Here is a 133,424-nt window from a genome sequence, read left to right as displayed (position 1 = left end):
CTCAGAGTGTGGTGTCAGGAAAATAACCTCACACTCAATGTTAACAAAAACAAAGGAGATGATCGTGGACTTCAGGAAACAGCAGAGGGAGCAGCCCCCTATCCACATCGACAGAACAGCAGTGGAGAAGGTGGAAAGTTTTAAGTTCCTCGGCGTACACATCATGGACAAACTGAAATGGTCCATCCACACAGACAGCGTGGTGAAGAAGGCACAGAAGCGCCTCTTCAACCTCAGGAGACTGAAGAAATTCGGCTTGTCACCAAAAACACTAAAACTTTTACAGATGCACAATCCTGTTGGCCTGTATCTCCGCCTGGTACGGCAACTGCTCCGTCCACAACTGTAAGGCTCTCCAGAGGGTAGTGGGTGCTGCACAACGCATCACCGGGGGCAAACTAACTGCCCTCCAGGACACCTACACTACCCAATGTCACAGGAAGGCCAAAAAGATCATCAAAGACAATAACCACCCGAGCCACTGCTTGTTCACCACGCTATCATCCAGAAGGCGAGGTCAGTACAAGTGCATCAAAGCGGGGACCGAGAGACTGAAAAACATCTTCTATCTCAAGGCCATCAGATTGTTAAACAGCCATCACTAACATTGAGTGGCTGCTGCCAGCATACTGACTCATCTCTAGCCACATTAATAATGAAAAATGTATGTAATAAATGTATAACTAGCCACTTTAAACAATGCCACTTTATATAATGTTTACATATGTATATACTGTACTCTATACCATCTACTGCATCTTGCCTATGCCGTTTGGCCATCGATCATTCATATATTTTTATGTACATATTCTTATTCATTCCTTTACACTTGTGTGTATAAGGAAGTTGTTGTGAAATTGTTCGGTTAGATTACTTGTTAGATATTACGACATGGTCGGAACTAGAAGCACAAGCATTTACACTCGCATTAACATCTGCTAACCATGTGTATGTGACAAATACAATTTGATTTGATTTGATTTGGCACATGCTGGTCAAAATAATTTAAATTATTATTAGATGACATCACACACACCATAGTCCATGTGATCAAAACAGTCTTGAGCATGGATTCTGAGTGGTCAGACCTGCGTTGTACAGATCTGACCACCGGAACTTCCCCCTTGAGTCTTTGTTTATAGGCAGGGAGGAGCAAAATGGAGTCATAGTCAGATTTGCTGAAAGGAGGACGAGAGATGGCCTTATATCCTTGTCAAAAAAGGCGTGTAGCAGTGGTCAAGAGTGAAATTTCCATGAGTTGGACAGTCACTGTGTTGATAGTAATTCGGGAGCACGGACATCAAATTACTTTTGTTAAAGTCCCCAGTTACAATGAACTCTGCATCCGGGTACGCAGTCTCCAGTTTGTTTAGGGTCCAATTAAGATTTTTCGTGTCGACTTCGGACGGGATTAAGACAGCCATGGCAATAATGCCTGAGAACTCTCTTGGAAGGTAAAAAGAGCAGCATTTGATGATCAAGTATTCCAAGTCGAGAGAGCACAAGCTCGAAGTTCCTGTACGTTTCCCCCATCGCACCTCTTGTAATTGGTCATGAAGCTGACACCACCGTCTTTGTTCTTGCCAGAGAGAGTCCACTTCCTATCTGCTTGATGAACTGTTAATATATTGTATATATTCCATTTGCATGTCGGAGGAAAGCCAAGTCTCAGCAAAACCGAGAATGTTGCAGAATTAAAAATAAAAACAAAGATACCTACTTGCATAAGTATTCAGACCCTTTGCTATGGGACTTGAAATTGAGCTCAGGTGCATCTTGTTATCATTTATCATCCTTGCAATGTTTCTTCAACTTGATTGGAGTCAACCTGCAGTAAATTTAATTTATTGGGCATGATTTGGAAAGGCACACACCTGTCTATATAAGGTCCCACAGTTAACGGTACATGTCAGAGCAAAAACCAAGCCATGGGGTCGAAGGAATTGTCCATGGAGCTCCGAGACAGGTTTGTGTCAAGGCACAGACCTGGGGGAAAAAAATGTATGAGGCATTGAAGGTCCCCAAGAACACAGTGGCCACCATTATTCTTAAATGAAAGAAGTTTGGAACCACCAAGACACTTCCTAGAGCTGGCCACCTGGCCAAACTGAGTAATTGGGGGAGAAGGGCCATGGTCAGGGAGGTGACCAAAACCTGATGGTCACTCTGACAGAGCTCTAGAGAAAAGAGAACATTCCAGAAGGAAAACCATCTCTCCAGCACTCCACAAATCAGGCCTTTATGGTAGACTGGCCAGAAGGAAGCCACTACTCAGTAAAAGGCACATGACAGCCCACTTTGAGTTTGCCAAAAGGCACCTAAAGACTCTCACATCATGAGAAACAAGATGCTCTGGACTGATGGAACCAAGATTGAACTCTTCGACCTGAATGCTAAGCGTCACGTCTGTAGGAAACCTGGCACCATCCCTACGGTGAAGCATGGAAGTGGCAGCGTCACGCTGGGGGGATGTTTTTCAGCAACAGGGACTGGGAGACTAGTCAGGATCGAGAGAAAGGTGAACGGAGCAAACTTCAGAGAGATCCTTGATGTAAACCTGCTCCAGAGCGCTCAAGACTTCAGACTGGGGCGAAGGTTCACCTTCCAACAGGACAACAATCCTAAGCACACAGCCAAGACAATGCAGGAGTGGCTTCGGGACAAGTGTCTTAATGTCCTAGAGTGGCCCAGCCAGAGGCTGGACTTGAACAGCGAGGCTCCCCATCTAACCAGACAGAGCTGGAGAGGATCTGCAGAGAAGAATGGGAGAAACTCCCCAAATACATGTGTGCCAAGCGTGTAGTGTCATACCCAAGAAGACTCGAGGCTGTAGTCATTGCCAAAGGTGCATCAACAAAGTACTGAGTAAAGGGTCTGAATACTTATGTAAATGTTATTTCAGTTTTTATTTATAATAATTAGCAAACATTTACAAAAACCTGATTTTGCTTTGTCATTGTGGGGTAATGTGTGTAGATTGGTGAGGGAAAAAACGATTGAATCATTTTTAGAATAAGGCTGTAACGTGACAAAATGTGGAAAAAGTGAAGGGGTCTGAATACTTTCCGAATGCACTGTATAAGTGAATTTGTCCCAATACTTTTTGTCCTATAAAATTGGGGGACTATGTACAGCAGCCTACAAAAAGTGCTGTAATTTCTAAACGGTTCATAGTCATTGCATCATTTCAAATCCAAAGTGCAGGAGTACAGAGCCAAAACAAACAATGTGTCACTGTCCCAGTACTTTTGGAGCTCACTATATTGTGCCATATCACAACGTGTTGCTGTACTCATGAGCAGTATGATTTTCCATGTTTGAAGCGGGCCTATAGGCATATTTTTGGGCAAGACAGTTGTGCATAGCTGCATCTCACTGTGGTAGGCTGTAGGCTATGTTTTGGTTATTTGGATATCCATTCACCCGTTGTCTATTACGTTTATATACTGTTAATGTAACTAGCCTAAATATAGATTGTACCATGCCTTTATTGATCTGATATTTTGCTTACGAGGCATATTTGGGACCACTGTTTTGTTCTGTTCGCATTCATTCATTTGCATTTTTGCCAGTATTCTAAGCCAGCCAAAACTCTATATTTTTGTTTGCATGCATGAATAACTAGGCTACTACTTTCAGCATTTAGTTTGCATTATTTTGGTAATACAGGTCCACTGTGGATCAGTTGGTAGAGCATGGTGCTTGCAATGCCAGGGTAGTGGATTTTGATTCCCACTAAGGGGCCTAGGCCGAACCATGAAACACAGCAACAGACCATTATTCCTCCTCCACCAAACTTTACAGTTGGCACTATGCATTTGGGCAGGTAGCGTTTCTCCTGGCATCCGCCAAACCCATATTTGTCCGTCGGACTGCCAGATGGTGAAGCGTGATTCATCACTCCAGAGAGCGCGTTTCCACTGCTCCAGAGTCCAATGGCGGCGAACTTTACACCACTCTAGCTGACGGTTGACATTGCACATTGTAATTTTAGGCTTGTGTGCGGTTGCTCGGCCATGGAAATCCATTTCATGAAGGTCCCGACGAACAGTTTGTCTGCTGATGTTACTTCCAGAGGCAGTTTGGAACTGAGTGTTGGAACAGACGATTTTTACATGCTTCAGCACTCCATGGTCGCGTTCTGTGAGCTTGTGTGGCCTACTACTTTGTGGCTGAGCCGTTGTTGCTCCTAGACATTTCCACTTCACAATTCCAGCACTTACAGTTGACCGGGGCACTAACTGACTTGTTGGAAAGGTGGCATCCTACGACATTGCCACATTGAAAGTCACTGAGCTCTTCAGTAAAGCCATTCTACTGCCAATGTTTGTCTATGGAGATTACATGGCTGTTTGCTCGATTTAAAAAAAACCTGTCAGCAATGGGTGTGGCTGAAATAGCCAAATCCACTAATTTGAAGGGATGTCCACATACTTACAGTGGGGCAAAAAAGTATTTAGTCAGCCACCAATTGTGCAAGTTCTCCCACTAAAAAAGATGAGAGAGGCCTGTAATTTTCATCATAGGTACACTTCAACTATGACAGAGAAAATGGGAAGAAAAAAATCCAGAAAATCACATTGTAGGATTTTTAATGAATGTATTTGAAAATGATGGTGGAAAATAAGTATTTGGTAAATAACAAAAGTTTATCTCAATACTTTGTTATATACCCTTTGTTGGCAATGACAGAGGTCAAACGTTTTCTGTAAGTCTTCACAAGGTTTTCACACACTGTTGCTGGTATTTTGGCCCATTCCTCCATGCAGATCTCCTCTAGAGTAATGATGTTTTGGGGCTGTTGCTGGGCAACATGGACTTTCAACTCCCTCCAAAGATGTTCTATGGGGTTGAGATCTGGAGACTGGCTAGGCCACTCCAGGACTTTGAAATGCTTCTTACGAAGCCACTCCTTCGTTGTCCGGGCGGTGTGTTTGGGATCACTGTCATGCTGAAAGACCCAGCCACGTTTCATCTTCAATGCCCTTGCTGATGGAAGGAGGTTTTCACTCAAAATCTCACAATACATGGCCCCATTAATTATTTCCTTTACACTGATCAGTCGTCCTGGTCCCTTTGCAGAAAAACAGCCCAAAAGCATGATGTTTCCACCCCCATGCTTCACAGTAGGTATGGTGTTCTTTGGATGCAACTCAGCATTCTTTGTCCTCCAAACACGACAAGTTGAGTTTTTACCAAAAAGTTCTAATTTGGTTTCATCTGACCATATGACATTCTCCCAATCTTCTTCTGGATCATCCAAATGCTCTCTAGCAAACTTCAGACGGGCCTGGACATGTACTGGCTTAAGCAGGGTTTGAGTCCCTGGCGGCGTAGTGTGTTACTGATGGTAGGCTTTGTTACTTTGGTCCCAGCTCTCTGCAGGTCATTCACTAGGTCCCCCGTGTGGTTCTGGGATTTCTGCTCACCGTTCTTGTGATCATTTTGACACCACGGGGTGAGATCTTGCATGGAGCCCCAGATCGAGGGAGATTATCAGTGGTCTTGTATGTCTTCCATTTCCTAATAATTACTCCCACAGTTGATTTTGTCAAACCAAGCTGCTTACCTATTGCAGATTCAGTCTTCCCAGCCTGGTGCAGGTCTACAATTTTGTTTCTGGTGTCCTTTGACAGCTCTTTGGTCTTGGCCATAGTGGGGTTTGGAGTGTGACTGTTTGAGGTTGTGGACAGGTGTCTTTTATACTGATAACAATACAGGTAACGAGTGGAGGACAGAGGAGCCTCTTAAAGAAGAAGTTACAGGTCTGTGAGAGCCAGAAATCTTGCTTGTTTGTAGGTGACCAAATACTTATTTTCCACCATAATTTGCAAATAAATTCATTAAAAATCCTACAATGTGATTTTCTGGATTTTTTTGTCTCTCATTTTGTCTGTCATAGTTGAAATGTACCTATGATGAAAATGAGGCCTCTCTCATCTTTTTAAGTGGGAGAACTTGCACAATTGGTGGCTGACTAAATACTTTTTTGCCCCACTGTATGTATATATAGTGTACCATTAGGTCCCAAGCATAAATCCCTATCCAACACTACCACCTTGTGGATGTCTTTTCATTAATTACTATGTCACCTGTTGTCATACAGAGCATGCATACAATACTGTACAGTATGTGCTATTAAAATGCAAGCATAATGGGATGTTCCTTCTCTCAAACTCTGCAAACAGTGAATGGTCTGGAGATCCACTATGAGAAGCTGTGTATCTGTAGTGGGAGCAGACCCAAACTCCTTACCCAGGATAACCCCTATGTGCTGGGGATACGAGACACAAACTGTGCCCAGGTACTTGACAATGGCTTCCTAGTACAGATGTTCTTGTTTAGCATCCATTCACGTCAGTTAATCTAGTACTCATGATGTATTTTGTGCTGGCAGGAGTTTTAGAAGCGGTAATCCAAAGCCAAGCGAATTGTAGTCGTTGGAAACGGAGGGATTGCCAAGTGTGAGTATATCGACATTCTGCCATTCTTTTGTCTGAATTGGTCTTGTTTTAAAATCTCAAATGTGTATATATTATAGTTAAATGTACTGTATATTTTGTGTTCAGGTTTGAGGTGGGAGGTTGTGAGGTGATCATAGGAAACACATTCTTTGACGTGGGAGCTGACCAGTTCCTCATCCCCCTGGACACACAGACAAACCAGAGAGAGCTGCTACCTGTAAGAGGGCTCGCTACACCATAGAGGGGGCTGCGGCTACACAGGGCCTTGCTGTAAGTGGCAACAGACAAGGCCAGAGTAGAGGGTTGGAAGAGCCAGGCAGTGCCCTGGGACCATACTGGCATGAAGGCATCAGTCTGAGAGGAGCAGAGGAGGTAAGTGTGCCTCTTTGTGTTCACAATGTTATTTTGTTTTAGTATTGTAGCTGGGGATTTTAACAAAGCTAATTTGAGAACAAGGCTACCTAAAATCGATCAGCACATTAACTGTAGCACGCGCACGGGCAATACACGGGACCACTGCTTCTCTAACTACCGCAAAGCATACAAGGCCCTCCCCCGCCCTCCCTTCGGCAAATCCGACCACGACTCCATTTTGCTCCTACCGTCCTACAGGCAGAAACACAAACAGGATGTACCCTGTGACTAGAACCATTCAATGCTGGTCAGACCAACTGGAATCCACTCTTCAAGATTGTTTTGATCACACGGACCGGGAAATGTTCCAGGAAGCCTCAGAGAATGACATCGGTCTATACGCTGACTCGGTGAGTGAGTTTTTAAGGAAGTGCATTGGAGATGTTGTACACATTGTGACTATTAAAACCTACCCTAACCAGAAACCGTGGATAGATGGCGGCATTTGCGCAAAACTGACAGCACAAACCACAGCATTCAAACATGGAAAGATGACGATGAATATGGCCAAATATAAACAGTATATTTATTCCCTCCGCAAGGCAATCAAACAAGCGAAATGTCGGTATAGGGACAAAGTGGAGTCGCAATTCAATGGCTCAGACATGAGACGTATGTGGCAGGGTCTACAGGCAATTACGGACTACAAAAAGAAAACAGTCCACGTCACGGACACCGACGTCTTGCTTACAGACAAACTAAACACTTTCTTTGAGGATAATACAGTGCCACCGATGCGGCCCGCTACCAAGGACTGCGCCCCCCCCTCCTTCTCCGTGGTCGACGTGAGTAAGACATTTAAATGTGATAACCCTTGCAAGGCTGCTGGCCCAGACGGCATCCCGAGCCGCGTCCTCAGAGCATGCGCAGACCAGCTGGCTGGACATATTCAATCGCTCCCTATCCCAGTCTGCTGTCCCCACATGCTTTAAGATGGCCACCATTGTTCCTGTACCCAAGAAGGCAAAGATAACTGAACTAAATGACTATCGCCCCGTAGCACTCACTTCTGTCATCATGAAGTGCTTTGAGAGACTAGTCAAGGATCATATCACCTCCACCTTACCTGCCACCCTAGACCCACTTCAGTTTGCATACCGCCCCAACAGGTCCACAGACGATGCAATCGCCATCACACTGCACACTGCCCTATCCCATCTGTTCATTGACTACAGCTCAGCATTCAACACCACAGTAGCATCCAAGCTCATCATTAAGCTTGAGGCCCTGGGTCTCAACCCCGCCCTGTGCAATTGGGTCCTGGACTTTCTGACAGGCCACCTCCAGGTGGTGAAGGTATGACACAACATCTCCACTTTACTGACCCTCAACACTGGGGCCCCACATGGGTGCATGCTCAGCCCCCTCCTGTACTCTCTGTTCACCCATGACTGTGTGGCCATGCACACCTCCAACTCAATCATCAAGTTTGCAGACGACACAACAGTAGTGGGCTTGATTACCAACAACGATGAGACAGTCTACAGGGAGGAGGTGAGGGCACTTGGAGTGTGTTGTCAGGAAAACAACCTTTCACTCAACGTCAACAAAACATAGGCGATGATCTTGGACTTCAGGAAACAGCAGACGGAGCACCCTCCTATCCAGGTCTATGGGACAGTAGTGGAAAAAGTGGAAAGTTACGTTCCTCGGCATACACATCACGGGCAAACTGAAATGGTCCACCCACACAGACCACAGTGTGGTGAAGAAGGCGCAACAGCGCATCTTCAACCTCAGGAGGCTTTAGAAATTTGGCTTGTTACCTAAAACACTCAAACTTTCACAGATGCACAATTGAGAGCATCCCGTCGGGCTGTATCACCGCCTGGTACGGCAACTGCACCGCCCTCAACCCACAAGGTTCTCCAGAGGGTGGTAAGGTCTGCACAACGCATTACCGGGGGCAAACTACCTGCCCTACAGGACACCTACAGCACCCGATGTCACAGGAAGGCCAAAAAGATCAAGGACAAACAGCCACCCGAGCCACTGCCTGTTCACCCCGCTACCATCCAGGAGATGAGGTCAGTACAGGTGCATCAAAGCTGGAACCGAGAGACAAAGACAGCTTCTATCTCAAGGCCATCAGACTGTTAAACAGCCATCACAAACTCAGAGAGGCTGCTGCCTACATACAGACTCATTTCACTGGCCACTTTAATAAATGGATAACTAGTCACTTTAAATAATGTTTACATATTTTACATTACTCATCTCATATGTATATACTGTATTTTATACCATCTATTGCATCTTGCCTATGCCGCTCGGCATCCATACGGCATCCATATATTTATATGTACATATTCTTATTCCATCCCTTTACACATTTGTGTGTATTAGGTAGTTGTTGTGAAATTGTTACATATTACTCTACTGTCACTACTAGAAGCATAATAAGTTTGCTACACTCACATTAATATCTTCATGTGACCAATGAAATTTGATCTGATCCTGTCATCAATTCAGTTGTGATATGACATGATATCCTGTATACATCTCTCCTCCGTAGATGTGTCTAGACATAGGCTCGTCAGGTGGGCTGGTACGCAGGGCGATGTATGTCTGCTGATATCCTGTCTGAAACCATAGAGCTGGACATCTGCTTTGAACTCTTCTCTCACTTTTTAAAAAAAATCCCCAATTTCATAGTATCCAATTGGTAGTTAGTCTTGTCTCATCGCTGCAACTCCCGTACGGACTCGGGAGAGGCGAAGGTTGAGAGCTGTGCGTCCTCCGAAACACAACCCAACCAAGCCGCACTGCTTCTTGACACAATGCCCACTTATCCCAAAAGCCAGCCACACCAATGTGTCAGAGGAAACACCGTACACCTGGCTACCGTGTCAGCATGCACTTGCGCCCGGCCTGCCACAGGAGTCGCTAGTGCGTGATGGGACAAGGACATCCCTGCCGGCCAAACCCTCCCCTAACCCAGATGACGATGGGCCAATTGTGCGCCGCCCCATGGGTCTCCCGGTCGCGGCCAGCTGCAACAGAGCCTGAACTCAGAATCTCAAGTGGCACAGCTAGCACTGCGATGCAGTGCCTTAGACCACCGCGTCACTCGGGAGGCTCTCTTCTCTTACATTACAAAGTTCTGAAACTACAAGGTGTGTGAATGCAAAGTTGCTATGCCTTTCTGCGTCAGATGTTGATACGTGTTAAATCTGCTTTTATGGTGTGTTCCCTGCAACTAGATGAATTTCCTGTCATGTTGTAATAATACATCATCACTTGACTTGCTAAACAAGGTGTGTCCACTTGCTGTGCTGTTTTTCCTCCAGGTGGTTCTGCTGGGGAAGTTTAACGGCCAGGGTCTGGGTCTGAACCAGGAGTTGTTGGTGCGCTGTATTAAGGAACATGAGTATGTCAAGATGGTGCTGAGTGGAGGGAGGATGTTGGCAGCAGTCTTTATTGGAGAGACTGACCTGGAGGAGACCTTTGAGAACCTCATCCTCAACCAGATGGACCTAACACCCTACAGAGAAGAGCTACTCAACCCCAACATAGAGGACTACTTTGACTGAGGGGCCATGAACTTCCTAGTAAATCAATACTAATGTCGGCTTTAGCCCCGTTTATATCTGGTGCTAACATGTCCTGATCTTGCCCACATTTTTAGATCGGTGTAGGCGATTTAAAAAACTGATTGTGATCTGATCTTCTTGACCACCTCCGGGGGTCGTCAGGGACACATTGTATCTGGATAGTGTAAACAGATCTGGATTATCAAACCATTTAAAATTGTCCCTCTAAAATCATTGACAGGTGGCACTATTGACTCAATGTGTCAGTATTTGTTTCAACATAAAACATTATTTTGAAACAATGGCTCTCAAATCCTTTGCATACAGGGAGGGACCAGGTCATCTGGTAACAATGCAGACACAGCAGATAGAAAGTCTTGTTCACACTGCAGCCCTCAATGCTGTAATCAGTTTTATTTTTCAAATACATTTTGGAACACTGACTGTCCAAACAGCAAGTTACACGTGACCAAATCGAATGTGGTCATACAGCAGTCATTTGCTAACATGCCTACGCTTGTTGTCATAGTAACAACGAGTGTGTGCACAGTGGTGCAGACTGATTGGTGGTCTTGCTCTTGCTTCCTATCACTCAAAGTTATGTACTGTAGCAAGCTAAACTGACAACAATGCCTGCCATGGACATTTCCAAGTTGCTTTGAATGTTCAAAATTATAGTGGAAGAACAGACGCTAGCTTTCTAGCACATTCACTAATTTGTTTGTAAACAATTAACAAGCTTGTTAGCTACCACATATTCTTGCCACACTGTCAACACTGTAGTGAGCAAGTAACACGATATGCCAAATAAGTCCAAAAACCACTTGAGAGCAAATAAATCAGATTTGTATCTTATTTCAAATCACGTACGAAGGTGGTTTGAAACATCAGTTTCCATGTGCTTTTTGGCTGTTCAGACTGAAAGAAAAAGAACAGTTTCAAATCAGATATGCATTTTTTTTCTTTCTTTTGAGTCGCTTTAAACTGCCAATGTGAACAAGGCTTAAGAGACACATTTTAATACAATGTTTAGACGCTGCAAATGTGTAGACTAGTGATGCGCGGGTCAGCTGTTTGTTCACCAGCACCCATCAGCAATTGCTAATAACCCATCCACAACCGCCCGACTATATGTGATAGTGAAACTCTGAGGTCCAGAGCCGAACCTAACCTGCAAATATAGAGAATGCGTTTTAAGTTCCCTTTCTGCCTTCGTGGATTGATAACTTTTCCCCCAAAACATTTGATGCGCGCATACAGTTAAGCCCACGCTTTAGGGCCCACGCACTAATGCCAGATAAAAATGAAATAAAAATGTTTTTAAAAATTGCAATGTAGCCTATAGATATGAATTGCACAATAATTATAAATTTACGAATTTGTATTATGCACTGTTTTTTCTTTATTAAAACTGCATGCAACCCCCTCCCATAATCATCCACACTATTTCATGACCCTAAACCCAGACATAACAGCAGATTGCGGGTTATGAGTCAACCCGCTTGTGTGTGATCCATGTGTTTGATCACGAAAACCACAAGTTAATGCAAGGTGTAACCAGGGCTATAAATATACCTTTGTTGAGAAAGGGCATTGGCAAGTTTAGAACCTGTGACGTTCTGGTCCCTATCCCAGTGCCTGGTCTACTGCGCAAGCAATTGGGAGGGCACAACACATGTTTTACCTATACAAAGCTGTTCAGTCAGGTAGAATTGTAATTAGTAAGGTTGGAAAACAAAACCTGCATTGGCAATCGAACTGGCAACGTTGTGTATCGCAACCCAACCTCCCTAAAGGTGGCTATTCTTTATTTTACTCTCACCTGTACACTCCACCCTTTGACCTGTCCATCGAGCTTTCATCCAACCAATCAATTCGTCCCCGACTACCTCGGGAAACAGTCCGGAAAATCTGATCACAGTTATTTTAATCGTCTAAAAATTTGGACAATATTAGGACGTGTGTTAGCACCAGGTATAAACGGGGCTATTGACTGAATCATGCATGGCTAAGAACAGATAATGGTATCAATATCAAGCCACAAGTTAACATTGTTTACAAGCCAGGGGTTATGATTCATCTGCTGTACACTGTAAAAAAAAAAAAATCTTTAAAAAATCTGGGGTGAATTGAACCAAAATATACTTAATAAAAATCAATGCAAGTAATTTTACCAAACAAGTTAAGAATAAATGCAACTCAATGTTGCATGAAATGTAAGTATATTTTGAGGATAACCAAAGTTTTATTTACTTAATTTATATTTTTAATTCTTGCAACAACTTGCCAAGTGGCTGTTTTTGAGGATTGTGGGTAATTAAACATCTGTATACTTTTTTTTTACACAATGTTGTGTACATGTTTGAAGAAAGACAAGTATATTTATTTATTAGGATTAAGCAGCTTGTTGTGCCATGAGGTGTAATGGATCATGATGAACGGATATCAAAAGTCAGACAAATTGACTTAATGGTGAGACCACACATTTCCACCATCAGCACCCTAAATGACAGAGGCAAATCCAGCAGATTGTAATGTTTGCAGTTCTACCTCCAATTACTACAGGTGGATTGAGCACTTAAACAATACATGCCAAAGCTGGTAAATTAACAAAGTTAAACATTAAGACACCATCACTGAAAGTAACTAATCAGAAATGAAGTAAATTTCATTCATATTACAGCTATTCATATTTCCCTGGACTTTGTGTACATTTGAATAACTTATTGAAGTGTTCTAATCAAAAACAAAAGGCAATTGCACCTACTCAATAATATTGTGTAAATTGACACCTTAAATTTGTTTAAGCAGATTCAATTTTTTTTTTTTACAGTGTATGGAGATTCAATATTATTGTTTTAATTTAATTATTTTCCCGATAAGTGCTCTTACTGTGTTTTTTTTTTTTTTTGGGGGGGTTAGTGGAATGCAAAAGGAATTAGAAAATATACCAGAATAGGATGCAGAAAAAAATAACTTTACAACCAAAAGATAGAAATGTTTCATGTGACCATTTCAATTTTAAATCACTGTTTATTAATGATAGCTAAAGATTATTCTGTGTTCCACAAATGTGAATGGACCTTCTCAAAGCTGCAGTGCAGTATTATAAAACATATTAGAGCGAATCAAATTCACGAGCGTGCACATTCTGGCTGTTTAGATTAGGGAATGCTCAAAAAAAAAGGTTACAAATAATACATTGTGAAAACATTCTTCAGTTCAACAAACCTTTCAGTTCATGTGTGGTAAGTTTATCCAAAACAAAACCAGCTCTTCATTCTTTTATCTTAGGCTAACAAGTGGTATTGATCCAACAGTAAAATATTACAATCTCAAATTAACTTGGATGGGGATATTCTCTCGGTCCAGAAAAATAGGACATGTGTTAAAAAAAAAAGTAGACTTGTCTGCCCCAGGGCTCTAAGTCTGGCAACGTGAAACCTGGAAAGAGAGAGATACAGGAGTGTCCATATTTGAACGTCAACTGTCCCAAGGAAGGTCAATGGTCATCTTTGTATGAGTTTCCTTCTGGAGCTGACTCGGTTCCACAGGTTGCGTGCCGTCCGGGCGATGGTTGAGCCACGGGGGAGGTGCAGGCTCTTTAGTGGCTCTCTGATACAGGCCAGCACCCCTGGGTCTGAGCACCCCTGATTCTGCAAGTACTCATGGGAAATGTCGTTTATCTGCCTCAGCTGTTTGCTGTAGTAGTTCCTCAGGTCACAGAGCTCCTCCACTGCAGCCTCGGAGATGATGGAGACATGGGAGGGAGAGTTGACCAATGCTGGCCTCTGGTGTTCAGAGTCTGTAACCACAGCTTCTGAGGGAGCTAGGACTGCAGCAAGAGCAGAAGTACAGGGTTTCCTCCGCTTCTTTTGAGGAGTTGTTGATTTAGGTTTAGAATTGCGTTTTAATGGCGGTAATGGGGATTCGCTGTCATTAACTTTCTCTACAATATTGATCTCTACGTCTACTTCAATGGCAGTGGGCTGGGCAGCAGCAGGGTCATTCTGGTTCTCCCGTGTCTGGCTTTCTGTCTGGTCATGGTTCTCGTCTCGTTTCCTGGACAGATTCTGCTGCTCTTTATGCATCTTGATCAGTTTGTTGTGTCTGGGAGGGGGAGTGCTGCTGTCGTTGGGGGCAAAGGGAGGAGGGGACTGGGAGGTCACCACCACCTCTTTAGCTCCACCAGCTAATTGGTCCTCCTGTGGGAGACAAAAGGAAGTGTCAGTGACCTCTGACTTAATTGAAGAACCAATCATAAATCGAAGAAGGGTTGACTTGGGACTGGGCATGCTGTTATACAGAACCATGTTAGTGAACCCCAATGTTAGTGTAGCATAGCATGAGTTAGTGAAAGCATGCTCCATAATGAATCTACAGCCATGTGTGTAGACATTGACAGGACATACACACAGGGCTGAGTTACGACACAAACCATGAAAGCAGTAACAATGGTTGAGTGTTTACAGAAATACAGTACCAGTCAAAAGTTGACACACCTACTCATTCAAGGGTTTTTCTTTATTTTTACTATTTTCTACATTTTAGATTAATCGTGAAGACAACCTATGAAATAACACACATGGAATCATGTACTGTAGTAACAAAACAAAAAACACACACACACAAAAAAGTGTTAAACCAATCGAAATCTATTTTATATTTTTCAAAGTAGCCACCCTTTGTCTTGATGACAGCTTTGCACACTCTTGGCATTCTCGCAACCAGCTTCATGAGGAATGCTTATCCAATAGTCTTGAAGGAGTTCCCACATTGGCTGAGCACTTGTTGGCTTCTTTTCCTTCACTCCAAGGTCCAACTCATCCCAAACCATGTCAATTGGGTTGAGGTCGGATGATTGTGGAGGCCAGGTTATCTGATGCAGCACTCCATCACTCTCCTTCTTGGTCAAATAGCCTGGAGGTGTTGGGTCATTGTACTGTTGAAAAACAAATGATAGTGGGACTAAGTGCAAACCAGATGGGATGGCGTATCGCTGTAAAATGCGGTTGTAGCCATGCTGATTAAGTGCCTTGAATTGTAAATAAATCACTGACTGTATAACCAGCAAAGCACCCCCACACCACCTCCATGTTTCACAGGGGGAACCACACATGCGATGTTCATCAGTTCACCTACTCTGCATCTCAAAGACAAGGTGGTTGGAACCAAAAACCAAACATTTGGACTCATCGGACCAAAGGACAGATTTCCACCAGTCTAAAGTCCATTGCTCGTGTTTCTTGGCCCAAGCAAGTCTCTTCTTATTATTATTGGTGTCCTTTAGATAGTGGTTCCTTTGCAGCAATTCGACCATGAAGGCCTGATTCACGCAGCCTCCGTTTAACAGTTGATGTTGAGATGTGTCTGTTACTTGAACTCTGAAACATTTATTTGGGCTGTAATCTGAGGTGCAGTTAACTCTAGTGAACTTATCCTCTGCAGCAGAGGTAACTCTGGGTCTTCCTTTCCAGTAGCGGTCCTCATGAGAGCCAGTTTTATCATAGCGCTCAATTGTTTTTGCAACTGCACTTGAAGAAAGTTTCCACATTGACTGACCTTTATGTCTTAAAGTAATGATGGACTGTCGTTTCTCTTTGCTTATTTGAGCTGTTCTTGCCATAATATGGACTTGGTCTTTTACCAAATAGGGCTATGTATACTAACCCTACCTTGTCACAACACAACTGATCGGCTCAAACACATTAAGGAAAGAAATTCCACAAATTAACTTTTGACAAGGCACAGCTGTTAATTGAAATGCATTCCAGGTGACTACCTCATGAAGCTGGTTGAGAGAATGCCAAGCATGTGCAAAGCTGTCAAGACAAAGGGTGGTTACTTTGAAGAATCTCAAATATAATTTGGTTACTACATGATTCCATGTGTTATTTCATAGTTTTAATGTCTTCGCTATTATTCTACAATGTAGAAAATATTAAAAATAAAAAACCCTGGAATGAGTAGGTGTCCAAACTTTTGACTGATACTGTATGACATCATGCATATTTAATTACTTTAGGAATAATTATGCATTCTGTAAGGACATCATTCAGGACCAAACATTACATATGTCTTTAACCTAATTGGTTGTCCAGACAGTGCCATGCCATAGATGCAGTGGGTTGAATAGAGAATCAGGGAACTGTACTTTTTCTTTGGTATCTTCAGAAGGGCACTAAAGGTCTTTCTTGACTTTCTTGCTGACAGGGGAGTTTGTAGCATTGTCACCAGATCTCTTTCCTTCTTTGGTCTTTACCTGGGACACTTTTACCTGTAGGTCATCAACAACAGCTTTAACCTGCCTGTCTCTCTCTCTCACACACACACACCTAAGCTAGGTGTGTGTGATAACGTAAGCAGAGAAGGGTTTAAGAATTGACATGAGAACCAGAAACATGAAATCATTCCCATATCAAGGTGTTAGGATTGATTGTTATCAACCATTACCGGCACCTTGGTCACATTTAGCAAATGTCAACATGGATTAGATAAGAGCTCAGCAACACCCAAAACCACAGCTGTTGTACTGCACTTGGAGCCCTGATTCTGGCGCCTGTCTGGTATTACGCAACACTACATTGTTTAGAAAACCTACAGCATTAGAACTACAGTGATTTACATATACAGTGATTAGGGAAATTGTTTTGTTTACAGTAAGTGTGCTAATGACAATCAAGGGTGATGGTAAGAATGATTCTACTCAATATTTAAAATAATAATTAACATTGATAAAAAGGGAAACGCTCTGATTTTGCTGGTGATTGAATAAAACAATCAATCAAAATGACGAAGAAAAAAATATCCAGGTATTCATCCGCTGGTCTGAAAGGAAAAGAAACTGACAACATAGTTCACTTACCTGCAGGTAAGTAGACAAGTAAACAATAGAGGTACTCAGAGCAGAAACAGAAGAAAAAAACAGATTGAAAGAGCAGAGAAGATGGGGCAAAGACATCGGAGATGAGGATTGAGACGGTGAGAAATAGGTTGAGTAAAGTACTACTTTAAACAGGGAAATAATTACGTTTCAATTACTGAAACATTTCAGTCAGAAGTGCAGAAGGAGAAATAGACAAATAAAATGTGATAAGCAGAAAAGATAAGACATCCCAGGATGATGTATTTCAGACAAAAGTGGCTTCCTAGCCTTAGTCTGCACGGACTAGAAAAAAAAAGAAAAAAAAGTTAGCGGGTAGTCAATTATCATATCGATTCCGTGCAGATGAAGGAGGCCACGTTAGTCTATTGAGATGCACCCAAAGGCTTTCCTGAATGATTTCTGTACCGTTTGCTGTGTAGTACTGACCGTGTTTGCTTCCAGGCCTGTCCTCCTCCTCTTCATGGTGATGGAGTGACTCTGGTTCTTCAGCATTGGGGCCTTACGACCCAGCTTCAGGTAGAAGTAGGTAGTGTATGGAGTGAAACTGAAGTCTTCACTGTGGAGAAAATTTTAAAAAGGGGGTAAACAAAGATCAACGAGTCCATTATGACCTGCTCACAATTCTCTCCAGCCTCCACTCTCGACAACCCCATTTGTCCTTAGTCAGAGGTACTGCCTGAAATGAAAACACATTTTTGACGCAAAAGTCTTTCCTATGATGTGCCCCACTGAACATGCCCTAGGTCATAGGCCTACCTGAGGTAGCCCTGCAGCAGTAAGCATATTGAACTGGGGTTTAAAGGGTTTAAAAGGGTTTAAAAGGGTTTAAAGTTAAGTCAGCCAGTACCTGAGATATCCCTGCAGCAATAGGCTTGTGATGATGGCCTCCACCTCCAGGCGAGACAAGGTGGTGGTCTGGATCATCTTCCTGCGTTTGGCCGGACCCTTCCCCATCCACGCCTCAGTCACCTTCAGGGGGTCAGCTTCTCGTCCAGAGAGCCCGCCAGCTCCACAATCTGGACCACATCTTTAGCATGCTGCGTGATGTCCACCGTGATGTAGTCTGGAAGGAAACACAGGGATACTAGGTATGAAGACTCAACATAAATTATGCCAGCTCTTTCGATTAGATGGGAGAGTAACTCATATGCCCAATTCCAATTATACCCCTATGCCCCTAGCATGCCATGTATGTTGGATTTGAAAAGTGGTATGTTCACCATATTGTACTCCTACCATTGCCACGGCGACAGACATCACACATCTTGTTGCATCCTTCATTGTCCCAAACCTCATCAAAGTGAACAGCGATCACTGAGCGCCGACACCTTAAAACAATAGAGATACACGGTACTGTACCCTTGAGATCCTCAAACAGCTATCTACACAACTGAAATGGTCACAAGTAATCTAGTGATGTCAATGAGAGCATTGTGATTGGTCCAGCTCAGTACCTGTCTACGTTCTGACAGTAGTCGACCATGGTCAGCAGCTTCTGTTGTCCTACATTCTCCATGACAACCATGGTGCTGATCCTAAAGATGTCGTTGAAGCCAAAGTACACAATGCAGTCAGCCGGCTTATCGTCTCTGCCTGGAGGAACGGAGAGAGGATCAATAAGTTAGGAGTTAAGAGGAAGAGTTTAAAAACTGGAAAAAAAGAAAAAAAAGTTTTTTTAACTGGCTACTCCCATGGCTGCGGTCGAAGTAGAAGTGCAATTGGAAAAAGGGATCAGGTGTTCTTAAATTATCACATTTTTGAGTGGGGGAAGGGGGAAAAAAATGGAGTCGTCTACCTGCTCGTCCGCTCTCCTGATAGTAGTTCTCTATGGACTTGCTGATGGTGTGATGGATGACAAATCTGACGTCAGGCTTGTCGATCCCCATCCCAAACGCCACAGTAGCTACCACCACCTGGATCTTGTTGTTGGCCCATTTGCGGTGAACCCGTGACTTGTCCTCTGGATTCATATTAGCGTGGTATGGATATGCATTGATGCCTTTCTTCTGTAGGTCTGCTGACACAGTTTCTGCATCCTTCTGGGAAAACACGTACACTATCCCTGCCAAAAGCAGAAGCATAACACCGCAAGTCTGGATAACAAGCTGCTGATGTTTAAAAAATGTGACACACTGAATTTTGAACTATTCTTTGTTCTTCCCTTTCAAAGTACCTGACTGGTCCTTATATCTCTCCTTGATCAGTGCTGAAATGTCACTGATTGAGTCAACACTGTTCGAGTCTTTAAGAAGTACCTGCGAGACACAAAAACAGTACAGATCCTCAATACTTCAATGTAGAGACACAGCGGGAATCTTGACAAGCATCCCCTTTAGCAAAACAAGTGTGTGTGTATTTTTAAAAGTCAAAAGAACAACAGGTGTTTGCCAAGCAGGTGGCGGCCAGGTGTGTAAGGTTGCCATGACGCCCACCTCGTAGTAGAGGTTGGTGCGGTTGAAGGAGGCAGTGAGTGTGACTGGCTCAGGGACACACAGGATCTTCTGACAGTCCTTTAGAACACTGCTGGTTGCTGTGGCAGTCAGCCCTAGCAATGGAACCTTTGGGAATTGCCTCTTCAGGATCCCCAGGAGCTTGTAGTCTGGCGGGAGAGGAGGGGTAGTTGGCTATCAGCCCCACACAAACCTGAGCATACTACTTAGAATTAAGCAATCTATTGGGCATGCATTCTAACTGGCATGCATAGAGATACATTGAAGTGTTCTGTTTAATTATGAGGATATCCTTGTTTGGGTATTGTTTGGGAATTCTACATTGAGTGATTTGTTGGAGTAGCCCTTTACCTTCCACAACAAAGTCAGGAGACTAATAAAAAGTAAGTAGCCCATATACAGTACAGTTGTACGGTCTCTCACCAGGTCTGAAGTCGTGTCCCCACTGGCTGCAGCAGTGCACCTCGTCCACAGCAATACGGCTAAGCCTTCCTGCGTTGTAGGCCTTCTCCAGCCTCGACATCAGCAGCTTGCTCTTCGCTATCTTCTCTGGAGTCACATACAGCAGCTTGAAAAGCGATTTGGTGTCCGTCATCCCCGCTAGGACCATTTTAGCATGTTCCTGAGGTACATAGCAGAAGTCTAATAAAACACAAGTCCTAAAAAGGTATAATCAATACCAGCCAAGTGTCAATAATATGTCAAAAATGTTTGTGTTGGTTATTACCTTACTGCTGGATGCGTTGAGAGAGACGGCTTCAACGTCAATGGACTTTAAGTACATGAGCTGATCCTCCATCAGAGAAACTAGAGGAGTTACGACCAGAGTGAAACCTGGCAGCACACAAACACACGTTGAAATAACACTGCAGTGAATAATGGCTGCAACCATCAGAGCTTTAAAGTCAGACCAATTTAGTCACACATGTGACCAAATATTTTGCTGTGTAACCAGGAGTTTTATTTTGGGAGCACAATGCGCCTAGGGGAAAAAAAATCTCCCTTATAATAATAGTTGTAATAAAAGCTGTACCGTTGTTTCCAAATTGCCTAGAGAAAAAGGGAGCGCAGATTCATTAGCATCATTGTTGCTCCATTTACTACAGCAAATATTGCTTACTTCTAGAAGAACCAGGTCAAAGGATCTGACCCATATTACCAGGGCAACATTTTTACTTTCCTATAGCGGATCACCGGGACGTGTCGTTAACCTTTTGTTTACCTCATTGGCTAGCTAGCTAACACCCTGGTAACTTCACCAGTATATCCAAACATCTGGGGGAACAGAAAGGAAAAGAGATAGCTTTTTCAGGAGAGCAATGGCTGAATGACGATCTCCTGCATGTCATCACAAACCTGACGTTCTTAAAGATAGTGTATAGTTTTAAATGTAATGCATCTCAATTGGAAAACAGTGCTTTTACACAATTTAGAAAACGAACATTCCCCAAATTACTTTGTAATTCCAATGACAGGTATTCGTGTCAACATTTAAACTTTTGTAATAAACAAATGTCTTTACAGTGTTACATATTAGTTTCTAGGGCACAACATGTGGTTCAAAAGTAAGTAAAATTCATAGGCTGTATCTCAATCATAAAAACATTTTTTAAAAGTATTTTCTGGTGCTCCTAACTTTAAGTTGGGAGCACTGGGAATTTTGTACAAATTTAGAGCCCTGTGTGCAGTACGTGTTTGCACAGCACACCCTTCATGACTGTCCTGTGAGGATCCCAATAGGTCAGATCAGCTTAGCAATGGCTGACAATAACCAGACCCTCTCCCACCCGCAAAGGGGGGTTTGACACCACACCCCGTCGTAAATTTAAGCAGGAGAGAAGTCTCTCTCTACCCTTTAGTATCAACCAAAGGAATGACTTAGTTCAGACACTTGGGGAATGGTCAGTGGGGAGATGAAGAAAACTAATGTCATGTTGTTTTTCATTTTGCGATGTTATTAAAAACTGTATGGACCAAATACTGTAACTTGGAAAGGATGCCCCCTTCATCTGTCAAGTTCCCATCCAATATGTTGTGCAAATTATTTGAAAATAAATATGAAAGTATTTTTGTTAAGATCGGTATGTGATTTTAGGAGTCGTGATACAACTTCTAATCATATCCTTTACACATTAAGTAGCCACGCCTCGAGGGAGTTCAGAGAGCTTGTTAGCTTGTAACATCCCTTTTTACCAAGAGTGCATAAAGGCTTGGAAGAGGAATCAACCTTTAGACCAGGAAACGTGAGGCGGAGAGCTACATGTTTGAAATGGTTGAAACTTTCTACCACAACACGAGGTGAAGGAAATTAACTCACCTACCAGACCAGGACACCAATCTGTAGCTGCCTGTGAAAAGTGATTTGAAACTTTGACTATCTACCAGAGGTGGAGAGAGGAGAACTCCCCTCCCAGACAAATCACTGGTACAGCTAAGAGGAAGTTCTGAGGTAACACTTCATGGAGACAACTAAGAAGGACATTGTGACCTCTGGTGGACAATCAGACCATGTACAAGTGGCTCACAGGAAATGCCCACCAACCCTCTCCAATAAGGCTTGGTTCCGACAGAGATAAGCAACGAAACAAAGCATTTTACACGTAAATACATTCATGATTTTGTACTCCAAACAGGTTGCAGTTCGTGAGCAAACTATATGATTAAAGTTACGAAAATCGAAAATTATGTCATGGCTTTAGAAGCATCTGATAGGCTAATTGACATAATTTGAGTCAATTGGAGGTGTACCTGTGGATGTATTTCAAGGCCTACCTTCAAAGTCAGTGCCTCTTTGCTTGACATCATGGGAAATCAAAAGAAATTAGCCAAGACCTCAGAAAAAAAATTGTAGACCTCCACAAGTCTCCACAAACGCCTGAAGGTACCACATTCATCTGTACAAACAATAGTACGCAAGTATAAACACCATGGGACCACACAGCCATCATACCACTCAGGAAGGAGATGTGTTCTGTCTCCTAGAGATTAACTTACTTTGGTGCGAAAAGTGCAAATCAATCCCAGAACAACAGCAAAGGACCTTGTGAAGAAGCTGGAGGAAACAGGTACAAAAGTATCTATATCCACAGTAAAACGAGTCCTATATCGACATAACCTGAAAGGCCGCTCAGCAAGGAAGAAGCCACTGCTCCAAAACCGTCATAAAAAAAGCCAGACTATGGTTTGCAACTGTACATGGGGACAAATATCATACTTTTTGGAGAAATATCCTCTGGTCTGATGAAACAAAAGTAGAAACGTTTGGCAATAATGACCATCGTTATGTTTGGAGGAAAAAGGGGGAGGCTTGCAAGCCAAAGAACACCATGTCAACCATGAAGCACGGGGGAGGCAGCATCATGTTGTGGGGGGGGCTTTGCTGCAGGAGGGACTGGTGCACTTCACAAAATAGATGGCATCATGAGGAGGAATTTTTTTGGTGGATATATTAAAGCAACCTCTCAAGACATCAGTCAGGAAGTTATAGCTTGGTCGCAAATGGGCCTATCAAATGAACAATGACCCCAAGCATACTTCCAAAGTTGTGGAAAAATGGCTTAAGGACAACAAAGTCAAGGTATTGGAGTGGCCATCACAAAGCCCTGACCTCAATCCTATAGAAATTGTGGGCAGAACTGAAAAAGCGTGTACGAGCAATGAGGCCTACAAACCTGACTCGGTTACACCAGCTCTGTCAGGAGGAATGGGCTAAAATTCACCTAACTTATTGTGGGAAGCTTGTGGAAGGCTACCCAAAACATTTGACCCAAGTTAAACAATTGAAAGGCAATGCTACCAAATACTAATTGAGTGCATGTAAACTTCTGACACACTGGGAATGTGATGAAAGAAATAAAAGCTGAAATGGATCATTCTCTCTACTATTATTCTGACATTTCACATTCTTAAAATAAAGTGGTGATCCTAACTGACCTAAGACAGGGAATTTTTACTAGGATTAAATGTCAGGGATTGTGAAAAACTGAGTTTAAATGTATTTGGCTCAGGTCTATGTAAACTTCCGACTTCAACTGTAAGTGTGTGTGTATTCCGCATTATTATTTAGTTAGCTAGTAAATAAATGATTCCAACCAATTTGTGTAGTACTGTGTAGTAGTGAATAATGCTGGGGTTTTTGCAGATCCAAGGTTACAATTGTTCAGAATGAGTATTTGATAAGAGGTAGTGTTTAACAAGATGACTGTTTATCGATGTTATAGACCTTAGAGTTTAATTTGGGAGATGGTAACGCTGTAAACAACTTCTTCCGTGGTGCCTCAAAACCTAATGAGTTAATTGCTTATTAATTACATTATTAATTTAAAATAAGGTAACAATTAAACATAGTTAGTGGATTAAATAAATAATGAAAGTAAAAAGTCACAATACACAATCATTCAATGAACTGTAACATTAGGCTTTTCAGTATATGCACGTCACCTGGTGTGCATGTGTGTCTGCATCTATATACGCATGTATGAATTTTGTGTGTGTGCGCCTTTGTGCATTCTCCCCTTACCCTCAGAGCAGACTGCAGGTAGCTGATAGCAGAGGCTTTTCCCTCGTCCAGTGGGCATCACTAGGAAGAGGTCTTTACCAGACATACTAAGGTTGATGGCCTTCAGCTGGAGAGAACGAAACTTAGAGAGCTGGAACACATCCTTCAGATTCTGCTGCAGCTCTGTAGACCATGAGAAATCTAGGTTTGGAAAGAAAACATTCAAGCATGTCAAAATACAGTACAGCAATATATTCAGCCTTCAAGATTGTAGCCTACCTAATAAAATAGCACTTCGGACACAACCTACCTTTATTTTTGCTGTAATTGAACTGTGTGCTCAATTCAGCGCCTTGAAAGATTGCCCATCTTATTGGATGTGAACATATCAGACCAGAGTTAAAATACATGTTTATTTGATTATTTGTTATTGAAATATATATTTTCTAGGTAGTTGTGTATTTTCAAATAAATGTGGCCGGATTCAACTACTTCTATTGGAAGTATTTTAATTTCTGAAATAGCCTTATATATGAAAATATTTTCAAATACTTTTTCTAAATACCTGATTTAAATGAATGGGAGTGTATTTGAGTCAACGTATGAGTATTGTCAAATACATACCAATATTCAACTACTTGTCTTATCAAAAAATAAATATCTGAATATCTACTTAGAAATGTATGTGAAAGTAGTTGAGATTTTTAAAATAGTATTTGAACCCAGGTCTGGAACATACTATGCATACAGCAGTGTGGTTCTGCTTCTTAATTCATTTAACTAAACACGCGCGCACACACACAACATGATGCTGCCACCCCCGTGCTTCACGGTTGGGATGGTGTTCTTTGGCTTGCAAGCCTCCCCCTTTTTCCTCCAAACAGAACAAACAGTTCTGTTTTTGTTTCATCAGACCAGAGGACATTTCTCCAAAAAGTACGATCTTTGTCCCCATGTGCGGTTGCAAACCGTAGTCTGGCTTTTTTAAATGGGGGTTTAGAGCAGTGGCTTCTTCCTTGCTGAGCGGCCTTTCAGGTTATGTTGATATAGGACTCGTTTTACTGTGGATATAGATACTTTTGTACCCGTTTCCTCCAGCTTCTTCACAAAGTCCTTTGTTGTGTTGTTCTGGGATTGATTTGCACTTTTCGCACCAAAGTAAGTTCATCTCTAGGAGACAGAACGCATCTCCTTCCTGAGCGGTATGACAGCTGCGTGGTCCCATGGTGTTTATACTTGCGTACTATTGTTTGTACAGATGAACGTGGTACCTTCAGACATTTGGAAATTGCTCCCAAGGACGAACTAGACTGTGGAGGTCTACAATTATTTTTTCTGGGGTCTTGGCTGATTTCCCCATGATGTCGAGCAAAGAGGCACTGAGTTTGAAGGTAGGCCTTGAAATACATCCACAGGTACACCTCCAATTGACTCAAATGTCAATTAGCCTACCAGATGCTTCTAAAGCCATGACATTTTCTGGAATTTTCCAAGCTGTTAAAAGGCACAGTCAACTTTGTGTATGTAAACTTCTGACCCACTGGAATTGTGATAGTGAATTATACGTGAAATAATGTGTCTGTAAACAAATGTTGGAAAAACTACTTGTGTCATGCACAAAGAAGATGTCCTAACCGACTTGCCAAAACTATAGTTTGTTAACAAGAAATTTGTGGAGTGGTTGAGAAATGAGTTAATGACTCCAACCTAAGTGTATGTGAACTTCCGACTTCAACTGTACAAAAGACAAAAACATATTTCCCCCAGTAATAAAATATATGTAACCTATATGTAACCCAATTTCGGTGAAATCTCCTCCTTCTCTCTAAACATTACATCTTCTTTATTGCTAGGCATGAAGTTAAGTGATACGGGCAATAAATTGTTCCTTCTCCCATAATGTGACCTGACCTGACCTCGACCCCCTTCCTCACAAATCCACAGCTCTCCACCCTTATCAGTGCCTGCCAACACGTGATCCTCTTCACTGCACTCTGTACATTCTAAGCTTAATAATTGCATCCACCATATACATTCCTCCTACAGAACCATTAACTTCTGGTGTAAAACCCTAGACTATGCACCCCTCATGTCTCTAGTATAACTGAGGATTAACAATAATTAAAATGCAGTAAACACCCCTTCAAATGAGTGGATTCAGCTGTCAGCAAGGTGTATAAAATCGAGCACACAGCCACATCTCCATAACCAAACATTGGCAGCAGAATGGCCTTACTGAAGAGCCCAGTGACTTTCAATGTGGCATTATCATAGGATGCCAGTTTTCCAACAAATCAGTTTGTCAAATTTCTGCCCTGCTAGAGCTGCCCCGGTCAACTGTAAGTGCTGTTATTGTGAAGTGGAAACGTCTAGGAGCAACAACGGCTCAGCCACGTAGTGGTAGGCCACACAAGCTCACAGAACGGGACACCCCTCATTAATGCTCGTGGCTGAATGGAAGCAAGTCCCCGCAGCAATGTTCAAACATCTGGTGGAAAGCCTTCCCAGAAGAGTGGAGTCTGGTATGTCAGCAAAAGGGGAATCAACTCCATATCAATGCCCATGATTTTGGAATGAGATGTTCGACAAGCAGGTGTCCACATACTTTTGGTCATGCGCACAGTACTACATAGAGCCATGGCTGATGCTGATGTTGATGCAAGCAGTAGAATCAGATAAAATACACCTTATGGAATAGCAGGGACTGTAAAGAGACACGATAAAACACATGGATGTTGTATTGTAAATATATGAGTGGCGTAGAGGCCTGAGGGAACACACTAAATGTATTGACTAAAGTGTTATGAAATGTAATATTTTAAATTGTATATAACTGCCTTAATGTTTGGGGACCCCAGATAGAGTAGCTGGTTGCCTTGACAGGAGCGAATGGGGGATAAATACACAAACGTAATGTGTGTGTGTGAGATATATCTCACACACACACACTACCGTTCAAAAGTTTGGGGTCACTTAGAAATGTCCTTGTTTTTGAAAGAAAAGCACATTTTAGGTCCATTAACATAACATCAAATTGATCCGAGATACAGTGTAGACAATGTTGTAAATTACTATTGTAGCTGGAAACGGCTGATTTTTAATGGAATATCTACGTAAGCGTACAGAGGCCTATTATCAGCAACCATCACTCCTGTGTTCCAATGGCACGCTGTGTTAGCTAATCCAAGTTTATCATTTTAAAAAGGATAATTGATCGGTAGAAAACACTTTTGCAATTACGTTACCACGGCTGAAATCTGTTCTGATTTAAAGAAGCAATAAAACTGGCCTTCTTTAGACTAGTTGAGTATCTGGAGCATCAGCATTTGTGGGTTCGATTACAGGCTCAAAATGGCCAGAAACAAATAACTTTCTTCTGAAACTAGTCAGTCTATTCTTGTTCTGAGAAATGAAGGCTATTCCATGTGAGAAATTGCCAAGAAACGGAAGATCTCGTACGACGCTCTGTACTGCTCCCTTCACAGAACAGTGCAAACTGGCTCTAACAGAATAGAAAGAGTGGGAGGCCCCGGTGCACAACTGAGCAAGAGGACATGTACAGTGCCTTGCGAAAGTATTCGGCCCCCTTGAACTTTGCGACCTTTTGCCACATTTCAGGCTTCAAACATAAAGATATAAAACTGTATTTTTTGTGAAGAATCAACAACAAGTGGGACACAATCATGAAGTGGAATGACATTTATTGGATATTTCAAACTTTTTTAACAAATCAAAAACTGAAAAATTGGACGTGCAAAATTATTCAGCCCCTTTACTTTCAGTGCAGCAAACTCTCTCCAAAAGTTCAGTGAGGATCTCTGAATGATCCAATGTTGACCTAAATGACTAATGATGATAAATACAATCCACCTGTGTGTAATCAAGTCTCCGTATAAATGCACCTGCACTGTGATAGTCTCAGAGGTCCGTTAAAAGCGCAGAGAGCATCATGAAGAACAAGGAACACACCAGGCAGGTCCGAGATACTGTTGTGAAGAAGTTTAAAGCCGGATTTGGATACAAAAAGATTTCCCAAGCTTTAAACATCCCAAGGAGCACTGTGCAAGCGATAATATTGAAATGGAAGGAGTATCAGACCACTGCAAATCTACCAAGACCTGGTTCCTCTAAACTTTCAGCTCATACAAGGAGAAGACTGATCAGAGATGCAGCCAAGAGGCCCATGATCACTCTGGATGAACTGCAGAGATCTACAGCTGAGGTGGAGACTCTGTCCATAGGACAACAATCAGTCGTATATTGCACAAATCTGGCCTTTATGGAAGAGTGGCAAGAAGAAAGCCATTTCTTAAAGATATCCATAAAAAGTGTTGTTTAAAGTTTGCCACAAGCCACCTGGGAGACACACCAAACATGTGGAAGAAGGTGCTCTGGTCAGATGAAACCAAAATGTAACTTTTTGGCAACAATGCAAAACGTTATGTTTGGCGTAAAAGCAACACAGCTCATCACCCTGAACACACCATCCCCACTGTCAAACATGGTGGTGGCAGCATCATGGTTTGGGCCTGCTTTTCTTCAGCAGGGACAGGGAAGATGGTTAAAACTGATGGGAAGATGGATGGAGCCAAATACAGGACCATTCTGGAAGAACCTGATGGAGTCTGCAAAAGACCTGAGACTGGGACGGAGATTTGTCTTCCAACAAGACAATGATCCAAAACATAAAGCAAAATCTACAATGGAATGGTTCAAAAATAAACATATCCAGGTGTTAGAATGGCCAAGTCAAAGTCCAGACCTGAATCCAATCGAGAATCTGTGGAAAGAACTGAAAACTGCTGTTCACAAATGCTCTCCATCCAACCTCACTGAGCTCGAGCTGTTTTGCAAGGAGGAATGGGAAAAGATTTCAGTCTCTCGATGTGCAAAACAGAGAGACATACCCCAAGCGACTTACAGCTGTAATCGCAGCAAAAGGTGGCGCTACAAAGTATTAACTTAAGGGGGCTCGCCCAATTTTTCAGTTTTTGATTTGTTAAAAAAAGTTTGAAATATCCAGTAAATGTCGTTCCACTTCATGATTGTGTCCCACTTGTTGTTGATTCTTCACAAAAAAATAGTTTTATATCTTTATGTTTGAAGCCTGAAATGTGGCAAAAGGTTGCAAAGTTCAAGGGGGCCCGAATACTTTCGCAAGGCACTGTAGGACATTAGTGTCTAGTTTGAGAAAGACGCCTCTCACAAGTCCTCAAATGGCAGCTTCATTAAATAGTACCCGCAAAACACCAGTTTCAACAGTGAAGCGACTCCGGGATGTTGGCCTTCTAGGCAGAGTTCCTCTGTCCAATGTCTGTGTTCTTTTGCCCATTTTAAGTTTTTTGTTGATGTTATTGGCCAGTCAGAGATATGGCTTTTTCTTTGCAAATCTTTGAATAGAGGAGTGATGGTTGCTGATAATGGGCCTCTGTACACCTATGTAGATATTCCATTAAAAACAAAATCTGCCGTTTCCAGCTACAATAGTCATTTACAACATTAACAATGTCTACACTGTATTTCTGATCAATTTGATGTTATTTTAAAAATGGACCAAAAAAAAAAAAAGGCTTTTCTTTAAAAAACCAAGGACATTTCTAAGTGACCCCAAACTTTTGAACGGTTGTGTACACACACACACACACACACACACACAGTGTACAAAACATTAGGAACACCTGCTCTTTCCATGACATAGACTGGGGATGTTAAGGTTACTCAGTTAGCCAAAAAGAAACTTGACCTGTCATGCTTCTCGATCAAAAGGTTAATTATCATAATTTGGTGGAATTAAAATTGCCGCATGTATATTTTCGTTAGTCGTTATGCATTTTATTTATCACACGTGCACAGCATACAGAACCTAGTTTGAGGAGCAGAATAGCCTACCACCTGTCAGAAAGAGTTGCACCTCAAAAAGACTGTAGGCTACTGGAGTGAAACCTGCTTTTGTAAACCCAGTCATTACGCAACAAATAATTCTAAATGCAATCGCGTGTTAATTTGTGGCCACGATTAAAAAGGAGCCATTTTTATTTCTCAAGCAACTCCCATTCGGATGCATACTGTAAGCTATAGCATGCCAACCATTGACTATCAGCGCGTCACCCACCACTTTGCAATGTGAGCGTGAGGCAGATAATAGTTTGAAACCTGAACATTTTACTTTTCTTCGCATTAGGTGCGTACTTTAGAATGGTGTTTTCCTCTATTTGCATTTGGGCAAATGTTTGAAAATGTGGTTTTATTAGCTGCTTCATTACAGGAGTTGCATGTTAAATCACCTTTCGACTGTAAGACAATAGGCTTGTTATTGTTGCATGTTTCCATTAAGCTTTTAATGAAAAATGTCCAGTCCTTGTACGCATGCATAGTATCAGAGAGGAAGAGGCGACGAAGCAAGAGGCTTCACTCTCGACAAAATCTGTCCAAAATTGATATGGGATTATTTTGGGCCTAAACTTGTCCCTGCCTTCCCGCCTTGGGACGACTCCCATTGTTAGGGCGGGAAAAACAAGTATCTCGTCATTATATACAGATCTCATTATATACAGAAAATTTGCATCCCTAACAGACTGACCAGGTGAATCCAGGGAAACGCTATCATCTCTTAAATCCACTTCAAACAGTGTAGATGAAGGAGAGGTGACAGATTAAAGAAGGATTTTTAAACCTTGAGACAATTGAGGCATGGATTCTGTATGTGTGCCATTCAGGAGGGTGAATGTTAGTAGATGCCAGGCACACCAGTTTGAGTGTGTCAAGAACTGCAACGCTGCTGGGTTTTTCACACTCAACAGTTTCCTGTGTGTCTCAAGAATGGTCCACCAACCAAAGGACATTCAGAGAACTTGACAACATTTGCCAGCATCCCTGTTGAATGCTTTAGACACATTATAGAGTCCATGCCCTGACAATTTGAGGCTGTTCTGAGGGCAAAAGTACAACTCAATATTAGGAAGGTGTTCTTAATGTTTTGTACACTCAGTGTATATTGTACGCATGTGCCACATCCTATACATTGTAGCCTCTACTGTACCATCATTCTCATAGCGCAGCAGCTCCTGCTTGGTCATTGCAGCTCCAGATCCAGAGCCTGAGGAGGATCCAGAGGGCTGAGCGGAGTCACATGCCTCCTCCAGCTTGCGGAGCAGCCGTTTCCTCCTGGAGGTCAGGCTAGCCTGCTTCTCCAGCAGCTCAGCTATCTGCAGCTCCACCACCTCCAGCTCTGCCTCCACAGAGTCCAGCTCTGCCTGCACATCTGGGGAGGAGAATATTAACAAAAAATAAAAACAAATTATTTAACGAAGATTTTGTATATGCTTACGATGGAGCAATCATGTAACACACATGCCCCTCTGGTAGGGAGGAGAACAACAGGCTAATCACCATTTTATATTTTAATGACTTTTTCCATACACTGCAGTCAATGTTCTCTACAGTATCTGGGCCCTACATATAAATTATATGCATTGAACACACATGCGCAAAGACAAGAGTGGTACCGTGAATCAGAAATGGAAAACAGCAAGCGCACTTCTATTTCAAATGCTGTGCTAAATCCTTGTAGATAAATACCATAAATATTTGATGTCCAGGGCCTAATATGAATCCATTTCAAAGTTTGCCACAATCTGCCCTGGTTAGCTTTCCACTGGGACCAATGTCATGCGATCCTACAAAAGGAGACTGTCAAGGCTGACACCTCCAAGTCACTAACGACCCATGTTTCACAGGTAGGGCGCTAATGGTGTCAGACACGTCAGTCTCTTACAGTCACCACTACACCGTCTGGGGGAGGATAGAGTAGCACCAGTCACTGTGGACTCTCAAAAACAATAACATATCCAATACCTTGGATGATGAGATCCAAGCTCAGCTCTGTCTGTTTCTCCATGGGGTTTGTACCATACTTTTGAGGAAGGGGGATAGAAATGTAAGATCACAGTCACTTACCATTGGCACTGTCACTGTCCATTTCCAAGGTAAATCTACAATGCAATCAACCACCTTGCAGACTTATCACTCTGTTGAATAAGGGGGGGGACATGTCAGTGTTATGCAATGTAGCTAGCAAGATAGTGTCTTCAGAAAGAATTCCCACCCCTTAATTTTGTTGTGTTACAGGCAGCCTGAATTTAAAAATGATTAAAATGAGATTGTGTGTCACTGGCCTACACACAATACCAGATAATGTCAAAGTGGAATTACATTTTTAGAAATGTTTACAAATTAAAAGCTGAAATGTCTTGTCAATAAGTATTCAAACCCTTTGCAATGGCAAGCCTAAATAAGTTCAGAAGTAAAAATGTGTTTATCAAGTCACATAATAAGTTGCATGGACTCACTGTGTGCAATAATAGTGTTTAACATGATCTTTTGAATGACTAGATCATCTCTGTACCCAACACAAACAATTATCGGTAAGGTCCCTGCAGTCGAGGAGTGAATTTCAAAAACAGATTCAACCCCAAAGACCAGGGAGGTTTTCCAAATGCCTCTCAAAGAACGGCACCTATTAGTAGATGGTCTTATCTCCTTCGTTCCTCTGTGCACCTTCCCATTTACACCACAGATCTGTATATAATGATGAGATACACGTCTCCACCCTAACAATGGGAGTCATTGTCCCAAAAGCAGAGAGGCAGTAGACAAGATTAGGTCCAAAATAAGCCCATAGAAACACAATGGCTTTATTTTTTGACAAATTTTAGCAAAAGTCAAACCTCTCGCTTAGTCTCTTCCTCTATGGTTCACACACACACCAAGACCCTGCCTCTCATGCCAACAAAGATGAGAGATCACATCTTCCTCTCCGACAAGCAGTCTCATTATTTGCATTTGAGGTTTGGTCCAGCAGAATAAGACATATGGAAACCAAAACACATTGAGACATTATTTTACTGTAATAGAGGAGAAGTTAAAACGTTTATCATTAGAAAAGTTCAACTGCTCAAATTACACGCAGAGCAGACTACTAAAACGAGAGTATGAATGAACATTGATTCTGGAAAATTATTGCTCAGTTTGTCATACGCGGCATTGGGGTACCACCTACCGCTAGCATCATTTTAGCCAAAGGTTGTTATTATACTAGCCGTCTAGTCTGATTTATAAATGTGCAATAAGCATAAAACACAATTCTATGAGGAATTGGAAATTAGTGTTTTTTATGGTTGAGGAAAGGCTTATATTTAGGCTAGGTATAATGTCACAAGCCCTGAATTCATGACATTATTGCTGACTGTTTGAAATACTGTGTATTTGACCTTTAATAGTACAACAACCCTTAGAGAAAACTTGTATTTTTTTAATGAGAATAAGTTATAATGAAAAAAATGGAGATATGATTTTTAGGCCATATCGCCCAGTCCTACATGAGGCCAATGGTGACTTTAAAACAGTTACAGAGTTTAATGGCTTTGATATGAGAAAACTGAGGATGGATCAACATCACTGTAGTTAATCCACAACACTAACCTAAATGTCAGAGTGAAAAGAAGGAAGCATGTACAGAATAAAATATATTCCAAAACATGCATCCTGTTTGCAATAAGGCACTAAAGTAAAATGTTCAAGCATGGTGTTGGCTGAATGTTATGGGTATGCATGTCATCGGCAAGGACTAGGGAGTTTTTAAAGATAAAAGAAACGGAATAGAGCTAAGCACAGGCAGAATCCAAGAGGAAAGCCTGGTTCAGTCTGCTTTCCAACTGACATTGGGAGACAAATTCACCTTTCAGCGGGACAATAACTTAAAACACAAGGCCAAATATACACTGAAGTTGCTTACTAAGACAACATTGAATGTTCCCAAGTGGCCTAGTTACCATTTTGACAAAATGGCTTGCAAATCTATGGCAAGGCTGGAAAAAGGCTGTCTACCAATGATCAACAATCAACTTGACAGGGCTTGAAGAAATTTAAAAAATAATAAATGTGCAAATATTGTACAATACAGGTGTACAAGCTGGAGACTTACCGAGAAAGACAGCTGTAATTGCTGCCAAAGGTGATTACAAATGTTAGATTTTTTTCTGTAGTGTTGGTTCCACTTTTCTGGGCTCCGTTATTTTACAAATAAGGAACACTCAAAATGTGCACTTAACAATTTTAATCAAAATACAGCTGTAGACAGAAGTCAAAGATCAGTTGTATGTCTGATGTTTGATGTCTCTCCTGAGTTCTGCCCCAAACAAAATAAATGTTATATACCCGAGATCACACCTTATGGTATGATCTCCTATGTCAAACCCTGCATGTGCAGCTAAAAGAACAAGTTATTCTTAACACAAGGTTTCTAAGAACCTGTCTCTGCAGTATGCAAATCTGCCCTTGTTTCAAAGAAAAACAGAGGCTGTCTCTGCCTGGCTATCACCCTTCTCACCAACGCGGGGCTGCGAGTTTTGGCAGAGAGCTAGACACAGACAAAGGCCTCAATATTCAGCTATACAGTAAGCATAAGTACAATGGCACGTAAGCAAATGAATAACAACATAATGAATGGTTGGGGTCTTTAGAAGACCCTACAGTAGATATTACAGTATTTTGTGTAGATATTTGACAGAAAATGACAATTAAAATCAATTTTAATCTCACCTTGTAACACAACAAAACGTGGAAAAAGTCCAGGGGTGTTAATACTTTCTGAAGGGACAGAGAACGCATAGCCCCTCGTTGATTATCCCTTACATATGCAATGTTAAGGGATACAGATTGTAAGCAATGCTTTACATGTTATTTACAGTGCCTTCAGAAAGTATAACGAGTCCCGGGTTGAATATCCCTTTCATACCATGGCTATAATTTAACACATTTGCCTCTAGAAATGTGTTCAACATTCACTGAAGCAGATAGCAAACTTACTAGATAGCTACAGTAGTTGCTAGGGTTACCAAACAAACAGACCTGCTAGTTTAGCTAACCAAGCCATCAGTCCTAGCTTTCCATTATGAAAATCGAATTCAACAATGCCAATAATGTTTTCAATTCGACTATTGCTTTCAAAAGCAGCTCAAACATAGTTCATTATTACATGTTCTATTGCCATTGAATTCTAGCGTGCAAATATACTGTGCTTCACTTAAGCAATAAGGCCCGAAAAGGTGTGGTATATGGCTAATATACCACGGCTAAAGGCTGTTCTTAAGCATGACTAAGGTATGTTCTTACCACGGCACAACGCAACGTGGAGTAGCCTTGGTATATTGGCCATATATCACAAACCCCCGAGGAGCCATATTGCTACTATAAACTAGTTACCAATGTAATTAGAGTAGTAAAACTAAATGTTTTGTCATACCCGTGGTATATGGTCTGATATACCATGCATAAAATATACGTATAATCTATCCATACATGAACAAGCGGTTTCCTTGAGCTTTGACAAGCAGGCCGGAATGTAAACATTAATTGTGTAAAGTAAACGAACATGTGTGTGAACCGGGAAAGCCCCCACCCGTCCTCTTCCTCCATGTGGCTTTACTCTTTGTCTTATAATTTTCTTCGTCACATTAGATAGCTAGCCAATGATAGTTAGATAGCTAATAGATTACCAATAATCAACCACCCTAGCAGTACGATAACAAGCCTCCATCGGGAATCAGCCACCTGCTCCAAACAGCTAACGTTAATGTTAGCCAACCTAGCCGACCAGCTAACAAATTATACTTCAACTTTTTGACAGCTACATATGTAACGAAATTATGGAAAGTAGAATTGATATGACAAAGCAAAGCAACACTCACCGTTGACCATTCACTCTCCTCACTTCTTGAGTTTGCACTGTTCATTTGCACTTGCTTTTTTCGTGATGGTTGCACGACAGCTCCCGCCGGTGAAAAAAAATAATGTTGTGGAGACCAATCAAATTGCGGTTGCTTTCACTAGCTCCACGTTATGGGGTACATTCAACAAACCAACTGCAATCCATGCTGAATCAATGTTTTATTTTATTTAACCTTTATTTTACAATACAATAGAACCTAGAAAACATTTTCCATCCGGAAAATGGACAAGTGTATGTAGGCAGGGCAGATATTTTCCAACAACTACCTAGTTATATTCAGGAGAGAAGTGCTCTCCTTAACCTTTTCACCAACGTTTTGTTAGAACCTTTAAGAATGTTGAATGCCCCCCTGGTTTTGTCCGGAAGAATAATTTTTCTAATGTAACCAAGAAGGCGTGTTTCCGGAAGACGTGGCTAGTGCTACTGTGGCAGCTGTTGTAATAGTACTTTAACTTGTATTTTAGTACAGTACAATTAACAGTGTCAACTTGTAAATTTTACAAGCTGTTTGATTCATTGACAAAATGATCTCTCTAACGGACTCACAGAGTAAGGCGATTTCTATTTTATCTAACGGCTGTTGCTGCTGGCCAACTTGTTCCAGCTCTCTAGCTAACGTTAGCAAGCTAGCCTCTCTCAGCTACATTACTAGCTAAATTAAGCTAGGCTATTCTTTTATGTGAGGAAACCAGCTAGAAACAGCTAGCTAGCTAAATAGTATGTTTTGCTAGATAGAGTGACCATTGACAGCAACGTTAGCTAGCGAATTAATGACATTCATTCTGAGCCAGATGGCTGGCAAGGGAGAGAGGACGTAAATTGAAACCACGGGAGGTTGGTGGCACCTAATTGGGGAGGACAGGCTCGTGGAATGGTATGTTGGATGCCATCCATTCGCTCCGTTCCGGCCATTATAATGAGCCGTCCTCCCCCCAGCAGCCTCCTGTGATTTGAAACGTATTAACGTTAGTGTGCTTGGATACTTGAAATAATGTGATTCCTTTTTCTTGCAGAGATCGGAATGGGACTTACAGGCTTCGGTGTGTTTTTCCTCTTCTTCGGAATGATCCTGTTTTTTGACAAAGCCCTCCTTGCAATAGGAAATGTGAGTTATTTCATCATCACCATCCACAGTTCATATTCAGGATGTTTGCCTACCTTCTGCAGCTACATACACGAGGCTTATGTTTTGCTATATTTATTGGATGTTGGTGTGATCTGTAATTCCATTATCCCTGAGTGACACTGAGAAACACACAGCTGCAGTCAGAGCTCCTTGCTTGAGGGTTAACAGTTCACCCTCTATCAGTGTGTGCCTCTCTCTCTCTCAACTGAGAACAATCACCACCTTATAGAGTAGTAATTGTGAAGTACTCTGTCATTGTCAACAAACATTGACATTGTCCGTTCCCTGTCCCTTCTATCTCTCTCTTTAGATCTTGTTTGTGGCTGGCCTGTCATTTGTGATCGGTCTGGAGAGGACGTTCCGCTTCTTCTTCCAGAAACACAAGATGAAGGCCACCAGCTTCTTCCTGGGTGGAGTGTTGATCGTTCTTATAGGCTGGCCCATTGTGGGAGTGGTCCTGGAGGTCTATGGCTTCTTCCTTTTATTCAGGTGGGTACAGTACAGGCACCAGGCTCAGTTTGTTAAGCTTATCTTTAGAATAAGATCTAGTCTGGAGGAAATCAAGCCAAACTTTGTTTTATCCTGTCAACTGTGTCTCGCCCCCACCCCCTGTTGAGTGCAGCTCCCATTTAATGCAAGGGCTTGCTGCGTGTAAAGAGCCGTAGTCCATCATCATGTGCTTGCTGTTATCAACTAACTCTCTTTCTCTGCTCCCTCTCTCTGTCTTTCTCTTTATCTTCTTCAGGGGTTTCTTCCCAGTGGCAGTAGGCTTCATCAGAAGGATACCCATCCTGGGCTCCCTGCTAAACCTCCCATTCATCAGTGGGGTGAGTACAGTGATGTTGGGTAAATTCTGATCGCCGGTCGTGGCGAAAAAGTAACGCTCCTATAGTTTCAATGTATTTTTCCCGGTGGGTAAACTGTGTTTACTTGCGTTTACCCTCCACTACACCACTAGGTGAGTAAGAGTATGGGAACAGGAGCTACAATGCAGTGGGTGCTGTGTGGGCTGAGGTAGTTTACACTAAAGACAACACAGGGTCCACTTTGTTTCTGACAGTGGTTCTGGAAGGCTGTAGTGTCTCATACAGTGTCACTCAGTCTTCTCATATAAGAGTGTGTGTGTGTGTTCTGAGGTGTATGTTCGTGGAGTCACTTGTTTTGAGGAGAATGTGTCTCTCTCTTTAAAGCCTTCGTAATTAACTCTGAGGACAATCCGCAGTCTTGGTCAGTCACTGCAGATTTTTCCTTGCATGTGAGCATGATCCACATCTGTTTATAATGTATGTTATATTGTAATGTTGCCTTATGCCTGACCAGAGTAGGGAACCATTGGTATTGGAAGTAATTTATACTAGGACACCAGCAACAGCATTTATCCTTCACACTGTTTTGTATAGTCTACTCAGTCACGTCAAGCAAACATTTCATTTCCCGTGTACAACTATGCACTAAACGTTTTAGTGAAGCTTGTATATGTCATCTATTTTGCTCTACTTTGCAAAGGGGACGGTAGACTGTTGACTTATATTTGTTTATTTTCTCTCTCTCTTTCAGTTTGTGGACAAAGTGGGAGAGAGCAACACCATGGTATAACAGTGACTTTTTGTTTATGAAGAAAATAAATCTCTATTATATTTATGATACAGTAGTTCTCATAAAGCCACTTAACCCCCATTGGTCAATTGCTTACTTCCAACAGTTAGCTAGGTCATTTTCATGAGACTTTGTATATGAAGACCGCTTCCCATTTAAAGGGAAAACTGTCTGCTTTTTTGCATCTTGATTCTGCAGTTTTAAGGTCCGTACCCTTCAAGGGTACCAGTCCTGGTTGCTACGGGCGACAGTTACTAATGAATCTGGAGTTGGTTACGATGGCTACCCCAGAATGTTTTACATGTCGTTGTTGAATGCTGCTCTCCTCTACTGGAGAACTCCCCACGAGGAGGAGAGTCCCTCTAATGGACTGAAGAGAAGCATTTTGGCTCTCTTACTCTACTATTGAATGTACAGACAAACTCACCATGTCATCGCCTCTGAAGATAGCCTCTGGACAATCTCAGAAGAGGTGTGGAGGAGGAGAGCTAGTCCTATTATTACAATGTAGATGTGGCCAGGGGGTTTTCCTAATGCTGTGCTGTCTTGCCAAAAATGAACTAGGGGTTAGCAAGATGGCACAAACAGATCTTAGACCATGTTAGGGTTTCCTGACAATATGACCAGGGAAAGCTCGAAGCCATAGTTATAGGTGGTTTCCTGGTCAGGTATTGGAAAGACTCCTGGTCTTACTTATGGTGCCTGTGCTTTCTGGACTACAACTTGAGTCCTGTGGAAGAAAATAGGTTTACTTTCCTTTTCTCTCACGCCTGTTATGAGTACCAGATCTGGCAGTTGCATATTTTCCCCTTTATTTTTCTGTAATTTCTGTGTATGACTGGATGAGAACTTCTGTAGATTTTGTTTAGATTTTTTTAAAGAGCAACATTTGAGTTGGAATTGTATCAATCTAAACCATAGGAATGGAGGAACTGAATGGAATGGTTACATGTGAAATGACAATGTTTTGTCTGACACTTTTGTAATTACACTTTTAAAAGAACTTGCCTTGTGCCGTTGTCTGTCATTCATTGTGTTTTGATTATGACAAATTGCAAATATACTGAACAAAAACATAAATGCAACATCTTAAGTGTTGATCCCATGTTTCATGAGCTGAAATAAAAGATCCCAGAAATGTTCCATACGAGCACAAATCTTAATTCTCTCAAATTATGTGCACACATTTGTTTACATCCCTGTTAGTCAATATTTATAATTTGCCAAAATAATCCACCCACCTGACAGATGTCGCATATCAAGAAACGAATTAAACAGCATGATCATTACACAGGTGCACCTTGTGCTGGGGACAATAAAAGACCACTTTAAAATGTGCAGTTTTGTCACACAACACAATATCATAGATGTCTCAAGTTTTGAGAGAGTGTGCAATTGGTATGCTGACTGCAGGAATGTCCACCAGAGCTGTTGCCAGATAATTGAATTTCCCTACCATAAGCCGCCTCCAAAGTCATTTTAATGAATTTGGCAGTACGTCCAACCGGCCTCACAACCGCAGACCAACCCAACTCTACTCCGACCACGCCAGCCTAGGAACCCCCCCGTCCGGCTTCTTCGCCTGCGGGATCGTCTGAGACCAGCCACCCGAACAGCTGATGAAACTGAGTATTTCTGTCTCCAATAAAGCCCTTTTGTGAAAAACTCATTCTGATTGACTGGGGCTGGCTCACCTGTGGGTGGGCCTGGCTCCCCAGTGGGTGGGCCTGGCACCCAAGTGGGTGGGCCTTTTTCCACCCATGGCTGCGGCCCTGCCCAGTCATGTGAAATCCATAGATTAGGGCCTAATTTATTTATTTCAATTGGCTGATTTCCTATATGACTTGTAACTCAGTAAAATTGTTGCATTTTGCATTCATATTTTTGTTCTGAAACCCCTTGACTTTTTTCACATTTTGTTACGCTACAGTCTAATTCTAAAATGTATTAAATCGTTTTTTTCCCTCATCAATCTACACAATGGCATAGGCCAAACAAGGCACTTGTATACACTGTGGTAATAGTCTCACAGGGTCAAAAACATGACATCACTACTCACATGAATGGACTTTTTTTATTTAACCTTTACTTAACTTAGCAAGTCCGTCATGAACAAATTCTTATTTTTCAATAACGGCCAACACTGGCAACCCTGGACGACAGTGGGCCAATTGTGCACCGCCCTATGGGACTCCCAATCATGGCCTGGATTCGAACCAGAGTGTCTGTTGTGATACCTCTAGCATTGAGATGCAGTGCATTAGGTCACAGCGCCACTCGGGACCCCAAAAAATGAAAATGGAACACATTATAATGGCAGGCCTATTTATCCCAACATTTATCCACATAAGTTGTAAGATTGTAGAGCTTTTCTTTGTACTGTTTAATTTAACTATCACAGGTCCAGATGGTCCTACTATCATTTTGTTCATTTTTAATGTATGAATAACTTTTGGAAGAATGTATTCTTTGTCTCAATACACATTTCACTGTAGGCATATGCTAGGCCTACTGCTAAACTTCTCTGCAATTGTTTAGTTTTAGTTGTGGATTGTTTACCAGCATTAGGCTAGATATAACAATTGATGGTAATGTCAATGAGAATCCCAGGGAACCCATCACCTCCAGCTTCCCTGAGTCTATCCCAATCAAACACTCCTACATTCATTGGGAGACTGTCAGCTGTTCATTCATAAAAACGACCAGGCATCTATCCATGAACCGCTTCACTGCACAAGAAGTAAACATATCAATATTTCCAAAGCAATTACTTTCATTTTTTACAACAGTAAGAATACTGATAGTGTCTCAGCATTTTGCATGAAATGGCTTCTTTCTTTAATTTTGATAAAATATGACCTTAAACAGTGCCTTTAGAAAATAGTCACACCCCTTGACTTTTTCCAAATGTTGTGTTACAGCCTGAATTTAAAAGTTATTAAATGTAGATGTTTGTTTGTCACTGGACTACATACAATACCCCATAATGTCAAAGTGGAATTACAGTACCAGTCAAAAGTTAGGACACACCTACTCATTCAAGGGTTTTTCTTTATTTGTACTATTCTACATTGTAGAATAATAGTGAAGAAATCAAAACGATGAAATAACACATATGGAATCATGTAGTAACCAAAAAAGTGTTAACTGCTTTTATATATTATATTTTATATTTGAGATTCTTCAAATTAGCCACCAGCTTTCCCAACAGTTTTGAAGGAGTTCCCACATATGCTGAGCACTTGTTGGCTGCATTTCCTTCCCTCTGCAGTCGGGAGGTGTGTTTTGGGTCATTGTACTGTTGAAAACAAATGATAGTCCTACTAAGCGCAAACCAGATGGGATGGCGTATCGCTGCAGAATGTTGTTGTAACCATGCTGGTTAAGTGTGCCTTCAATTCTAAATAAATCACAGAGTGTAACCAACAAAGCACCCCCACACCTCCTCTTCCATGCTTCACGGTGAGAACCAAAAATCTCACAAAGACATGGCGGTTGGAACCAAAAATCTCAAATTTTGACTCATCAAACCAAAGGACAGATGTTCACCGGTCTAATGTCCATTGTGCGTGTTCATTGGCCCAAGCAAGTCTCTTCTTCTTAGTGGTGTCCTTTAGTAGTGGTTTCTTCGCAGCAATTTGACCATGAAGGCATGAAAAGTCGATGTTGAGATGTGTCTGTTAGTTGAACTCCATGAATCATTTATTTGGGTTGCAATCTGAGGTGCAGTTAACTCTAATGAACTTATCCTCTGCAGCAGAGGTAACTCTGGGTCTTCCTTTCCTGTGGTTTCATCATAGCGCTTGCCATAATATGGACTTGGTCTTTTACCAAATAGGGCTGTCACGTAGAGTGGGCCAGAAGGCTAAACTGGAAAACCTAACCTCTATCAAAATAAAAAGATGGCAGAGGTGCAAAAGTTCTTCTGTGCAAGGGTGTTTATTTACATAGTGATTCCAGAACAAAAACAACAGTACTTCCATCAAACGTATACCTTATGGGACAGCTAAAAACAATGCTGCCCCCATCCATAACTCAATCCAAAATGCCTCTTCATGAACTGAAAGAGAGGCTCCTTTTGAAGGACTAGCCCCTCCCCTCAGAACAATTAACACTAATTAATTAAGCAATTACATATTAAAACCTACATTTTCCATTCACTAAGCATACTAAAGTACATAAATTGCAACACATTTTTTATGAAACAATATCCCAATATAACATTTACAAAATTACATCACTACTGACATAGTGTCTTTCAATATGCCCATTTACATGAATGAGCCATTCGGGACAGGCACTACAAAGTCATCCCATTCCCTTAGCTCGGGTCCTTATCCAGCATACCCAGAAGCTACAGAGATGGTTAGAGAGAGGAACAGAACAAACAAACAAACAAACAAACATGCTCATCCATAACATTGATAAGTATAATAAATATTGCTTACATTAAATATGACCACATGTCTGATTATTTCTTTATCCCATAACTGGTTGCTGAAGTAAGTGTGAAATGTATGTACTAAGATAAAGAAGTTAACTTGTGTGTCGACACACATTGTTAACTTATCTGATAATGGAGCAGGGAGGAGTGATGAATGTGTGCGTGCGTTAAAGTACCAAATGCTGCCCGCGGCCAGTGATGGACTTCTACGTCCCAATGGCTATCTTCTTCTGTATACCACCCCTACCTTGTCACAACACAACTGATTGGCTCAAACACATTAAGAAGGAAAGAAATTCCACAAATGATCTTTTAACAAGGGACACCTGTTAATTGAAATGCATTCCAGGTGACTACCTCATGAAGCTGGTTGAGAGAATGCCAAGCATGTGCAAAGCTGTCATCAAGGCAAAGGGTGGCTACTTTAAAGAATCTCAAATATAAAATATATTTTGATTTGTTTAACATGTTTTTGGTTACTACATGATTCCATATGTGTTATTTCATGAGTTTGATGTCTTCACTATTATTCTACAATGTAGAAAATAGTAAAAATATAGAAAAACCCTTCAATGAGTAGGTGTGTCCAAACTTTTGACTGGTGCTGTATATTTTTCGACATTTTTACAAATAAAATGTTAAAAAGCTGAAATGTTTTGAGTCCATAAGTATTCAACCTCTTCGTTATAGCAAGCCTAATTAAGTTCAGGAGTAAAAATGTGCCAAACAGTCACATGTTAAGTTGCATGGACTCACTCTGTTTGCAATAATAGATTTTGTACATTATTTTTGAATGATGAGTACCTCATCTCTGTACCCCACACATACAATTCATTATCTGTAAGGTCCCTCAGTCGAGCAGTGAATTTAAAACACAGATTCAACCACAAAGACCAGGAAGGTTTCTCTAAGAAGGGCACCTATTGGTAGCTGGCATTTCTTTTCTCATAAAAGCAGACATTGAATATCTCTTTGAGCATGGTGAAGTTATTCATTACACTTTGAATGGTGTATCAATATACCCAATCACTACAAAGATTAAGGCATCCTTCCTAACTCACTGAGTACCACTATTCATATTTTCAAGCACGGTGGTGGCTGAATGTTATGGGTATGCTTGTCATCGACAAGGACTAGGGATTTTTTTAGGACAAAAATATATGTAATAGAGCTAAACACCAGCAAAATCCTAGAGGAAAACCTGGTTCAGTCTGCTTTCACCTTTCAGCAGGAAAATAACCTAAAACACAAGGCCAAATATACACTGGAGTTGCTTACCAAGACAACATCTAATGTTCCTACAGTTTTGACTTAAATCGTCTTGAAAATATATGACAAGACTTGAAAATGGCTGTCTAACAAAGATCAACAACCAACTTGACAGAGCTTGAAGAATTTAGATGTTAACATGCAAATATTGTACAATCCAGGTATTGAAAGCTTTTAGAGACCCAGAAAGACTCACAGCTGTAATTACTAACACGTATTGACTCGGTGGGTCGAATAATTACGTAATGAAGATATACTGTATTACTGTTTAATTTTTCATGACTTTTTAACAAACTTTTGAATTTTTTTCAACTTTGCCATTACAGGGTGTTTTGTGTAGATCATTAACAAAAAATGACAATTAAATCCATTGTAATCCCACCTTTGTAACACAATAAATGTGTAAAAATTCAAGGGTTGTGAATACTTTCTGAAGGCACTGTAGATCTATGATTGCCTTTGGCAGCTAACTGTATACATAAAATGTGTATTGTGTACATTAAAATGTGAGTAATTGATTTGATTGGTTCCTCTCTGCATTCCCTCTCTGCGCTTGGAGTCCACCTCTCTTTCATCAAATTGACATGACCTATTGCTGTTGACATCCATAACGCGTTGCGCTGTGGGCTACGAGGTCTCCCTCACCAGTCCAATATAAATACAGGGGTAACATTTGCAAGGGACACAACTTCTGCCCTTTCCCACTTGAAACGGATCTCTACTGGCATTACAGGGATCTAATATCCTCCGTCGCAATGAAGGTAAGTTGCCTGTTGAGGTACATTTTGATCTTTTGCGTTTTTATGAATGGAGATGAGCATGGCACATGCAAATGATTACCTTGTCATTAATTTTGAATGCATATTTGTTTTACATTGTCTGCTTGTTCATATAGCATAACTCTACTTTTGACTGTTTCAGGGTGTGAGGACTATTACAGCTTATGCACTTGCTCTTTTACTTCTGGTAACGCTCGTCTCCCATTCGTGGAGCGCACCGAAGGGCAGTTTCCAGAGGAGAAATTGGTCACCTCAGGCAATGCTGTACCTCAAGGGCACACGTATGTCTTCTACCTATATTAGCCTAATCATACTTTGCATTCCTTTGACATACCTTTCAAATGTGTTTCTGCATTTATGTCCTCCACAGAGAATAATTGGAAATAATATGCGTTTATAAGCTGTTTTTGTGGCTATAATGATCTTTAATGTAAAGGGATTAACATAATTTAAATCTGAAGTTGTCCTATTATTTCCTAATTATGTATGTTTATTTATGAATGCAACTAAAATATATTGTATTTCATAACTGTGTGACTGTGTATGTTATTGCAGAGGGACGGCGGTTTATCAGCGAGGACAGGAAAGAGGGAGACGTATATGACACATTACATTTAGGTAAATACAATACACTTGTGTTTGGCAGTATGCACATATTCTTACTTTGTATGGCTCTGCTCCTGCATGGCTCTGTAAAGTAGTGCACTGTATGGGGAATAGGATGATTTGAGATTTTACCATCATCTTTTACCTGTCATTACTCTGTATGGCATCCTCTTTTCAGAGACTCGGAGTCAAAACACAGAGAAACTCAGTGTGAACCAGGCAGCCACAGTCCTGCTCAATTTCCTGCAGCAAGCCAAGGAGGATGGTGAGTTGGGTCATATTGCAGCCGACGGTAATGGTTAAGGACACATCCAAGCTAGCCAGGAAGCGCACCTCAATAAGCGCTAATTCAGGCATTGGGTTCCCTTAACTTCATCCAAGCTATAGGTTTGAAATTGCCATAAAGTTAATTGCACTTATCTTTTTTCATTTCAGGAGAAGAAAATCCTGAACAGCTGTACTTTCAAGACTTGCCGGCATGGAAAAGAGAGTACTTCTGATGCATTTTATAATGTATTTATTATTGTTGACAACATTCTAATCTATTGCATCTGTTGATCTCTTGTTGTTGGATGTAGACTATTTAATGCGACGTGAGAAAATCACTGGACTCTTAAGTACGGCTACACTGAAAATGTTTGAATGTATTATTTAAAGAAAATGTTTAATAAAATGATTTTGAATTCATAGCAACACTTGTCTAAGGGTATCTGATCATATAAGTAATGTACTCAGGACTAGGGTTGGCCATCCCAGGCTATAGAGAGAGAGACCTCTCAATGCAATTCCTGATATATAATTATTGATTAAACGATTAATGTCTCATTTGAGGGGACTTGATCATCAAAAGAATAGCTATTTTCTCTTAGAAAATATGCAAATGTGGTATGTGTAACAGCTGTTTAAGGCTCAGTGTCCCTACAACAGATCCAATATTGTACGTTCTGGGCTGGAACAAAAACCTGCACATACTGCAGCTCTCAAGGACCAGGGTTGGCCATCCCAGGCTAGTAGCGAGAGATCTCTCAGTTGGCAGTCTCTCCTGAGTGTGTCTTCTTGCCCTCGGGGGTGAAAGGGGGCTTTGATGTTCTACCTGTCCCGCTCTGCCTCCTCATCTTCATCATATGGCTCTTCTACACCTGCATTGCTTGCTGTTTGGGGTTTTAGGCTGGGTTTCTGTACAGCACTTTGCGATATCAGCTGATGTACGAAGGGCTATATAAATAAATTTGATTTGATTTGATTCATCATCATCCTCCTCATCACTGTGGTGGGGGTTAGAGTGCACTGATGCCGAGGGGAGGGGGCACAGGGGGCACAGAGAGAGAGAGAGAGAGAGAGAGAGAGAAAGAGAGAGAGAGAGACAAATTATTCATGTCTCTGGACAAACCACAGCGCAACTGCACCTGTACAATACATACGACATACAAACCGTGAACACATGAGCAGAGAGAGAGAGAAACAGGGAGAGGTTGTTTTACGCAAGAAGGAACCTTCTCCGCTGTGCAATGCGGTTTCCGAGCCGGTCACGTGTGCACCTCAGCCACGCTCAAGGTACTAAACGATATCATAACCGCCATCGATAAAAGACAGTACTGTGCAGCCGTCTTCATCGACCTGGCCAAGGCTTTCGACTCTGTCAATCACCATATTCTTATCGACAGACTCAGTAGCCTCGGTTTTTCTAATGACTGCCTTGCCTGGTTCACCAACTACTTTGCAGACAGAGTTCAGTGTGTCAAATCGGAGGGCATGTTGTCCGGTCCTCTGGCAGTCTCTATGGAGGTACCACAGGGTTCAATTCTCGGGCCGACTCTTTTCTCTGTATATATCAATGATGTTGCTCTTGCTGCGGGCGATTCCCTGATCCACCTCTACGCAGATGACACCATTCTGTATACTTCTGGCCCTTCCTTGAACACTGTGCTATCTAACCTCCAAACGAGCTTCAATGCCATACAACACTCCTTCCGTGGCCTCCAACTGCTCTTAAACGCTAGTAAAACCAAATGCATGCTTTTCAACCTTTCGCTGCCTGCACCCGCACGCCCGACTAGCATCACCACCCTGGATGGTTCCGACCTAGAATATGTGGACATCTATAAGTACCTAGGTGTCTGGCTAGACTGCAAACTCTCCTTCCAGACTCATATCAAACATCTCCAATCCAAAATCAAATCTAGAGTCGGCTTTCTATTTCGCAACAAAGCCTCCTTCACTCATGCCGCCAAACTTACCCTAGTAAAACTGACTATCCTACCGATCCTCGACTTCGGCGATGTCATCTACAAAATAGCTTCCAATACTCTACTCAGCAAACTGGATGCAGTTTATCACAGTGCCATCCGTTTTGTTACTAAAGCACCTTATACCACCCACCACTACGACCTGTATGCTCTAGTCGGCTGGCCCTCACTACATGTTCGCCGCCAGACCCACTGGCTCCAGGTCATCTACAAGTATATGCTAGGTAAAGCTCCGCCTTATCTCAGTTCACTGGTCACGATGGCAACACCTACCCGTAGCACGCGCTCCAGCAGGTGTATCTCACTGATCATCCCTAAAGCCAAAACCTCATTTGGCCGCCTTTCCTTCCAGTTCTCTGCTGCCTGCGACTGGAACGAATTGCAAAAATCTCTGAAGTTGGAGACTTTTATCTCCCTCACCAACTTCAAACATCTGCTATCTGAGCAACTAACCGATCGCTGCAGCTGTACATAGTCCATCGGTATATAGCCCACCCAATTTACCTACCTCATCCCTATACTGTTTTTATTTTATTTACTTTTCTGCTCTTTTGCACACCAGTATCTCTACCTGCACATGTTCATCTGATCATTTATCACTCCAGTGTTAATCTGCTAAATTGTAATTATTTTTCATGCCTTTTGCACACAATGTATATAGATTCTATTTTTTTTCTACTGTTATTGACTTGTTTATTGTTTATTGTTTACTCCATGTGTAACTCTGTGTTGTTGTCTGTTCACACTGCTATGCTTTATCTTGGCCAGGTCGCAGTTGCAAATGAGAACTTGTTCTCAACTAGCCCTACCTGGTTAAATAAAGGTGAAGTAAATCAAATCAAATAAAAATGTAAATGTAAAAAAAGAAGTGCTCAGAAAACAGTAGTAACAGATTGGACAAATACCAAAGGATGTCTTGTCATTTACTAAACTGCCGGTCCACTATGTAGATTCCTGAGAGGAGCGGGACAGGTACGGACCAGTGAGACGCAGGAATAATGTATTCCGTTCTATTATAAACAGAGTATTTATTCTATTCTAAACTGCTGACTTGAAGTAGGGGTTATAAAATAGAGAGTCACTCTGTTCTTCTGGGTTTTCGGGGAACTCCCCAAATATATCAGAGCTCTTCCATAAGAGGTCAATCAAACTATGCACTGATTTGGTTATGAAACTGAAGAGGTGTGTACGCATGTACTGTACATACCGCATGCTGTGGTGTCTGACACATGTTCCTCCAAAAAGCAGCCGAAGCCAGACAGGTTGGTGGTCACACTGGGTATCCCCCATCACAGTACACTCAGCTGGGGAACAATAACAACATAATAGTGCACCCACACATCATAAAACACTCCACACACATGAAGGAATACACAAAAACAGAGACATAAACATTAGCCAGAGAAAACCAAAGTGATGGAGTTTATGGTTGCAGGCTGTGTAAGTGTGACAGGTCACCTGGTGTGTATTCCCAGGGCTCGTAGTAAGAAGGGAAGACCCCCAGGCGACAGCCTCGTACAAACTCCCCATTGTCCATAGGAAGCAGGGGACTGGTGGGGGACAGGAACTCTGGGTGGAACACTATCTGATAGTATCGGGAAACATGTCTGTTAGTACCACTTAGAATAAAATATAGATCAGCACTACACTGGCTATACTGTATGCTCCAAGGGTTCTCTGTAGCTCAGTTAGTAGAGCATGGCGCTGGCAACACTAGGATAGTGGGTTCGATTTCCAGGACCAAACATATGTCAAATCTTTGCACGCATGACTGTAAGTAACTAAGGATAAAAGTGTCTGCTAAATGGCATATACTGTATACTCTAATGCAGGGGTTCCCAAACTTTTTGGTTTGTGACCCACCAATTGAACAGTCTTTTGAGCCATAACCCACAAGTGTTGTGCGGTGAAAAGACATACACAGACCAAAGAATATGTCAAACATATTCTCGTGGCAGCGGAGAGGAAATTTCAAAGCTGATCTCTTGCAATTCCACACATCCTGCCATGGAGCTGAAAGAAAATGTTGCAGTTTCCTGAAATTCTGTACAGTTTGCCATGGCTAATGGTTTGTTCTTATGCTCAAACATTATAACAAAGTCAATGGGGGCCTAATTGTCTAGCTTTTATTTAGTTGATTGTAAATTCTCAACAATTATAAGTTATTTTAGAAAAATGTGTAAGTCCATTATCTTTTCCACATACTTTCTATTTGATTTTAGTCTTTTAAGTTTACAATGAAAGCGTTTTTCCATACCAATGTCATCCCGACCAACAGTTTGGGAACCACTGCTCTAATGGAAGAAAAAAAAACACTTTGATAGTACCTTACATAAAAGCAACAGGTATTACTTATCATAAGCACGCATGAGCCTTTATGATATCTTCTATATTGTCAATGTCTCGGCTGCCAGACCTTCTCCAGACAATTCTTCAACTGGTTTAACACAATAAACGAGACAAAACATTATCATGAACAAACACGGACATCGAACGAACATCCTGCAGACCTTGACTCGGTCAGTGCGAGCGCTGAAGAGGCCGATGCGTCCCACGTTGGCCAGGATGGGGTCAGAGGTGTCATCCCGCACGCTGTGAGTGGTCACTGGAGGAAGGGTGTGTCTCTGCAGAGAGGGAGACAGACAGAGTACAGTGTGTGTGTGTGTGTGTGTGTGTGTGTGTGTGTGTGTGTGTGTGTGTGTGTGTGTGTGTGTGTGTGTGTGTGTGTGTGTGTGTGTGTGTGTGTGTGTGTGTGTGTGTGTGTGTGTGTGTGTGTGTGTGTGTGTGTACGTGCATGCACGTGCATGTGCTGTGACTGCGTCATCAGTGTGCACGTGCCTTGAGCAGTAAACACGGCGCGTATCAACATCTATAAGTCACTGATCCATGACTAATAACCTTTACGGGTAGACATCAGGAATATGGATCTGAAGAAGAATATCTATCCATTGGCCTAATGGTATTTAATGATTCTCTTCTCTTGGGATTACCCTCAAAAGAAACACAAGCCTTTCTCCCAGAAGATATTAACTTGCTTGTAAAAGAGTTGCCGAACAGACAATAATGCGAAAAACATGTCACAAGTGAACAGGCTGCTACATCTCACGTCAGCTCTGAGGCGTAAGAACTTAGCAGACATGCAAAGCCATTTGTCACCCTAACCACTGTGTGAATGCAGCAAGTGCAGACAAACAAAACCAGTGCAGTAATTCTGCACTGGTCCATCTCAGGGCCAACGCAAACGGCAACGGCCACCATCTGTCCACCAATCAAACACCTGTGTCATCCTTTTAACGCCTGAACACGTGTGACATGAATAAATCTATGTGACAACGCCATTGTTATTGGCACTTTGCTATTAAACACTGCAACACCATCCAATCTATTGGCCCATGGCCTGGTGTTATGGAGGTTCAATGATTCACGCTGGGCTGTATAACTGCAGGGTCTATTCATTCATGGTTTTAGCACCAGGTGTCCCCCAGTCCCATTCTGAATTGATCACCTTACAGGGTCATAGCTCACATTGACCCTATCGGCCCATTCCACCACGTCAATGTTTAGTTACTCCATTCAGAAAACAGCAGGGTACAACGTATGGGGATTCTCTGGACGATACATCACTTTATTACCTTGTTGTCCAGTTTTCTCTGTCTTTCTACCACTCTGGTTGTCTTACACCCCAACTCTGTTTTATTTGATGTTCATCAGACAAATGTCTATACACCAGTCTTTTATTTTTAAGTAGACTTGACCCAATCTACAATAGCATTCTCAACAACCTAACACTTAATGGCTTTATTACTCTGTATAATGCACTTCGTACAACTATTCTATTCTATAACCTTTACCTCAGTATATTTCATACATGATCTGTCTCTTCAACTCCTACCTGTGTGGCATAGATGGCTCTCTTCGTGACGGTGAAGTCGTCTCTGTCCAGGATGGTGTCCAATACAGGGATGTCTCCTCTGAAGACATTATGAGGTCATCAGCAGGTCAAGCAACACTCAAGTAATCACATTAGAACCCGCATTGACAAGCCCTTCATTAACACGGAAGCTCGTTCCACACTTTGGTAACGTGGAAGACCCAAAGGTCACACACCATCCCTATGAATTAACCCCCATTTGTTTTGTACACTGCTGCTACTAGCTGTTTATTATCTATGCATAGTCACTTCACCCCTACCTACATGTACAAATGACCTCAACTAAGCTGTACCCCTTCTCACTGACTGGTACCCCCTGTATATAGACTAGTTATTGTTATTTTATTGTGTTACTTTTTATTATTTTTGGTAAATATTTTCTTAACTCTTCTTGAACTGCACTGTTGGTTAAGGGCTTGTAAGTAAGCATTTCAGGGTAAGGTCTACACTTGTTGTATTCGGCGCATGTGACAAATAACATTTCATTTCATTTCATTTGAAGTGCAGCCTTAGTTCATTCATAACAAAAGCCTGCTAAGGATTTCCTGGCTAAATGGCAGGGTTGTCAAATAGAGGGGTGTTACACTGATATGACATACAGTACAGGTCTGGTGAATACACTGGTGGAAGAGAGACTCTATATTTTTTCAATTGTTTTTCATTAACTTACTTTAACAAAGCCTCGTAAAGCCTCTTACAGTATCTTCCACAGTGTCCCTGTCAGAGAGAGATACATACAGTAGATAATAAGCAAACTGTTTGAGATTGAACATGTTAATAGGAACCATGTTGGCAACTCGAGTTCCAAGGCAAAATTCTAAGAAGAATGCAAATTAGAATGTTATTTTTATTCAATGATTGGTGCTAACATTGCAGACATTTTGCAGAACTCCATGAGGTGAACCATTGTGGGTTGCAGAGACGTACCAGAGCTGTTTGCATACCGCCTGTCCCTTCAGCATCTCCACGTTAAAGTTGTTGGTCTTGGCTGGCATGATGAAGAAAACCTCCACTGTGACGTCATTCTTATGCACCTGGGAGAGAAGGAAAAAAGCATAAATGAGATGAAGAATTAAGGATTAAACTGTCATTTTGTTTTGAGAGAGACCAGTAGAAGTGCAGTATGGATTAGAGGCCCATTATTTTTACTATTTTCTACTTTGCAGAATAATAGTGCAGACATCAAAACTATGAAAGAACACATATGGGATCATGTAGTAAGCAAAAAAGTGTTAAACAAATCAAAATATGATTTTATATTTGAGATTCTGCAAAGTAGCCAGCGTTTGCCTTGATGACAGCTTTGCACACTCTTGGCATTCTCTCAGCCAGCTTCATGAGGTAGTCATCCGGAATGCATTTCAATTAACAGGTGTTAAAAGTAAAAAGTTAATTTGTGGAATTTCTTTCCATCTTAATGCGTTTGAGCCAATCAGTTGGGTTGTGACAAGGTAGGGGTGATATACAGAAGATAGCCCTATTTGCTAAAAGACAAAGTCCATATTATGGCAAGAACAGCTCAAATAAGCAAAGAGAAATGACAGTCCATCATTACTTTAAGACATGAAGGTCATTCAATATGGAAAATGTCAAGTACTTTGAACGTTTGCAGTCGCAAAAAACCATCAAGCACTATGATGAAACTGGCTCTCATAAGGACCGCCACAGGAAAGGGAGAGCCAGAGTTACCTCTGCTGCAAAGGATAAGTTCATTAGAGCTGCAACCCAAGTAAATACTTCACAGAGTTCAAGTAACAGACACATGTCAACATCAACTGTTCAGAGGAGACTTTGTGAATCAGGACTTCATTTTACCTTTATTTAACTAGGCAAGTCAGTTAAGAACAAATTCTTATTTTCAATGACAGCCTAGGAACAGTGGGATGGATGTTGTTCAGGGGCAGAACAACAGATTTATTTACCATGTCAGATCGGGGATTTAATCTTACAACCTTTCGGTTACTAGTCCAACACTCTAACCACTAGGCTACCTGCCGCCCAAAAATCTCATGGACAAATTTCTGCAAAGAAACCACTACTAAAGGACACCAATAAGAAGAAGAGACTTGCTTGGGCCAAGAAACACAAGCAATGGACATTAGACCGGTGTAAATCTGTCCTTTGGTCTGATGCGTCCAAATGTGAGAATTTTGGTTCCAACCGCCGTGTCTTTGTGAGACGCAGAGTAGGTGAACGGATGATCTCCGCATGTGTGGTTCACACCATGAGGCATGGAGGAGGAGGTGTGATGGTGTGAGGTTGCTTTGCTGGTGACACTGTCAGTGATTTATTTAGAATTCAAGGTACACTTAACCAGCATGGCTACCGCAGCATTCTGCAACAATACGTCAACAGGACAATGACCCAAAACACATCCAGGCTGTGTAAGGGCTATTTCACCAAGAAGGAGTGATGGAGTGCTGCATCAGATGACCTGGCCCTCAAAATCACCTGACTTCAACCCAATTGAGATGGTTTGGAATGAGTTGATGGCAGAGTGAAGGAAAAGCAGCCAACAAGTGCTCAGCATATGTGGGAACTCCTTCAAGACTGCTGGAAAAGCATTACAGGTGAAGCTGGTTGAGAGAATGCCAAGAGTGTGCAAGCTATCATCAAGGCAAAGGGTGGCCACTTTAAATAGTCTTGAATAAAATATATATTTTGATTTGTTTAACACTTTTTTGGTTACTACATGATTCCATATGCGTTATTTCATAGTTTTGATGTCTTCACTATTATTCTACAATGTAGAAAATAGTAGAAATAAAGAAAAACCCTTGAATGAGTAGGTGTGTCTAAACTTTTGACTGGTACTGTAGTTAGCAGTATATTGGATAACAAACTTGAAAACATAATAAGGACTTAATTATTACCCATAGAAGTGTCCCCTGATAAATTCCTAAATCGGACCCTGGCTAGTGGAGTGAAGGTTCTGGGAACTCATGCATGGCTGAGAACTTCTTGATGTTCAGTCCGTTCGGCATCACCATATCTGTACAGTAGATAGAGAGAAACCCAGCCTATTCAATATCAAATATCCCTGCTCTGTCACTTTATGTTCAATAGGAGTACAGTTGTAAAGTACAGTTGCAAAGACATGGGCACAGTGGACAGCAGCTCTCTCCAGACAGTAGCGATGGTAGACCTGCCCCTCACCAGCCTCCTGGTCTATGTTGAGCTGACAGGGGCACATCAGAAATCAACACAAGAGTCATTAATATGTCATTATTAAGAGATAACTATTGTGTATTTACCAATTGTCATGTACATTCTAAGTAAATATCAGTTATATACTGAATGAAACCTGTGATTAAAACTCTTTACAATGTTCTACACTAACTATTATTGGGGCTATGGGGTTCATTTTGAGTTTGACAAATGTTTGAAGTAGGATCTCCCTTGAGTAACCTGTCTGCCAGCGAGGAGGAGGCTTCCTGTTCCTCTCCATAATGAGAAGCTGCTGTCAATTACCCAGCCTGCTCAGTGAATGACCTTTAGGTCCACAATGACCTTTTTACACTTAGCCTGAGGGCCAATTACAGTACCATACAACCAGCGCAAACACAACACAGACCCATAGCTTACTGACACACAGGGGAGACACTGGGAGAAACTCTAAATCTAACAAAAACACCTGACTCTGTGACGAGCAAAACATTTTCTGAGGCATTTGAATAACAAAGCCACAGACCTATAGCTCACTGATGCACTGGAGAGATACTGGGAAAAACAAAACTCAAACTAACTCAAACAACGCTTAATGTATTATTACCCCAACATTGTTAAAGCTGAAAAAGTTAGTGAGGAATTTAAATAACAAAAGTTTATAGGTTTGTGTGTGTGCGTGTGTGGCCTCTTTACCTTGTCCAATTTGTTGTAGAAGTCCACATTTCCGGCACAGAGGTATTGTCCCAACAGAGTGGCATGGGTTGTGAGGATGGTTGGCAAGGGAATCTTCCGCAAGCAACAGAGAATAAGTCCTCCCCCTGCCTGCCACTCATGGAAATGGTCGAGGACATTGGGCGAGTCTCCAAGCTGGTCGGTTAACTAGGAATGAAAGCAACAAATTACTGATGATTAGCTCTATCATCTCATATTACCCAAGAGGGTGAATATGTTTTGAGTAAAAAGAAGTAGGCTACTGTATCATTTATTTTTTAAAGGTATCTGACATTAAAGTATTCACATCGAGCAGATATCCGTGACTTCAAAAAACAAACCCATACAGCAATCTTTAAACCTCTTTCAGAGTATTTTTCACAGCATCCTTAACAAGCTGACAAATTACCTCTTTAAAGAACCAGGCAACCATGGATCCAAAAACGTTTGCCTCACTGTCATGGGCGGGCATACCGATAACCCCAGGTGTCCCACAGATCCCCCTTCCATCGGTCCAGGTTCCAGGCTGCTGACCCCGTGTCAAATAGGACCACATAGGGACTGCCCTCGATCAGCCAGCGCCCACAGTCAACCTAAAACATACAGCATAATCCCAACATAAGGGAAAGATATGTGTGGTTCTAGAAGACAGTACCAACCAACACGAGTCCCACAATCACAGTATCAAACACATGGGGCAAAGCTGAAATACCACTAAATAATAGTTTCTGAAGATGCTGATGTATTTGTTTGTCTCTGATCCCGGAGATGGTGTTTTATCTGCCAACTTGAGGATTCATCATCTCTATCTAACTCCATTGGCGTTAACAGTGTCGGCCTACTTCTGTAGAAGTGCATGTCTGCCCTCTTCTGGACAGAAAGTACTACTACAGGATTGTGTATTCTCCACTTGCATGTCCCACCTATAGAATAGAATAGAAAATAATATAATATATTACATCTGTAGTAGAGTACCAGGCAGCCATTGTCAATAAGGGCGCACATAGCTTTCTTGATGGCTGGGTTTTGGGGGCTCACACTGCTCCACCTGGGTCTTGAAATTGTGTTCGTAAAACGACCCCATCATGAATAAGTTCTCCCCCCATTCGTCCACTGTTATCTTGGCCCTGGTCTGGATCACTGTGTGGATCCCACAAACTTTCTAACTTGTGACTTGTTATGACACACATAAGGGGTGTGTCAACATATTAAGATATAGTTCTGCATGATATTGTGTATTTTGCACGATTAATAGTCTGGAATTAACAACAACAAAAAAGACCATGATATAAATAACAAAGTTGAAACTTGAAAATGCTGCGTAAAAGTTACAGTCAAATATTTGTGAAGAGGACCATCAACAATCAGAAACCCCTGTATTACGTTTGCACAACATGATAGGTGCAGAAGACGTTTCCCTGAGGACAAATACATATACACGATAAGCAGTGTTGGGGAAGCTACTCTGAAAATATAGTTTACCAAGCTACCAATTTCTTCACTCTGGTAGAATTTAAGCTAGACAAAGAACCATATACTTTACTTCACTAAATTAACTTTGAAATTTCACTACGTCCAAACTACTTTGTGAAACATTATCATGTCTATGTCTGAAATGTCACAGACTACAAATTGCAAGATCAGATCACTTTGGGGTCATATGTTAACAGAATGTGTCATTTAGCCTATTAAATACATAAACAATGTTTCAAGTAAGAATTAGGCAGGTCTGATGCCGAAAAAGGAACAAAATCTTCCCCCCTACTTCCCCCCTATTTTATTTTATTTTTGCAAAAAAAAGTAGTGTGTATCTCCAGTAGTTAGCTAAATCGCTACATGAAAAAAAGCACTACCAAGATTTGAATTCAGTTCAACTACCACCAAGCTATTGCAAAATGTAGTTACATTAAAACTGTCACATGCGCCAAATACAAAACCTTACTGTGAAATGCGTACTTACAAGACCTTAACCAACAATGCAGTTTAAAAAAAATAGAGTTATGAAAATATTTACTAAATTAACAAAACTAAAATTTTTAAAAAGTAACAATAAAACAACAAGAATGATGCTATATACAGGGGGTTGCGGTACAGAGTCAATGTGCGGGGGTACAGGTTAGTTGAGGTAATTTGTACATGTAGGATGGGGTCAAGTGACTATGCATAGCTAATAAACCAGCGAGTAGCTGCAGTGTAAAAACAAAAGGGGGGGTCAATGCAAGTAGTCCGTGTGGCCATTTTAGTAATTGTTCAGCAGTCTTATGGCTTTGGGGTAGAAGCTGTTAAGGAGCCTTTTGGACCTAGACTTGGCTCTCTGGAATTGCTTGCCATGCGGTAGCAGAGAAAACAGTCTATGACTAGGGTGACTGGAGTCTTCGGCCATTTTTGGGGCCTTCCTCTGACACCTCCTAGTATATAGGTCCTGGATGGCAGGAAGCTTGGGCCCAGTGATGTACTGGGCTGTACTCACTACACTCTGTAGCGCCTTGCGGTCAGATGCCGAGCAGTTGCTATACCAGGCAGTGATGCAACTGGTCAGGATGCTCTCGATGGTGCAGCTGTAGGTCTTTTTGAGGATCTGGGGACCCATGCCAAATCGTTTCAGTCTCCTGAAGGTGAAAAGGCGTTGTCGTGGCTTCTTCACGACTTTCTTTGGGTTTTTGGACCATGATAGTTTGTTGGTATTGTGGACACCAAGGAACTTGAAACTCTTGACCCACTCAACTACAGCCCTGTCAATGTGAATGGGGCGTGTTCGGCACACCTTTCCCTGTAGTCGATCTTCTCCTTTGTCTTGCTCACGTTGAGGGAGAGGTTGTTGTCCTGGTACCACACTGCCAGGTCTCTGGCCTCCTCCCTATAGGCTGTCTCACCACGCAGTCATGGGTAAACAGGGAGTACAGGTGTACATCAGCGTGGCAGATGTGTTGTTGCCTACCCTTACCACCCGGGGGCGGCCGGTCAGGAAGTCCCGGATTCAGTTGCAGAGGGAGGTGTTTAGTCCCAGGGTACTTAGCTTAGTGATGAGCTTTGTGGATTGAACTAGTTGACTGCATATACAGTGGTTCACTAATCCCCAACACTGCATAAGCGATGACCTCTGAACTCTTCACAACAACAACAGGATAGACTCAGACAACAGATCCGTCCATATACAGTACACAGAACTGAAGAGCCCTATACTACAAAACGTCCATTGTTTCTATGATCATTGGGACTCTCATGTCTAGTTTAGTAAGGTTAAGGTTCATACAGTGTATACAACAATAGTACATATGGTTCACACATCCTGTTACACAAACATTAAGACAAATGTATTTGACAGAGATTGTGTATTTGTCTTCAATTAAATGTCTAACAGTTCAGACAGTGAGACAGTTAATATTCTCCAATCACACTGTATTTTCAATGTATTTCAATATTTGCTCTTTTGGGACCAAAGATTCAAAGATGACCATATTTAGCAAAAAGAAGATGACAGGTGACACTGGCATTAGGCTAAACTGTCACAGCTCCAGAGGAATTTTAAGATGATCCTCCCAATCATGATAGTATCCCATATCTGACCACTCTGGACCAATAATCCAGGGGTCGTGAACTCTTTAAGAGTTGCTCCATATTTGTACACTTCACTGCGACCCATCTTTACACAAAAGTAGTAACATTGCCTAAAATAAGTGATGTGCTATTAAAATTGCATGATCATCAATGGTATCTGTAGACAATGCATACAACTTTGCATCCACTGTCACTGTAACATTTACTGAAGAGGGACACAAAACAATTATACTCCAAGAACCAAGACCATTAAAAGAGACTTTACAGTGAATTGTCTATCTCCATGCAGATAATTCTCGGTCAAGTAATACTAACGTTTATTAGTAACCTCCCAGGCTGCCTCAAACAAGAGGAGGTTGTCTACAGGTAGAACTTCCTCATCCCACAGATGCAGACCCGTTCAGTGACGTCATGGATAAGGGACGGGTCAGGGGCAAGAAAAGGTAAGTGATGAGAGCAACTGATGCTCTCTCAGTTTGTTAGTCCTCTCCTCTGTAGGTTCAACAGTAAACTGTCTATCTTCTCACATCCAAATATGCCACTGGAGTTCAGTTGGACTCAGAAGAGGATGCAACACACATCCCATGGTCCCAGTTCGTCACTCTTAGAAGTCCACTGTCCAGGCCGCCTACTTTTTGTGATTGAATCTGACCCTCTGAACAGAAAGTCAACATTCCCTGGCTGCATGCACGGGACTGAAGTCCACACACAGACATCAAGAGTAATGTTTTGACAAAGCCAATAGTGAGCAAAGGTGGAAAATATACAGATACAGGATCTTAATTTGAGCCAGTTTGCTACAGCGGGAAAATAATCCTGCAGCAACAAGAAATGTGAATTATTATGTGGATTTTAATGAATGGACATTTTTATGGGGGTTGATACGTTTTTGGTTACTGGAAATAACAAGCTTTAGAAGCATTTTTAAAACTCAAATACACCACAAGTTTGCATTTCCTACTGTGCAGGACAATTCTCAGCAACAAAAGAGTGATCAAATGAAGATCCTACATCATTTATAAATCAAAGTTTTACAGTCATTATTTTGTGGTTTCCCTAGCCTTAAACAGTACGCCAAATTCATGATATAAAAAAATACTCATTCACGTTTAGATATTGTATTTTTTACATAAAAATGCAAATATTTATTATTTATATTATGAATTTGACCCTACTATTTATAGGGCTACAGTTCCTTTTTTAAGCTATGTAGACTATATGAGGACTACTGGAGTTGTATTATCATGCATATCATATGTCTGCAATTAAGGGACCTCGACATTAATTACAAAAGCCTAAATAATGACACAAATTACACTCTTGTTTTGAAACAATAGTTTATGTTAGGGGGGAAAAAAACTGTCATTGCGTCAAAAACAAAACCTAGGTAGACTACAGTTACTTTCTGCTTGATGATCACGCAGAATTATGTGACGCAATGTTTGCTTGAACTTTGCTTCTCCTCGTTCAGTGGCAGCCAAGTGTTAGGGCTGTGCAGTGTATCAACACATTGAAACCTGACCTCGCTCTTAATCCATGTTCAGTCCATGTAGCCTTTTCAAGAGAACCAACATCAAATCAAATCAAATCAAACAGGTGTTTGACCTTACAGTGAAATGCTTACTTACAAGCCCTTAACCAACAATGCAGTTTTAAGAAAATCCCCTCCCCCAAAAAAGTAAGAGATAAGGATAACAAATAATAAAAGAGCAGCAGTAAATAACAATAGTGGGGCCATGTACAAATCAAATCAAATCAAATGTATTTGTCACATACACATGGTTAGCAGATGTTAAATGCGAGTGTAGCGAAATGCTTGTGCTTCTAGTTCCGACAATGCAGTAATAACCAACGAGTAATCTAACTGAACAATTCCAAAACTACTACCTTATACACACAAGTGTAAAGGGATAAAGAATATGTGCATAAAGATATATGAATGAGCGATGGTACAGAATGGCATAGGCAAGATGCAGTAGATGGTATCGAGTACAGTATATACATATGAGATGAGTAATGTAGGGTATGTAAACAAAGTGGCATAGTTTAAAGTGGCTAGTGATACATGTATTACATAAAGATGCAGTAGATGATATAGAGTACAGTATATACATATACATATGAGATGAGTAATGTAGGGTATGTAAACATTATATTAAGTAGCATTGTTTAAAGTGGCTAGTGATATATTTTACATCAATTTCCATTATTAAAGTGGCTGGAGTTGAGTCAGTGTGTTGGCAGCAGCCACTCAATGTTAGTGGTGGCTGTTTAACAGTCTGATGGCCTTGAGATAGAAGCTGTTTTTCAGTCTCTCGGTCCCAGCTTTGATGCACCTGTACTGACCTCGCCTTCTGGACTATAGCGGGGTGAACAGGCAGTGGCTCGGGTGGTTGTTGTCCTTGATGATCTTCATGGCCTTCCTGTGACATCGGGTGGTGTAGGTGTCCTGGAGGGCAGGTAGTTTGCCCTCGGTGATGCGTTGTGCAGATCTCACTACCCTCTGGAGAGCCTTACGGTTGTGGGCGGAGCAGTTGCCGTACCAGGCGGTGATACAGCCCGACAGGATGCTCTCAATTGTGCATCTGTAGAAGTTTGTGAGTGCTTTTGGTGACAAGCCAAATTTCTTCAGCCTCCTGAGGTTGAAGAGGCGCTGCTGCGCCTTCTTCACGACGCTGTCTGTGTGGGTGGACCAATTCAGTTTGTCCGTGACGTGTACGCTGAGGAACTTAAAACTTACTACCCTCTCCACTACTGTCCCATCGATGTGGATAGGGGGGTGCTCCCTCTGCTGTTTCCTGAAGTCCACAATCATCTCCTTTGTTTTGTTGACGTTGAGTGTGAGGTTATTTTCCTGACACAACACTCCAAGGGCCCTCATCTCCTCCCTGTAGGCCATCTCGTCATTGTTGGTAATCAAGGGGTGTACCAGTACAGTGTCAATGTGCGGGGGGCACCGGTGTTGAGGTAATTGAGATAATTATGTACATGTAGGTAGAGTAATTAAAGTGGCTATGCAAAGATAATAACAGAGAGTAGCAGCAGCGTAGGGGGGGCAATGCAAATAGTCTGGGTAGCCATTTGATTAGCTGTTCAGGAGTCTTATGGCTTGGGGGTAGAAGCTGTTTAGAAGCCTCTTGGACCTAGACTTGGCGCTCCGGTACCGCTTGCTGTGCGGTAGCAGAGAGAACAGTCTTTGACAATTTTTAGGACCTTCCTCTGACAACGCCTGGTATAGAGGTCCAGGATGGAAGCTTGGCCCCGATGATGTACTGGGCCGTACACACTACCCTCTGTAGTGCCTTGCGGTCGGAGGCCGAGCAGCTGCCATACCAGGCAGTGATGCAACCAGTCAGGATGCTCTCGATGGTGCAGCTGTAAACTCTTTTGAGGATCTGAGGACCCATGCCAAATCTTTTCAGTCTCCTGAGGGGGAACAGCTTTTGTTGTGCCCTCTTCACTACTGTCTTGGTGTACTTGGACCATGTTAGTTTGTTGGTGATGTGGACACCAAGGAACTTGAAGCTCTCAACCTGCTCCACTACAGCCCCGTCGATGATAATGGGGGCGTGCTCGGTCCTCCTTTCCTGTTGTCCACAATTATCTCCTTTGTCTTGATCACGTTGAGGGAGAGGTTGTTGTCCTGGCACCACACGGTCAGGTCTCTGACCTCCTCCCTATAGACTGTCTCATCGTTGTCGATGATCAAGCTGTTGTGTCATCAGCAAATTTAACGATAGTGTTGGAGTCGTACCTGGCTGTGCAGTCATGAGGGAACAGGGAGTACAGGAGGGGACTGAGCACGCACCCCTGAGGGATCCCTGTGTGGAGGATCAGCGTGGCGGATGTGTTGTTACCTACCCTTACCACTTGGGGGCAGCCCATCAGGAAGTCCAGGATATAGTTGCAGAGGGAGGTGTTTAGTCCCAAGGTCCTTAGCTTAGTGATGAGCTTTGAGGGCACTATGGTGTTGAACGGTGGGCTGTAGTCAATGAATAGCATTCTCACATAGGTGTTCCTTTTGTCCAGATGGGAAAGGGCAGTGTGGCATGTAATAGAGATTGCATGATCTGTGGATCTGTTGGTGCGGTATGCAAATTGGAGTGGGTCTAGGGTTTCTGGGATACTGGTGTGAGCAATAATCAGCTTTTCAAAGCATTTCATGGCTACAGACTTGAGTGCTTCGGATCGGTCGTCATTTAGGCAGGTTACCTTAGTGTTCTTGGGAACAGGGACTATGGTGGTCTGCTTGAAACTCAGACAGGGAAAGGTTGAAAATGTCAGTGAAGACACTTGCCAGTTGGCAGCGCATGCTCGGAGTACATGTCCTGGTAAACCATCTGGCCCAGCGGCCTTGTGAATGTTGACCTGTTTAAAGGTCTTACTCACATCGGCTGCGGTGAGCTTGTTCATACAGTCGCCTGGAACATCTGATGCTCTCATGCATGATTCAGTGTTACTTGCCTCGAAGTGAGCATAAAAGTTATTTAGCTCGTCTGGTAGGCTCATGTCACTGGGTAGCTCTCGGCTGTGCTTCCCTTTTGTAGTCTGTAATAGTTTGCAAGACCTGCTACATCCGACGAGCGTCGGAGTACGCTTTGCCTGTTTGATGGTTCGTCGGAAGGCATAGCGGGATTTTTTATAAGCTTCCAGGTTAGAGTCCCTTTCCTTGAAAGTGGCAGCTCTACCTTTTAGCTCAGTGCAAATGTTGCCTGTATCCATGGCTTCAGGTTGGGGTATGTACATACATTCACTGTCAGGACAACGTCCTAAATGCATTTATTGATAAAGCCAGTGACTGATGTGGTATACTCCTCAATGCCATCGGAAGAATCCCAAAATATATTCCAGTCTGTGCTAGCGAAACAGTCCTGTAGTTTAGCATCTGCTTCATCTGACCACTTTTTTATAGACCGAATCACTGGTGCTTCCTGCTTTAATTTTTGCTTGGCACCCCCATAGTCCTATTTCTCAATATTGCCTAGCCTACAGTGCCTTGCGAAAGTATTCAGCCCCCTTGAACTTTGCGACCTTTTGCCACATTTCAGGCTTCAAACATAAAGATATAAAACTGTATTTTTTTGTGAAGAATCAACAACAAGTGGGACACAATCATGAAGTGGAACGACATTTATTGGATATTTCAAACTTTTTTAACAAATCAAAAACTGAAAAATTGGGCGTGCAAAATTATTCAGCCCCTTTACTTTCAGTGCAGCAAACTCTCTCCAGAAGTTCAATGAGGATCTCTGAATGATCCAATGTTGACCTAAATGACTAATGATGATAAATACAATCCACCTGTGTGTAATCAAGTCTCCGTATAAATGCACCTGCACTGTGATAGTCTCAGAGGTCCATTAAAAGCGCATCATGAGCATCATGGAGAACAAGGAACACACCAGGCAGGTCCGAGATACTGTTGTGAAGAAGTTTAAAGCCGGATTTGGATACAAAAATATTTCCCAAGCTTTAAACATCCCAAGGAGCACTGTGCAAGCGATAATATTGAAATGGAAGGAGTATCAGACCACTGCAAATCTACCAAGACCTGGCCGTCCCTCTAAACTTTCAGCTCATACAAGGAGAAGACTGATCAGAGATGCAGCCAAGAGGCCCATGATCACTCTGGATGAACTGCAGAGATCTACAGCTGAGGTGGGAGACTCTGTCCATAGGACAACAATCAGTCGTATATTGCACAAATCTGGCCTTTATAGAAGAGTGGCAAGAAGAAAGCCATTTCTTAAAGATATCCATAAAAAGTGTAGTTTAAAGTTTGCCACAAGCCACCTGGGAGACACACCAAACATGTGGAAGAAGGGGCTCTGGTCAGATGAAACCAAAATGGAACTTTTTGGCAACAATGCAAAACGTTATGTTTGGCGTAAAAGCAACACAGCTCATCACCCTGAACACACCATCCCCACTGTCAAACATGGTGGTGGCAGCATCATGGTTTGGGCCTGCTTTTCTTCAGCAGGGACAGGGAAGATGGTTAAAATTGATGGGAAGATGGATGGAGCCAAATACAGGACCATTCTGGAAGAAAACCTGATGGAGTCTGCAAAAGACCTGAGACTGGGACGGAGATTTGTCTTCCAACAAGACAATGATCCAAAACATAAAGCAAAATCTACAATGGAATGGTTCAAAAATAAACATATCCAGGTGTTAGAATGGCCAAGTCAAAGTCCAGACCTGAATCCAATCGAGAATCTGTGGAAAGAACTGAAAACTGCTGTTCACAAATGCTCTCCATCCAACCTCACTGAGCTCGAGCTGTTTTGCAAGGAGGAATGGGAAAAAAATTCAGTCTCTCGATGTGCAAAACTGATAGAGACATACCCCAAGCGATTTACAGCTGTAATCACAGCAAAATGTGGCGCTACAAAGTATTAACTTAAGGGGGCTGAATAATTTTGCACGCCCAATTTTTCAGTTTTTGATTTGTTAAAAAAGTTTGAAATATCCAATAAATGTCATTCCACTTCATGATTGTGTCCCACTTGTTGTTGATTCTTCACAAAAAAATACAGTTTTATATCTTTATGTTTGAAGCCTGAAATGTGGCAAAAGGTCGCAAAGTTCAAGGGGGCCGAATACTTTCGCAAGGCACTGTATAGGTGGTTTAGCCTATAGGTAGGCATATTGGTGGTATATGGCATAATTTGTCATTAAATAATCTGGGTTTCATTCCCAGAAATAGTCCCCATATGTTGTGTTGGCTATGTAAACACTTGGCACCCCCATGCGTCCTGAATGAGTTGTGTTTTAAGCATGGGGTTGAATGTTGGTCAAATAGAATGCATCCATTTCTGATGGCCCAACATTACAAGAATCAATCATGGGTGAAGTAATTGATATGGATGTCAAGCAAACGCATAATTGATATTTGGCTAGTGTCTGCTGCCCAAAATCTTCCCATATCCCTCAAACCTCTCATGCACTCTAGCAAACAGCATCAATTCAACAATGAACACATCTGACAGTCAAATTTTCAGAGAAAAGTCATCCCTTGGCACGGATTGTCAACATTTTCTAGAAGGTAATGAATTATTCATTTCAGCACCACTAAGCAGTGGACAGCGCCGCGAACGCGACTCATCCGCTGTCATCTCGCTCCGAACAATCCGGTGCATACAGACGGAAATATAAAAGGCAGAGAATACACGTCGTGCATCAAAGAAAGACAGCTTAGTGTAGATGACCACACATTGTTTCTTGCTGCATTGGTTGGATGCGAAGTGTGATCACTTGGATTTTGACAGAATGAGAATGCTGGCATTTTTCCTGGTTTGTGCGATAATTCGCCAGTATGGAACATGGGGGACTCCAACTCCAGGATTTGGGTGGACGGATATTCCAGGTAATTTCTTGCTTTGATATATTCTAATGACTTTTTGTTGATGTTCATTTTCTTCTCATAATGTCCTGAGACAAACTTTTTAATATCCAAAATTAATAAAATAAGATTTGATGCTCTCTCTTTTCTCAGGACATACACCTGCTAAGGCGCAAGAGGGGCACTCTGTTGTGATGAGAAGTAAGGTCGTCAGTCCGAATTTACCTGACGATGCGAACCTTTGTTACCTTTTGAAAGAAGGTAATGAAGACCAGCAACAAATTATCTGCAAACATCGTTTAACTCGGACCAGCAAATTCAACTTCAACCCGTTTGGTCTCCGATTTGGAAAGCGCGACAAATTTAACCCATCCATGGCCAACCTCATAAGATCCAGTACAAGCAAATGGTTGCCTATTCTACTCTACTTCAGAGAACTAGAAATTCCTGCCTAAATTGGTTCCTTCCCAAGAAGGAACCAATGTTTAAACAATGGAGATGGTCAATTGCTTTTGCTATAGCAGTTATAGCAGCATCCTTATAACCATTCACTCATGAGGTAAAGAGTTTGTGTGTCATATTGTCTACTTATGTGGGTTTGGGAAATACAAGTCTGCTGAATAAATTTTTTGTACGTGTCTTGTGTGATGTAATTATTACACCTTGTAATCACAATAAGGAAAATACACTCAATCGCTAAAAGCACACTACATGACCAAAAGTATGTGGATACCTGCTCGTCGAACATCTCATTCCAAAATCATGGGCATTAATATGTATTTGGTCCCTCCTTTGCTGCTATACCAGCCTCCACTCTTCTGGGAAGGCTTTCCACTCACTAGATGTTGGAACATTGCTGCAGGGAATTGCTTCCATTCAGCCACAAGAGCGTTAGTGAGGTCAGGCACTGATGTTGGGCGATTAGGCCTGGCTCGCAGTCGGCGTTCCAATTCATCCCAAAGGTGTCCTATGGAGTTGAGGTCAGGGCTCTGTGCAAGCCAGTAAAGTTCTTCCACACTGATCTCAACAAATAATTTCTGTATAGACCTCACTTTGTGCACAGGGGCATTGTCATGCTGAAAGAGGGAAAGGCCTTCCCAAAACTGTTGCCCCACAAAGTTGGAAGCCCAGAATTGTCTAGAATGCTGTAGCATTAAGATTTCCCTTCACCGGAACTAAGGGGCCTAGCCCAAACCATGAAAACCACCCCAGACCATTATTTTTCCACCACCAAACTTTAGTTGGCACTATGCAGTCAGGCAGGTAGCGTTCTCCTGGCATCCTCCATACCCAGATTCGTCCTTCGGACTGCCAGATGGTGAAGCGTGATTCATCACTCCAGAAAACACATTTGCACTGCTCCAGAGTCCAATGGCGGCGAGCTTTACATCACTCCAGCCGACACTTGGCATTGAGCATGGGCTCTTAGGGTTGCTACTCAGCCATGGAAACCCATTTCATTAAGCTCCAGATGAACAGTTATTGAGCTGACGTTGCCTCCAGAGGCAGTTTGGGACTCAGTAGTGAGTATTGCAACCGAGGGCAGACAGCTTTTTTGACAGGTGTGGCTGAAATAGCCGAAGCCACTAATTTGAAGGGGTGTCCACATACTTTTGGTAATGGAGTGGAATTGTCTTGAATCAGCTAGACTCATTTCAGCAACCACTAAACAGTGGACAGGGCCTTAATTTGTTGGCTGGGGAAGAAAAGTGATGTTAAGTAGCCAACAGTACGGCATGTTAACAGAATGTTTCTTTACTGAAAATGTCAGTATTGTCCAAATTAATTTGATGGTTTATGTGAATAAAAGTATGACAAGGGATCTGGATTTCCTTCTACACATAACTCATTTTTTAAAATGTCAAATGACTTAGTAGCAATATCTAACAGCAGGAAGGCATTGTGTAGCCTAGTTTTTGAGTAACATTTATGTCATTGGACACAATAACATGCTTCATAAGGTTAAAGTATTTATTAAGTTACTCATTGGTTGTTGTCATTCATTACAAACATGGGTGTTACAGTATGTAAAAAATAAAATAAAAACGACTAAAGTAGGCCGTTTCGATTGATTCCACCTCTGCCCTCTTCTCCCCCCCTTTGTTTCTTTCTGGCAATCAATGTCAGACTGAACATCTCGCACAATAACCAACACCACTGCTCCCCGACAGGAGGAGACCCAGTTATAGGGTCTTTGTTCCTGCGCTCCCGACAGGAAGTGAACAGAACAGTGCTTCAAGAAAGTGCAAATGGAGGATAAAGCCAACACTTTTTGATCGTAGTACAACAGCTGCAACACATGAATCCAATGAGGGTACATAGTCATACTGGTTCACACAGCACCTAGCACGGAAACAACACAGTAACCTCATCCTACAAAAGGAAAGGGGGGGGTGAAAGGCAGAATGTATACCAGTAGATTAAGATGAAAGGGAGATGGACACAGTAGATTGGAGGACTGGTGGAACTAGGTCTGGGATTGACTGCATCGGGAACGGAGGGAGAAAGGGTAGCTGTGCGTCTCTAGACGTCCTTGAGGTCCTTCTGGATGCCCCAGAGTGTGTCTGCACTTTTCTTCAGCTGGCCCACCTCAGCGTCGGTCAGGGTCATGTTGATCACGCTGCCCACTCCATTGCTGTTCAGCACGCATGGCAGGGACAGGAACACCTCCTCGCCAATACCATACATGTCCTGGGGAAACAAAACACAGCTGTCAGTCATCATCACAAAGAAATGTGTGTGTTAGCTTCACTCTCTCGCTCTTTGTGTGTGTGTTTACATGCACATAATGTGTAACTGTGCATGTGTCTGCACGCATGTGTGTGTGTGTGTGTTCTCCCGTCACCTTGACCATGGTGGAGACAGGGTGGATCCTGCTCATGTTCTTGATGATGCTCTCAGTGAGATCAGCCACACTCAGGCCGATGGCCCAGTTGGTATACCCCTTCAGCTTGATCACCTCATAGGCACTGGAGGAGCACACAAAACAATCACTGTCAGTCAGCATCTACGTCCAACTGTTGCCATCTTGAACAGGTAAAACTCTCTCAATCAGGTGAACCTGCATGAACGTTAACTCAAATAAAAGGTTAATGCAAAATAAAAATGTGAGGGCGGTCTTTGATACTTATTCTAGTATACAATGTCAGTAGAACTCATTATATTAATGATAGCAAAAATTAGCCCAGCCTGATCTCATCCTTATTTTAGCCCTTACACCTTGACAGCTCCAGTAGATATGAATAAATCAGAAGGTGGTGAGCAGTACGGTGGAAACTCTAGCTGTACTACGAGCGCTAGGTGAGTCAGAGGTACATATTTAGACTCTGGATCGAGCTGGGGATAGGTCTGGGGTATTTACCTGTCGACCACTTCCTTATGGGTGGCCTTCCAGTCCTCCTTGTCTCCGTCAAGGCCAAACTCTGGGTTCAGCTTCTGCAGGTTGACTCCAGCTACGCTGACACCGCTCCACACAGGGACTAACACATATAGAAATTTTTTATTTTACCCAGAAAATAATCAGGATTTCCTTCTTTAAAAAAAAAAAAAAACACAGACTCAACTCACTCATTATTTCTGACAGAGATGGATGTACACAGTGATGTAACAATGCACTTTTGTTTTAAAAGCTGTTAAAGCTGCCAAATGGGTGTGGCTTACTAGGTGTGACAAGAAGTTCACACATGCGCTCAGATTCCCACTAAAGTATGCACTCCACTGACATCATCACCATCATCCCTACCCCCCGCTGGTATCGCCGTGCTCTACCAGGACCAATCACCATCATCCCTACCCCCGCTGGTATCGCCGTGCTCTACCAGGACCAATCACCAGGACCAATCACCATCATCCCTACCCCCCGCTGGTATCGCCGTGCTCTACCAGGACCAATCACCATCATCCCTACCCACCCCCCTGGTCATCATCCCTACCCCCGCCGTGCTCTCTACCAGGACCAATCACCATCATCCCTACCCCCGCTGGTATCGCCGTGCTCTACCAGGACCAATCACCATCATCCCTACCCCGCTGGTATCGCCGTGCTCTACCAGGACCAATCACCATCATCCCTACCCACCGCTGGTATCGCCGTGCTCTACCAGGACCAATCACCATCATCCCTACCCACCGCTGGTATCGCCGTGCTCTACCAGGACCAATCACCATCATCCCTACCCACCGCTGGTATCGCCGTGCTCTACCAGGACCAATCACCATCATCCCTACCCACCGCTGGTATCGCCGTGCTCTACCAGGACCAATCACCATCATCCCTACCCACCGCTGGTATCGCCGTGCTCACCATCATCCCTACCCACCGCTGGTATCCACCAGGACCAATCACCATCATCCCTACCCACCGCTGGTATCGCCGTGCTCTACCAGGACCAATCACCATCATCCCTACCCACCGCTGGTATCGCCGTGCTCTACCAGGACCAATCACCATCATCCCTACCCACCGCTGGTATCGCCGTGTTCTCCCAGCACCCATCCGTTGAAGCTGGTGGCATGGATGCCCAGGCGCTCAGCCATCAGAAAACGGAAGCGGGCGGAGTCCAGGTTGGTGCCGCTGCCGATGACACGGTGTTTGGGCAGGCCGCTCAACTTCCATGTCACATAGGTCAGCACATCCACTAGGGGTAGGGAGACACAGGGATAGAGTTAGGGATATGGTCAAACACACACACACACCCTTGACAACATTAATGACTTGACTACCCATCCCTGCCACCCACTGTTGTCACAGTGCCCTCTTATCTTGAATTGTGGAGTGGTGTGATACTGTAGCAGTTGGTAAGGGTGGAATGTTGGAACTGGGTTGGCCAATGCAATCTATGGGATAATGATGGAAACAATTTACCTTGTGTCCAAGATTTAAATTGTCAGTGTGTGTGTACCTGGGTTGGACACCACGATAAGGGTGCAGTTGGGGGAGTGTTTGACGATCTGGGGGATGATGTGTTTGAAGATGTTGACGTTCCTCTGGACCAGGTTGAGCCTGCTCTCTCCCTCCTGCTGACGCACGCCAGCGGTCACAACCACGATGCGGGAGTTTGCAGTCACGGCATAGTCTGGACAGAGATCGGGAAAGAGCAATTGAATTACATAGACTTTTCCCATTTAGCAGGGGGAAAAAAACGTCTAAATGGCAATCAATGAAATGCAATCAACCTTAAACTGGTTTCAAAACAAGCTGCATTACACTTTCAATGGCAAAATACATACATTTCTCTGAACCACTCCAGTGGCATACACACAAAGGGGATTCTCTTACCTTTGTCGGCGACTATCTTAGATGTCTTTAGGAAGAGGCTGCCGTGCTGCAGGTCCATCATCTCTCCCTTCAGCTTATCCTCCATCACGTCAACCAGAGCCAGCTCATCAGCCAAGTCCTACAGGAAGGAGGAGGAGGTAGGGGTGGAAAGAAGGGCCAGAAGGATAGTTTGGCCACGAATACCTGGTATTTACTTAGAAATTATATGGTAAAATCCACAACTACAACCCGCCTACGTAATAACTGAGTGGTAACTATTTGTTGGTGTCACAATAGTAGTAGTAATTCAGAGGTAAAGTACTAATAAACACAATAGTAAGGGTAGTAATGCAGTTGTAAAGTAACAGTACGACAGTGATAGTCATCTTACCCTGAGGAGGATGCTGACGGCACAGGCCATGCCCACCATGCCCACCCCCACCACGGTCACCTTGTTCCTGGGGGGCTCAGCAGGGCCGCTGGCCATGGGGGTGATCAACTTCTGCATCACAGACGACATGATTCACGACGCTGGAGGAGGGAGAGAAGGAAGGAGAGAGTTTAGCCTTTAGTCTAGTTAATCAAGGTGAGTGTACTGAGAGAAAATACATATTCAAAGAGAAACCTGGTCCAAGATTAAAGTGTGTGAAATAATCATGCTCTTGCCTCAACATTGAGCACGCTCTTTTAGTCCAGGCATAGGCTTAATCTGTCTGGGAATCTAGCCCAAGGAATGCATTTCTTAAGCCAATCAAACAAACACTGCTGTATTTAATTGATTTACTCCAGACTGAGTCAAAACCAATATCCTAGTCAAACTTGGGTTCAAATAAATGCATATTTAAGTTTTTTTTTAAAATTGTATTGTCAAAATCAGCTACTACTACTGATAAATAGCCTAAACTACTAACTTCCAAATACATTATTTCAAATACACCTAGGACCAAACAGACCTGGGTTCAAATGCATAAAGTATTTAAATATTTGAAAATGCATTCTAAATATTCAACTACTTGTAGCCTATTTTCAAAGAAAACATATCCAAATACTTGCTACGAAATGTTCTTGAAAGTAATTGAAATAGCCTACACTAAATAGTATCCTAAACTAGGCCTGTCCCTAGTGTTTGAGGCCAGGGGCCAAAGGTCTTGTTTGGACACGCATTTCGTAACCATTTGGAAACCATTTTGCATAGTGTATAGTGGGTTAAAGGTCACGTTTCTAAAATGTCCTGCTATTGTTTTCCATAGCTACTACAGTGCAGTTAGTGAATATTGCTTGATATACTGTAGCCCAATTGAAGACTAGTAAACTGGCATTGCTTCAAACCATTGGTCAACTTCAGTCTTGCTGCTTTGGCAGGCAACCAACCGCACAATACAGCTTCAAACACTTATAGGAGAGGATCTTTGGAATCAAAAGCCTGGACATCCTACCATTACAACCTTCCTTACTGAGCAGTCCCTACCAAGGAAACACACGAGTAATAAGTTAACTATCAAATCCCAAGGACAATAATTATGTCCTTTCGTCATTTTACTAGAATATTCTGGCTAGGCATACGGAACAATATAAAGCAACAACTAAGCCAGGGTGATTTCCTAAGGCAATCACAATGACCGGACATTGCCTGGTTATCAAACTAACAACATTGATCAAACAGGATACTTGCTTTGTCTGGCAAGGTTCCTTGCCGCCAGATACAGGCACCACCAAGTAGTGATCATGCCAGGCTAGGATAAAGCAGAGCAGGCCAATGCAAGGCCTACCACGGATCAAAGGCAGCAGGGAGACATCCTACTTCCACAGGACCAGATTTAGCTCCTTTGTCCTTATCCAACCAGGAGGTCCCCTTGAGGTCCTCCTAGACCAGAGAATACGCAGTAACCTATATAATATATATATATATAGTTGACTTATTTCTCAATTATGCTTTAAGATGTAATTAATTGAATCTGCAATATCTGTGACATTTTAAGACTCCATAATGTTCCATCTGTAGGTGTGACAAAGCAAAATGTAGTACCTACAGATACTACAAAGCCATATGAAGCCTTATCGCTTACTCTGTAATTAGTAGTATGTTTATTTCAATAACACTTGACATTAATAAACATATTTGGCAAAAGTTGTAATATATTGTAGAACATAATATATACTCTACCGGTATATCAAAGTTCCGGAGTGGGATCTCTGCTAGTTTTAAAGTTAAGCCCCATTGTATACAGAGAAATTGGCATAGTAGGCAATCGCAGACCTCCTTTTGCTCGCATCGTTGCACATCCTGCAAGTCACCAGCAGAGGGCAACCATTTTGAATCCATTTTCACATTCACTTTGTTGGTAATGTTTACAAATTGGATCATAACTAAAAGTAGCAGAGATGGATTAACGGCATAGCAAACATCACTCCGGTGGTCCAATGGCACATTGTTTTAGATAATCTAAGTTTATAATTTTAAAAAGGCTAATTGATCATTAGAAAAACCTATTGCGGGCCTCCCGGGTGGCGCAGTTGTTAAGGGCGCTGTACTGCAGCACCAGCTGTGCCATCAGAGACTCTGGGTTTGGGCCCAGGTAACCGGCCGCGACCGGGAGGTCCGTGGGGCGACGAACAATTGGCCTAGCGTCGTCCGGGTTAGGGAGGGCTTGGCCGGTAGGGATATCCTTGTCTCATCGCACACCAGTGACTCCAGTGGCGGGCCGGGTGCAGTGTGCACTAACCAAGGTTGCCAGGTGAACGGTGTTTCCTCCGACACATTGGTGCGGCTGGCTTCCGGGTTGGCTTCTGTGTTAAGAAGCAGTGCGGCTTGGTTGGGTTGTGTATCGGAGGACGCATGACTTTCAACCTTCGTCTCTCCCGAGCCTGTACGGGAGTTGTAGCGATGAGACAAGATAGTAGCTACTAAAACAATTGGATACCACGAAATTGAGGAGAAAGGGGTAAAAAAAACACAAAAAAACCTATTGCAACTATGTTAGCACAGCTGAAAACTGTTGTTCTGATTAAAGAATCAATACAACTGGCCTTTATACTAGTTGAGTATCTGGAGTATCAGCATTTGTGGGTTCGATTACAGGCTCAAAAAGGCCAGAAACAAAGACCTTTCTTCTGAAACTCGTCAGTCTATTCTTGTTCTGAGAAATTATGGCTATTTCCATGCGAGAAATTGCCAAGAAACTGATTGTGTACTACTCCCTTCACAGAACAGCGCATACTGGCTCTAACCAGAATAGAAAGAGGAATGGGGGGCCCGGGTGCACAACTGAGCAAGAGGACAAGTAGATTAGAGTGTCTGTTTCTCAAACTAGACACCTCAAGTCCTCAACTGGCAGCTTCATTAAATTAGTACCCATAAAACACCAGTCTCAAAGTCAACTGTGAAGAGGCTTTTACCTGGGGCGACAGGTAGCCTAGTGGTTAGAGCGTTGGGCCAGTAAGCGAAAGGTTGCTAGATTGAATCCCCAAGCTGACAAGTTTTTAAAAAATCTATCATTCTGCCCCTGAACAAGGCAGTTAACCCACTGTTCCTAGGCTGTCAATGTAAAGAACAATTTGTTCTTAAAACTGACTTGCCTAGTTAAAAAAAATGGTTAAACGATTTTAAAGGGGCGACTCCGGGATGCTGGCCTTCTAGGCAGACGTCCAGTGTCTGTTCTTTTGCCCATCTTAATATTTTATTTTTATTGGCCAGTCCGAGATGGGCAGAGTTGCAAAGAAAAAGCCATATCTCAGACTGGCCAATAAAAAGAAAAGATTAAGATGGGCAAACGAACACAGAACACATTCCTGCATCCCGGAGTCACCTCTTCACTGTCGACGTCTTTCTATTCTGTTAGGGCCAGTTTGTGCTCTTCTGTGAAGGGAGTAGTACACATCGTTGTATGAGATGGAATAGCCTTCATGTCTCAGAACAAGAATAGACTGACGAGTTTCAGAAGAAAGCTTTTTGTTTCTGGCCATTTTGTGCCTGTAATGGAACCCACAAATGCTGATGCTCCAGATACTCAACTAGTCTAAAGGCCAGTTTTACTGCTTCTTTAACTCAGAACAGTTTCCAGCTGTGCTAACATATTGCAAACGGGTTTTCTAATGATCAATTGGCCTTTTAAAATGATAATGGACCTCTGTACGCCTATGTAGATAATTCCATTTAAAAAAAAATTAAAAAATGTTCCAGCTACAATAGTTATTTACAACATTAACAATGTCTGCACTTGTATTTCTGATCAATTTGATGTTATTGTAAATTGGACAACATTTAAAAATAAAATAAATGCTGTTCTTTCAAAAAAACAAGGAAATTTCTAACTGACCCCAGACTTTTGAACAATAGTGTATACACTTCAATATTGCCACATTTCCAGAGTGGGTTCTCCTCTACATTTGAAGACATGACCCAATTTATACATAATAGTTTTAATGTTATATGCAGCGTTCATGTGCTAGTCAAAACTAGGAAATTCAAATGTCCAACTTGCTAACGGTTCTTAGTGCTGAGGGATTAGCATCATGGGCCTTTATAAAAAAAAAATTAAAAAAATTTAAAAAAAACTTTTTAAAACATTCAACAGACTGCATTGTGGGTGGAATGCTGTAAGGTAACAGAATAAAACAATAAAAAGGCCCATGATGGTAGTGACTGCCCATTACTGCTTATCACTTAACATTACTTTAATAACATTTAAATTGTTATATATTACATTTGTTTTATTTGATAACTATTATTTCATTATCTCATCTCTATAGAGTGCTGCCTATGCTGGTTGACAAATCACTATTTTAATAGTTCTTCAAAGTAAATAAGGCATACTTTTGACTGCTGAATATCAACGATGAATTACATAATGTATTTTCAGGTAGAGATACCTTGAAGCAACTGCTCGCTCGCAAACAGCATTCTGTCTCATAGGTAGCAGGCATAAAAGAAACAGACCATACAAGTAAGAGTGCAATGGATTATGGTCATTCTAGTTAATTACCAAATTTTCTGCTTTAAACTATGTAGAATATTGGCCTTGTTGGAAACTACAACTCCCTACTACGTCGCACAGGTCATGCTTGATCTGATTTATCTCTAGAGAAACTGTGCAATATGCACATTGAGCTCACAGAAAAACAAAATGGAATTCAAATTGAACCACTTCAATTAGTTGTTTAAAAACTGAAAACTAACAAAAATATCAGTTAACCTGTTGAGTGTACGGGGCAGTATTTTTATGTTTGGATGAAAAACATACCCAAATGAAACTGCCTATTTCTCAGGCCCAGAATATGCATATAATTGTCAGATTAGGATAGAAGCCCAGAAGCTAGAATATGCATATAATTGTCAAATTAGGATAGAAAACACTAAAGTTTCCAAAACTGTCAAGATATTGTCTGTGAGTATAACAGAACTGATATTGCAGGCGAAAACCTGAGGAAAATCCAACAAGGAAGTGCCTAAAAGAAACTAATCTCCCTGTTCCATTGCATGCCTTCCCTCCATTTATAGGTATATCAACCATATTCCTTTCTCTATGGTTTCCACATGGTGTGAACAGTCTTTAGACATTGTTTCAGGCTTTTATTTTGAAAAATGAGCGAGAACAATCACATCGCGTCAGTGGATGGCTGGGTACCAGCAGAGTTTTGCATGCGCAACAGCTTGTAGCAGACATTTTCTCTCTCCTATTGAAATAGCTACAGTCCGGGTTGAAATATTATCGATTATTTATTGTAAAAACAACCTGAGGATTGGTTATAAACATTTGACATGTTTCTACGAACTTTACGGATACTATTTGGAATTTTCGTCTGCCCCGTCGTGACCACTCGAGCCTGTGGATTTCTGAACAAAACGCGCCAACCAAATGGAGGTATTTTGGATATAAAAAATAATCTTCATAGAACAAAAGTAACATTTATTGTGTAACTGGGAGTCTCGTGAGTGCAAACATCCGAAGATCATCAAAGGTAAGCGATTCATTTGATTGCTTTTCTGACTTTCGTGACCAATCTACTTTGCAGCTAGCTGTTTGTAATGTTTTGTCTGCTGAGAGAGATGTCCTAACAAACGCTTGGATAGCTTTTGCTGTAAAGCTTTTTTGAAATCTGACACGCCAGGTGGATTAACAACAAGCTAAGCTGTGGTTTGCTATATTGCACTTGTGATTTCATGAAAATGTAATATTTGTTGTAATTTCATTTGAATTTGGCGCTCTGCAATTCAGCGGATGTTGACGAAAATGATCCCGGTAATGGGATGGGTGCGCCAAGAAATTAATTGTTCTGCACAACTGGTTGTAGTTATCATGTGCCAGGTTCAACCAGTTAGTAAGTCAGACATTTTTTAGTTTCCTAGTTCCAACTAGTCAGTGAACAAGGCGATAGAGTGTTGATGTTTCTTAAAGGACGTATTGGAGTGTTTTTGGAGCCTTTGTTCATGCTTTCTGTGCCTCTACAACTACTGCTGAACAAGCATGAGGAAGGATATCGCTGTTGGGGTAAGTTTTAAAAAAACAGTGAAATAGCAACAAAAGTCTATAACATGCCACTTACATCAAAAATAAGAATTTGGTTCAAATAGAGTAAACTTCTCCTTTAAACAATCCCAGACCTCTTTTAGGAGTGCACATGCAGCAAATCACAAGCAGAGGGAGTTCCCTTTAAATCAATTTGCCCATTCCCAGTGTTGGTGGTGCTCATAACATTTATCATAACTTAAAAGTTGAAGAGCACCCACTCTGGAAATGTGATGTACTTGTACAGTACATCGTTTTAAACAATATGAACCAAATCAAGAAGGGTACTTGAGATAATGTGACAAAATGTATTTCAGAATCTAGACATCCACATTTTAGAGCACACTAAGAACCATAATGGGTTCCGTGTGGCTCAGTTGGTAGAGTATGGTGCGTGTGTAGCTACGGAAAAATGTATGCAGTCATTACTGACTTAGTTGCTCTGGATAAGTGTCTGCTAAATTACTCAAATGTAAATGTATAATGACACCAATGTCTGTATCATAGGGTCTTTCAAGAGGCATGTATGGAAAAAAAGGGCCTAAAATGGCCTCATGATCTTCTCAAGTGGTTTATGATACAAATGTAAAAAGAATATCAAACATTCTTCCTCCTAATTAAGTTTCTACGTGAGAATTTCCTGAACAGTCTGAGATACCAAAAATATATGTTTGGGCCTTGCTGTCGTGGACTCGCCCACAGAGGCCTATTAATACTAATATGTTTGATCATGTTAAAAATATTGAAGCTTCAAGATGTCGGACATGCGATAACTGATATCACAATAGGTCAATTATAATTCCCTAAAACAACCGTAGCTATATCCTTGTAGGCCAATGTTGAATACCCTTTTGTAATCACATTGAGGCAATAGTCCTATTGTCTAATGGCCGGATGCTTTTTTGTGTTTTACACTGGTCGGCTGCAAGGTGGCAGAACATCTATAACATTAGACAAACGAGGTGGAGGTTGTCACAGTCCATTAACAATCTGCACAGTTCAAACCAATATTCATGTCGTCAGTCAATCATTAACCACGTCTTCAAATGACATTCCGTAATACAAGAACTTTGTCACGTTCAAGACGGAGTCGCTCACGAAGCTCAACGAGGAAAAAGTCAGTTTCCTGTCAAATTAGCGACATCCACCCCTTTAACGACAACCGCTATTATAGGGAGCTAGGCCACCTCGCTAAAACACAGCACGCCATTAGGCTTCGCGTAGCCTACATCGTCTATTCTAAATGTCAAATACCAAACCATGTAGGAATATCAAGAACATTATTCAGGCTATTGCAACCAGGTTGCAAGCTACAAAACGTATCCAAAAATTGTGTGTAGGCCTACGTGCATTTTTGAGCATACACCGAAGTGATGAGTCAGTCATGCGTCACATGACAGAACTTAATCGAAAACTATGATAGCAATTCACTCAAAGTAAAAGCAAACACCGGCGGTAGCTACATACATACCTTTTGCATATATTTTAAAGATCGGTTATATCCCTTTTTGGTCCTAAGAGGCAGGCAACTGAAGCAGCGTCGAGAGTCAGGTAGTGAGTGGACGAGATGACTTCACTTATGGAGTTCGGGGTTTAACGGGTTTTTAGCCAAAGAGGAGGATGCAAAGTAGGGCTTCACCACTGGCTGAGTTTGACACGGAAAGAATATCAATTGTATCCTCCTCGCGTCCTCAAAACCCATTGGAGGAGAAGGTCAGAGGAGCGGCACCTCTGGCTTTTTCATCCAATGGGTTTTGAGAAGGAAAGGATGAGGAGAGAGGACGTGAAGACTATGCTGGTGAAAAAGCTCACATCTGAGCAAGAGACAGATGAGTGCGTAATGTTCTTTTCTGAAATCTCTATTAAATATTCGAAGGATTTAGTCACTAAGTAGCTGTTTCAACTGTATAGGAAGTTGACACAACTTGACATTTGAAGGCAGCCAGGTTACAAACATTAGTTGGTTAAAACAACTAAAAGTTATGTTTTTATGACTATCAAATACTTGTCCTCTCACTTGGTAATTTGTCAAAACAACTTGAATAGCTTTGTTAGACAACTAAAAACATCAGTTGAAGCACATTGATTTGACTAAAAGTATCAAGCTCACTCAAGTTATTAAATCCAACTTGTCAGTTCCACTTACTTAACTAGGTTGAAGTAACTTTAGATTGGGTTAACTCAACACGAAATCCAAATTGTACTTAAAAATGTTAAGGCAGCCAGGTTACAAACTTTTTTACAGTAACATACAGTCAACCTTTGTCATTCCCTCGCAGTGTGATGTGTAAAGGGTATAGTACGATGATGTAATATTGCAAGGGTCTAAGGGTCTCTTATTGTAACTACTGCAACAGGTCCAATAGTCACTCGGTCAACTGGAGAGAGAGGGGTGATGATGTCAATAAAACCAGACAGTGGACAGACGATAGACGCGGCCTGTCTCCTGTACAGACAACGCCCTGCCGCTAGGATGTTTACTTTGGCTCAGTGCTCACATTGTTTATCCTCCCCTTTGTCATGTTTTAGTGTTCCCCGTTTTTGGAGGGATTATGTAGGTGGAGGAAAACATTTATTTAAATCATGTTGTGCATTTCTATGATGACGTTTAAGGATCGGACCCTTTTTTCAATTTTTTGCCTAAAATGACATACCCAAATCTAACTGCCTGTAGCTCAGGACCTTTAGCAAGGACATGCATATTCTTGATACCAATTGAAAGGAAATACTTTGAAGTTTGTGGAAATGTGAAATTAATGTAGGATAATATAACACATTAGATCTGGGAAAAGATAATACAAAGAAAAAAACATGCGTTTTCTATTTTTTTTTTTCCCATCATCTTTGAAATGCAAGAGAAAGGCCATTATATCACTTAGGAGTATAGGTGCAATTGAGATTTTGGCCACTAGATGGTAGCAGTGTATGTAAAAAGTTTTAGACTGATCCAATGAACCATTGCATTACTGTTCAAAATGTTGTATCAAGTCTGCCCAAATGTGCCGAATTGATCAGTTCATATATTTTCAAGTACATAACTATAAAGAACATACAAAAATGATATGGTAATAAAAAAATGTAGTTTACACACTCCCAGGAATGTCATAAATTATGGATAATTAGCTTCCCTACAGGATAGACACTAACCTTCACACATCTAGAGGGAGCAGACCCAGTTCCTACATTTGAATATAAAAATTGATTTTATCAAACAAAACTATGCTACATTTTATCTCTGGGACCCTCAGGATGACAAATCAGAGCAAGATTACTGAATGTAAGTACATTATTTACCTTCAGAGGTGAATGTATCAAACCAGTTGCCGTGATAAAAGTTTTTTTGTTGTGCAGTCTTCTCAAACAACAACATGGTATTTTTTTCACTGTAATAGCTACTGTAAATTGGACAGTGCAGTTAGATTAACAAGAATTTAAGCTTTCTGCCCATATAAGACGTCTATGTCCTGGGAAATGTTCTTGTTACTTACAACATTAGCACGTTAGCACAACCGGTCCCGTAGAGGTTAACATAGACCTATGGTAAAACTACTACATTTCTACTGTACTAGCCTAAGGTTTTGGTGTTCCATTTCACTGTGTTCCATTCCACTCTGCTATATCTATTCCACTGTCCTCCAATAGATTAATTTAACAGAGGGGTAAACTCATGTATCACATACTGTATTAGATGGCTATTCTCCCTCCCTCCTCTCCTGATGTTGCTGCAATCCTATGAATCTCACACATGAAGCCGCAGCACCCAATGGGGTTTAAGTCACTCCTATATTCTCAGCCAATGAGGTGAGAGGACACTGATCCTGATAAGGACATCCAGTCAGCTGCAGCAAGGGCATTGTTTGGTGAACATGCAAGCAGGGGGCGTTTAGTGTGGTGCAGCAAGCTCTCTCCCTTCCTCTATTCCTCTCTCTCTGTCTGTCTTTTTTTGTCCCCCTCCCACCTCCCTTGTCTCTATCTTTACGTCTCCCTCTCTCCCACCCCTTCTCTCTCTCACTCCCTCTCTCCATGTCAGATGTCCTTATCATCACACACACGGTGGGTACATGTGACTACAGGACACAATGACACACAGTCCTGTCCAACCATTAACAAGGTCATGAGCGGTAGCAAATCTTGTTGTAATGTGAAGCACTTGAGATACTATTTCAATTTATCCCCTAAGATATGTGTAATGAATTTGATGGGAGCGGGTAATATGACAGAAAAGGCCAACCTCTGTATGTTAAAAATGCTTTATCTGCCTTCCCAATGAAAACTCGTTTGAAAAGTCTAACATATTTTACAGAAAATAGATGAATGCTTCTGGATGATGCACCATGCTGCGTTGTTGACAACATGACCGAGCAGCTCAGATTACTGTTAGATTTGAGAAGGGCGCTCCTCCTTCACCGCTTTTGCCTGTTCACGTAACGGCCATAGACCGGTGCCCCAGGGATCAGTATAATCCAATCTGCCCAATGATAGCCATTGTTTCTTCTATTAAAGGACACAAGTCCAAATTTAACCTTCAAAACACAATAGATGGGCACCGTAACCAGATTACATTTCCTTTAGTCTGACTGTGTATGGTGCATATAGATGTTCTCAATGTAATGAAGGACAATTATTTTGGATTCGCACATTGGATAATTTACTTCTATCTTGGCCACAATCCCTGAATGTGTTTCACACAACTATATCATCAAGTGCCATGATCAATGAGAAACACTAGTCACATGATGCATGAGTTTTACCTCACGTTTCCCACATAGTAAGTTAGCTACTGCTTTATACTACACATGACAGAGGCCCATGAGGTTGGCCGGAGGTTGTTCACTACATAAGTTATAGGGGTACCATTTCGGATACACAAGACTCAGGCGCAGCCCACCCCCTAACTCGGCCCAGCTCGTGACACAGGAACACTGGCTACTGTTTCAGAGTGACCTCTCCAAGACCAGCACAAGGGCAGACGCAATGGAGTGGACACACACACACTTCTGCATGACAGCACAAACATTCACACATGCGCACACACAGAGGAGGAAGGATATTCATATTAACGGTTTCCTGTGCTGTGGGTGCAATCCACTGTGGTACAATCAAATAATGAAGAAACTGCAATAAGTGCCTGACATAAAATAGTTCCAATATCACCAGGGCAGGTTCAGACTATTTCCAATATCTTGTGTTTCCATAGTACTACCTTTGAAGCTTTTCAGAACTTCTCTCAACCATAGTCATCTTCAGTTCTGCATTGGGTCTTCAGTTGTAATACTAAAATAACATTGAAGATAGAAGTGGAAAAACATTGGCAGGCCTGTCTCTCTGGGGATTGGGAGAACTGCCACTGATGGGCTGCAGCTGTCGTCACCGCAGTAGTCCACATAGATATATTAGGGACCAGGGTAAAAATAGCAAACTGAGCTTGTCCCCTCAGCAGCTATCCTTTTAGAGTTTATACCCCAGGACGATGTTAACTTGAGGAAATGTTGTGTTTATTCTATTTTACTGAGCCATTACTTTGTTCTTATATTTTATTTTGTATTGTGTATCCAGTACATATGACGAATACAACTTAAAAGGATAGTTATCTATAGCGGTAGAGCATCTCTGGAATGTTAACTTGCTTGAGGTGGTAGTTAGACCTGGGAAGTACATTACAAGTACTAATTGATGAAAGGAAAAGTGTATACATATGATACATTAGGCTACATAACACCACAAGTAATAGTTAAGAAATTACTGACTGAATTAATCATACCATGATATCAACATCTGTAGAGCAATTTCAGAATCTTACACATTTTGGGAATATATTCCAGTCTCACCAACACCCCCCCCTTTTAAAATAATCACGTTTTCTGCAGTAGCAGCAGGGTACGTCTGAGTCATTACTATTTGAAAGCACTCAATGGTCACCAAGGGTTCACAAAGAAATGGGAATCCATTTCCCATGACCCCCCTCAACCTCAACATTCCGCAGACCCGAGCTCCAGGTTTCACGAACACATCTCATTTCCTGGAAACATCGCTTCCATTCTGTCTTCCGCTTTCAGGGAACGGAAATGTGAAAAACCCATTATTAAAAGCAGCCAAATGGATTATAATGACATGGTTACTGAACACAATGCGGTCCGATTAACATTGGGAGGCTGTTGATGTGACGAATGCTTGATACACTAGTCCATTAGATACCCGCGAGCCTCGGGTAGTTCTGCTCGCCTCCTAGCCCTGCGTCCACATCACATACTATCAATGCTCACGCTTCCATTTCACAAAGCAGAATGACGCAGGCAATTTTGATGTTCTGACAGGATGCATTTTTAATAAATGGGGTCATCCTCTATCCAGGGACAGTCATCAGATATGAGCATCACTCAAGACATTTTTTTGTATATCACAAAGTAATACAAATGCAATCAATATTCAGGTCATCTGTTCTGACACAGGCTGTACATGGTATATAACTCCCTCTAGTGTTTAAGAGAACAGAAACAAATCCTGCACCCGTTTCTATTTCTATGGGCATAGAGCTCCACAGAGGGTGTCATATCCACAAAACCTAGCAGTAAAACAGGGAAATTGTTCCAATTGTTTTTCCACTAATCATTTTTCCCCAAAGGGAATTTTAGAAACACTCAAAATAAGGTCTGTGTTTCATGTCGGCTTACCCTGGAGTGATGTTTTCATAACCATGTAAATCTCCTGGACAATGTGACTTTTAGCAATCTGTTCAGCTTTCTTTACTCTGATCCCAAAATCCTAATCAGCATCAAAGTAGACATCATGCAAGTAATCTCTAGATGACACCTGTGCCAACAGTTGTGTCAATTTAGAACTTGCACAAGACAGTACTCAGAATTGTTCATTTAAAAAAATGTAGACAATAAATGTCTACACCTAGCTAACATAGCACATCCAGAGATACTTACCTTTTCCTCGATTCGGCAGTTTCTTCCAGATCATCGTGGCATTTGTAGTACTTTATGATAGCCACATTAGCATCTCATTTTTGGGGGGGTAAATACAGGCAAGTATACTGATAAGTCCCCTTGTCCTAAAGAGATTTACAAGGTTACATTTTTTATAATATATTTTTTGAAAGGAACTCCTGAAAGTTGTATAGGAATGCACAAGGTGCAATTTCTCCATTGGTTAGTGAAGCATCATTTCCTCTTGTAAGTGTTATTCATTGCATACCTCAGAAAGCTATTTATAACTTGTCAGAAATGTCCAGATCAACTAGACCATGTCAGCTGTTTGTTTGTTTTTGCCCATAGATAGTTGTAATTTTTTAGTTACTCAAATCACATGGACATGGCAAAATGTATATAATTGCATGAACATTCTTTAAAACTGCAACATTTTCTTTACACCCTATGACAAAATGTGTACAATTTATGGAAGCTTTAAACCAGCAAAATTCTCACGAGCAACAAGAGTGGCGTGTACAGTTTGTCACGAACAGTGCTTGTGACCATAGAAATCGACAGGGTGATCCCCAATGCTGGAAGGGAGGCAGCTTAAAATGTATAGCATACCAATATACCACTTAAACACCAAATAATTTTCAGTGGAAAACTTCAAGAAATTAAAACTGGACATGTTTTAGAGGGAAACATTTTAATTTTTATATCATTTCCACATTACTAATGACATGATTCGATAAAACCAGACCATGTTTCTACAGTACGTATATTCTCCTGTACCTCAGTGCAGAGGGGGGACAAACATGGATCCTTCCCTTTCGGTCTCTCTTTCTCTTAAATATACATGGGAGGAACAGCCCTGGAGAAGAGGAGCTGCTTTAGGAACATAAATATAGAAAACAGAGCTGTGTGCTGCAGCCAGGGGGGTGAGGTGAGTCGAGAGGGGGTCCTGGAGATGGTTGTTTTTTTTACTCAGTGAGCCCCAGCTTCTTCTTGAGGGACTCTGGCATCTCGGGGGGAGGGGGACGGGGTAGGCGGAAGTAGACCTTCACAGAGTCGTAGATGAACCACTGCAGAGCAGTCAGAGTACCGATCATGATGATACGGGCAACCAGGCCCTTCCAAACACCTTAAAGGGGGAGAGAATGGAAGGAGGGAGGTGTTTGCTAGAAGTGTATAAATAAATGTAATCTGCTTTTTAGTTTCTTTAAGTGGGCCAAACACTCAATGTTAGGCAGTCATACATGCAAGATTTAAAAAGGCCATATTCAGTAGAAGGACTGTATATGGAATGTTACAGGACTCTATCCAAAGGGACTAAAACAAGTGTTAGCCACCCCCAGCCTGGCTGGGGGACAGGTAGACTGCTCTCACACACCAATGACTCAAGCACCTCCAATGGCGGGAGAAAGCTGCTGAGGGCCTCCAGGCTGGAGCTGCAGCACTCAAGAGAGACCACAGCTTCCTGTCAAGTCAAGGGCTGGTTAAGGTTTTACTGCTAACCTACAAATCATTACATGGGCTTGCTCCTACCCATCTCTCTGATTTAGTCCTGCCGTACATACCTACACGTACACTACGGTCACAAGACGCAGGCCTCCTAATCGTCCCTAGAATTTCTAAGCAAACAGCTGGAGGTAGGGTTTTCTCCTATAGATCTCCATTTTTATGGAATGGTCTGCCTACCCATGTGAGAGACACACTCGGTCTCAACCTTTAAGTCTTTACTGAAGACTCATCTCTTCAGTGGGTCATATGATTGAGTGTAGTCTGGCCCAGGAGTATGAAGGTGAACAGAAAGGCTCTGGAGCAACGAACCGCCCTTGCTTTCTCTGCCTTTCCGGTTCCCCTCTTTCTACTGGGATTCTCTGTCTCTAACCCTATTACAGGGGCTGAGTCACTGGCTTACTGGTGCTCTTTCATGCCGTCCCTAGGAGGGGTGCGTCACTTGAGTGGGTTGAGTCACTGATGTGATCTTCCTGTCTGGGTTGGCGCCCCCCCTTGGGTTGTGCCGTGGCGGAGATCTTTGTGGGCTATACTCTGCCTTGTCTCAGGATGGTAAGTTGGTGGTTGAAGATATCCCTCTAGTGGTTTGGGGGCTGTGCTTTGGCAAAGTGGGTGGGGTTATATCCTTCCTGTTTGGCCCTGTCCGGGGGTATCATTGGATGGGGCCAGTGTCTCCTGACCCCTCCTGTCTCAGCCACCAGTATTTATGCTGCAGTAGTTTATTATATCTGGAGTACTTCTCCGGTCTTATCCGGTGTCCTGTTTGACTAAGTATGCTCTCTAATTCTCTCTTTCTTTCTCTCGGAGGACCATGCCTCAGGACTACCTGGCATGATGACTCCTTGCTGTCCCCAGTCCACCTGGCCGTGTTGCTGCTCCAGTTTCAACTGTTCTGCCTGCAGCTATGGAATCCTGACCTGATCACTGGACGTGCTACCTGTTCCAGACCTATTATTTGACCATGCTGGTCATTTATGAACATTTGAATATCTTGGCCATGTTCTGTTATAATCTCCACCCGGCACAGCCAGAAGAGGACTGGCCACCCCTCATAGCCTGGTTCCTCTAGGATTCTTCCTAGGTTTTGGCCTTTCTAGGGAGTTTTTCCTAGCCAACGTGCTTCAACACCTGCATTGCTTGCCGTTTGGGGTTTTAGGCTGGGTTTCTGTACACCACTTTCAGATAACAGCTGATGTACGAAGGGCTATATAAATACATTTGATTTGAACAGCACCAGCACACAGGAGCACCCTCCAGATATGGATCTAAGGAGCGTGTTGTTAGAATTGGGCCATTAAATATTTATTTAGACCCACCTATTCTCACCCAGTAACCTGAGAGGGTTTGATTGGATAAAGTACCCCAAGGTACCAAATCACATCGGTGACAACTTTGAGGAAGGATGTATTTCCTAAATGAGACAAGCCCTACGGTTGTCCACTCACCTTTAGGTCCCAGCTTCTTGAGCACTTGGACGGCGGTGCTGCCACTCTCCTTGTTCAGTACAGACACCACTGAGTCCGCTGGGTGGGACACGATGGCACAGAACACACCAGCTGCAGGGGACAGATAAATCATCAGCACACACTGCTATATAGGACCACTATATACCATCAAACAGAAGCCAGGGTCGCCTTTGTCAGTCACCAAATGGAAGAAAACTGATTGAAACAGGGAGGGACAACTACCTGTACATGTCCAATAAGTAACACTTGTTTTCATTTTCCGTTGCACAACATTTTGCTATGGTGTGCACTAATGAATACGACCCAGGTCTCTCTGGGTAAGTAGTTGCCATTGGTCACAGATCTAGGATCATATTACGCTTTTCCAAATCCTAACCAAATTGTATTTGTCACGTGCAGGTGTTGGCCTAAGTGAAATGCTTACCTACAAACCCTAACCAACAATGTCGTTTAAAAAATAAATAAAAAGTAACAAATACTTAAAGAGCAGCAGTAAAATAACAATAGCGAGGCTATATACAGGGGGTACCGGTAGAGTCAAAGTGTGGGGACATTGTTATTTTACTGCGGCTCTAAGTATTTGTTACCTTTTATTTCTTATTCTTCTTTTTTAAACTGCATTAGTGCACACCATAGCAAAACGTTAATGTACCTTAGTTATTACGAGGACAACACAAACATGACTCAAGGTGAGCTCCTAGACCCACCTTCATCCTATTTCCTGTGGTACTACTACTCACCGATGTAGCCGGCAGTGAAGGTGACGATCAGCTGTTCGGACTTGGTGCAGTCAGCACGTGGTTTGGGTACCACGTGTTTGTAGAGCAGCTCCACGGTCCTCTCAAAGCAGGCAAACTTCATCATGGTGTAGGGGATCTGCCGCATCCACAGGGGAACCACACCCTTGTAGAACCTGAGAGTTCCGTACATACAGATCAGAGTTCTCGTCAATATGGTGGTCACTAACAAGGCACCGACTTTCAACAGTCAATTTTCCCCACACAATAGTGTAAAAGGAGATGAGAACAAACTACGTTAGACTATCAGGGCGCAAACCTGGAAAATACCATTAGGGCCTATGGGATTGTCCATCCCCCAGCATAGCTCCACTGGTAGGGTCCCGTCAGTGGAACTGAGGGTTGCCAGTGCAGCAGGGGTGCTGGGAGGCAGGTAGACTGCTCTCACACGCCAATGACTCAAGCACCTCCAACTGTACAGCCAAAAAGCTGCTGAGGGCCTCCAGGCTGGAGCTGCAGCACTCAGACAACAGCATCAGCACAGGAGTGCCCTCCAGAGGTGGATCTAAGGAGCGTGTTTGGTGGTAACCTCTCAAATCAGCTATTGGGAGCAAGAATTACTTTTGCAGGTTTATGTTCCATACCAGCCATGAAACACACAATCTAATAAAGGCCACAAGTTGAAGCAGGTTTGTTCACCTAGTGCAGGAACAAAAGCATACACCTCATAGCTGTCCCTGAGAAGGATGGAAAACCTTTACAGGTTACACAGCCTCCAAAACAAATACAAAAACCTATTAACATCAAACACAATATGTACTCACGCCCATACTCCCTCCTCTGCAAACATCTTGGGAGCACACTGTCTGAGGTTGTTGGCATAGCCGGGGCAGGTCTGGATACGCACTTTGCAAGCCTCCATGGGGGCCAGGGCAATGTCAGCAAAGAACTCTGCACTGGCAGACGCAGCCAGGTACAGGGATGTCCTCCACAGGTAGGTGTTCTCCTGTTAGATGAGAGGGGGCAAAGTCAGTTGTGGTCCTGTGTGGGCTAGCAATACCAATGCCATGTTTAAAAGTCCCACAGGGAAGATGTATAAATACTAAACATGTACTCACTGTACTGTAACTCACTGTGCTCACTGTACTGTAATTGCATAAAAGTGTCTGGTAATTAGCATGCAATTAATTATTTTTGGTGGGCGACCTGTTCCTTTAAAATACTGTAAACACTGGAATCCAACAGTGTTGGTTTCTCCCCACATTGGTTCCTACCCCTGACTGACCTCTCCAAGCATGTCACTGTAGAAGATCTTGAACATCTCATAGAAGCCAAACTTGCAGAGACCCTGCATGGAGTAGCCAATGAAGGTAGGGGCCCAGCCCTTTGCCAGGCCTCGGGCTCCATCCTCCTTCAATGTGAGGGAGAAGCCTTTGCCAATGCTCTTGTACTTGTCAGGGTCCACCTAAGGAAGAAAAAAAATGATTAGCAGAGAGTCAAAGGAACAATGGGACTAGAGCCCTATGAGCTGAAATCTAGGTAATTGTACCGGTATCTAAGGTTTCTGGGCCATGTTCATTTAAAAAAAATACTCGCTAGGTTTCAGGTTGTGAACTAGGGGTTTATCCAGATGAACATTACTACTTATAGCTAGTGATTGATCTGATGTCTGCTAATCTACAGAAATCTTCCGCCCAATCCCAAATCAAGTTTTCCACACAATTTTTTCCCTCATTTATTCAAATGCATAGGAATTAAGGGTACATTGGGACTGCAAAGTCTAGATTAATTTTAAGGCCAGAGTTGTTGAACAATCCCCCTGGGACAACAAAGTTGAAACTAAAGTCTTAGGGGTAGATTTGGGATTGGGCACCTTTCCTTACAGGAGCTATGGAGGCCTTCACACAGCAGACAGCTACAGGGGGTACCACAAACCTGGATGCGGCACTTGACAAGGTCGAGGGGTACAACAGCTGTGTGTGTGAGGCCGCAGCTCAGGATACCCCCAAACCCACACAGGGCATAGTATTTTGTTGAGCCAAACTCACAGCTCACATCTGCAGAGTCTGCAGCAAAAAACACAATACGTGCCCAACACGCAATCACGACACATGCAACACAGGACAATAATCACCAACAAACATGCCACCATTACATTAGAACACACCAGGGAATGAGCCAGATCAAATTTCAAACACTTGTAAATCAGGACTTAGGTCAATTCCTTTTAAATTCAGGAAGTAAACTGACATTCCAATTTATCTCAATACTTGTCTATGATAACATTTTTGAATTTGAATCAGTTTACAGTGTACGTCCTGAATTTGAACGTTTACTAAAAAATAAAAATAGAGTGTTGAAGCACCAGCTGCATAGTTAGTTAAAATAATACATATAGCTTACATAAATATGAATATTTTGTACTTTAGTCAATTTAAAGCTGGGAATAATTCCATTGAGGTGTAAATTACTTGGGCCTTTGAACCTACTTATAAAGCTATAGGCCACATTCTAGCAATGCATAGCTGCACTTTGATCATGTTATAAACAGCAGGGTGAACATCCTGAACAAATTTTCCCATTGTCACTCCTGACCTCAGTGACCTACAAGTCCTTTAGCTTTGGATTGGGAATGTAGCAGGCAGGGAGGTTCATTACACAATAACACTGGTGATTATGAATACACACTTACCATGCGATGTAGGTTATTCGAAAATAAAAAGCAGGGGATCAAGTGGGATAAAACGTGAGGAACAACAATGACAAAGATTCCACCACGACTGCACAAAACCGGGCTGCTTGATAAATCCATTCTCCCATGCAAATTGCATTTCAGACAACAAAAACAACACAGCGTGTTGGGTTTTAAGTGGCTCCAGGCCACAGGGATAGACAGACCTGCATTCTGCATTTGACCAGATCGAGGGGCACTAGGGCTGCGTGTGTGGTGCCACAGCTGATGATGCCACCAAACCCACAGAGGAGTAAATACTTCCGTGAGCCGAACTCACAGCTGTCTCCCTCTGAAGAAAGAGTCAGGCAATACTTTCAAAATGGGGACTTAGTGTTGATGTTGTTCATTAGAAAAGTGGTAATAAGAGCAAACTGCATCTTCACTAGGCTAAAGGCCAAATTCAAGTGGAACTTAATTGTGTGTGTCCTGTCCTATGTAGTCTGCATAGGCCTATATCACAGGTGCAAAGAGCCATGCACACATAGAATATTTACTCCCTGCTAGGGAACTGTTGTGCAACAGGCGCTGTAACAGCAGAGCAGACTAGCTATATAACTAATCAACCAACCAGCACACAGTATTTAGGCTATAATAAAGGACACTGGTCAGCAAGCTCTAAAACTAACCAAAAGCCTGACCAAAATATGGTGGTTCAATAATAGCTAATGTCACCTTTAGAACTTGGCAGGCTCTAAGCCGTAAAAACAAAAACATTCTATTGAAAATTTTAAGGCAACAATGAACAGCAATAATATTGCAATGGTCAGAATATAACAGGGGTTGTTGAAGGCCATGCTTTACGTTACAAAAAGGATAGCATTTCAAGTGATCCTAAATCTTGACACAACGAATTGAGAACCAATGACCCCGTTTAGGGGTCAGACGCATATCATTAGCTGGTTGGTGAGCTAGAAAGCAATACAGACATTGGCCTAACTTCTACTTTGCACGTTTGAGACAGTGGCCTCTCACCTTAGTTTTGAACAGCGATTTTGGGGGGGGGTCATGAATTCAGTTCAAATACCTGCGGCATATTTCAAAGTTTACATCTGCCCTTCCGTGTCCTCCATAGACAAGGCCTGTCTTTGACATTACACATTTAATAACAGTGGCTAGATAGCTGTGAACGTTTGACGAGCACACAAGCCGTATTTATTAAAAGACACATGTTGAATAAAATCGGTATCTCGTCTCATCATTGATTCAATTGCTCGCTCGCTAGCTAACGTTACTTGCTAACCGTAACGTTACTTGTTAGCATGCAGAACCTTGGTTTACCAGCAATTGCTGCGGCAGCGAGGTTGCGGCTCTGTCCATTTGCGGGGAGGCTGTGTTTGGGCTCCTCGATTTCTTGGAGGGAGAATAGCGGGGCGTTGAAGGGATTAGCCCGAGACAACTGCGTTAGTGTGTTCGGATACATGGTGTCCAAAACCGGTCTGTAGAATGAAAGCGAATGTTAGCAGGTTAGATCACTACCTTGCTATAGAAACACGACCAACAGTAAAACAGCTCTGCTTACACTGACAACAGCCTAGGAAGGGGGTGTAATTATAATTTGACATCCAGACAACATTGAATGGAAAGGTAAACAGTATTAGATCATGTTATTGTTGGTGTGAGCTAGCCATTCCTACAGTTAGCTGAAATACGTTAGCTTGCTCACTACTAGCCGATTAGCTATCTTTCCCAAGGTGGAACGGTTGCGCAAGACAAGCTAGCAACATAAAACATTCTAAATGTCCTAAACAAAGCATTACAGTACAGACAAGCCTTCAGAATCCATTCTACTCTAACTTTATGATATCGGATTGTTATGTTAGATATTTCGTAGTACTGCACTCACTCTTTCCGTGTCTTAAAATGGAGCCTCCACTATACTTCAACCGGCGGTCACAGGGGCCGAACGACCTCGCGATAAATCATTTTGTCCTTCTCTGACGTCACGGGAAAAAGTGGGATAGTCCTTCTGCGTCTCGTCCTATCAGGGACGATATACGCAATGACAGTTCGCTCAATCAAAATGCGGAGTCCAATCACGAAATAGGACTTTCCTAGGCCTTCAGTGCTATCATAGAAATACAATGCTAGAATTCTCCTTAAATTGAGTTTTAGAAGTGGTAGTGCCACCAACCACATGGAAGACTAAACACATTTGCTGTGCTTGTTGCTTTCTTGTGTTCAGAAACGGTTAAAATGATTTTTTTCTGGTTTTTACATTTGTATTCCTGCCAATTTAGTTGATAAATGATGGAGTGCTGTGTGTGCCAGGTAAAGACAGGGAGTGAGGTGATGTAAACATATGTTTACCAGGCCAATAAAGTCCTTTGAATTGATTTGAGAGGGAGAGGGGGCAGAGAGAGAGAACGATACAGAGAGAGAGCGATACATAGAGAAAGAGAGTCTGAGTAAGTAGATTACGATGCCTTGGCAGTCTATTCTTGTCCATTGTATTAATCTAGGCCTGTAGTGCAGGGCAGGCTTCATCCCTGCAGGTCATCAGTGTCAGGGCAGTCTTGACTTTTGCAGGATTCACGTGCTAGTCAGAACTAGGAAACTCTGACATTTCCAACTTGCTATGGTTGTAGTTATACACATGCCACGTTCAACCAGTTAAGTCAGAAATGTCAGAATGTCCTAGTTCCCGAGTAGCATGTGAAGCTCTTTTCAAATGAACCTCTGAATGATTGGACCAGTTTAATAAATATCAAATCGGAGAGCAGAAACCACAGAAAATGCCTTCATGTCTCTACTACAATCTTTATTTAACAATCCTTAGGCAATGGTCAGTCAGTCAGTCAGCTCAATCCTGCTTCTGGCTGACTGTGTGTAGGTGTCTGGGTGAAGTTAAAATTAGCATCAGGGTCCTATATGAGTGCAATAGGTGAAACTATTCCTGATTTCTACTCTGGGCTAAGTAGAGGGCATTCAGTGGAGCCTGTATTTTTTCATTGACACCCTTACAAAAAAAAGACTGCTGCCAGAGTGCAGTATAACTGCAGTACACTGAAGTGTAACTACAGTTAGAGTGCATTATAACTGCAATATGTTGCAAATACTGCATCCAAAAGAACAGTGTTTTTTACCGCAGTAATTTTGCAGTGTAACTGCAGTTATTCTGCAATTACTCTGTCCAAAATACCAGTCGACTGCAGTTTCAAAACGTCAATCTTTTTTTGTAAGGGCAGGCTCAGCTCCCCCTCTGCAGCTAGAGGGTACTGCTGTAAGAAAAATACTGTAGCTATTTTGGAAAGGCTGGTCCAAGGAGTGCCTCAGGGCTCCGTCCTCGAACCTCTGACTTTTATTATCTACATGCTTCCTCTGAGCCAGATCATCCGCCACTATTGTCTCAACATCCACTGCTATGCGGATAACCCCCAGATTTACATCCACACCAAACCCACCTTTCATCTCTCTCCCCGTCTCTGATCAAATATCACAGATATGAGAATTGGATGATATCCAATCTACTCAAACTCAACAGTAATAAAACAGATAATTATGGTGGCTCCCAAAGCTCTCCTCAAGAAAGTAGGATACCTCATAATGTCCATCGAGGGCTCTTCCATCTGCAGTTAGAAACTTGGGTCCCACACTCTCCTTTGAGCCCCACATAAAATACATCACCAAATCTGCCTTCTTCCACCAGCACTTGTTACATCATGTCTTGACTAGAGGTCTTCTCGTGTCCAAAACGTTGGACCCAAATGGACCTGATCCTTTTTTTAAAGGGGGACCCGGACCTGAACGGACCCGAGAAAAATCAAACCGAACCCGAATGGACCCGACGACAAACAGACCTTTATAAATAAATTAATCTTATTGGTGTAAAATACATATCTTACAGCCTATGCAGAGCTGTGGTGACATACAGTATATTCAGAAAGTTTTCAGACCCTTTGACTTTAAACACAAAAAAAACGTTATAGCCTTATTCTAAAATGGATCAAATAGATTCCCCTCCTAATCAATCTACACACAATACCCCATAATGACAAAGCAAAAACAGGTTAAGAAATTTATGCAAATAAATAATAATAATAATAAACAAAAATATCATATTTACATAAGTATTCCGACCATTTACTCAATACTTTGTTGAAGCACCTTTGGTAGCGATTACAGCCTTGAGTCTTCTTGGGTACGACGCTACAAGCTTGGCACACCTGTATTTGGGGAGATTCTCCCATTCTTCTCTGCAGATCCTCTCAAGCTCTGTCCGGTTGGATGGAGAGCGTCGCTGCACAGCTATTTTCAAGTCTCTCCAGAGATGTTCAGTCGGGTTCAAGTCCGGGCTGTCGCTGGGCCATTCAAGGACATTCAGAGACTTGTCCCGAAGCCACTCTTACATTGTCTCGGCTGTGTAATTAGGGTCGATGTCCTGTTGGAAGGGGAACCTTTGCCCCAGTCTGAGGTCATGGGCGCCCCGGAGCAGGTTTTCATCAAGGATCTCTCTGTACTTGGCTCCGTTCATCCGTCCCTTGATCCTGACTAGTCTCCCAGTCCCTGCCGCTGATGAAAAACATTCCCACAGCATGATGCTGCCACCACCATGCTTCACCTTACGGATGGTGCCACGTTTCCTTCAGACGTGACGCTTGGCATTCAGGCCAAAGAGAACAATCTTGGTTTCATCAGACCAGAGAATCTTGTTTCTCATAGTCTGAGAGTCCTTTAGGTGCCTTTTGGCAATCTCCAAGCGGTCTATCATGTGCCTTTTACTGAGGAGTGGCATCCGTCTGGCCACTCTACCCTAAATGCCAGATTGGAGGAGTGCTGCAGAGATGGTTGTCCTTCTGGAAGGTTCTCCCATATCCACTCTGGAGCTCTTTCAGAGTGACCATCGGGTTCTTGGTCATCTCCCTGACAAAAGGCCCTTCGCCCATGATTGCTCAGTTTGGCCGGGTGGCCAGCTTTGGAAGAGTCTTGGTGGTTTCAAACTACTTCCATTTAAGAATGATGGCGGTCACTGTGTTCTTGGGAACCTTCAATGCTGCAGAAATTATTTTGTACCCCTCCCCAGACCTGTGTCCCGACACAATCCTGTCTCAGAGCTCTACGGACAATTCCTTCGACCTCGCGGCTTGGTTTTTGCTCTGACATGCACTGTCAACTGTGGGACATTATATAGGCAGGTGTGTGCCTTTCCAAATCATGTCCAATAAATTGAATTTACCACAGGTGGACTCCAATCAAGTTGTAGAAACATCTCAAGGATGATCAATGGAAACAGGATGCACCTGAGCTCAATTTTAAGTCTCATATTAAAGGGTCTAAATACACTTGTAAATAAGGTATTTCTGTTTTTGCTTTGTCATTATGGGGTAGATTGATGAGGAGAAACATTAATTTAATACATTTTAGAATAAGGCTGTAACGTAACAAAATGTGGAAAAGTCAAGTGGTCTGAATACTTTCGAATGCACTGTAGACCTCAGACCTGATGAGAATCAAACAGGACCTGACCTGGACCCAAGGAAAAAGTGAGAATTTCAGGTTTGGGTGGACCCGTGAAGACCACTAGTCTGGAATCCTACTGTGGCTCTAGTACGTCCAGAAATCCGCTGCTCCTCTCACACACCAGACCCTCAGAACACATTACCCCCACTTTGCATCACTGGCTCCCAGTCAAATTCTGCATTACCTACAAGATTAAGATCTCACCTACAAGGCCCTACATAGCCTGGCCACTCATACCTCTCCGACCTGCTCCATACACACACGCCTTCCCGCTGTCTCCGCTCCCCTGACTCAGGACTACTCACCATCCCTAAAACAATAATGGGGGACCGGGCATTCAGTACCGCTGCACCCAAATTCTGGAACTCGCTTCCCTCAAGCCACCCACAACTCTGACTCCATCACCACCTTCAAAAGCAGACAAAAATTCCACCTGTTCAGTCTGGCTTTCCCCTCAGTATTGCAAAAAAGGTATTGAGTGAACAATAGGTAAGTAAATAAACAAAAACAACAGTAAAAAGACAGTGATAAAAACAGTAGCGAGGCTATATACAGACAACGGTTAGTCAGGCTGATTGAGGTTGTATGTAGATATGGTTAAAGTGACTATGCATATATGATAAACAGAGAGTAACAGCAGCGTAAAAGAGGGGTTGGGGGGGGCACACAATAAAAATAATCCGGGTGGCCATTTGATTACCTGTTCAGGAGTCGTATGGCTTGGGGGTAAAAACTGGTTAGAAGCCTTTTTGTCCTAGACTTGGCACTCTGGAACCGCTTGCCATGCAGTGGTAGAGAGAACAGTCTATGACTGGGGTGGCTGGAGTCTTTGACAATTTTTAGGGCCTTCCTCTTCCTGTAGAGGTCCTGGTCTACAGACCTTCCTGTAGAGGTCCTGAATGGCAGGCAGCTTTGCCCCAGTGATGTACTCGCCGTACGCACTACTCTCTGTAGTGCCTTGCGGTCGGAGGCCAAGCAATTGCCGTACCAGGCAGTGATGCAACCAGTCAGGATGCTCTCGATGTTGCAGCTGTAGAACCTTTTGAGGATCTCAGGACCCATGCCAAATCCTTTTAGTTTCCTGAGGGAGAATTGTCTTTGTCGTGCCCTCTTCACGACCGTCTTGGTGTGTTTGGACCATTCTAGTTTGTTGGTGATGTGGACACCAAGGAACTTGAAGCTCTCAACCTGCTCAACTAGAGCCCCTTCGATGGGAATGGGGGCATGCTCGGACCTCCTTTTCCTTTAGTCCACAATCATCTCCTTAGTCTTGGTTATGTTGAGGGATAGGTTGTTATTCAGGCACCACCAGAGTTTAGCCCTTGCTTAAAATAAGTAGTTTTTTATTTATATTATAATTTCAAATTAGCAGTCTCACTTAAGCCCTCATATCCACCGCCCCGTTTGACCTAGAGACTTGAAACTTTGTATGTAGGTGTTTTCTTCATACTGAACAAATTTACCTCAAAGACCCATAAGGTCCATCAGGATATATTTTCCTCCATCTTGGATTGTTTTTGAAAACCTTTGAACCATATAACACAAAATTCCAGTCCAAATAACACCAAATTCAGGATGTAGGCCCACTTAAGAGACTGGTTAAGAGATGGCTATTGATAAAAATCAGGCTTGTGTCCATTTAAATCCACTCCACAATGGCCTATCAACTTGAAACTTTTTAGGGTCATCAAAGACATTACCATGATGAACCATGTTACATTTGGCATTGATATCTTATAAAAAAGGAATCTAATAATTAACTGTGACTATGTGACACTTTAAATAACCAAACAAAATCTTCTCATGGACTAAAAGGCAGATTCACACCAAATGTGGTCTTTCGACTCATCACAATAGTCCCTAAACAGTTTGAGAAAATAACATTCAATCATTTAAAGATGGCCACACTATACCAGCAGTTATGCTAACATGCAAAACATTCTTGCTCCTATGTGTCTTATGAACCATGGGACCAAATGGCACCAAATTTGGAACGTAAGCCCATGGTACATGGTTTGAGAAAAGCTAAGGGATTGGTAAAAAGGTGGCAGTTGACAAATCACAGATTTTACGTGTCCATTTAAACCCGTCAATTCACTTAATCTGAAACCTGTCATCGTTATCATGGACGTCCCAAAAATGAGATGACCCACACCGAATTTGGTATTAATATCTAAAAAATAAAAAAAAGACAACTAGTCATTCTGTGCATTTGTAACACTAATGCCCAACATCTGCAATCATCTTTTCCTCATGAACCACACGTCGGATTCACTCCCGATTTTGTATCTAGACTCATTGGGTCAGTCTAATTAGTTGCTGCATTCATAGTTGGTCACGCCACAGCACTAGATGGCATTTCACACCAAGGATAGAAGAACTAAACCGATGTCCATGGGGCAATGAAATATGGTATGTTAACCTCCATGTATACGCCCCTTAGAAGCGATGCGAATATGAAGTCACTGCAACCTCAGATGGCTGCACCAGACCAATTGGTGGCACTAGTGGCACCATAGGATACTAGAGTAATAACTATTGATCAAGTGGGCTTGGTCTAATGCAAATGAATGTTAGCTTTCTATTATGCAGACACACAATGTGAAATATCATTATTAGTATATCTGTATAATCACATATTGTTGCCCTAGAATGTGGTCTGAACATAATGAAAAGTGGATATTGCATTTTGGTAATTTAGAAACTGGAAGTCCTACCGGTTGCGCAGTCAAAGTATTACAGCTGAGTGTATTGATGCATTTTGTAACACTAATGTGGAGTGTACCAACAGACTTAAATCATTTACACAAACAAATACTAACACTAAACGCTGAAAATATTTAACTTACCTTAACATAAACCATTAGTCAAATTGACCCCAGAATTGGCAAATAAACTCAATACATTATTAATGATTAAGAATGATTACCTGCTGCACTCAAAATATAACCATCCTACAGCGCTAGACTAAACTTGCGTCATTCTTGTGGTATTCAGAGAAACTTGGTAATGCCTTCACTGATTCAGAGAGGTTGGGTTAAATGCGGAAGAGACATTTCATTTTTTTAGGCATTCAATTGTACAACTGACTGGTATCCCACCCTTTCCCTTATTGCACATAAAGATTCTCATGTAGAAACAGAGTGCTTGCTTTATAACCGATCTAGTTTCCTTTGTCATGCTGTGAACCCTGTTCATTGCTGCTCACAGCTAATATTCGTTTTGTTTTTACTCTTTGCTGTACAGTGTCCTTGGGTTTTTTGTATGGTGCTTTAAAATCACATTATTATTGTTTCAAGTTTAGTAAAAAAAAAAATTAAAAAGTTTAAATCCTCAATAGACATTATCCTTACATATTACAGTTTTATTGAGAGGATATTACATTATTTATTACAATGAATACATACATGACTAATTAGGCTCCACAGACATTTTCAATAAAAAAAGACATAAGAGCTATGTGTGTGCATGAGTTAAGAATCCCAGTCTCACACACATACCCGCTGTATACATGGTTCGATCAAGAAATATCTGAATACATTGGTTGAAATTCCTTCAGTCTTTGCCTGACAGTTTTTTTTTTTGCTAATAACTGCATTAGATTATGGTGACAGCATTACAAAAGCAAACCGTGTTAAACACAGACACAGGCAATTCTCTTTCACAGACTCCGGCAAATGCAATCATACGATTACACCATGCAGAGATGTAAAACTAAAACATAGACATATAAGGCAAGTTCACATAATTTGGAAGCCACTGTTTTGGTGTATGTACGTTATCTGGAGATCATTGGTGCGACTGGCTTTCTCTCAGCCTCACAGATGGGGAAAGGACGGACTGAAACAAACAGAAGACAGTATTGTCATTTTAGAATGAGAAGTGGTGGTCATCTTCAACGTTCAATATATCATTTTGGACATTGCCGTCTTCAGGAGGCGTCGATACAGATTAGGCTCCCGTACCAGACCATTTAACCAATTATGAGTGACGGAAACAGGGGAGAAAAAAAACAAAAATGCCAAGGAAGCGAGGAACGATGAAAGTGGTGGAAGTAACATTATGCTGCCAGAGCACTGTCTTCCAGGCTTCACTTGCGGACCTCACTGCCACTGGTCTGCATGGAATCTGAGGACCCTCCGAAGGGGGCCATAGCGTTGGTCTCCATGGTCTGGTAGATGAAGAATATGAAGCCAGCTACAATGCCGAGGAGCAGCAGCTTCAGCCAGACAGGCAGGCCATGGGGTGGTGCTATGGCCTTTCCAGCAGGGGGTGCCACTGACGTTAACAGGCTGGTAGAGGGGGGCAGGGTGGGGACTCTGTGGACGGTGGCGGTGCGGCTCTCTGTGTAGGAAGAGTGAGAGGAGCGCAGGAGGGTCTCATCTGTCCACAGGTCACCAGACTTTAGGGGCCTGCCGGCTGCCCCTCGGATGGGCCGTCGACAGGTGGCGCTAGAAGGAAGAGAGAGGAAGAAAGTTGAGATTTATTGTGACATTCCACACATGAGTTGCCATCAGGCAAGTATAACGATCAAACGCTTAAATTAGTTACAGGACACTGCTTTACAGGAATGACAAAACTGGGTGGGAGTCTGCCAGATATAGCAAGGATGTATTAAAGAAGTTTATGCATGCCAATAGAATAAGGCAGTCAAGACCACAGTCTTGTCATTCCTGTGAAGCAGTCTTACTTGATTCCTGTTGGAGTGTTGGTCTCGTAGGGGAACATCTCCTTCAGGATATTCTTCTCATCCACCCTGTTGGGTGTCTGCTCACCAGCTGCTATCTTCTCCACCTGCAACACACATTTTAGTACACATTCCTTAGACGTTGAGGCCAACACGGAGCGATTAGGGTGAGGATGAGACATTGTTCCATTTGCGTGTTACCAAGTCAATGCCAAAACCGCCACCTTCACATAAGGGCTAGAGGGGTATTATTTTTGGGATAGGCTAGAGGGTGTACTCCTAAAGACCACTAGATGGCCCTGTTGCAGTCCTATGCCATGTGACCAAACCACCGGTAAACCCAAGGCTTATGACAAACACCATTACCTTGTCTTGTGAATAATACCACCATGACAAACCAGCACAGACCCTAGGTAATACATGCATACGGCATAGCAGTGAATTACTTTCGTACCCATGGCTCCTTAGAGATACTCGAGGAGACACTGTCCTGCCCCCTCACTGGGGTCACAGAGGAGAGGAAGGGGGTGTTTTTCTGCTGTTTCCACTTAGGTTCGAGGTCATTTTTAGACTTACGCTGATCCTGCTGGTCAAAGAGAGGTGAGCGCGTGTTAGTAAGAGTGAGAGACGGGGGGGGGTATTGGGGTTAGTCTTCTTTCCCTCCCCTCACATCTTTCACACAGCTGTACACCACACACACTACAGTAGCCCCATTCACAATCATCACCCATATGTTTACAACTATACCATGTCTGAGGAAAAACAGTGTGATCACTTTCACTCCTCAACAACAGAATTAAGTTCCAAATTCCAGGTGCAACCACAACAAACCATTGTGAGGAGACCAGAACTCTTGAGGACAACTATTGGACAATATACTTTAAACTGTATACCCGAGTAAAGCGATTGGACAGCATGTCAAACTTGGCAGAGAGAGATGATAGGGATGGAAATGAGGGGGTGTGTGAGACGTAGCTTACAGGCCTGACGGTGAAGGAGGCCAAGGGGTCATTTCCAGACAAACGAGGTAGTGGGGAAGAGTTGGCTACTTGGAGCGGGCGGACTTCCTGTGGTACCCCCTTTAACAGGGATAGGGTAAGTAACACACTGGATCAGTATCCTATACTAGAAGAGTCTGGCCATCACTTACACAGGTGCATTTAAAATCCAGTGAGCAATATTACAGTAGTGTGTATCCTAAGAGGACAGTGTGATTAAGTTCATATACACACCAGAGGCCATTGTTTCAGGGGTCTTATGCTCTGTCCTACTGGAGCATGGATACTTGGTGCAGGATCCTGAGATGACCACAGATATGGATTAGAAATATCAGTTATAGAAGCGGTTGGTTGATATCCATACAGACCCAGGAGAGAGACTGATGGCAAGAGAGTGAGACCAAAACAAATAGCCAGTGATCAGAGCATTGAGCAAATTGTGAACAGATCCAAAAATCAGACAAAAACACTCAATACAGAGTGATGTCCCAAGTACTATAGCACGTGAGAGATGTCACAAACCTCTAAAAGAGCTGTATTGAGTAGGGTGTTTAGCTCACTACTGGGAGCTTTCGTAGTCAGAGTGAGAGGAAGACCACCATCCTCCTCACAGCACAGCTAGAATACAAGAGAATGGCTTTCGGATTAGATAAACACACAAGAAACAAACGAGAATTGATTTGCGAAGTGGATGAAAAGGTCTTTGATCTTGGTGGCAGAAACATTTTCCAGGAAGTTCTTCTTACACCAGAGGTCAAACTTGTCCACTGCGTTGAAACAGTCGAGATGTTTGGCTTTGTGCTGCACTCGCCGTTTACACATGGTATGTAATTATTCCGAACCCATCCCAAAATCGATCAAATCATCCAACCATGCTCAGTAAATCAGGATGGCGTCAAGATATGCCCATTGGAACGAAACATTGACATGTAGCTCTCCCAGTTTAATAGTGAGACTAGAGACTAGCTAGAACTATAGAAGGGAGCAGTGAGCATACCTTCCATAGTTCCTTTACCACCAGTCCCCCCACGTTTCCGCTGTCTCTATTGCCACATCTCATTTGGCTTCCTCTAGGTTGTCCACTAATTCTGCCCAGAGTGGGACGAAAACACGGTTTGGCGATGAACTTTCACCTCCCTAATTATATTAAATACATTTTTACCAAGACAAATAAGATTATACATGTTCTGAATCATTCCGTGGGGTCTAACATTATATCCAAAAAGTTGGATTTCGTAACCTAATACATCCGATAAGCACCGAACTCTTGACAGAGCGGTGCCGCTTTCTGGCAGGAACATTTTACATGTTGTGGTGGTAGTCTGCAAGTCGCAAAAAGCTAAATTAGCATGAACGGGCTAAATTAAATGTAAAAAAAATGTAAAATTAAAATGCATTTCACAGAGACATGCTTGTTTTTGTGAGAAATCTTCTGTCCCGTCTCAAATTGATAAACATCTTACCTCTATATTGTTCTATGTCCTCCGGATTCGAGAAGATGCTATTTTCCAGGTTGCCGCCCCTTTTTGTCTGACCTCCATTGATTTAGTCACCCTAATTTGGGCCATTTTACAAAGGTTAAAACGGCAATAACCTTTGAAAGGATTATGATAGAGAAATTAGGTTTGGACTATAGTATCTACACAATTAACATTCATTTACCTATTGGCAAAAATGTGTTTTTGATTGGACCCCCTACTTCCGCCGTCTGCCTGCCAACCAGGACACCTATAATAAATACCAGGTGTGGCAGGAAGGTCAAGAAGATAAAATCTTCACTTCCTAAACCCCCCAGACAAACATTACCCTGCCCCCACACACCCCCAATGGACATTTACAATTGTTACAGCGTAAATATGTGTGTGTGTGTGTGTGTTATATATATATATATATATATATTTTATTACAGTTCAATTCACTTGAGATGCAGTGCCTTAGACAACGGCGTGCCTTAGACCACTCGGGCGCCCCTGTGGTCCCTATGGACATTCCCAAACGGACTCTCCCCCTGCCCCCACCACCCAGCGGTCATTTATCATTGCTACAGTTGTAAATGTGTATATTATTATTGTTTCTATCCACATTTTTGTAGCATTCACTTCTTTTTGTTTGACATATCTTTTAAATGTATTTTGACCTGCAGTGTTACAGCCTCAATAAACTCAATCTAATGCCACACCTCACTTGAACCCATTCCATCTTGGGACCGACGTCCCGATCCTGAAGAAGCAGGCTCTCTCGAATATATGATATCATCATCTTGTGTCTCCATTGTTAACGTTAAGTCGCACAGGTGAGAAGCACATCAAAACCAACAAAGTTAGGAAAGTATGCTCACACACACAAATGTATACATTAAAATGGAACAAATCACTTCTAGTTTCCAGTGATTGACCAAAAGGCTATTTCTATCTCCCAGTGAGTGAATACGTGAAAGGGGCAAGGAAAGCACCCTCCTACAGGTCTGCCAGGGAGTGGGGGCTCTCTAGACCTTTGTGCCCCTCAGGGACACCGTGGCTGGGGTTCTTGACTGGGGGCCCGCTGGGTTTGGCTTTGGGGAACCAGAGCGCAGCAGCATTCACATTCAGGGGGAAGGCTTGGTCAGGGACAGACTGATGGTAAGACACAGTAGAGACTTTAGAGTACTAGACTAAATAGCCAAAATGTCAGGTGGGTGGGTGAGTGACTTCAACATTAAGAAAAAAATATGTAAAATGGCACAGTCCCACATATCTTACTATGACAAAGAGACACCACAGGGACTACATGACCATTAGCTATGTACACCCATTAAACAACTTCCAATATCAATCTGAGCCATGAACACAACAACCATTCATAGTGACAGTGAGTGACAAGTAACCACAGTGAACCTCACAGGTACCTGAGTCAGTCTGGGTGATGGAGACTCGGCCCTGGCTGTTAGGACAACCTGATGGATAGTCCGAGTGGACTGGGCATGGGCTAGGCCATGCAGTAAGGGAGTGGACTTAGAGCTTGGCTTCTCTGCCAATATAGGCTTAGGTTCCTTAAGGACTTCCTGGAACATGACAGATGGAGAGAGAGAGGCGAAAGGAAATTAGAGGGAAGACTGACTAACAAATCAGTGGAAAGTTTACTCAGGTCATGACAAAAACCCATGTCTATTGATCACAAACCCACCAGAAGCAGAGGTGCCTTGGTCTTTGCCTCTCTTGGAGGGTGAAGAACTCCCTCACCAGCTGATAGCTCAGAGACATCCTGGAGCAGGACGAGGAGAATGAGGAAGCTGCGTAATAATTGAGGTAATCATGCACCTAGGCTTAAGGCGAGACCTGCCACCTGTGTTAGTGTTCATTGTTGACTATATCTGAGGAAGACAGTGGCACCAGGTGATGTGGTGAAAGGGAGGACACACCCACCCACACAAAAGTAGCTTCCCAAATAAATCCAAACATATCATATTTAATAGTGGATGTAGAGAACCCAGTGAATTAAGACAGCCTATCCCTTTGTGAGACAGCTTAATGCTGCTTAACTAATTGTATACAAAATCTAATTTTTACTTATTTAGGCCTTTGTATGCTGTAATTCAGCTTTTAGCTGCAAATGCGTACAATTCCAAATAAACCTTAAATATATAACATGACTAACACTATCCACAGAAAAAGGTGATTATCAAGCTAAACACTTCTCCATTGCACCACAAACCCAAGGAGATGGATAGGCTCAGTGTATATTACAGTATCATCGCTTGCAGGGACCATCTGGTCGACTCTATGAGACGATCTCCTCAATGGTCTCTTTATGTTCAACACAGGATGCTCTTCCTCAAGATCATCATCATCCTCCTCCGGAGCATAGATCTAAACACACAAATGTCTCAGCACACCCGACCTTCCACCTCTTCGCGAACACACCTTACAAAGCCAACTTCAGTGAGTAAAGTTGCTTTTAAAAGGGACAGTTCGAGATTTTGCCAATGAAGCCCATCGACTTCCCCAGAGTCAGTTGAACTCTGGGATACCATTCTGATGCTGTCTATACTTCCAGTATGAAGGAAGTTAAGAGGTGCGAGACAATGCTAACTAGAGTTAGCCCATGACTGGAAACGCACAGGAACAGCTAACTTGAGGTAGTAGATAAATCTCAAACTATCCCTTTAATGTGGTTACAATATCCACATGAGACCGGCAGCTTCAGTTGAATAGGTTACCATCTGGGACGTTCAGGATTTGAGACACCAGATGTCACCAACGCCTCCCAAAGTATCAAGGAAAAGAGAAAAGTAAAGTGGCTTAAAAATATATTTTTTAAGAACCTAAAAGAAAAGGATTTGCAAAGAAAAGTAAAAATAATAAGCAGGGGCTTTAAGTATGTTCTTGCGAGGAAAGAATGAAACAGGGACAGAGCGAGCGATAATAGTTGACTAGAGGCACCCAGTGGCAAAGGAATAAAAAAAACAAGCTAATCGAAGTCATGTGGCCAGTCCTGAACTCAAAGCCTGTTGCACTAACTCCCAGCAGACAGACACACAGAGAGGGTCCTTCAGAAAGACATTTGGTGCTTTGTTTTCCACACACACACACACGTGATTCACACCCCTATAGGCATCTCATAAAGGACACTTCCCCTCTCTCAAATTGTTTATTAGAGACCGGTTTAATTGACCCCAGCTGTGCCGCTGCACATCCTATAGCCTCTAATGGGACTACTCATCATTGCCAAATGTGTAGCATTTGGGGCCAAATCACAACTTGAGATATGCATGCTATTTAACTCAGATTTTAACACATTCTGCACTGTGAGATTTGAAGGAATGCAAACCATGAGGTTGACCTAGGGTGAGGATATGCTTTTGTCCACTGATTAAATAAAGATATTAAAATTTAAAAAAGAGGGACTTACCCGGTTGTGCTGGCTGCTGCGGGTCCTGGTGGTGACTGGGGTCTTCCCTCTGCTTCTGACAGGTTTCTCCACCATGGGGACTGGGACAGGCTCTGGTTCTGTAGTCACCTCTAAACACAAAATGTCCAGCAATGTCGTGCTCTGTCAGTCAGTCTATTGACCAACCAATCAATCCATGATTCGTATTATCCCAGAGGGCCAATTTGGTTTGAGAGTAGGTATCTCCGGGAAAAAATATCTAATGTGTAAACTGCTAATGTGTAAACTAATGTGTAAATCTGATTTGAATCTGTAATAAACTTGGTCATGTTTTTTTATTTTACCTTTATTTAACTAGGCAAGTCAGTTAAGAACAAATTCTTATTTTCAATGACGGCCTAGGAACAGTGGGTTAAGTGCCTGTTCAGGGGCAGAACGACAGATTTGTACCTTGTCAGCTCAGGGATTCAATCATGCAACCTTTCGGTTACTAGTCCAACGCTCTAACCACTAGGCTACCCTGCCGCCCTTAATAAAGAGGATGACTGACTGTTCCATTTCTTACCTTCTTCCTTGTCGCTGTAACGGTCTGAGTCAGAGTTGCCGTTGTGGTTGCTGTCTACCTGAGTGATGACCACCGGTAAAGCCACGGTCTCAGGAGGACCCTGGTCCAACAGCTTCTGGAGCCTTCTCTCATACAGCTTACGGGTTGAGGCTGCCATGACAAGACATTCAAATAAATTCAATAGAACTTTATGAATCCCTCTTATCGGTGGAGGCTGCCAAAAGTTCAGACATTATTCAAATGAATTCAACACAACTTTATTAATAAATCAAGATTGCAACAATAATGTCCATTGTTAAAATAAATTCAATAATGTCCATTATTAAAATAAATTCAATACAACTCTTAATTCCCAACTCTTACTGACTGACTCACCCACGATGGGTCCTACGTTGATTCCATATTTGAGCAACTCATCCTTCAGGCCCTCACTGGTCAGCTCAGTCACATCCAGGTCCTCTGGCCGAGGCTTGTCTGTTTTCCTCGTGGCTTTCTGTGAAAGAGGGATCAGAGGTCAGATTGGTGTAAAGTATTGAGATCTATAGTCACAGAATTAGCCTACCACCAATCTCAGAACCATGACTTGAATGGGAATGCCCGTTCTAGTAATTATATTTCTGAGTTATTTTAAATGCACTTCAATTCGTGCTGCAATCCCTTTTCTGCTACTGAACATTACAGGGTTTAACATTTGAAATCCACAGAACCTCTGTAGCGAGAAAGAGAGAGCGAGAGAGAGCGCTCCCTGGGCTGCTTTCGCAAGCAACACCACAGATGTTAAACCCCGTAACAAGGTTTCTAGTCACACACTAATTATCAGCAGAGCTAGTTTTACGCCATCTCCTGACCTAAACCACCGCGAGATTGATAAACACCACTTGTAAATAAACAAGTGCCCGTTCAGATGAATCAGAAAGATGTTTGCCTAATGCAAGTCATGGATCATATACACAATGTTCAAAACATTAAGGACACCTGCTCTTTCCATGACAGAAAGATAAGGTGAACGATTTGATCCCTTATTGATGTCACTTCAAAATCAGTGTAGATGAATGGGAGGAGAAAGGTTAACGAAGGACAGACTAAAGATTTGAGTGCCTTTGAACAGGGTATGGTGGTAGGTGCCACGCGCACTGGTTTGTGTCAAGAACTGCAACGCTGCTGGGTTTTTCAAGCTCAACAGTTTGTGTCAAGAAACAGTCCACCACCCAAAGGACATCCAGACAACTGTGGGAAAAAAATGGAGTAAACATGGGCCAGCATCCCTGTGGAATGTTTGACACCTTGTCAGGTCCATGCCAACAAATTGAGGCTGTTCAGAAAACTCAATATTGGGAAGGTGTTCTTAAAATGTTTTGTACACTCAGTGTACATTACACATACAATTGCCTCTACCAATGTAGTGTGTCCGCCTTGTCCTGAGGATGAAGGGATTTCCTCGTCTAAACATTCAGAGGTAACCTACACAACAATACTCTACACATTGCGTTGTTCATGCTACACGCTGGCTGAACGACTCAACCATCAAAAGGCGGTAAGCAAACAACCAGAGATCAAACAGAGCGGTGTACTACAAAGCATTTTATTACTTATCGTTAATGCCATTTTTGGTGTGCTTATCAATGCACAAGCACCCTTTTCCTTCTATCTATGGAATAGCTTGTTGCGTTGTGGGCATAGACATATAATCCATAGAAGGGTTTTGACTTAAACTCATGGGTACACTTGCAATGGATGCTAGTCTTGACTTGAATGGGAACTGCCATCTATATATGTCAATGGTTGATTGCGGCTGCCAGTTTGCCTTTCGCAAATGTCAAAATACAATTGCGAGAAAATATACAGTTTGGAAAGCAAATACTGTCATTACTGAATGTGTAATGTGAGACATTTTTCTTTTAAGTTTTTTTTTTGACACTGAACATAAATATTAAACGCAACATGTAAAGTGCTTGTACATCAAACATGACTTTTTTGATAATAAATTTACACGCAAAAAAACTTATTTGCTCAAATTTTGTGCACAAATGTGTTTACATCCCTGTTACTGAGCATCTCCTTTGCCAAGATTCAAAGCTGATTAAACAGCCTGATCATTACACAGGTGCACGTTGTGTTGGGGACAGTAAACGGCCACTTTAAAATGTGCAGTTGTGTCACACAACACAATGCCACAGATGTCTCAAGTTTTGAGGGAGCTTGCAATTGGCATGCTGACTGCAGGAATGTCCACCAGAGCTGTTGCCAGAGAATTGAATGTTCATTTCTCTACCATAAGCTGCCTCCAATGTCGTTTTAGAGAATTTGGCATTACGTCCAACAGGCATCACAACCGCAGCCCACGTTTAACCACGAATTTGTCCTCAAATGAAGGGGATGATGAGACAAACTTTGCTAGAGGAAGGGTATCCGATTCCATTGGTCCTCAACTCGTGGCGCAGACATTGCTTTCAGGATAAATGGAGTTAGCCTGCCCTGGAGCAGGTTAGTTCTGAAGGAGTTGTTGCTGTAGAAATGTACCTGGCTAAAAAGGTGAGCCACTTTCGTGGTACCAGTTTACCAAGGTTAACTCCTCAAACCTGATTCGTAGTTCGTAGCTCAGCTTCAACCCCCTGCAACCAGGCTGCAGAGAATTTTTGTCGAAAGTGGGGCCTTTAGAGAATCTCTCCCCTCTGCTGACAAGTATTTTTCTAGAAAGGACAAACATTCTAGCCATTCTGTTTAGTCCCAGAAACTGATGGGTTGGGCCAGACACAGAACACACGCGGGTAAAGCGGCGGTTTCAAAATCCGCCATTAGCTTTGATACTCTGATTGGTTAGAGATGATCCGATCACTGATTACATTTTGATGTCACCACAAACGACTTCAATGACGGCAGTGTCAGACTGAAGTACACAGCTAATGAGCAGTGGAAGAATTCAGTTTGAGTAGTCAGGCAAGGTATAGCGGCCAACCGGCAGTCGCCTAGTATTTGTTTGAAGTGGCTGATGATTGTAGTTCATAGCAAGGGGGTATTTTCCACCTTGGCCTAGGGTGCACAACTATATCGGACTGCCCAGCCCCAAGACACCTCTTCCACAGAGCTAAACAACCATATCACTTTCTGTGCATGCATTACTGATTCATATTCCTTAACAGCTGGAATAAAAGCCATGCGTCGATTTGAACTAATATTTCATATACACTACCAGTCAAAAGTTTTAGAACACCTACTCATTCAAGGGTTTCAATTTATTTGTACTATTTTCTACAGTGTGAACACAAAAACTATGAAATAACACAAGGGATCATGAAATAACCCAAAATGTTATTTGAGATTTTCCAAATAGCCACCCTTTGCCTTGACAGCGTAGCACACGCTTGGCATTCTCTCAACCAGCTTCACCTGGAATGTTTTTCCAACAGTGTTGAAGGAGTTCCCACATGTGCGGCGTACTTGTTGGCTGCTTTCCCTTCACGCTGCGGTCTGCCTCATCCCAAACCACCTCAATTGGGTTGAGGTTGGGGGATTGTGGAGGCAAGGTCATCTGATGCAGCACTCCATCACTCTCCTTCTTGGTCAAATAGCCCTTACACAGCCTGGATGTGTGTTAGGCCATTGTCCTGTGAAAAACAAATGATAGTCCCACTAAGCCCAAACCAGATGGGATGGCGTATCGCTGCAGAAAGCTGGGGTAGCCATGCTGGCTAAGTGTGCCTTGAATTGAAAATAAATCACAGACAGTGTCACCAGCAAAGCACCCTTACACCATAACACTTCCTCCACCATGCTTTATAGTGGGAAATTAACATTCAGAGATCATCCGTTCACCCACACCAGGTCTCGAAGACACAGAGGATGGAACCAAAAATCTCCAATTTGGACTCCAGACCAAAGGACAAATTTCCACCGGTCTAATGTCCATTGCTCGTGTTTCTTGACCCAAGCAAGTCTATTCTTCTTATTGGTGTCTTTTAGTAGTGGTTTCTTTGCAGCAATTTGATCAGGAAGGATTGATTCACGCAGTCTCCTCTGAACAGTTGATGTTGAGATGTGTGTTACTTGAACACTGAAGCATTTATCTGGGCTGCACATTCTGAGGCTGGGAAGTCTAATGAACTTATCCTCTGCAGCAGAGGCAACTCTGAGTCTTCCATTCCTGTGGCAGTCCTCATGAGTGCCAGTTATTATAGCGCTTGGTTTTTGTGACTGCACTTTTTGTGAAAGTCCTTGAAATGTTCCTTATTGACTGACTATGTCTTAAAGTAATGGACTATCATTTCACATTGTTTATTTGAGCTGTTCTTACCATAATATGGACTTGGTCTTTTACCAAATAGGGCCATCTTCTGTACCTTGGTCACAACGCAACTTGATTGTCTCAAACGCATTAAGAAATTCCACAAATTAACTTTTAAGAAGGCACACCTGTGAATGGAAATGCATTCCAGGTGACTACCTCATGAAGCTGGTTGAGAGAATGCCAAGCGTGTGCAAAGTCGTTATTTGCTTTACACTTTATTGGTTACTACATGGCAGATTCCATGTGTTATTTCATAGTTTTGATATCTTCACTATTATTCTACGATGTAGAAAAAAGTATTTTAGGTGTTCTAAAACTTTTGACCAGTACTGTATATCATTGAGTTAATAAAGCCGCATACAAACATGTTCTTTTTTTTTCTTCTTGAATAAGGCAGCTCCAAAATGCAGGCGTTTCAGCCTAGCTCCGCACTTTATGTGGTGGTGGGGCAAGCCAGCAGAAAATATGGAGCGTTGCAGGGTAAACCCCTTGGGTGCTGTCATAGAGTTATATTAGAAGTGCCCATCCAAGAAGACTCAAGGTCATTAGCCACAGATATAATGACATGACATCAAATCACCTTCTCTACAGTAGCTTTGATTGGACTGATTTTACTTTCAGTCAACAGTTGTCATCACGTTGACAACCTACTGGCAAATCCTTTTTAATCCTTGTCATATGAAGAGAAATTGTAGATCGAACATATGGGTTCTCATCAGCCATTGTACATAAAGATTACCAAACAAGTTGGAAATCGCACATTCAACCATGCGTTTGGAAGGAGTCAGTAGCTAACGGCAAGCGTTGCAAAGAAACCACTAACGTTAGCCTGCTATTCAATGGAGTGGCTGTGTAGTCTACTTTCACCTGCTGTTCTAACTTGGTGGTGCACAAACAGCCTAAAACCTGTTTTAGAGAAATGTAATCATAGAATATTGTAAGAGCTTTCATGGTCTGTTTATATGCCCCATTTATTTATCCTACGGTTCTGACGTGTACCTTTCAGTAGATTTCCTGATTTTTGAAGACATTTGGGAATTTGGCTTAAAATGTAATCAAAAAAAGTTAGCTTATAACAGAGAACCTTTTGTGAGATACACAAGGCAACTAGGTCTTGTGGCATATTTTGGTTAAACTATCCCCAATTAAATGGAATTGCAACCCTCTGCATACACAGTGCATTCTTCAATCACATGTGCAGCTGATTCGCAAGATCTTGCATACAAATTAGATGCTATTGAGCCCACACTACTACACTGAGCCAAGGACTACATGCTTTCTGGTATATTTTGATTACAATACTGGGTGGGGTGAATATTTTATATGACATACATGTTTTTAACTAGTAAATAGTAGCCTACAACAAAGTGTGTTCAAATCATTTCTAATTTGTTAATTTCTGCTTGTTAGGTTTTGCTACCATGTGGGTTTTAGCTTGCATGAGCCTGCTAACTGAGGAGTGTTAATTCGCCTGTTTCCATACATGTTTCACTGTAAAGTCCATGGAGAATAAGAGCAACTCCTCCCAGCTGCACACTGCACTGAGGCTAGGAAACACTGTCGCCACCGATAAATCCACAATAATTGAGAACTTCAATAAGCATTTTTCTATGGCCGGCCATGCTTCCCACCTGGTCACCCCGACCCTGGTCAACAGCCCTGCACCCCCCACAGCAACTTGCTCAAGCCTCCCCCACCCAAATAGCTGATGTGCTGAAAGAGCTGCAAAATCTGGACCCCTACAAATCAGCAGAGCTAGACAATCTGGACCCTCTCTTTCTAAATTATCAGACGAAATTGTTGCAACCCCTATTAGCCTGTTCAACCTCTTTCGTATCGTCTGAGATCCCAAAGATTTGAAAGCTCCCGCGGCCATCCCCCTCTTTCAAAGAGGGAGACGCTCTAGACCCAAACTGCTATATCTATCCTACCCTGCCTTTCTAAGGTCTTTGAAAGCAAAGTTACCAAAACAGATCACCGACCCTTTCGAATCCCACTGTACCTTCCCTGCTATGCAATCTGGTTTCCGAGCTGGTCATGGGTGCACCTCAGCCACGCTCAAGGTCCTAAACGATATCATAACCGCCATTGATAAGAGACAATACTGTGCGCAGCTGTATTCATCGACCTGGCCAAGACTTTCGACCTTGTCAATCACCACATTCTTATTGGAAGACTCGACAGCCTTGGTTTCTCAAATGACTGCCGTGGCTGGTTCACCAGCCTGTTGTCCGGACCTCTGGCAGTCTATGGGGGTGCCACAGGGTTCAATTCTCGGGCCGACTCTTTTCTCTGTATACACCTATGATGTCGCTCTTGCTACTGGTGATTCTCTGATCCACCTCTACGCTGATGACACCATTCTGTATACATCTGGCCCTTCTTTGGACACTTAACAAACCTCCAAACAAGCTTCAATGCCATACAACACTCCTTCCGTGGCCTCCAACTGCTCTTAAATGCAAGTAAAACTAAATGCATACTATTCAACAGATCGCTGCCTGCACCTGCCTGCCCGCCCAGCATCACTACTCTGGACGGTTCTGACTTAGGTATTTGTAGTTGTCCACATATTCTAGGTGTCTGATTAGACTGTAAACTCTCCTTCCAGACTCACATTAAGCATCTCCAATCCAAAATTCAATCTAGAATCGGCTTCCTATTTCGCAACAAAGCATCCTTCGCTCATGCTGCCAAGCATACCCTCGTAAAACTGACTATCCTACCGATCCTTGACTTCGGCGATGTCATTTACAAAATAGCTTCCAACACGCTACTCAGCAAATTGGATGTAGTCTATCACAGTGCCATCCGTTGTCACCAAAGCCCCATATACTACCCACCACTGTGACCTGTACGCTCTCATTGGCTGGCCCTCACTTCATATTTGTCGCCAAACCCACTGGCTCCAGGTCATCTATAAGTCTTTGCTAGGTAAAGCTCCGCCTTATCTCAGCTCACTGGTCACCATAGCAGCACCCACCCGTAGCACGCGCTCCAGCATCGTATATTTCACTGGTCACCCCCAAAGTCAATTCCTCCTTTGGCCGCCTTTCCTTCCAGTTCTCTGCTGCCAATGACTGGAACGAATTGCTAAAAATCACTGAAGCTGGAGATCCATATCTCCCTCACTAACTTTAAGCACCAGCTGTCTGAGCAGCTCACAGATCACTGCACCTGTAAATAGCCCATCCAACTACCTCATCCCCATACTGTTATTTATTGTTTTGCTCCTTTGCACCCAAGAGTCTCTACTTGCACATTCATCTTCTGCACATCTATCACTCCAGTGTTTAATTGCTACATTTGCAAATACTGTGCCAAATCACGTGAAGAATGCACCAAAGATGCAGAATCATCTGGACAAGTGCATAAAGTTCCCTCAGGATTTACAACAAGCACCCTCTGACAAAATTCCCTCTACTTCTAGTCGAGGTGAAAATGATGAATCAGACACCTTATCGGTAGCAACAGCTTATGGTCCTCCTGGACTCAATGGAGGAACGTAGTCAGAGAAATGCTGAGGAAGTCTTGCTTGAGCTGTGTATACAACTGGTTCACCTCTGATGCTCACAGGAAATGTGTATGGGAAGAGATTTCTGAATGTTCTTTGCTCAGCATACACCACTCCAACTGACATGATTTCTCTACTCATTTGCTGGATGCAGAGTTCAACAGAGTTCAAGTGAAGGTCAACCAAATCATAGAGAAAGCAGACTGTATTGCAATCATCTCTGATGAGTGGTCGAAAGTTCGTGGGCAAGGAATAATAAACTACATAATCTCCACCCCTCAACCAGTATTCTACAAGAGCACAGACACAAGGAACAACAGACACACCAGTCTGTACATTGCAGATGAGCTGAAGGCAATGACCTTGGACCACAGAAGGTGATAGACAATGCTGTGAACATGATGGCTGCTTGGTCTAAAGTGGGGGAGTCCTACCCTCACATCAAACCCATTGGCTGTGCTGCTCATGCATTGAATTTGCTCCTAAAGGACATCATGGCACTGAAAACAATGGATACACTCTACAAGAGAGCCAAGGAAATGGTTAGGTATGTGAAGCGTCAGTTATAGCAGCAATCTACCTCACCAAGCAAAGTGAGAAGAATAAGAGCACCACATTGAAGCTGCCCAGCAACACCCATTGGGGTGGTGTTGTCATCATGTTTGACAGTCTCCTGGAGAGGAAGGAGTCTCTCCAAGAAATGGCCATATCACTGTCTGCCGATATGGACAGCCCCATCAAGAGGATCCTTCTGGATTATGTATTTTGGGAGAGTGTGGTAAGCAGCCTGAAACCTATAGCAGTAGCCATTGCACGGATTTAGGGAGACAATACCATCCTGTCTGATGTTCAGACTCTGCTTGCAGATGTAAGATAAGAAATCCATACTGCCCTGCCCACTTCACTGTTGCGCCATGCAGAGGAAACTGCCGTTTTGAAATGCATCAAAAAGTGTGAAGACTTCTGCCTGAAGCCCGTACATGCCGCAGCATCCATGTTGGACCCCAAGTATGAGATCAACAAGGTCTATGGTGTCATCACTACCATGGGCAAGGTTCTTGGCAGTCTGGCGAAGTACACTTCCAAGCAAGGGCTTTGGGATGGAGATGCAATATGGCAGTTGTGCCAACATATCTCAACACCAACCTGGTGGAAGGGACTTTGTGGATCTGAGGCTCTTTCCCCTGTTGGCTCAATCATCCTCCAAACCCCACCAACATCAGCTGCCTCAGAGTGCAACTGGTCCTTGTTTGGGAACACACACACAACAGGCTGACCAATACAAGGGTTGAAAAATTGGTGTCCATCTGGGCAAATGTGAGGCTTTTTGAGCCTGACAACAAGCCATCCTCAACAACGTTGGAAAGTGACAGTGAAGATGAGGCCCCAGAGTCTGATGTTCAAGAGGTGGACATTGAGGAGGTCCAGGGAGAAGACACGGAAGCCTGAGAGGAAGACAACCAAAGCCTTAGTTTCTAGACTATAATTTTACAGATGTATGTTGAAAATATTTCCATTCAATATTCCCTTTCTGTTGTTGTTCAGTGAAATCATCCCATGTGAAGAGTCAACTCATTTAATTAAAGTTCAATTCATTACCACAGTATTTTTTTGGAAGGATTTAATCATTTTAATTATGTCTACTTATGATGAGGTAAAAGGTTTATGTCTCCATATCATATGGTAAATATATGCAATGCAACAATAACAACATTTAAATGGTATTAATATTAATTTGCATATATTTCCATTAATTCCCACATTAAGTTTCCACAAAATGTGCAACCCTTGGTGGGAGTAGTAAAGAGAGAGGGAAAGAATCCCAGACAGACACACAGGGGGATTTAGCAGCTATCAGTCTCCCACTAGCTTATACTAGACTCCTTACTGTAGGCCTCAGTAAAGTTGGAGCTGGATCTCAGCCCAGCTGAGCACATTATATAATCACAGAATTCCAAGGAAGAAATAACGGGAAAAATAAAATTCCCGACTTCCAGTTTGTCCCATCACTTATCTTCTGCTCTCTGACCACACATTTTAAAAGTGATATCAAGGCACTGAGGTCATGGCTAGCCCCAAGGCCCAGACAATCCCTGTGCTTTAAGTTTTGCGCTAGGTTACTTGCAGAAGGTTTGTACACTAGAGGTTTAAATTACATGGAATGAAGATTGCGTCAATGCATTGCAGAACAATATGGTTTAACATAGTCCAGTCGCATGATCGCCTAGATTTCCATAATGCTCTCAGTCTGACTAAGTTGTTTCTATTCAGACAGAAATCATGGCTTGGCGAAGTAATATTGAACCTGACTATGTTATGTGGCTTTAGGGGTAAACTATAACAAACTACTTGGTTGTGAATCATGATGTGCACATGGCTAACCACCATTATGGATGGTTTTCATATCTGTGGTCCTTATGATGAGCGCTGCATGTGAAACAATTCACTCCAAATGACAATAAACCATTCAACCTTAGTTGAACTAAACCTTTGGGGGGGAAAAAACTGTTTATCCCAAAAGGTTTATTTTGATAGCTATTATGAGTGAAAATGTGTTTCAAGTTCTGAGTGTACCAGTGGATGACTGCCTCAACTGCTTTATGGTAAGCTGTAAATCACAGATAGACATGCTTGGGAGTCAGGTGACTATATGAAAACACCAGGAAGAGCACTGCTACGATAGCATTTAAATCTAATGAAAAAGTACTAGCCTACACACACAGTTAACCAAACCTATGTTCAGTGATAAGGGAATGCGTGCAGACTTCCACAGAAAGTATTTCCTCAATAGAGAAACACAATAGGAAAAGAGCCCTATCCTACACACCAGGAACCTCAATTTCCTTCAATTCCATTACCTATTCTATAATGCCATTTCCAGCGCACTCAGAACTCCTTGAAGTTCCTTTTCTCTTCATACCTAGACTTTTCCCCTAACATAACTTCTCTGGTCCAGCTCCATCCCTTCTGTGGAGTCCACCACTTGTGACACTAGCTGCTTTTAGCAATGCGTGTGTATTTGCATACACCATTGTTGCTTCCTAGCTTATTGGGTTGCACAAAAACAGTCAGAGGGAAGTTAAATTTAATTTCAACTTACTGTGCCATGGGGCAGGATGGTTGGTCATTATGACAGGGAGAATAAGACATTCCTAACATAACGTATTATTAAACAGACTTTGCAAACGTGGGTCTGTTGTCTTTAGTCTCCAATTCCACTCTTCATAATGAACAACCGTCCTGCCCACCGGGACAGTAAGTAAAAATATAATTTGATTGAACTTCTAGCTTCCCATGGATTGTGCCCTATAAGCTCAATACACAGCCCTGGGGCTGAACTCCTCCCTATGCAACTGGGTCCTGGACTTTCTGATGGGCCGCCCCCAAGTGGTGAAGGTTGGTTAACATTACCTCCTCGACACCGATCCTCAATACAGGGGCCCCACAAGGGTGCATCCTCAGTCCCCTCCTGTATTATCTGTATACCCATGACTGCATGGCCTCACACAGTTCCAACTCCATCAAGACATGTCAGTAGTAGGCCTGATCACCAACAACACAGCGTACAGGGAGGAGGTAGGCACTCTGATGGCATGGTGCCAGGTAAACAACCTCTCCCTCAATGTTAGCAAAACAAAGGAGCAGATTGTAGACTTCAGCAGGAACCAGGCTGGACAAGGACCTATCCTCATCAACAGGGCCGCGTGGAGACGTTTAATAACTTTAAATTCTTCTGCATACACAACTCCGAGAAGATTAAATGGTTTAACCGCATGGTCACTCCACCCCCTCAACATTCTTTACTCTGCCTCCACCCCAATGGACATTTATTTACTCATTCATTACTGTCAGTTACATCTATAGTGCTATTTCTATTACAATTTTAATTATTTTACTTCACTAGTCCTGCACGTTGGAGCTCAAAGCCTAAGATTTTCACTGTACCCTGCAACCCTGTACATGTGACTATTAAACAATCTGAATCATAGTTTGTGTTTTTGTGGGCAGAAGACAAGTGATTGATATTCTCACTGTCCACACCTCTCAACAAATGTCAATGGTTCCCTCCCTAAAACTGAGCAAATAGAGGTGAGGTGACCGTAACCTTACCTCAATATACAAAGACTAGTGTGAACTGCAGAAGTTGTGTCAGCAAGCAGCTCTTTTCATTCAGTCATTCACAACCGATGCATTGCAACAAGGTGTATGCACCTGAATACATTTTTCTTTAAAGCACGCATACAATGCATTCCAATTTTGTAGGCCTACTATACAGTACACTAACCCTAAGAACAGCTGTTTTTCACAAATATAACTTCATTAAAGCCACCCCACAACTTTCCCAAATAAGAAAGGGGGGGGCTTGGTGGATTAGGAAAAACACCCAGACTGTTACACATGAAGGTGACAGCTGTTACCTTGATACTTGACAACACACTGTAGAGTTCAGTTTTTAAGAACTGCCAATCTAGTCCTATATTACATTGACAGGTACCATGTCTTCAGAAAGTTCTCACAGCCTTTGCCTTTTCCCACATTGTTGTGTTACAGCCTGAATTTAAAACTGATTAAATTGAGATGTGTCACTGGTCTCCGCACAATACCCACTGTCAAAGTGACGTTGTTTAGACATTTTTACAAATTAATAAAAAATGAAAAGGTGAAATGTCTTGAGTCATTAAGTATTAAACCCCTTTTTTATGGCAAGACTTAAGTTCAGGAGTAAAAGCACTTAATAAGTACATGGACTGTGCAATAATAGTGTTAAAAAAAAAATGTTTTTATGACTACCTCTCTGCACCCCACATGCAATTATCTGTAAGTTTCCTCAGACGAGTAGTCAATTTCAAACACAGATCCAACCAAAAAGACCAAGGAAGTTTTTCAATGCTTCACAAAAAAGGCACCTATTGATAGATGGGTAAAAATAAAAGCAGACATTTGAGCATGAATTTATTAATTCAAATGTGGATGGTGTATCAATACACAGTCACTACAACGATACAGGCATCTTTCCTAACTCAGTTGCCAGAGGAAGGAAACCACTCAGGGATTTCACCTTGAGGCTAAAGATGACATTAAGTAGCCGAAATACAGTTTTTACTTGAAAATGCTGTCTAGCAATGATCAACATCCAACTTGAAAGAGCTTGAAGAATTTCTAAAATAATGTGCAAATTTTGTACAATCCAGGTGTGCAAAGCTCTTGGAGACTTAGCCAGAAAAACGTACAGCTGTAATCGCTACCAAAAGGGCATTCTTACATGGATCAGCCATGTGAATAGTTATGCAAATTTGATTTAATACATTTGTAAAACTGTTTTCACTGTCATTATGGGGTATTGTGTAGATGGGTGTGAGAGAAATCAATTTAATATATTTTGAATTTAGGCTGCAACAAATGTTTTATAAATCAAGGGGTATGAATACTTTGAAGGAACTCTATGTTCTACTATATAAATTTCGAGTTAGTATCTCGAACCTTGATTGACATAACTCAATTTCGGTTTAGTATGGACATGTTTACTTACATATCTCGACATTTTAAGTAGTACGGATATTTACACACAAAACACGAGTGGCGAGAACGGGTTTCCATAAGGGTGCATTCAACAGTGGCAGATATTTTAAGCGGGAAACTTTAAACTGATTTGTAATACAATACAGCTAAAATGTGTTCGTTTTATATTTAAACGAGATGGAACACGCTGTAATTGAAAATAACGATATTTAAAATTTTATGCATGTAAAACAATTAAAATGTAATTACCTAGAATACCAAGTCACATGTTTTTGTTAAAAGGGAGATTAAAACAACCTTTCAAAAACAGTAACATCTTTCCTACATTTACTTGTAACATTCACACTGGAAACATTGTTACAATTACTATATTCGCGCGCGGGAAAGAAATCTTACAACAACTCACCCTGCCCGAGCGACTTTTGTTTGACACTACCGGGACAAGCAACTCCTCGTCGCTGGAGAAGGCGTCTGTAGATAGGATCTTGTTGTTCTGCACGGTCAAGTTTTTCAGATACAGACGCACATAAACGTCCTTTCGCTGGTCTCCGGTTGGGAGAGCAACATTGTTGGCCAAAAGCTCGCTCTTGAGTTTATCTTTGGTGAGAACAGAGGGGTCCTCCAGATATTCCGGCATGTTGCTCGCTATGAAAAGCAACTCCGCCTCGGTAACAACAAAATGAAGTATTTAGCTGGCTATGTTAGCTAACTAGCGCCTCTTGTTGGATTAAATCTGCAAAATTACCCGTGTACACAAACTTGATACTTCCAGTTACAATCTTAGCACATTAGCTTACTCGTGTTGGTTCCTCTTTTAGAAGAAGTAGAACTCTCCTTGACAGTATAATTAAGAAGTGGACGCGCTAAACAAGACACACCTCACCGTTTGAAGTGTTTGGGCTATTATACCAATATCTGCTAGGACACCGGCCCTCTGCCAACATTGAAGGAACAAACGCGCTGAGAATGGACCCACTGCCCTGTGAAAGCGGACACTATTGGACAAGAGCAGTAACATCGGGCTTTGCCATTGGTAGAGAGTACGTGCCCAGTGTAGGCGTTCATGAGCTACAGAAATACATATTTCTATTTTCCCTCTATTTACATTTTAAACGTATGTGAGTCAAACCATTTGACAATGCACTGCAAAGCACTACCCTTTAATTGATAAGAACTTGTCTTGCTGCCACAAAAAGCTTTTTTTGTGCTTAAAAAAAATTAATGGATGTATGTATCTCTTTATTTAATTACATAACTGCAAAGTTGCAACCAAGGACAAAAATACAAAGCAAACAACCTAAGTAATTTTACTCTGGCCTGTTAGAGAACATTACCCCATAATACTAGTTTAGGGTACACCTATGGACAATACACCACTTTTACTGAATAAGATCATTTCATTGAGAAAATTAACATAATTTCTCAAAGATAGCATCAGTTTCCCTCCCCATGTAACTATGTGTGTATTCCCATATTGTAAAATGAAAGAAAAAAATCCAGAGAACCAAATTACCCCTGAAGTCAATACATTTAAAACAAAAATTGCTCATGGGGTCACAGTGTTGAACATACAAACAGATCAGGGGGGACAGATTGAGCTGATCAGAGAGAAAGCAGGCAGCGATGAGCCTGATGCTCACAGGTCTACTACTTTCCTCTGGAACCCAATCTGTGTGTGTGTGTGTGTGTTCTTCTAATTACCACTAGAACCCATTTTGTGTGTGTACATGTGTGTGTTGGGTCTGCCTGAACACGTGTGTAAATCAAGAGCTCAACTCCAGATCAGTTCCTGGTGAAGAGGAGGGGCTCAGGTCCTTGCTGGGGCTTGGTGTTCTGAAGAGACTGGAACACCCTGCTCTTCTCCTCACCTCCTTCTGCTCTCCTTTCTTTCGTCTCCCCCCTGTCTCAGGCCTTGATCTCAGGAGCAGAAGGAGTGCAGTATATTGTGTCAGAGTTCTCGGACACCAGCTCCTCTGTTGAGGAAAATAACACTCAATGACATTTGCATGGTTGATTCCATTTCGGTTTTAAGCCTCTTATTAACGAAGTCAGCACCCCTTCCGATAAGATACAGTGCATTCGGAAAGTATTCAGACCCATTGACTTTTTCCACACTTTGTTACGTGCAGGGGTGGGCAATTCCAGTCCTCGAGGGCCTGATTGGTGTCACAATTGTGCACCAGCTAACACACCTGACTCCATAATCACCTAATCATGATCTTCAGTTTGGAATGCAATTTGATTATTCAGCTGTGTTTGCTAAGGTTCGAGAAAAGTTGTGACACCAATCAGGCCTTTGAGGACTCGAGTTTCCCACCCCTGCGTACAGACTTAATCTAAAATGTATAAAATAACCCCCCCCCCCTCCCCTCAATCTACACACAATACCCCATAATAACAAATCAAAAATAGGTCTTTAGAAAATGTATTAATATATATACACATATATACACACACGGTTTTTCACTTTTTCTCCCCAATTTAGTGGTATCCAATTGGTAGTTACAGTCTTGTGTCAGAGGTCCCGGCGACCGTGTCAGCGTGCACTGCGCCCGACCTGCCACAGGTGCAGTGCAGTGATGCAGTGCCTTAGACCACTGTGCCACTCGGGAGGCAGAAATACCTTATTTACAAGTATTCAGACCCTTTGCTATGAGACTCGAAATTGAGCTGCATCCTGTTTCCATTGATCATCCTTGAGCTGTTTCTACAACTTGGAGACCACCTGTGGTAAATTCAAGTGATTGGAAATTATTTGGAAAGGCACACACACCTGTCTATATAAGATCCCACAGTTGACAGTGCATTTCAGAGCAAAAACCAAGCAATGAGGTCTGTAGGATTATCTGTAGAGATCCAAGACAGGATTGTGTCGAGGCACAGATCTGGGGAAGGGTCCCAAAACATTTCTGCAGCATTGAAGGTCCCCAAGAACATCGTGGCCTCCATTATTCTTAAACGGAAGAAGTTTGGAACCACCAAGACCCTGCCAAATCGAGCAATCGGGGGAGAAGGGCCTTGGTCAGGGATGTTACCAAGAACCCGATGGTCACTCTGACAGAGCTCCAGAGGTCCTCTGTGGAGATGAGAGATCCTACCAGAAGGACAACCATCTCTGCGGCCCTCCACCAATCAGCCCTTTATGGTAGAGTGGCCAGACGGAAGCCACTCCTCAGTAAAAGGCACATGACAGCCCACTTGGAGTTGGTCAAAAGGCACCTAAAGGACTCTCAGAACATGAGAAACAAGATTCTCTGGACTGATGAAACCAAGATTGAACTCTTTGGCATGAATGCCAAGCATCACATCTGGAGGAAACCAGGCACCGGTCAACACCTTGCCAATACCATGCCATATTGCTTATATCTACCCAGTCATTTCAGATAAAGCTCCTAGGAACCCCTATTAATTATTTGGCATTAAGCATGAAAACTCACCAGGAAGGACACACTTCCACAGGCCATAGGTTTTGCCGACCGCAGTCTGCCACAGCCGGAGCGTACCATCCTCAGAGCCACTGGCATACAGCTCCCCGTCTGGACTGAACCGCACACAGTGGACTGGCCCAAAGTGGCCCTTGTATGACTCTACAGGAGGAGGGAAAGAGAGCCACAGCAGTGTTAAACATGACCCTAACCCTAAACATGTCCACACACAGGTTATAAAGCCATATATGTGAGGGAGCCACTCCTGTCCAACAGTATGCGGTCGATGTCAGTGAGTTGGTTAGGATTTAGTGAGCATTCTCTTATATACACAGGTAATTCGGAAAGTATTCAGACCCCTTGACTTTTTCTACATTTTGTTACGTTACAGCCTTATTCGAAAATGGATGACCTATTTTTTTCCCTCATCAATCTACACACAATAACCCATGATAACAAAGCAAAAACAGTTTTTTAGAACATTTAGCAAATTTATTTAAAAACAAAAAAAAACTTTTTTTTACTTAAGTATTCAGACCCTTTGCTATGAGACTCGAAATTGAGCTCAGGTACATCCTGTCTCCATTGATCATCCATGAGATGTTTATACAACTTGATTGGAGTCCACCTGTGGTAAATTCAAATGATTGGACATGGTTTGGAAATATACACACCTGTTTATATAAGATCCCACAGTTGACAGTGCATGTCAGAGCAAAAACCAAGCCATGATGTTGAAGGAATTACCTATAGATTCTGCAGCATTGAAAGTCCCAAAGAATACAGTGGCCTCCATTCTTAAATGGAAGAAGTTTGGAACCACCAAGACTCTTCACAGAGCTGGCCTTGGGCAGGGATGTGACCAAGAACCCAATGGTCACTCTGACAGAGCTCCAGAGGTCCTCTGTGGAGATGGGAGAACCTTCCAGATTGACAGCCATCTCTGCAGCACTCCACCAATTAGCCCTTTATGGTAGAATGGCCAGACGGAAGCCACTCCTCAGTAAAACGCACATGACAGCCCACTTGGGGTTTGCAAAAAGGCACCTAAAGGACTCTCAGACCATGAGAAACAAGATTCTCTGGTCTGATGAAGCCAAGATTGAACTCTTTGGCCTGAATGCCAAGAATCACGCCTGGAGAAAGCTCGGCACCATCCCTACGGTGAAGCATGGTGGTGGCAGCATCATGCTGTGGGGATGTTTCTCAGCGGCAGGGACTGGGAGACTAGTCAGAATCGAGGGAAAGTTGAACGGAGCAAAGTACAGAGAGATCCTTGAACAAAAAACCTGCTCCAGAGCACTCAGGATCTCAGACCGAGCCAAAGGTTCACCATACAACAGGACAACAACCCTAAGCACACAGCCAATACAATGCAGGCGTGGCTTTGGGACAAGTCTCAATGTCCTCGAGTGGCCCAGCCAGAGCCCGGACTTGAACTCGATCGAAAATCTCTGGAGAGACATGAAAATAGCTGTGCAGCGATTGCTCCCCATCCAACCTGACAGAGCTTGAGAGGATCTGCAGAGAAGAATGGGAAAAACTCCCCAAATACAGGTGTGCCAAGCAGGTAGCGTCATACCCAAGAAGACTCGAGGCTGTAATCACTGCCAAAGGTGCTTCAACAAAGTACTGAGTAAAGGGTATACTTATGTAAATGTATTATTTCCGTTGTTTTAATGTTTTTTTTATACATTTGTAAAAATAAAAAAAATCTAAAACTTGTTTTTGCTTTGTCATTATGGGGTATGGTGTGTAGATTGATGAGGGGAAAAATCTATTTAATAAATTTTAGAATAAGGCTGTAACGTTACAAAATATGGGAAAAGTCAAGGGGTCTGAATACTTGCCAAATGCACTGTAAATTGGTGGGATTTTATATTTTTTTAAATTGTAGTTTAAGCTGCTGCTTTACCCAACTCCTCCTTGGTGCCGTAGTCAAATTTGTAGAGCTTGAAGTCATCTCCCCCGGCAACAAAGAAGTCCTTATCTGGATGCAGCGAGGCAGAGTGAATGGAGGCAGGGGCATCCACAGTCTTGATCATGTCAAGGCTAGGGAGAAACACAAGTCAGTAAGGAAACACACACAGCTTTAGCACTAGCAATTATAATCAAATATGAGAGAAATCAAACTATAATGGATGTCATATACTGTATGCTATGACTGCCCCTGAGGAGTAGGTAGAAGTAGTTAACCTATGATACAGGGTCAGATATTTTATCAGTCCCCTAATGGTTTAGGCTAGGTTTGGGGGTGGGAAAATCTTATCCTAGATGTGTGGTTAGTGACAACGTCTACCTCGAGCTATGCCTGAGGGCAATGCCTGGGTTTTGTGTATTGTACCTGAGGGCATTGTAGAACGCGATGGTCTTTCCATAGGTGATGACCAAAACCTCTCCGTCAGGGATATACTCCATGCTGCTGACTGACATGTCGAAGGAGAGCTGCTTCACAACCTCAGTGGAATTCCTGTCCCACAGTCTACACAAGGGAATATAGAAATACATATTTTAGATCAATAGATACAATACTCGGTTGATTGAAAAGTCATCAAGAAATGACAGCAAAAATCAGAGTGATGGCCAGACCATAGTATGTTTATGACTTTTCAATGTTGATAATCACACACTGCCCTCTTGGGTTGGTAGTGGGCAGAGACTTTTTGCCACAAGGAAAAATGACTGCAAATGCTTCCAAATGTTCCCGATAGTATATAAGGTGTGTGGTCATCCTATCAGCCTTTTGGCATCATGATAATATCCATGACAAATGTAGAACCAGGTAGATCAAAGAGCACTGACCGTACGGTTTTGTCATCAGCGGCAGAGAGGATCTGTGTGTCGTTGTTACACCACAGGGCTTTCTTTATGGCAGACGTGTGCCCTGTAATCTCTTGCGGTTCTGAGGGAAACAAAACATATCTCAACACAACCAAACGTTGACACAAACAATTAAACAAGGGCTCGCATTGGTACAAACCTGCTTCCGGTTTGTTGAGGTCGTATATGCGTATTATCTTATCATTCCCTCCTGTTAACAGACAACTGCTATCCTGTCAGAGAGAAATGGAGGCGGAAGAAGTTGACTGAAATATCAAATATATGAAAGTCCCATAAGAAAGTCCCCAGAACAAAAAAGATATGCGAGACATGTAAACAGGTTTACACTGTCATGCCAGGGAGAATTTAAGTCCTCAATCTCATACATTTGACACGTACAGTAAAACCCATATCAATTCCAAGTAACTGTAGTACCTGAGTAAAATTGACTGACTTGACAATGTGCTTGTGTGCCAGAGTGAGCACCTCATCTCCAGTCACGGCATCCCACACCTTCCTGAAGAGCAAAGAGATAGTCATCATCAGTATAAAAAGGGAAAGGGGGATACCTAGTCAGTTGTACAACTGAATGCATTCAACTGAAATGTGTCTTCCGTATTTAACCCAACCCTTCTGAATCAAGAGAGGTGCGGGGGGCTGCCTTAACATCCATGTCATTGGCGACCCAGGGAACAGTTGGTTAACTGCCTTGCTCAGGGGCAGAGCAACAGATTTGTATTACCTTGTCAGCTCGGGGATTCAATCCAGCAACCTTTCAGTTACTGACCCAATGCTCCTACCCAACAGTCTACATCAGCCAAGAAAAATAATACAGTAGCCTAATTACCACTTGCCAGACATTCTTTTGCTTTCACGAACTCTGTTGTTGAAATGACAAAGGAGTTGGCTAAAGCAGACAGACTAGCACCCAGGCTAGGAGAGTAATAAGCTAATGTCAGAAGTCTTTGGAGATCTCTCATTGAACAATATGAATAATTGAAGACTTTCCACTCATTCTGTTCTGAAGTACAGTAAATGGTTATAGCCTGGTTCTATACTGTATGTGCCGTAGCCAACTCTTATAGAGCCCGCCAGCTTGTAGTCCTAAAAATCAGAAATTTGTTGGCATTTTCTACCTATGGTTTGCTCACCATTCCTACGGGGAAATTAATGGGGGAAATAATGGTGTTTTGGGATATACGCCGAAAATAAGGTCAGAGTTTAACACAGGCTTAGGAGATCTTATATGTTTTGTTCTATGAGATAATATCAGTCAGTTAACATGACCTTTATGAATTATGAAGCCTATGTGCTCAAAATAAGTTAGTTGCCAACAAGTCACTCACTTTCAGAGATATGGAACGACAACATTAGTCGCAAAATTACGCGATGCTAGTCTGACAAAAAGCCAGTTAGCTTTCTTTGTAAGCTACCAGCTCAAACAAAAACACAAGAATGGTATATTGTTTTGCTCTAGGCTGCAACCACATCTCTTCAACGGGAAGGTGCTTGTTTTATTGGTTCCCGAACGATGTCGTCTAGAATTGACTTTGGGTCTGTCTGACAAGGTAAGCTAAACCTGTTTGCTAGACATCAAAGGCATGGGCTCCCGAGTGGCACAGCGGTCTAAGGCACTACATCTTAGTGCTAGAGGCGTCACTACAGACCCTGGTTTGATTTCAGGCTGTATCACAACCGGCCGTGATTGTGAGTCCCATAGGACGGCGCACAATTGGCCCAGCGTCTTCCGGGTTTGGCCGGGGCAGGCAGTCATTGTAAATAATAATTTGTTCTTAACTGACTTGCCTAGTAAAATAAAGGTGAAATAAATAGCCGGCTTTTTATCTTTTACATTACATATTGTTAGCTTTTTACTTGATTACATAAATAGTTCATAATTATCTCATAGAACAAAACGCATAAGATCTCCTAAGCCCTTGTTCACGACAGATCTTATTTTCGGTATTAATCCCCCTAAAAACATTAATTTCCCCATAGGTGCTGGCCAATGAGCCATGGCGAAGTTAGCCTCCATTATAGCCCTCAAACTTTAGTCAGCATTCTGCCTTCTCCCTACAGTTTTCAGCCATACGCGACGCACACGACTGGCGAGTTAATCTTACACACAGGTGTTCGGAGAATGCTAGATAGACAATTAGTAAAGGTGGTCGCTGCTTGTCTTCCATCGGTTTCCCATAAGCAAGTGCTGGAACATGGAGATATGGCCGTGTAGCAACACTAACCCTATCAAGGTGTATCAATTTAACCTTTTGTATTTTGAAAATTATTTCTCGTTGATATGAAAGATAAGGTCCTTATTCTTCCAAAACCGTACCGCAAGCGACGCATGTTAATGTTCAGATTGAGCATGTTGCTCTTAACAAAACGCCTTCGTCCAATGACTCTTGTGTAATGGAACTGAGAGTCATGATCAAGGAATTAGTCTCCATTACAGCCTACATAAAAGACACAATTACCATTGCTCTCTACATTGTTGTCATAACATGGTCATGGCCAGGCTATGTTGTAGGCCTAAATACATACGCAGTGAAATCTGCAGCAGCAGTGGCTGCCTTGGTGGCTTCATTATTCAGAGTGGCCCCCCAGACAGCACCCTTGTGACCCAGGAACGTTCCGATCCAGTCCCCTGTGTCTCCCTGGCGCAACATGGGTTTGCCATCTACAAGAAGGAACAATCATAAGTGGTTAGACAACTACAGTACCTCCAACTGTAGCACATACATGAGTGAAAAAGTCTATGATAATTTCCTAAATACATTATTAAATTCCCCTCTCTATTCAGAACCCCACCTGAGAAAATGAGGTAATATAACTTTGTTAACCTCTACTTTACATTCAATATTTTCTATACAATGATCTATGGTTATCTAATCTTACCCTTGCAGGCACTGATGAGAAAATACCCGTATGGGGTGATGCCACTGAAGGCTAGATCCACCACAGGTCTTGTGTGGCCAGAGCAGGTGAGTGGTGTCTGTCTCATTGCCATGCTCACCTTTGTTTCAGACAGACGAGCTAGTAAACAATACAAAATGCTAAATAAAATCGCCAAATGTATGGAGCTAGTTAGTGAATATAAATGCCAGCTTGCAACTGGCTAGCTAATGTATGGAATGAGATTGCTAAAACTCTGGCTAGTGCTGAATAGCCTAACGTTAGCTTCCAATGGTACCAAAGTTAGCTTGACAAACATTAGCTAGCCAACGATTCTAGATAGTTTGAAGATAACGCAACCACCGTTAACTAGATGTTATGAAAAAAGAGAGAAGGAATTAAGCGAAGATATTGATGTTTCTGTGAAGGCAAAGGGCTTCTCTCCCAGCTAGGAAATAGCGCGCTAATAGCTACAATATTGCAACTAACTAGCAACGTGCAGTTAGCGACCTTAGGTATTTAAAAAACATTGTAAATATAGAAATACTTCCGGTATCATGAAAGCTATAGTCTTTTCTAAATAAAAGTCCCATATCTGAATTAATGGTCAAGACTCAGAATCATTGGTGGTACAATGAAATAATCTATTATCAAGACTTATTTTAATGTGCTACATTGAATATTATAATATTGTACAATTTACAGAACTTTTGGGGGAACCTGTGAAATCTAGAGCATCAGGTGTGTGAGGGGTACAATTTGTGCAAAGAAAGTTTTTAGAGCTTTATGGTGTTGAAAATAACATGAAGGCTTGTTTTAGATGGTTTTGTCACACACGGATGGTACATGAAACAGATGTAGAAAGAGGGCTCTGGATTAAGGCCACCAGGTCTAGAAGCACACCTTCCACCAATGGTGGAAAAAATACCCAATCGTTAAACTTGAATAAAAGTAAAGATACAGTTGATGTCTGAAGTTCACATACACCTTAGCCAAATACATCTAAACTCAGTTTTTCACAATTCCTGACATTTAATCCTAGTAAAAATTCCCTGTTTTAGGGCAGTTAGGATCACCACTTTATTTTAAGAATGTGATTTTAATAAGAATGATTTATTTCAGCTTTTATTTCTTTCACTGTTAGAATAATAGTATTTGAGCATTGCCTTTAAAATGATTTAACGTTTCAGGTAGCCTTCCACAATACGTTGGATAAATTTTGTCCCATTCCTCCTGACAGAGCTGGTGTAACTGAGTCGGGTTTGTAGGCCTCCTTGCTCGCACACGCTTTTTCAGTTCTGCCCACAAATGTTCTATGAGATTGAGGTCAGGGCTTTGTGATTGCCACTCCAATACCTTGACTTTGTTGTCCTTAAGCCATTTTTCCACAACTTTGGAAGTATGCTTGGGGTCATTGTCCATTTGGAAGACCTATTTTCGACCAAGCTTTAACTTCCTGACTGATGTCTTAAGATGTTGCTTCAATATATCCACATAATTTTCCTCCCTCAGGATGCCATCTCTTTTGTGAAGTGCACCAGTCCCTCCTGCACCAAAGCACCCCCACAACATGATGCTGCCACCCCTGTACTTCACGGTTGGGATGGTGTTCTTAGGCTTGCAAGCCTCCCCCTTTTTCCTCCAAAACATAATAGTGGTCATTATGGCCAAACAGTTATATTTTTGTTTCATCAGACCAGAGGACATTTCTCCAAAAAGTACGATCTTTGTCCCCATGTGCAGTTGCAAACCGTAGTCTGGCTTCTTAATGTCGGTTTTGGAGCAGTGGCCCCTCCTTGCTGAGCGGCCTTCCAGTTTATGTCGATATAGGACTCGTTTTACTGTGGATATAGATACTTTTGTACCAGTTTCCTCCAGCATCTTCACAAGATCCTTTGCTGTTGTTCTGAGATTGATTTGCACTTTTCGCATCAAAGTACATTCATCTCTAGGAGACAGAACGCATCTCCTTCCTGAGCGGTATGACGGCAGTATGGTCCCATGGTGTTTATACTTGCGTACTATTGTTTGTTAAGATGAATGTGCTACCTTCAGGCATTTGGAAATTGCTCTCAAGGATGAACCAGGCTTGTGGAGGTCTACAATCTTTTTTTTCTGAGGTCTTGGCTGATTTCTTTTGGTTGTCCCATGATGTCAAGCAAATAGAAACAGAGTTTGAAGGTAGGCCTTGAAATACATCCTATAGACTCAAATGATGTCAATCAGAAGCTCCTAAAGCCATGACATAATTTCCTGGAATTGTCCAAGCGGTTTAAAGGCACAGGTAACTTAGTGTATGTAAACTTCTGACCCACTGGAATTGTGATACATTGAATTATAAGTGAAATAATCTGTCTGTAAACAATTGTTGGAAGAATTACTTGTGTCATGCACAAAGTAGATGTCCTCCTAACCGACTTGCCAAAGCTATAGTTTGTTAACAAG

General features: G+C 42.3%; 7 protein-coding genes, 1 non-coding gene and 1 pseudogene across 21 annotated transcripts; 2 read left to right on the top strand and 7 right to left on the bottom strand.

Annotated features, from left to right (window-relative positions):
- Window positions 1-13,407: 13,407 nt before the first annotated feature.
- On the bottom strand, window positions 13,408-36,189 carry LOC112214411 (ATP-dependent DNA helicase Q1). Its single transcript, XM_024373121.2, is given in 15 exon segments — window positions 13,408-14,616; window positions 17,724-17,853; window positions 18,145-18,271; window positions 18,274-18,360; window positions 18,534-18,625; window positions 18,752-18,890; window positions 19,093-19,359; window positions 19,471-19,552; window positions 19,730-19,896; window positions 20,171-20,369; window positions 20,475-20,581; window positions 24,267-24,446; window positions 31,285-31,506; window positions 32,202-32,272; window positions 35,993-36,189. Coding segments are annotated over 14 exon segments (2,517 nt in total). The 5' UTR covers window positions 32,224-32,272; window positions 35,993-36,189; the 3' UTR covers window positions 13,408-13,920.
- A 216-nt stretch (window positions 36,190-36,405) lies between these two features.
- LOC112214412 (vesicle transport protein GOT1B) lies at window positions 36,406-39,758 on the top strand. Its single transcript, XM_024373126.2, has 5 exons — window positions 36,406-36,582; window positions 37,047-37,138; window positions 37,470-37,648; window positions 37,905-37,986; window positions 38,717-39,758. The coding sequence occupies exons 1-5, from the start codon at window positions 36,558-36,560 to the stop codon at window positions 38,753-38,755; spliced, it is 417 nt and encodes a 138-aa protein (XP_024228894.1). The 5' UTR covers window positions 36,406-36,557; the 3' UTR covers window positions 38,756-39,758.
- Window positions 39,759-45,098: 5,340 nt separating this feature from the next.
- LOC112214410 (spexin prohormone 1-like) lies at window positions 45,099-46,543 on the top strand. Its single transcript, XM_024373120.2, has 5 exons — window positions 45,099-45,229; window positions 45,390-45,528; window positions 45,803-45,865; window positions 46,032-46,118; window positions 46,289-46,543. Exons 1-5 carry the CDS (start codon window positions 45,224-45,226, stop codon window positions 46,351-46,353), a joined length of 360 nt encoding a protein of 119 aa, XP_024228888.1. The 5' UTR covers window positions 45,099-45,223; the 3' UTR covers window positions 46,354-46,543.
- A 2,399-nt stretch (window positions 46,544-48,942) lies between these two features.
- On the bottom strand, window positions 48,943-63,910 carry LOC112215052 (annotated as a pseudogene).
- Window positions 63,911-68,769: 4,859 nt separating this feature from the next.
- Window positions 68,770-82,311, bottom strand: LOC112214409 (L-lactate dehydrogenase B chain). 3 transcript variants are annotated; one of them, XM_024373118.2, is made up of 8 exons: window positions 82,256-82,311; window positions 72,461-72,600; window positions 72,091-72,208; window positions 71,714-71,887; window positions 71,276-71,449; window positions 70,174-70,291; window positions 69,658-69,781; window positions 68,770-69,503 (listed from the first exon to the last, which is right to left on the bottom strand). In XM_024373118.2, exons 2-8 carry the CDS (start codon window positions 72,587-72,589, stop codon window positions 69,336-69,338), a joined length of 1,005 nt encoding a protein of 334 aa, XP_024228886.1. In that variant the 5' UTR covers window positions 72,590-72,600; window positions 82,256-82,311; the 3' UTR covers window positions 68,770-69,335. The 3 variants fall into 3 exon arrangements, with proteins under 3 accessions (XP_024228886.1, XP_024228885.1, XP_024228884.1); XM_024373117.2 differs by lacking the exon at window positions 82,256-82,311 and adding an exon at window positions 82,064-82,233; XM_024373116.2 differs by lacking the exon at window positions 82,256-82,311 and adding an exon at window positions 80,047-80,221.
- Window positions 82,312-86,181: 3,870 nt separating this feature from the next.
- On the bottom strand, window positions 86,182-93,906 carry LOC112214408 (phosphate carrier protein, mitochondrial). Of its 3 annotated transcripts, none has more exons than XM_024373114.2 (8): window positions 93,791-93,906; window positions 93,226-93,383; window positions 92,112-92,236; window positions 90,499-90,678; window positions 90,038-90,219; window positions 89,217-89,389; window positions 88,456-88,566; window positions 86,182-86,633 (listed from the first exon to the last, which is right to left on the bottom strand). In XM_024373114.2, exons 2-8 carry the CDS (start codon window positions 93,365-93,367, stop codon window positions 86,473-86,475), a joined length of 1,074 nt encoding a protein of 357 aa, XP_024228882.1. In that variant the 5' UTR covers window positions 93,368-93,383; window positions 93,791-93,906; the 3' UTR covers window positions 86,182-86,472. The 3 variants fall into 3 exon arrangements, with proteins under 3 accessions (XP_024228882.1, XP_024228881.1, XP_042154087.1); XM_024373113.2 differs by lacking the exon at window positions 92,112-92,236 and adding an exon at window positions 91,149-91,279; XM_042298153.1 differs by lacking the exon at window positions 92,112-92,236.
- LOC112215094 lies at window positions 89,560-89,792 on the bottom strand. The gene has a single exon (XR_002948195.1). It is a non-coding gene; the product is annotated as a small nucleolar RNA SNORA53 (small nucleolar RNA).
- A 7,042-nt stretch (window positions 93,907-100,948) lies between the features above and the next one.
- On the bottom strand, window positions 100,949-122,939 carry LOC112214406 (lamina-associated polypeptide 2, isoforms beta/gamma). 10 transcript variants are annotated; one of them, XM_024373102.2, is made up of 13 exons: window positions 122,246-122,939; window positions 108,896-109,013; window positions 108,521-108,670; window positions 107,977-108,086; window positions 106,812-106,934; window positions 106,252-106,329; window positions 105,974-106,129; window positions 103,612-103,707; window positions 103,324-103,389; window positions 103,072-103,170; window positions 102,546-102,677; window positions 102,095-102,198; window positions 100,949-101,855 (listed from the first exon to the last, which is right to left on the bottom strand). In XM_024373102.2, the coding sequence occupies exons 1-13, from the start codon at window positions 122,474-122,476 to the stop codon at window positions 101,495-101,497; spliced, it is 1,824 nt and encodes a 607-aa protein (XP_024228870.1). In that variant the 5' UTR covers window positions 122,477-122,939; the 3' UTR covers window positions 100,949-101,494. The 10 variants fall into 10 exon arrangements, with proteins under 10 accessions (XP_024228870.1, XP_024228871.1, XP_024228872.1 ...); XM_024373103.2 differs by having other exon boundaries at window positions 102,546-102,674; XM_024373104.2 differs by having other exon boundaries at window positions 103,072-103,158.
- Window positions 122,940-123,065: 126 nt separating this feature from the next.
- LOC112214407 (serine-threonine kinase receptor-associated protein) lies at window positions 123,066-131,510 on the bottom strand. Its single transcript, XM_024373112.2, has 9 exons — window positions 130,983-131,510; window positions 130,629-130,764; window positions 128,520-128,601; window positions 128,245-128,317; window positions 128,067-128,166; window positions 127,609-127,746; window positions 127,180-127,316; window positions 125,277-125,426; window positions 123,066-123,812 (listed from the first exon to the last, which is right to left on the bottom strand). The coding sequence occupies exons 1-9, from the start codon at window positions 131,092-131,094 to the stop codon at window positions 123,745-123,747; spliced, it is 996 nt and encodes a 331-aa protein (XP_024228880.1). The 5' UTR covers window positions 131,095-131,510; the 3' UTR covers window positions 123,066-123,744.
- Between the last annotated feature and the right edge of the window lie 1,914 nt (window positions 131,511-133,424).

This window comes from Oncorhynchus tshawytscha, linkage group LG15, assembly GCF_018296145.1.
Source record: "Oncorhynchus tshawytscha isolate Ot180627B linkage group LG15, Otsh_v2.0, whole genome shotgun sequence".
In the NCBI taxonomy this organism is placed as follows: Eukaryota; Metazoa; Chordata; class Actinopteri; order Salmoniformes; family Salmonidae; genus Oncorhynchus; species Oncorhynchus tshawytscha.
The sequence above is the reverse complement of the archived record's forward strand: the minus strand, read 5'-3'. Positions and strand labels throughout refer to the sequence as shown.

Excerpts from the sequence above, each read along its gene's own strand:
- LOC112214412 (XM_024373126.2), top strand. The coding sequence starts at position 36,558 with ATGATCTCTCTAACGGACTCACAGA. Across the intron at positions 36,583-37,046 it reads CTCTCTAACGGACTCACAGA|AGATCGGAATGGGACTTACA; the intron begins GTAAGGCGATTT and ends TTTTTCTTGCAG. Across the intron at positions 37,139-37,469 it reads CCCTCCTTGCAATAGGAAAT|ATCTTGTTTGTGGCTGGCCT; the intron begins GTGAGTTATTTC and ends CTCTCTCTTTAG.
- LOC112214410 (XM_024373120.2), top strand. Across the intron at positions 45,529-45,802 it reads GCTGTACCTCAAGGGCACAC|AGGGACGGCGGTTTATCAGC; the intron begins GTATGTCTTCTA and ends ATGTTATTGCAG. Across the intron at positions 45,866-46,031 it reads ATATGACACATTACATTTAG|AGACTCGGAGTCAAAACACA; the intron begins GTAAATACAATA and ends TCCTCTTTTCAG.
- LOC112214409 (XM_024373118.2), bottom strand. The coding sequence starts at position 72,589 with ATGTCGTCTGTGATGCAGAAGTTGATCACCCCCATGGCCAGCGGCCCT. Across the intron at positions 72,209-72,460 it reads CCGTCAGCATCCTCCTCAGG|GACTTGGCTGATGAGCTGGC; the intron begins GTAAGATGACTA and ends TCCTTCCTGTAG. Across the intron at positions 71,888-72,090 it reads TAAGATAGTCGCCGACAAAG|ACTATGCCGTGACTGCAAAC; the intron begins GTAAGAGAATCC and ends ATCTCTGTCCAG.
- LOC112214408 (XM_024373113.2), bottom strand. The coding sequence starts at position 93,367 with ATGTATCCGAACACACTAACGCAGTTGTCTCGGGCTAATCCCTTCAAC. Across the intron at positions 90,679-91,148 it reads TTGTCAAGTGCCGCATCCAG|GTGGACCCTGACAAGTACAA; the intron begins GTTTGTGGTACC and ends TTTCTTCCTTAG. Across the intron at positions 90,220-90,498 it reads ACAGTGACATGCTTGGAGAG|GAGAACACCTACCTGTGGAG; the intron begins GTCAGTCAGGGG and ends CTCATCTAACAG.
- LOC112214406 (XM_024373102.2), bottom strand. The coding sequence starts at position 122,476 with ATGCCGGAATATCTGGAGGACCCCTCTGTTCTCACCAAAGATAAACTC. Across the intron at positions 106,130-106,251 it reads CCAAGGCACCTCTGCTTCTG|GAAGTCCTTAAGGAACCTAA; the intron begins GTGGGTTTGTGA and ends GTCATGTTCCAG. Across the intron at positions 103,390-103,611 it reads TCAATACAGCTCTTTTAGAG|GATCCTGCACCAAGTATCCA; the intron begins GTTTGTGACATC and ends TGGTCATCTCAG.
- LOC112214407 (XM_024373112.2), bottom strand. The coding sequence starts at position 131,094 with ATGGCAATGAGACAGACACCACTCACCTGCTCTGGCCACACAAGACCT. Across the intron at positions 127,747-128,066 it reads GCTGATGACAAAACCGTACG|ACTGTGGGACAGGAATTCCA; the intron begins GTCAGTGCTCTT and ends TCCCTTGTGTAG. Across the intron at positions 127,317-127,608 it reads GCGTTCTACAATGCCCTCAG|CCTTGACATGATCAAGACTG; the intron begins GTACAATACACA and ends GTTTCTCCCTAG.